The sequence below is a fragment of the Heterocephalus glaber genome, unplaced genomic scaffold (genome assembly GCF_053883595.1).
Source record: "Heterocephalus glaber isolate CG9 unplaced genomic scaffold, H.glaber_assembly_v1.0 deba00001504, whole genome shotgun sequence".
Taxonomy (NCBI): domain Eukaryota; kingdom Metazoa; phylum Chordata; class Mammalia; order Rodentia; family Bathyergidae; genus Heterocephalus; species Heterocephalus glaber.
In genome coordinates this window covers 5,964,864-6,105,319 of record NW_028258324.1, presented here as the reverse complement: position 1 = coordinate 6,105,319, position 140,456 = coordinate 5,964,864, and the positions used below count along the sequence as shown (strand labels likewise).

Below are 140,456 nucleotides of genomic sequence, written 5' to 3'. Positions count from 1 at the left end.
ATGAATCCCACTTGATCAGGGTGTATGATCTTCTTGATGATCTTCTGCATTCTGTTTGTCATTATCTTATTCTGGATTTTTGCATGTATGTTCATTAGTGAGATTGGCCTATAGTTCTCCTTTTCAGTTGGGTCTTTCTCTGCTTTGGGGATCAAGGTGATGCTTGCTTTCAGGAATGAATTTGGGAGCATTGCTTCCCTTTCAATTTCACTGAAGAGTTTAAACAGTAGTGGCAGTAGTTCCTCTCCAAATGTCTTGTAGAATTCAGCAGTGAAGCCATCAGGGCCCAGGCTTTTCTTAGGTGATAAGTTTTTAATTACGTTTTCAATTTCATTGGTTGATATTGGGTTGTTCAGAATTTTTAGGTCTTCTTCGTTCAACTTCGGTAATTCATATGTATCTAGGAATCTGTCCATTTCTTCTGTGTTTGCCATCTTATTGGTGTATAGGTTCTGGAAGTAGGTATTGATGATCCTCTGGATTTCTGCTGGGTCTGTTGTCATTTCACCCTTTTCATTGCTAATTGCATGGAATTGGGCCTTTTCTTTCCTTTTTCTGACAAGGTTGGCTAAAGGTTTGTCAATTTTGTTGATTCTTTTGAAGAACCAACTCTTGGCTTCATTGATTTTTTGTATCATTCTCTTAGTCTCCGTTGCATTGATTTCTCCTCTGATCATTATAATTTCCTCCCTTGCATGAGCTTTGGGGTTGTCCTGCTCTTCTTTTTCTAGAAGATTAAGGTTCAGCATCAGGTTGTTTAATTGGGCTCATTCTGTTTTCCTAATATGCGTATTCACTGCTATGAATTTCCCTCACAAGACTGCTTTCATTGTGTCCCATAGATTCCGATATGTTGTATTGTCATTGTCATTTAATTGAAGGAACTGTCTGATTTCTTCTTTAATTTCCTCTGTGACCCATTGGTTATTCAGAAGTGTGTTCTTCAATTTCCACGTGTTTATGAAATTTTTTGAGTTTCTTTTGCTATGGATCTCCAATTTCATCACACTATGGTCTGATAATATACAGGGGATAACTTCAATTCCTTTGCACTTACTTAAACATGTTCTATGTGTGAGTATGTGGTCTCTTTTGGAGAATGACCCATGTGCAGCTGAGAAGAATGTGTACTCTGATTTTGTGGGGTGGAAGACTCTGTAAACATCTCTTAAGTTCATTTGTTCAAGAGTTTGATTGAGTTCTAGTATTTCATTACTTATTTTTTGTCTAGTTGATCTATCTATTTGTGACAGTGGGGTGTTGAGGTCCCCCACTACAATTGTATTAGTGCGTATATGATTTTTCATGTCCATTAGTATTTGTTTTATATAGTTGGGTGCACTAGAGTTTGGTGCATAGATATTTATGACTGTCATCTCTTCCTCTTGGATTCTTCCCTTTACAAGGATGTAGTGTCCTTCTTCATCTCTCTTAATCAGTGTTGGTTTGAAATCTACTTGATCTGCCAAGAGGATAGCTACTCCTGCTTTTTTGGGGGTTCCTGTTGCAGGGAGTATTGTTTTCCACCCTTTAACGTTCAGTCTATGAGTTTCCTTTTGAATTAAGTGTGTTTCTTGTATGCAGCATATTGTTGGATTTTGCTTCTTGACCCATTCTGCCAGTCTGTTTCTTTTGATTGGTGAATTGAGACCATTAACGTTGATGGTTGTAACTGAAACGTACTGACTTGTCATTGCCATGACTTTTTCTTTTTGTTGTGTTCTCCCCCTTTACATTTAATTTCTTGTCATGCCAGATGGGTTCATTCTGCTTTGCTTCCTGGGGTTGTGATCCTCAATGTCTGTTCCTAGGATATTGTGTAAAATTCTTTGGAGTGCTGGTTTGGTATTCACAAAGTTCCTAAGGTGCTCTTTGTCATGAAAGTATCTTATTTCTCCATCCATTTTGAAAGATAGTTTTACAGGGTACATCAATCTGGGTTGGAGGCTGTTTTCTTTTAGGGCTTGGAATATGTCACTCCAAGCTCTTCTTGCCTTGATGGTTTGTGTTGAGAAGTCTGCTGTGATTCTGATGGGCTTTCCTTTGTATATGATTTGTTTCTTTTCTCTGACTGCTTGGAGAACTTTGTTCTTCTGTTGTGTTTCTGGAATCTTAACAATTATATGCCTATGTGTAGATTATTTTTTATCAAGGCTATTTGGAGTCCTATATGCCTCACTTATCTGTATGTCAAGCTCTTTTCCCCTGCTTGGGAAGTTTTCTGCCATTATTTCTGTGAAGAGATTTTTTATGTCATCTCCACTCTCTCCTGTTTCTTCATTGAGCCCAATCAGTCTTATGTTATTCTTCTTTGCATCATCTAGCAGCTGCTGGATTGATTTCTCATGTTCCCTTATAATTTTGAAGCAATTTTTCTTTTCCTGGTCACTAATTGCAATCTTATCTTCTTCTTTTTTTTTTTTTCTTTTTTTTTTTTGGTACCAGGGAATCGAACTCAGGTCCTTGTGCTTGCAAGGCAAGTGGCGGAACCACTGAGCTAAATCCCTGGCCCCACAGTCTTATCTTCTATATCTGAAATTGTGTCCTCACATTGGCTCATTCTGCTGTGTAGACTTTCAATGGAGTTTTTGATCACCTGGAAACCTATTTGCATCTGTTTTATGGATCCCATTTGTTTCTTATGTTGGGATTCCATCATGTTCCTCAGCTCCTCTCTAGATTTATTAATCATGTCTTGCACTAGGGGCACAATTTCTCCTGTTATCTGAGAAATTATTTCTGATTTCATTTTTTCCAGATCCCCTTTTGTTGCCAGTTCAGTGGGTCCAGGTGGTTGAGTATCAGAGTGTTCCATCTCATTTCTGTTTGGGGTTGCTGTAGGTGATCTGGAAGTCTGGTTTTGAGACTTATTTATGTGTTTTCTCATTTCAACTGGGGCAGGGGGCTGTTAGCGCCTGCATGGATTACCTCCTCTGAGCTGGGTGAGGTGGGCCAGGGGCCGGGAGCAGTGGTAGGGATGGTGACTGAAAAGCCCTTTCCTGTGGGCTGGGAGCAGCGGAAGGGATGGTGGCCGGGAAGCCCCTTCCTCTGGGCCAGGTGCAGCGGGACAGAAGGTGGCCCAAAAGCCCTTTCCTCTGGGCTGGGAGCAGCAGGAGGGATGGTGACCGGGAAGCCCCTTCCTCTGGACCAGGAGCAGTGGGACGATGGCTCAGAAGCCCCTACCTCTGGGCCGGGAACAGCGGGACTCAGTACCTTGGTCTGGTGGTCTGGTGTCCTCTGCATCTTTGTAGTGTGGAACCAGGTGGCTGCCTATCTGCAGCGGGATGATTCGGTGCCTTCCGCGTGACTCACGACCTCGGTAGGGCGTGCACAGACCTGCCTGTCTGCAGCAGGCTGATTCGGCGTGTTCTTCCATTGCATTTATTTCTGCTCTGATCTTTATAATTTCCTTCCTCATATGTGCTTTGAGTTTCACTTGCTCTTCTTTTTCTAGAAGCTTGAGGTTCAACATTAGGTTATTTATTTGAGCTCACTCTGTTTTTCTGATGTGTGAATTTGCCGCTAGAAAGTTCCCTCACAGGACTGTTTTCATTGCATCTTACAAGCTCTGGTATGTCACATTGGTGTATTCATTTAATTGTAGAAACTGTTTAGTTTCTTCTTTAATTTCATCTGTGAACCATTGGTTGTTCAGGAGTGTGTTATTTAATTTCCATGTGTTTATGTAGTTTTTGTGGTATCTTTTGCCATTGATTTGCAATTTCAGTGCACTGTAGTCTGATAATATGTATGGGATGATTTCAATTCCTTTTCATTTGCTTATGCATATTCTATGAGCTAGTGTGTGGTCTATTTTGAAGAAAGTCACACTTTCTACTGAGAATGGTGTATATTCTGTTGGTTTGATGGTTTGGTTTTCTAATTGATCTGTCTATTTGCTACAGTGGGTTATTACAGTCCCCCACTATAATTTTATTAGTCCTTAATGGATTTTTTCCTATCCATTAGTGTTTGTTTTATATAGTTGGGTGGACCAGAATTTGGTACATACATATTTGTGGTTCTCTTTTGCCTGGATTGTTCCCTTAACAAGTAGGTAGTGACTTTCTTTGTCTCTTCTGATCAGTCTTGGCTTGAAATCAACTTTGTCTACAAATAGAATAGCTACCCCCTACTTTTTCCTGGGCTCTTGTTGCATGGAATGTTGATTTCCGACCTTTGACTTCCCATCTATGAATTTCTTTTTGTTGTTGTTTGGTTTGGTTTTTTTTTTTTTTTCTGGTACCAGGGTTCGAACTCGGGTCCTTGCACTTGCACAGCAGGTGGCAAAACCACTGAGCTAAATCCCCGGCCCCATCTATGAATTTCTTTTGGAGTTAAATGTGTCGCTTGTATGCAGCCTATTGTTCAATCTTGTTTCTTGATCCATTTGGCCAATCTGTTTCTTTTGATTGGTAAATTGAGACTATTCATATTGATAATTATAACTGATAGGTATTGCCTTATCCTTTTCATATTATTTTCCTGTTGTTGGTTCCCTTTTTTCCCTTCTATTTAATTGCTTCCAGGATAAAGAAAGAACCCCTGCCCCATAGGCAAAATGGAGATGAGTCGCCTTCCTAACCCCACATCTTCTGAGCTCATCTCTGGGAGCTGCATGGCACCGCCCACCGCAGAGTTTTCTTGGCAGGTCTTCTCTCCATCTGAAAAATAAAGGCTGGACTTCTAGCAAATTCTAGTTTCTGGCCCAGGCTTCTAAACACAAAAGATGCTAGGTCTCTGCAAATTTCATTCAAAAGCAGGACCAGAAGAGCTGATCGCGGTAGAAAAGAGGAAAAAGCTTTCTTTCCTCCCTCAGATGAGGGCTTCAAAGAATTCAAACGCAGGGCTTGGTTTCAAACCCGAGATATGAAGCCAGCCTGCCCTCTGCTGGCCAAGTAGCGCGTCCTCCCGAGCATCTTCTGTAAAGAGAAGCCTTAGACCCAAGAAGCTGGAGGCAGGGAAGTTATTTGGAAGACAACCCCACGAAGTAGGAATGAGGAAGTGAGGAGTGTGAGATGCGGGGGAGCGGGGAGGAAAAGCCAAAGCGAGGCTGTGTCCCTGAGGTCACTGCCACTGGAAATATGGACTTGATCTAGAAAAGATTCACAGTGCCTCCCAGGGAGGGTCAGGGGGTTGAGCCCGGACCTGCTAGTTCCCTGGGGGCAGCTTCCAGGGACGTCACCTTCGGGCCAGATCCCTGGCAGGCCCACGGCTCCCTGAGCATAGGGCAGGCCCTGGGCTCCAGAGGGCAGAATAGGACAGCATTTACAGGACCCGTGTCAGGGTGTTGGTGTCCTGGGCACTACCCCAGAGCTTTCTTGCAGCCCCACTGAAGGCAGAGGTAGGCTGAGTGTGTGAGAGGCAAGGACCATTGTTGCTCTGCACAGCATGAGCTGGCTGCAGCCTCATCCTATCCCAGCTTTCCAGACTCCTCCTGGCTTCAGGCCCTTTACCTAGGCAGGGCAATTGAAGTTCAGAGAGTCTGGGTGCCTTATCAATCTTGCACCACCAAGAAGTGGGGAAACAGACTCAACCTGAGACAGGCATGGTGGCACACACCTGTAATTCCAATGCTCAGGAAAATCACCCTGAATTTGAGGCCAGCTAGGCCTTCTAAGTTAGACCCTCTCTCAAAAACAAAAATATTCAGCCTGAACCCCTAGTGCCTGGCATGGTACCATAATTCCCTCAACCCCCAGCCTTGTTCAGAACTGGAGTACACTCAGCTCTCCCCACTGTTCTTGTCCTTTTTTGTTTAAACTAGGAATTGAAACCAGGGCCTTCTCACTGAGCTGTACTCCTGAGCCCTTTTTTATTCTTTACTTTGATACAGGGTCTTGGTAAGTCACTAAGTTGCCCAGGCTGGGCTTCAACTTTCGATCCTCCTGACTCAACCTTCCAGAGTGCTGGGATTAGGGATTACAGGTGTGCACCACCACACCCAGGTTCTATTCTTGTTTTATAAGAAGAGCCCCAGGAGAGGGAGGAAGAAAAGGGGATGAAAAAATTAAGGTGTGTTATATATAGGTACCAGCTACCCATAATGAATGTAATCAGTGTGTACTGCAAACACTAATAAAATAAAATAATAAAAGAGGCTGTTATGGCTTGTGTCTGGATGTCCCTCCAAAGCCTCACACAGACTTTTCCAGAGGTGGCTGAATCTGGATTGTGTGATGATGGGATTAAGGGTATGTGATTACTAAACCAATACATGAGGGTGAGTGGTTTGGCACCGCCCAAATCCCAGTAGTCTAGATGGGATAAAAGGGGCAGAAAGTGTTAAGGTCCCGTGTTGCTTTGCTACCTCCTGGGCATAAACTGTTTCTCCTCTGCCATGCCATCCTGCCTTGGAGCAAGCTGATTATGGACTGAAACCTCTACAAACACTAAGCCAAAAAACCTTTCCCCCTTTAACTTTGGGTGTCAAATATTTTGTCTCAGCAATGAGAAAAGTAACTAGGACAGAGGTTAAGAACTTTGGTTCACAAAAAAAAAAGAAGGAGCAGAAGCACCCTGTACCTGGCATCTTGGGCAGCCTGTTGAGAGGCAGATCTTCTGGCTGTGGTTCAGTGTGTGAGCTCTGCTTCCTGGCCCCATCACTCTGCAGGTGTGTGACCTGGAGTTTGCAACGGAGGCTTTCTGTCTGAGGTTCTGCAGCTATAAGATGAGATAATCACAGGGCCTGATTGACAGCACTAATTGAGGATCATATGAGTTAATACTTGCAAAGCAATCACAAGATTGTCTTGTACTTGGAAAGCTCTCAAAAATGCATTCAGCAACCATTCAGCAAATTTATTGAGTACCTTTATGTTAGGCACTCTTCTAAGTACTGAAGATGCAGCCACGAACAAAGCCTTTTCTTATTTCCTAGACCAGTGTTTTCCCACAGTAAGTGAGCATCAGAATTTACCTCAGTCTGATGAAAACACGGATCCATGGGCCTCACCTCTGAGACTTCTGACTCCATAGTTCCCATGGATGCTCCTGGACCAAGGCCCAAATTTCCAGAATGATTATCTATGGGACAGAAAATGAGGTATTAGACACAATGGAATATTTTTCATCTGAGACAACATGGCCAACCTGAACTTCATAGTGAGACCCTGTTCAAAAAAACTAAAAACAAAGCAACCAAAAAATAAAATAAAACAAAACATTGGAGTGCCTCAGAATTGCTTGTACCTAGTCTGAGTTTCTGGTTCAGTACATGTGAGACAAGGCCCAGGAATGTGTACTTCTTACACACTGCAGAGTCTGGGGTCTATAGCATAAGAAGGACTGCTGCAGCAGGAGAAGCAGACTGCTCACTATTTGAATTTGGGCAAGATACTTAACTTCTTGATGCCTCAGTTTGTCCATCTGCAATAAATTGCTTCAAAGAACTGTTTGAAGAAGCAAAGTACTGTATTTTAAAGTTTTGTACAGTTCCTAGTACATAATAAAAGCTCAGTATATAGTAGCTATTATTCCTATCAGAAAAAAGACAAAACTTCCTGGGATTACATATATACTAAGGCAACCTCCACCAAAGCTCTGGACAGCAGGCTTACTACAGGGATGGCAGGTCCTTCACAGGGAGTGCTTGGGAGAAGGCTACACAAGTCTTTGCTCACTTACTTATGCCTTATCTGGGAAAGGCACATAGGGATAAAGTTTCCCATGTTTATTATGAAACCCTTCCCAATGCCAAACAGCTCTGATGTATCCAATTTTCAATTCAGGATAGTTTCCCAATTGGTTATTCTATGGAAATACTACTTTTTAGCATAAATTCTAATAACTGTGCCAAAACTATAATTTTTTTCTAAATTGTCTTACTTTGGTTCTCTTTCAAAAAAAAATTAAACATCAAAACAGGCAAAGGGCTGGGGATTTAGTTCAGTGGTTCTACCACCTGCCCTGCAAGCGCAATGACCCGAGTTCGATCCCTGGTACCAAAAAACTAAATAAGTAAAAGAGGATTAAAAAAAAAGGCAACAATCTCAAGAAAAAACCTCAGAGGCCGGGTGTGGTGGCACATACCTGTGATCCCAGCATTCAGGAAGCTGAGGCCCAGGCTACATAGTGAGTTCAACGCTAGCCTGAACTACATGGGAAGACCCCGTCAAAAGAAAAGAGAGGGGCTTGGGATTTAGCTCAGTGGTTTCGCTGCCTGCTGTGCAAGCGCAAGGATCCAAGTTCGATCCCCGGTACCAAAAAAAAAAAAAGGAAGGAGGGAGGGAGGGAGAGAGAGAGAGAGAGGCCTTAGGGAATAATTAATAATTGCCACACCAGCTTTAACTATTTTACTGGCAAGAATATAGAGAAAGAAATTTGCATGTATAATCTGTGTTTACTTGTAACTCTCCAGTCATATACTGCTTATATCTGTGGATTCAAGTTACTGAAGTAAATACCAATAAAAATTTTTAAAACCTAGGCCAAAAAAAGAAAAGAATATTGGGAAAGAACAGCAGAGTTTATGGAATCCTGATCTAAGGGGTGATGCTCCTCCTGTGCAGCCTATTCCAATCAGAGAAAGAGAGGTGGGGAGGGTAGAGAAGCTGGTGTCCAGCTCGCTCAGACCCTTCCTGCTCCCCGGCATGCATGGAAATACAGGCAGGACCTCCAGTTCCAAGGAACCAGCACTTGGGCAATGCAGTGGCTTCAGCAGCTGCAGTCATGGGTCTTAACTTTCCTAGGACTTCCTGGGAACCAGAAAACAAAGGCTGGACCTGACAGAGCAAAATCAAAATCAGAAAGTCTCTTCTGTTCTCTACAACCCTCACCCCACTGTTTCCCCTGCCCATCCAGACCCAGGTCTCACCCCTATTGGTACACCTCATACACAGCACCTGAGACATGACAGGTGCTCAAGAAATACTAGTGTGGCTAATCAAGTCACTTAACAAGCTAACTGTTGAAAGGTCTATCTGTTGGGACAGATGGGGCAACCATGATAGCCATGTTTGACTCAGGAAACCATTTTAATCATAAGAATATGTAGATATGCATCAGATTTCCCTAATTCTGCTTTTTTTTTCTCTTTTTTTTTTGAGACAAGGTCTAGCTATGTAGTTCAGACTGGCATTGAACTCACTATGTAGCCCATGCTGGCCTCAAACTCGTTGCGATCCTCCTGTCTCAGCATCCCAAGTGCTGAGATTACAGGGGTATACCACCATGCTGCTTTTTTTATACCTGCATCTTTCAGGGTTTGACCAGAGAAGCAAGATTACCAGGAGAAATATGTAAATAGAGGTCTTATTAAAGAGAGGGATTTGAACTTACACAATTGTGAGCTCTGGTTAAACAGTTTATGTAAGTCTGTAGTCTCTGCATCTGGTGTGGGGACAGAGTCAGCAGGGCTGGCCATGGAGGAGGAAAGATGGATGTGAGGTGGGAGAGGGCAGGACAAGCTGGAACATGTGAGGCTGAGGCAGGTCTTCCTCTTACACCTCCCATCCCTTGAAGCAAGTCACCTGCAGGTAAAGCTCGTGCCCTTTGTCGCCAGGGCAAACACATACCTGGCCCAGGAGTTGAAGAAGCCAAAGGAAGAGATTGGCAGAAAGAAAGGGGCTCTGGGCCCTTCTGCTGCTCACTCCTACCAGGTGAGCCAGTGAGGACCCTGTGCTCCCATAGCAACCAGCACCAATCTGGCCTCCCAAGTGTATAAGACACCAGCCACCGATTCACTTGTGCCTTGCAATTGTCACACAGAATGTCTCAGGAGGCCCACTCTAGACTACACGACACAGAGAAGGGAATTCTGAAGAATGCAGTTTTGACTTACATGAGTTGACCCCATACAGATCACAACCCCACGGCAGCTCAACTCAAACTGTATGGCCAAAAGGCAGGCCCTCCCAAGCTGGGCGTGGTGGTGCAGGCCTGTGATCCCAGCACTCGAGAGGCTGAGGCAGGGAGATTATCACAAGTTGGAGGCCTGGCTGGGCTACATAGTGAGTTCAGGGCCAGCCTGAACTACAGAGGGGGACCCTGCCTCAAAACAGCAACAAAAAAAAAAAGTCAGGCCTCCAGACTGTAAGCGGCTTTGCTCTGCCCAGGGGTGGGCTAAGCGTAAGAAGCAGGTGGACAAGGGCTGGGGATTTAGCTCAGTGGTGCCATCTCCTGCCTCGAAAGTGCAAAGTCCTGAGTTCTATCCCCAGTACCCAAAAAAAACAAGAAGCAGGTGGACAAGCTAGGGATCAACCCTAACTCACTGAGTCTTAGAAGAGATGCTGAGGAGAAGAGTAGAATTAAAAGGCAGGCTTATAAATGCTGGTGTGCATACAACTCAATTCAGAGAATATTAGTACCAGTTAGATAAGAGATGACTAAGGAGAGAGTCCTGATGAGCTAGACCCTCACAGCAAGAGAAGGAGTATGACCTACAGTCAAATTCAGAGTCAGAATTAAAACTGCCCAAAAATCCCCTGGTGTAAGAAGCTGGACAACTCAGTGGTAGAGCGCTTGCCTAGCACACACCAGGCTAGGAAGAAACCCAAGAATCTGCATTCCAACAAACTAGAAACACTCATGCCAAGATGGGCCTTGGTGTACATTTCAAGAACGCCTTCTCTAGAGTCTCACACAGTAGAGAGACTCCCAAGTCTATCCTATTAGCAAAAGCAGGTGACCATAGATTATTTTATTTGAGAGACATCAGAGACTAAATATAGGCAAAAGTGGGAAATAAAATATGCTATTTATTTTTAGCATGATGTTCTAGAGGTTGTTTTAGAATTCTATTTATTGGGCTGGGGATTTAGCTCTGGTTCCGCCTCCTGCCTTGCAAGCGTGAGGTCCCAAGTTCGATCCCTGGTACCCAAAAGAAAAAAAAAGAATTAGAATTCTATTTATTAAGCGTTTGTAAATGTTACTTGCTTTGTTAATAAAGAACTTGAGGGTTGCCAAATTGTATCCCCCACTCAGCCTTCCCTATCAGGTGCTGCGCTAGTGCCACCTAGAGGCCACTGTGAACACATGCCAGAGTACTTGGGGATTCCAGAAGGTGGCAGGGTAGTGACAGCAACAATTAAGAAACTGAACTTTGGTTGTTTGGGTGTTTTTGTTTGCTATTTTGGGGGCGGCGGTCTTTTGTTGTGCTGGAGATGGAACCTGGGACCCCACACGTGCCGGACAAACACTCTACCATGAGCTACATCCCCAGGCAAAAACTGAACTTCTTTGGAAGCAGCGAGTGGTTTGGGATTTTTGAAGTTATAACTAAACATGAGACATTCTGTGAGCTCTTCCCTGACTTCTTGAGAAAATAGAAAGAAGATGGAGTTTGAAATTCAGTAGATATGGTTTAAATCCCTGTCATTACCTAAAAGCCAGGTGTCTGAGATACACTCTCTGCCTGACCTCACACCCTATGGCTCACCAGCTGCACAAAGGTGTAAAGTAATGCGATGGACCTCAGCTGCACTGTGTGTCTCTCAGCTTCTGACCCGAGGCATCTCTAAGGCAGGGGACGCTTGAGGTGACTGCCAGCCATTGGAACCTGCTAGCCATTCAGGCTCAAGTACACACCCCTGTAGTAATATAGCTGCAGGGACCCAGACCGTATAACAAAATTTGTCACCTTGTATCTTAGACAATTCTGAGGAACTTTCTAACCAGCTTCTCAGAAGCCTCCAGAACAAATCAGCAAGAGATCCTAGGGCCCACAGTGATGGCCAATGCAAAAATTCTGCCAGGCATTAGTTTTCCTCTTGCACTTGTATTCCCTGAGGCCATTTGCCAAAGTAAACTACTGGAGGCTCAGGCAGGAGGATCACCATGAGTTCAAGTCCACCTTGTGCTACATAGTGAGTTCAAGGCCAGTATAAACTTCATAGCAAGACCCTGTCTCAAAAAAAGCAAAACAAAGTAAACTACTTGAACACCAGCTCTCATCTAACATTCTGCTTTTCTGGAATCTCGGGATGAGACAAAGTATGATGTTAGACATTTGTTTATCCTCTGTGAGCCTTAGCTTTCTCCACTGCAATATATTTCTCACAGAGATATCGTAAAACTGAAGTGAAATCCTGTACACAAAGCACTTTTCACACTGCCTCATCCATAACAGAGCTGTCTACCCAGCAGGACTAATTTTTTTTTTTCTTTTAAGCTGGGCCATTAGCACCAGCATCACATCCACCATCATCTCTACCACTGCCACACCATCATCTCCATCCTTATGCCATTATCGCCATCGCCATCACCACCACAAAGACCACCATCAACACCATCTTTTCCACTACATTCACCGTAATCACTGCCATCACTACCACCTAACCATCACCACCGCCACAGTACCACTGTCACCACCACTGTCCCCTCCATCTCACCTCCGAGCCACCAGTACTTCATTCCAGTAGACCATTGGCAGGGCTTCCCTGGCCCAGGTCTACTCCATTCTTTATAGGTAGCAAAGATACCAGACATGTTTCAATCTGTTGTATCTGCCTCAACAACATCTAAACATGAGCTCACTCAGATTTTCCCAGCTACCCCTAACATCAATCAGAATACTTTGGCTAATTAAAATCTTGCATCAGGGTTGTCATTTTTCTACAACATATATCTGCAAAGCCAGTTCCCCTGCACCCTTCAGGGGACCCAGAAACATTATCTCCATCCCCAGCAGTGACTGACTTTTCAGTGTGCAGGAAGAGGTTTGTGTCTCTGTTCCAGCCTAACAAAAGTGACTCTGAGACACCTCTCTCCCTCTTCTCTTCAAAACCTGGCTATGCACTGTGACCCAGCTCTGCGGACATGCTGGCCTCAGATCTCTTTCCAAGCATAGGGACTCTTGGAGGCCCTGAAGGATGGTATGGCTGCTCCCATTTCACAGGTGAGGAGACTGAGGCACTAAAGTGGAGGTTTTGTGACTGCTTTCCTGGCAGAGCTAGCTCGGCAGCTGAATCCTCTGCCCCTGCTTGGGACCTTCCCTGCTACTCCTGCTGGTTCCACAGCCCTTCCTGGCTAACTGTCAGAGTAGGCAGCTGGGCCTGGGGATGGACAGAGGGCTATGAGGAAAGCACCTGGAATGGGGGGCAGCAGGTGCAGGATAATGAGGCCACTGGGGGAGGTTCAAGAAGCAGGTGCCGCCCACAGAGGGGGTGAGGTTGTCATTGTATGCCCAGCTCTGGTGGGCCCAGAGCAGGAGGGGATCTCTGTGGGTCCCTGGGCCACCCTGGCTCATGCTCAGAGGTCATCAGAATGCCTGGGCTCAGGCATACAGCCAGGCCCCTCCCCTGGGTCCCAGCAATCCTGCCAGGTTGCCATGACAACCACCACTTTCATCCCCGTCCCTTTGTCTGGTCATGGTCCAGCTTTTGTGACCAGCCATAATTAGGGTGGGGGGATGGGGGCCTTGCCTCAGCTGGGGTGAAGTTGTGAACTGGAAGCAAAGGGGAGCTAGGGGAAGGCTAAAGAAACTAGAGATGCAAAAAGCCTGGGCTTTGCTGGCCACTGACCCCCTGGAGCCTCCTCTTAGCTGCTTGGCCACATTCTCAGAGCTGGGATTGTGGGCCTGGGAGTGAGCTGGGCCCTAGGCCCTCCTATTCCATCTCAGGGCCTCATTTTCCTATCTGTACATTGAGCTGTGGACCACCCTTCACCTCTGGTGCACAGGGGCACTGGGAGGAAAGAGTGTGGGCCAAACAAAAATGTGTTCACTCCCTTATATAACTGGAGAAACTGAGGCCAAAGAACAAAACTGGGCCCTAACCAGGATCACACCTACAGTGAGAAAGTGACAGGAGTATCAGGTCCCCAAACAGAACCTACAGCTGTCCCTGCCCCTGACACCCCTCCTAGGGAGCAACATGGCCAGTAGGACTTGGTGGGGTGCAAGGAGGCCTATGGTGGCCCAGGCTCCACCATCTGTGTGACTTAGAGCAAGTACGTTCTCCTCTCAGAGCCCCAGGGTGTTAAAAACAAAGGCAGAGCCGGGGATCTCCTCTCAGAGCCCCAGGGTGTTAAAAACAAAGGCAGAGCCGGGGATTTAGCTCAGTGGTTTCGCCGCCTGCTGCGCAAGCAAAAGGACCTGAGTTCGATCTCCACTACCAAAAAAAAAAACAAAGACAGAGGGAGCAGGGTGAGGTAGCAGTCAACCCTCCCTCCCTGAGCTACTGAGGAAAAGAGGGGCATCCCCTGCGCACACCTTCTGTTCCTCCCAGCATTACCTTGTCCCCTGATAATTGGACACCCCCTGAACTCTGCTCTGGGTCTTGGCCCCTGTGACTTCCTCCGCCTGTGGTTCTCTCTTCAGACAGGACCCAGGAGGTCCCTGGTCACTAGGAGCTGGAGAGAACAATCAGCCCTGCCCTGAGTCTGAAGGGTCCTGAGACAGAGAAACCCTGCACAGAAGATAAGTGTGCAGTTGGCTAGCTTTGCTGGTGCAGATGAGGGCTCCTGGGATGGAATAGCACTTAGGAGGGCAGCAGAAGGGCCATGAGATGTGGCAGGAGCACCATCTGTTCTTTCCTGGGCTGCTACTTCTGCTCTTTGAGGAGAGCCAGTAGGTCCTACCCCAGGGGCACTAGCCTGTGGTCTTATGGGAGGAGTTGGGACAGCCCAGACAATGATCTGCTTATGTAAGATATGCAAGCCCCTCAGGCTCAGGAAGGACCCTCTTCTCCAGGGCCACCTGACAGGCACAGCAGGGTCTGCTGACATGCCCCAGAGATCCCTCTGGGATGGCACCTCAATCACAGTGGTCTGTGTACAGCCTTCTCAGCCAGCACTGGGGCCCTTATATTGTGGCAAAGTGGAACAGCTTGATGCCAAATGTTACAGCTCTGAGGCACAGCCAAGTGTTACAGCTCAGCATTGCAGCTACCGAAATTTGAAGACTCAAGAATCTGATGGTCACTCAAAGAGGTGGAGGAAAACCTTTCTCACACCAGTGGACTCAGTGGAGTTCGTACTTGGAGGTCTGAGGGCTTGATTAGAAATGGAACCCCCCCTTATATAGGAGTCCACTGGGTAGGCAAGCATGCTCACAGAAGCAAGGGGGTGGAGTTACAGAACTTTTCTGAAAGGGGCAGAGCTAACAGAACATTCCTGAGAGGTCACTAAATTCAAACAGTTAGAAAACATTTTGATACAATGGGCAGGTGCAGCTGCCCAGCAGCACTGTTACATTTCTGGAACAAAACATTATGTGGGGAAAAAAAAGAATCCTACAGGGAGGCAAGGCAAGGGGCCGTCTTATTGTATAGTATTGCTCTATCAATATGAGAAACTTAAGGAACAGATGGGGGGAGGGGGGCAGAAGCTGCTCCTGCAGCTTGAGGGAAAGCAGGGCAAAGAGTCTCTTCAAGATCAGTAAGGCAGACTCTGCATCTCAACACAGCTCTGCCATTCCAAGAATGTCACTTCCTCTTCTCCATGAATCTCTCTCATGATTAGCTCTGCATCTATGCTGCACGGGAAGAGGGTAGTGGTACTACCTGAAGCCAGCAGATGGTGCTGGGTCCTGGGCTAAAGCTCTATTACTAAATATCGATGTCCACTTCTGTAGTTTGTTATTGGTATTATGAGTTAGGGACCCACTATGGAGAAATTAGTATGTGCCATAAGGTCTATACATATCATTTAATTCTCACACTAGCCATAGAAGGCAGAGGCTATGATTGTTTCCCCTTTTACAGATGGGGATGCTAAAACTCAGAAAAGTTAAACCTCTTAAAAGGGGATCCACAGGCCTACCAAAGGGGGTGATAAGGAGGCAGAGCTGAGGCCACTATTAGGTTGAAGACAATACAAGACAGATTTGGACTCAAGATAAAATACTTTTCATAGTGGTCCAAGCCTAGGGGCTGGGCTGCCCATGCTACCTGTAATGAGAGGCATGCCAGAGTCTAGATGGATACTTGTCATTCTCACACCAGGATAGAAATGAAGCCAAGCATTGAGACCAGACCTCATGCCCAACCCCCTCTCTAACTTCATCTGATCCTTGTCTTTCACAATATCAAGTGAAGTGTGTTTTCTTTCATTACCATGAATTTGGTGATCAGCAAGAGGGTCTCCCAGCAGCTGCCCCTTCTACCCTGTCCATTATGCACCTGAGCAAATAAACTAATCAGTCACACAAATAGCCTGAGGAAGTTAGATCTGTGTTCTTGAGAGTTGCAGAACTGAAAAGCATCTTGTAACCAGTTGATTAGGACCAGATGATCTGGCCACCAACCTCCACCTATGAGCAGACACCCATCCATCTATGATCATGTACCTCCTATATAAACCAACCCTAAATCAGCCTCCAAGAAAGATGGACTTTGGACAAGAGTCCTGTGTTTTGAATTAGGTAGCTTTTCAAATAAAGTTGTCTTCCTCGACACATTGTCTCTCAAATTAACCGTCTTGTTGTGGAGATAGTGACCAAACTTGAGTCTGGTAATGATTTTGGCAAGCCAGCCAGAAGTGCTGCTCATAGTGAGCCAACCCCACAATGGGGAGTGCTGGGGACTGTCTAGCAGCTGTGGGAACCCTTTTGTTCCTTTTGTTCTTTCTTTTCTTCTTTGGTCACAGTCAGGCTGCTCAAGCACCCTCCACTGATGCAAAGAACTAATAAAGTGGACCCTCAAGTTATGACCAGCCTGACATACAAACAACTTGGGTTAATAGGTTAATGGAAGATTCATCTGCCTCTTGTTATCTATAGTGTGTACCCAGGTAAATATCCAGATCTCAGCTGTATTGAGTTACAACCAACTTGAGTTACAACCAGCCCTCATGAAGCGATCAAGTTCATAAGTCAAGGGTCTTGTATTTGGGAGAACAGACTCCTGTGCTAGTTAAGCTGCTTCAACGTGCACATTGGGAAACTTCCTTTCTCCACTGTTTGAGCATTCTGTTTGTGAAACTTGGTACCCTTAAGCAAATGAAAAGTTTGCTGTACTTTGTTCTCAGTTTTATATGTGTCTGTGATACTTGGGATAAGTGTTTGTGTGCATCAAACAGAGATGCGAAGCTCAACATCTGTTCCAACAAACAGCTCATGTAGGTGCATTCTGGGAAAATGGTCCAATTTTAGTTACCCCTATGTCTAAGAGATAAGTTTCTATTGATTAAATGGGTCTAGGAGAGATCATTGGCAGAACTTAATTCAAACTCACCAAAGTAAACTGCCTCCAAATCTCCCAGAAATAACTTTAGCAGAAGTAACTGCAGAGGCTCCATTTTTTTAAGATGGATTTCTCCTCCACATTTTTTTTCACTACTGAGCATAGAACCCAGGGCCTCACACAAGCTAGTCAATGGCTCTGCCCCTGAGCTACATCTACAGCTCTATTTTTATTTTTATTTTTGTTTTTATTTTGAGGTAGAATCTCACTAGGTTGCCCAGGCTGCCCTTGACTCTGTGATCCTCCTGCCTCAGCCTCCTGAGTAGCTAGGATTACAGGCATGTGCCACAATGCCTGACTCTCCAGCATAATTTTTTATTATTATTGAGTTCATGATGCCATCACAAAGCCTTTTCCTAGTGAATTCACTTTGGTTCTATATGTCTAGTTTAATGTTTTTGTTTGGTCAGCATGCCTAATGTAAAAACATGAAAGGATTTCTCAGCTCTTCACCTTTTTGTCTACACTAATATGAGACTGAAAATGGGGGGGGGGGTAGCAAAACAGTCCTTTTAAAAATGAAGCTGTTATCAGGGTATGTTTGCACGTGCCTCTAATCCCAGCACTTAGAAGGCTGAGGCAGGATGATTGCTGTGAGTTTGAGGCTGGGATACATAGTGAGTTTCAGGCTAACCCAAACTACATAGAGAAAAAAAAAAATCAAGCTACTAAAGCCAAGCATGGTGGTGCATGACTGCAATACCAGCACTCAGGGAGCTGAGGCATGAAAATCCCAGGCTGGTGTCCCACCTGGACTACATAGCAAGTTCAAGTCCAGCCTGGATTACATAGCAAGATCCTGTCTCAAAAAATAAATCAAGTTGCTATGTGAATTGCTTTACCTAAAAAAATTTTCCCCACCACCTTAAATATAATTTGAATTCAACTGTTTTTATGAACTGGTCACATAAATTAAGATTGTTAAATTAAGCCAGGTGCCTTTTAGTTCACAAATGAGCTATTTTAAATTTGTTGGTAAAGTGAAAATAAACATGTATTCAGAATTGTTAGCTTTTTTTTTTTTGGTACCAGGGATCGAACCTGGGACCTTGCATTTTCGAGGCAGGGGCCGGAAGCATGGAACTAAATCCCGGACCCTGTTAGTATATATTTTTGCCTGCGTTTTTGACCATTTGGGATTATATTTACCTCTGTTCAATGTTTAAGACCCAAGAACAAATATGTAAATGAAATAAAATGCAATGTCCTTTCCTTTCTATGTTTCAAGCACAGAAACTTTTAGGGGGTGTTTTTGACAAAGAAATAACTCAAAATGATAACAATGATTATCTGCTCTCTGTTTTCATTAGTAATCTAGAAATAATTGTTTAAAATAAATAATTAGGGGCTGGGGATTTAGCTCAGTGGTTCTGCCACCTGCCTCACAAGCCCAAGGACCCCAATTCGATCCCCAGTACCAAAAAATTAATTAATTAATTAATTAATATTAGTGGGATAAAGTTTCATAAGTGCACAACAGAGATAATATATGAGTCATTTCTGAGGAAGCTAAAATATCAATTGCTAAATATAAATTATTTGAAAAATAACATATGTGGGTCTATTAAATATGTTTAAATATTAAACATGTTTCATAAATTGTTAGTATATAGAAAAGCAGTTCACATGTGTAATACTATATGCAAATTTTACAGAAAAAAATAAGCCATGTTTTAGGGAGAAAACTGTGAAGAAGCATAAAGTATTTTATAAAGGAAAAAGTAACTAAAATTCAACAATTTTGTAGAGATTGCTTCAAAATGTGTTTAAGGAAGGAAATAAGGCAGATATGAATCACTAAGTAGGAGAAAGAGAAATATGAAGAAATTTATAAGTGTGTGGCTATGTTCTGGGGGAGGAAGTTTAAAAAGAAAAGAGCACTGAAACAGTAGGTTGCATTTCACCCTCCTATACGAGAAAGGGAACCCAGTTTGGTGAGGAAGCCTCCTCCAGAGCAGGGCAACCGTGAGGACTGAATGGATCGAGGGGCTCCTTTGGACTTTGAAGTACCTAATACACATTTCTCCATGGAGTCCTGGGGCAGAAGGGAACAAACTAATTGACTTTTTAAATTGATACTTGTATCACCTATAAGTTGACTGAAGTCACCAGAATCTCTGGAAATTTCCAGGACCATTCATTTCTGCAGCCATTTGAGTGTCAGGTACAGGATCTGTTATGGTTATGTCCCCCAAAATGCTCTCCTTTGGAGGTGGGCCTGGTGGGAAGGGTCAGGTCACTGGGGGCATGACTTGGGAAGGGTATATTCTCATCTCCACCTCCTCTCTTCTCACTCTCCTTCCTAATTATCTGTTTTGAGCACCTTTTCCTCTTCCATCTCCCTCTGCCTTCCTTTCTGCAGGGCAGAAACAACCATGGACTAAACCTATCAGCCAAAATAAACCTCTCTTCCTTTAAGTTGCGGGTGTGTGGTATTATGTCTCAGCAACAGGAAAGTGACCAAAACAGATTTTGGTACTGAGAGGGGTTGTTGCTGTGACTTTACCTGACCATGTAGTTCAGAAGCCTTTGGAAGTGGTTGGAAGGAGGAGTTTGGAAAGGGTCGGCAATACTGGCTAGAGAAGCTCTAGAATTTTGTAAGCCAAAGTGGATGGTAAATTCTGGTTAGAGCTCAAAAGATCAAAAATGCTAATAGAAGCTAGATGTGGTGGTGCACACTGGTAGTCCTAGCACTTGGGAGGATGAGGCAGGATTGCCCTGAGTTCAAGGCCAGACTGGCATACATAGTGAGTTCAAGAACAGCCCTAACTACGTAGCAAGACCCTGTCTCAAAAAAAAAAACCAAAATACTAATAGAAATGCAGACTGTAAAAGCCAGGTTCAGGAGATTTCAGTTGGGAACAAGGACTCCATTGGCAATTAGACTAGATGTCATGCTCTGGCATAAAGTTTGTCTACATTTTACCTATATCTTGAAACATTGCAGGAGACCAGATGAAGGACAGCAGACCATGAATCTGGCAGAGGAAATTTCAAGGCAGCTGAATATGGCATGAGTACGTCTGACTGCTTTTAGCCAGACCTATAGTGACAATCAGGAGCAAATAGCAGAGTTAAGTAATTCTAGAAGTTTGCAGTTTTGTGCTCACTTTGCCAGCACATATACTAAAAGTTTGCAGTTTTGCTAGAAAGAAAGCACCTATAAAGTTGGGGCAAGGGAGGGCATGGTTGCTAAAAAGATTAGCATTAAAAATAAGCCAAGTACTTTACATCAGGACAATAGAAAAGATGGCTTAGAAGTATCTCAGGAATCAGCAAGATCCCACCCTTCTCAGGCTGAAGGGTACAATACTGTAAAAGTTCCATTTGAGAAGTAAGCCCCCTAGGCCACCTGCTCAAGAAGGGCTGCTTATGAGACTGGCTCCCTGGACTTCATTTCACAGTATTCAGCCATCCAGGCACCCTGATGCCACTGCAGCAATGATCCAAGGGGCCCTGGTTGCTGCTCAAGCTGGTGGCAGACCTTCATGTCATCCACGTGGTGCTGGTTTTACAGATATGCAGAATGTAAGAGTAGTGGAGTCATGGAGGACTTCCACACAAACATCTGAAGAAGGCCTTGGAGGCTAGGCAATATGCCCCTGAGAGGTCAGTGCTTAAAACCATGAGAGTAAAGCCAAAAGTATAGTGGAAGACTCTAGGAAGTTGGAGATGCCAGAAATTTGGAATGTCTTCTGAGCAAAGGTACAGGAAGTGAATGGAGCCATCCCAAGAGAGAATCCATGAGGGCTGCAACCAAGAATGCTATAGGGATGGGACTACCCAAGACTTTCGGAACTCACATTTGTCCACAACCTGCTCTAGGTATTGTACATGGAGCTTTAGGATTTATTGTATGCCCTGCTAGGTTTTGGTCTTGCTTTGGGCCCCTTCCTTTACATCCCCCTATTTCTTTTTGAATGGGAATGTTTACAGTGTGCTGCTATATATTGGAAGCATTTAACTTTTTTTTTTTTCTTTCTTTTTTTTTTTTTAGTTCTTTAATTGGTACATTTTAGGTATACAATTCGTTTACATTTACCATTGGGTGTTTGTACCTGTACATGATGTATCTTGGTTCTTATTTTTTTTCCCCATTACCTGTGCACCCTTCACCCCCTCCGCCCTTCCCTATTTACATAAATTTCATTTCCGTTTTTTTTTCTTTTCTCATAGTTTTTCCTTTCCCTCTTTTCCTTTCCCCTTCCCCTCCCTTCACTTCTTCATCTTTGGACCTTTTTTCCTATTTCAAATTATTAATTATTCATTTTAATCTTTTTAACCCTTGTTTACACTATCAGTTTCTCACACTAGTGAAACTATTCGGTATTTACACATGTGTGTCCTATTTATTTCACTTAAGAGTATGGCCTCAATATACATCCATTTAGCTGTAAATGACTCTAGTTTTTCATTCTTTATGGCTGAGTAGTACTCCAGTTTATTAAAAAACCACATTTTCTTTATCCAGTTTCCAGTTGATGGGCACTTGGGCTGCTTCCAAGCTTTAGCTATTACAAACTGTGCTGCTATGAACATGGGTCCACATATATCACTGTGGTATGATTCTTTTAATTCTTTTGGGAAGATAATCAGCACGGGAATAGCTGGGTCAAATGGGACTTCTAGTCCTAGTTCTTTGAGGTATCTCCATACTGACTTCCACAGTGGTTGCACCAGCCTGCACTCCCACCAGCAATGGAGAAGGGTTCCTTTCTCCCCACACCCCCACCAGCATGTTATTGGCTGATTTCTTGATAGCAGCCATTCTTTCTGGGGTGAGGTGGAACCTCAGTGTTGTTTTCATCTGCATCTCTCGAATGACCAGTGATGTTGAACATTTTTTCATATATTTGTTTGCTGCTTTTACTTCTTTGTCTGAGAAATGTCTGTTAATTTCAGATGCCCATTTTTGAATTGGGTCTTTGAATTTGGGGGGGTCTGATTTTTTTCAGTTCTTTATATATTCTAGATAGTAGTCCTTTGTCTGAGGTACAGCTGCTAAAAAATTTTTCCCATATTGTAGGCTGTCTGTTAGCTCTGTTGGTGGTTTCTTTTGCAGTGCAGATGGTTTTTAATAAGGTGAGATCCCAGTTGTTGATTCTTTCTGCTAGTTCACGTGCTGCTGAGGTTTTGTTCATGAAGTCTTTTCCTATGCCAATGTCTTCAAGAGTTCTACCTAACTTATCTTCCAGCAATTTTAGTGTTTCTGTCTTAATATTTATATCTTTAATCCACTTTGATCTTAGTTTAGTGCATGGTGATAGGTATGGGTCTAGTTTCAATCTTTGACAGGTTGAAATCTAGTTTTTCCAACACCATTTATTAAATAGGCTATCTTTCCTCCAATGATGGTGGTTGGTTCCTTTGTCAAAGATGAGGTGGCTGAGCATGTCTGGAGTTGTTTCTGCATCTTCTAATCTATTCCACTGATCCTCAGGTCTGTACCTTTGCCGGTACCATGCTGATTTTATCACAGCAGCGTTTAACTTTCTTTTTGGATTTTATAGAGTGTGCCTTGAGTCTCAGGTAAGACCTTGGGCTTGGACTTTTCAGCAATGCTGGAAATGTTAAGTCTTTGGTGACTCTTACAGATGGACTGAATTCATTTTGCATAATGAGATAGACCTGAGCCTTTTGGGGTCTAGGGAAAGAATGTTATGCTATAGATCTAAAATGTCTCCCAAATTCCTCATATTTGAAAGTGTGCCTGGCCTCTCTCTCTCTCTCCTTTTCTCTCTCTCTCTCCTCTCTCTCTCTCTCTCTCTCTCTCTCTCTCTCTCTCTCTCTCTCTCTCTCTCTCTCTCTCTCTCTCTCTCCTTCTCAGTCCCCACCCCAGCTGTCATAGGTTGAGCACTCTTCCCGCACCATGTCTCTCTATCATCCTTGGAGCCAGCTGACCATGGACTGAAACTGTGAACCTGAATATACTTCTCCTCCTCTAAGTTGTGGGTGTCCAGTGACAGGAAAGTGATTATGATAGGACCCAACTCTGAAATTTAGCTTCTTGTACATGCTGGGACTTTAAACTCCTGGACCTTCTCTGCAAACTAAATGCAAAAGTGACTTTTGCCCTGGGACATCTCAATATACTGGTTCCTCTAGAACAATTCCTAACTTTAAAGGTGGCCCTTTTGGAGATGCCAGAGACAAAACCAGGACCGCTACCATCTGACTTCTATAAGATGGTAAGGCTCAATATATGGACAAATGGAACCCAGGAAGAACAAAAACAAACTTGCCCATTTTATTTGGCTAGAGACTTTAGTTCCTAATTGTGGGCTAATAATTTTCCCATTATATGAGAATTTAAAGGGTTTGGACTCTGACCCTTTAAATGGACCCATGCTTGTCAGCAAGATAAGAAATGAAGAATTTTGGTTGGAGTGTTGATCCAGATAATAAGAGACATTCTCAACCAATTGCTTAATAATCCAACAGTTAAAACAAACTACAAAATAATGACTCCTATGTCTGAGAACTGTAGCCACCACTTATGACATTTTACTTGATGCTGAAAAATTCAGCCTGAGGTAACTAGCGATGGTGGTTGTCTCTCACCAGATAATGATTCTTTTACAGCAAAAAACTAGCTGTTGGCTAACAACTTGAAGAATGGGCAAATATCAGGCTATTTTGCTAGACAATCCAAATGTTAAACTTCAGGTGACTACTGCTTTAAATCACGCCACTCTGTTTCCAAGCCAAAAAAAGAAACATATTGGAGCATAATTGAATAGAAATTATAGACAGTCTATTTCAGCAGACACAACAGGGTAAATCAACCACCAGAACAACTGGATGGGGAACATTTCACCAATACAACCAGCTTGATGGAACAAGGGTGCTGATATGCAGGGTTTATCATGGTGATAGAGGGGATGTTCCTGTCACCCAGGATTTTGGCCCAGAAGGCAAAACTCATAGCACTGACAAGGCCACTACAACTGCCAGAAAGAAGGTTAATATCTACATGGATTTGAAGTATAGCTTTCTGATCATTCATGCTCCTGGGGCCATCTGGTGACAACATGATTTATTTACCACTGGTAATAAAGACATTAAACAATCAGTAGAAGCCAGATTGTAACCCTTAATCCTGATGTGTCAACTTTATTGGATTAAGAAATGCTTAGAAAACTAGGAAAGGATGTTCCTGGAAGTGTCTGGTGGGACATTGAGGTGTGACCTTGGGTACTCAATATACTGGTTCCTCTAGATATATGGCCCCTTGCCCATTCCTCTCTGGCACTGTTCTGTTCTGCTTCCCAGCTTCCATGAACTCCATCTTGAGGGTTCTGTCTTGGAGCCTGCCAATCATGTACTCAATCTCTTGAAACCATGAGCTAAATTAACTTTTCCTCCTTTAAGCTGTGAGTGTTTGTTGTTATTACTCAGTGGTAGGAATCTAACTAATACACTAGGCATGATGGTGCATGCCCGTAATTCCAACATGGGAGGCTGAGGCAGGAGGATCAAAAGTTTGAGCCCAGGCCAAGGATTTAGCTCAGTGGGGCCACCACCTGCCTCACAAACACAAGGTCCTGAGTTCAATCTCTGGTACCAAAAAAAAAAGTTTGAGCCCAGCCTGGAAAATGTAGTGCTTTAGAAAGACCCTGTCTCAAATTTTTTAAAAAATATTTAAAGGGCTGAATATGGCTTAATACAATGATCTTGGGGGCCATGGATTTCAGTGGCAACACACCTGCCTCGAAAGCACAAGGTCCTGAGTTCAATCCCTGGTACCAGGGGAAAAAAAACAGAACTGTTTTGGGTTCAATCCCCAGTATGACCCCCTCAAAAAATAGAAATTTTGACCTTGTTAGAGGTGGTCTTTTTCCCTTTACATTAACTATAATGCACTGTTCAGGACACCAAAAGGGTGATATGTGATCAAAGAGCATCAGTTGGCCAACACAGCGGCAAAGCAAGCAGCTAAGAGAATTGAGATAAAGAGACTTCTAATCATCCTTCACATAAACTTATCTGGTTTTACGACCCATTACACTTAGAGAGATGAAGAGAGGCCTCATGAATGAGGTTCACCAATATGCATAAAGATAATACATGGGAATTAAAAGTGCAGTGCACAGTGGTATTACCTGAAGCATTAATGTACACTGTTGTGAAATACTTCCCTGAAAGCACCCACCAAGGAAGGGATATTTTTGACCAAAAGTTTGCAGCCATACTTGAAAAAGCCTTGGCAAAAAACTTTCCAAAGGATCATTATAGCTACATAATATATGCAAAGAATAATCAAAAACTAGAAAAGCCTACAAAAAGGATGGGAGTATAAGATAAGAAAACTTGTCCTCTTAAGATTGTCAATTAGGCTTTACCCAAATGCCTAACATTTCTGGAAGTTACAAATATTTCTTAATACTTGTAGGCACCTTCTCAAAGGGCATAGAAGCTCACCCCACTCAAATGGGAAAGACAACAGAGGTGGTCAAAGTCTTATGAAAACAGAGAATTGAAAACTGGTGGACTAGCAATCAGCAACAAAATTCTGCCTGTCCAAGACCTGGGATCCAGACACCTGGAAAATAACAATTGGCAAAAAGGAAAAAGGAAATAGATCTCGCAGAGATCAGGAGGAACTGACAGGAAAATTAGAAACTACAGAGAAGTTGGAGGAACAGACATTGTAGAGAAAAGAAAGAAGCAGTATGCAAACTTATCCCAGCACTAGGAAGAGGAACCTGTCTTTGCAGACACAAGGTGAACCCCAGGATTGAGAGCTCCAGAAAGAAACAACAGATCAGGCCAGCAGTGCTAGCTCCAAGAAAAACCATGGCTATTATGATGGTTAACTGATTGTGTCAATTTGAGTAAAAAATGCCCAACTAAATTGGATCAGCATAGTTCTGGGTACAGCTGATGGGATTTATTGAAGACAGAAGACCCACCCTGGGTGTGAATGGCACCAACCAATAGGTTTGTACCCTGAATGGAATAAAAGGGAAATGAAGGGGCCGGGGATTTAGCTCAGTGGTTCTGGCGCCTGCCTCTCAAGAGCAAGGTCCCAAGTTCGATCCCCAGTACCAATAAATAAATAAATAAAAACTAAATAAATAAAAGGGAAATAAAGAGGGAAGGCTCACTTCAGTTCTTTCAGAGGAGTTCCAGTCTTCACCTCCACCTTGGACATCATTTTCTGGCGTCCAGCACAAACTCTTCACCCTTCCAGTGGAGACCCTTTAGCCTTCTCATACAGACTCACATAGGGCACTATGGTGAGCTCCAGGCCTTTGATCTTTGACTGGATTCTTCAGATCACCAGCACATAGACAGCCCTTTTGTATTCTTCCACAATTGATTCTGTGAGCAGCCATTGTAAGCCTACCTTGCATATCCTTATATACCTTGTGTATCTTTATATATCCTTATATATTTATATATCTTATATTAAATCTGTTTCCCTAATGAGCACTAACTGATACAGCTATTATAAACTGCAAAAATAGTGTGGGGTTTTACTCTGAATTGACTGTTTCCATATGGAAGGCAACAGTTGAAGAAGGAATACGGTGCAGCACCACCATAGTGCCAGAGAGTGTTTCATGGGCACCATCTCAGAAAGAGGTTTATTATTATCATTTAAGACTGAAATCAGAAAAACCAAAAAACAACTTCACCTCAGGGTTTCCATGTAACCTTCCCACAGTGACTGGGTGTAAGTCAGCCATGAGAGACAGTCAAAGGGAGGGTGTAGGCTAGACACAAATCTTCTGAGAAATTTACACTCAGGCTAGGAAAGACAGACCCCTGGCCTCCATGGTGAGAAGCCAGGCCTGATTTGTATGTCTGTCAGAAGCAGCTGGACCTGAAAGTGCTGGCATTAAGCACAGGAGTGTGCATGACTCCTTGATCTGCTGCCTATAGCCAGCACAGATCAGAGGTCTGATTGTTTTCCCCATCCACCAACATGAACAAGGACACACCTTGGCAAGTACAGCTCCTACAGCCTAAGTGAACAGTCAGCAAGGCCTCTGGAAAATGGGGCATCTCACAAACCTGCAGGCCATAAAGCTAGGCAGAGGAAACTGACTTGCTGGCTTCCTAAACTGTAAATCCTTGAAAGAAATCACTCACTCAAAAATACTGAGAAATTTTTTCTTTTCTTTTCAACTCATTTTCTTTTCTTCCCTCTTTCTTCTTCACTGGTTTACTTTTAGGAAGTGGGGGATTTTCTTTTTTCTTTTTCTTTTTTTCTTTTACTTTTTCTGTATTTTTTCCTTTATAATTTTTTATTCTTCCTATTTTTTCCATTTTTTTCTTTTTCTTGTTTGTTCTTTTCTATTACCTTTATCTCTTTCTATTAATTTCCTTCCACTACTTAGTAGAATCCTTTATCTAACTTTTGCTTCCTCCTTTTCACCTTCAGTTGCTTAATTTGTCAGTTGTTTTCTTCTTTCTCTCATTCACCTTTCTAACTACTTGTGTAAACATTAAGCTTTATTAATTCTTAGTTAACTCTATGTTATTTCTGTTGAATTCTTTTCTATTAGTAGAGGTATAGTTCTCACATTTAATAGATATTTACATATGTCAATATTTGTTTATCTTAGTGTTTAAACTTAATTATTATATCTCTTTTCTATGGTTAAGGTACATTATTTTTTCTTATGGTATGTCAATATCCAGTTTTTCTTTGACACCATTATAGTTAAAATTTATTTGCTATTGCAAAGGTGTCATAGTTATTTCTATTAATAGATTTTCTCTGTATGCCAATATCTGGATTACCTTTGTGACATTAACAATATTGCAGTCCATTCTCAGAGACCTAGGAGCTGAGCCAATTACACTGCACACTCCCAGGCCAAATTAATGGAGGTGGTCAGATCTTGGGAGAGAGGCAAAGACCTATAGATATCCATGCTCAGAGTGCAGCACTAAAAAGTAGACACTAACTAAAGAGATCAATATACTAGCAACAAAGTGTTTCCACTATAAGTGCTCACAAACCTCAGCTCAACACAGAATCAATAAAACATGAGAAGACAAAACAACAAAATGCCTCTAAAAATTCCCAACCTCCTCAAAGACAATCTGTGAGCCATTGAGGAGGAGGAAATCAAAGTCACACAACTAAATTATTCAAAAAGATAACAGAAGAAGGGCCAGGGATTTAGTTCAGTGATTCTGGCACCTGCCTCAAAAGCGCAAGGTCCTGAGTTCAATCCCTGGTACCAAAAAAAAAAAAACAAAGATAACAGAAGAGATTAAAAAAACATCAATAAAGTGCTCAGCAAGCTCAAAGAAAACATAATTAAACAGATACTGGACATAATAAAATGGTCAGTATGTTTACAAAGACACTAATAAAAAGCCAGCTGAGTTTAAAAAAATAATATAATGTATGAATGACTAGTTTAGCAAAGAATTGGACTCCATGAAAAGGCTCCAAGCAGAAATTCAGGAGATTAGGAATTATATTGAAAGTTTGGGCAGCAGAAGTGACCAATGTGAGGACAGAGTGTCAGATTTAGAAGACAGTGCTGCTGTCAGGGACCAATTATTCAGAAATACCTAAAAACAATAAGAGAACATGAAAAATGGCCCCAAAAGCTGATATATAATGCAAAAAAACTAATCTAAGATTAATTGGAATTAGTGAAAATCAGAAGACAGCACAAATAACATAAAAAATTGTTTAAAGAAATAATAGGAGAAACCTTTCCAAATATGGGGAAACAGCCATGATCAAAAAAAGAACCTCTCAATGGGATGGAAGTGGTGGCAGCCATGGGAGCAGTAGCAGTTCCTGGCCAGAGCAAGGTGGACTATGGCCCTGGCCCATCCCCAGGCAACATCACAGAACTGGCTGACTTCCTGGAAGGAATGGAAGCGCGACTGAGGAGCTGCTGCCATTTAGTGCCTGGAACATGCAGTGGCTGCAGAGCTGGCACAGGTGGCAGGTAGCTGGTGGCAATTTAGGAGGGAAGGAGGGGGCTGCAGGATGCCACCAAGGCCTCCTCAAGAAGGATGCTGTCCAGAAAGAAAACCAAAAATGAAGTGTCCAAGCCCACTGAGGTCCAGGGGAAATATGTGAAGAAGGAGCACCGCCTCTGCTGCAGAATCTTGTGCCTTCATTTATCTGGCAGGCTCCAACAATTCCAAGATGAGCTGATATCTGTCTTCCAGATTCAAGCTCCACTGCTTTGTCAGCTTCCAGAGATAGAGTAGTTTCAAGAAACCAGAGTTTCCTTAGAACTCCAATTCAAAGAACACCACATGAAATAAATTGAAAAGAAAGCAACAGATTATCTGCACCTTCTTATCTTGCCAGGAGACTAGCAGATGTCCTGAAGGAGTATGGCTCATCTCAGTCACTTTTGACAGAATTTAATTTTGCTGTTGAAAATGGAGACTCTGGTTCTTGATATTATTATTCAGATAAATTTTTTGATGATCAGAGAAGGTGTAACTTGGAGGTCGTGTGCATGACGACTACAGGTATGAATCCAACCATGATCTCTTCCAAATGCCACAGAATCAGGGGAGGCATGCTCCAGGTATTGAGTGAGTTGCTGTTACATCTTTGGGAAATTTAACTAACCATGGGTCTGAAGACTTGCCCCTTTCTCCCAACTGGTCTGTGGACTGGACAATGAGAGGGAGAAAATATTATATAGATCATAACACAAACACAACTCATTGGAGCCATCCTCTTGAATGAGAGGGACTTCCTCCTGGATGGGAATGCATTGAGTCTTCAGAATTTGGGACCTATTACATAGATCACACAAATAAAAAGACTCAGCATAGGCATTCTTGAGCTCCTAGTGTACCTCAGTATGACCAAACCCCTCCTGTCACTTACCAGCCACTTACCTGTCACCTGTTACTCACAGCAAACTGAAAGAAATCTTCTGGTACCTGAAAATCCTTACCATACTGCAGAAATTCCTAACTGGCAGCAAGTTTATGCTTGAGCCCCTGTGAAATATGACCACATTCTGAAATGGGGACTCTTTCAGCTGGCTGACCTGAATATATACCAGGGAATGCTAAAGTTGCTCTTCATAAAAGAACTGGAACAGATTGTTAAAATGTATGAAGCCTACAGACAGGCTCTTCTCACTGAGTTGGAAAATCACAAGCAAAGATAGTACTGGTATGCCCAGCAACATGGCAAGAATTTTTAAGTTAACTTTTCAAAAGAAATTTTAAATTTTGTAAGTGCTATAAAATATTTTCACAGGTTTAAAAAATGCAGACAAATAACTTGGTTAACAAAGGCAACTTACTTTTTGGAAATTATAAAATTCTAATTTTACATGTATTTATTTTGCCATTAGAAGTTTTCTTTTATTACAAAATAAAAATGAGTTTATCCTTTTAAGAGCCAACATGGTATCTATATCCAAATGTTATGTATTAGGAAGCTGCTTTGAATATTTTTGATGGAGAAAAATGTGGGAAGAAAATGTCATAACCACATATTAAATAGGAAATGTTCACTACATAACTTCTTACAGCAGCAGTACCTTTCTTTAAAAAAATGTATGCAGTATTTTTAAAAAGACCTTACTTCTTCAATGTGGAATGTTATATGGAATGGGATGGTTTGCATATTATCATGGCATAGTTCAAAATGCAAAATAGGATTTGGGACCTTTATTGCGATAAATTTCTGTATGTGATGTATGTGGTGATCGCTTTTCCCTTCTAAATGTAAGGAACCCTCTGAAGCATGTTGAAATAATCTTTCAGGAATAAATTTCAGCATAAGGCCATAGCCTGGGTGGGGAAGGGGTATGCAGCTCTCAGCATTGATAACATCAATTCTTTACGCTCAGCTAGGGATCTGACTGCTATTAGCACAGCTCTGAAGAAGGAGGTCAGGGTTCCCAGAAGCACTATACACCACCTTCTCACAGGTTGGGCTAAGCTCCCTAATGTGACAACCAGGGATCCCATAAGAAATCTTGGCCACTAAATCATTTTTTAAGAATTAATTTTATTAAGTATACAATATAATGACATTCATCATTAGAAATTTGCACCTTTACATAATCTCTCTTGGTTCTGATTTTTTTTCCCCATTCCCCAGCCCTCCCTTCAACCCCTCCATCCCTCCCTATTTACAAAGACTTTGTTTCCATTTTTCATTTTCTCATATTAATTCCATTCCCTTCTTTCCTTTCCCCTACTCCTCCCACTTTCCCTTCCTCTTTGCCCCTTTTCTTCCTATTTCACATTATCTATTATACCTTTTAGTCCTTATTTACACTTTCAGTTTCTCACACTGGAGAAACAATTCGGTATTTACACGTGTGTCCTATTTATTTGACTTAAGAGTATTGCCTCAATGTGCATCCATTTAGCTAAGAATGTCTCTAATTTCTCATTTTTTATGGCTGAGTAGTACTCCACTTTATAAAAAAACCACATCTGCTTAATCCAGTCTCCAATTGATGGGCAATTGGGCTCCTTCCAAGTTTTACCTATTACAAATTATGCTGCTATGAACATGGGTGCACATATATCACTGTGGTATGATTCTTTTAATTCTTTGGGGAAGATACCCAGCAGGGGAAGAGCTGGGACAAATAGGATTTCCAGTCCTACTTCTTTGAGGTGTCTCCATATTGATTTGCACAGTGGTTGCACCACTCTACAGTCCCACCAGCAGTGGAGCAGGGTTCCTCTTTCCCCACAGCCCTGTCAGCATTTGTTATTGGTTGATTTCTTGATAGCAGCCATTCTTTCTGGGATGAGGTGGAATCTCAGCATTGGTTTATTTGCATCTCTCGAATGACCATTGAAGTTGAACATTTTTTCATGTTTATTTGCTATTTCTAATTCTTTGTCTGAGAAATGTCTGTTCATTTCAGATGCCCATTTTTGGATTGGGTCTTTAAATTTGGGAGGTCTGACTTTTTTAAATTCTTCATAGATTCTAGATAGTAGACCTTTCCTGAGGAACAGAAGGTGAAAATGTTTTCCCACATTGTGTGTTGTCTCTTCACACAGTTGGTGGTTTCTCTTGCTGTTCAGAAACCTTTTAATAAGAAGAGATTCCACTTGTTGATTGTGCTAGTTCATGGGCAACTGAGGTTTTGTTCATAAAATCTTTTCCTAAACCAATATCTTCAAGAGTTCTACCTAACCTCTGTTCCAGCCAATTCAGCATTTCTGTTGCAATATTCAGATCTTTAATCCATTTCAATTTTAGTTCTGTGCACAGTAAGAGATATAGGTCTAGTTTTAATCTTCAGCAAGTTGAAACCCAATTTTCCAGCACCATTTATTAAAGAGGCTATCTTTCCACCAGTGAGGGTGTTTGGCTCCTTTATCGAAGATGAGATGGCTGAGAGTGTCTGGAGTTGTTTCTGCATCTTCTAATCTGTTCCACTAGTCCTCAGGTCTGTTTCTTTGCTAGTACCATGCTGTTTTTATCACATTATCTTTGTACTAGATTCAAGTTGGGGATTGTGATGCATCCTACTTTGTCTCTGTTGCCTAGAATTGCTTTTGCTATTCTAGGTCTCTTCTTGTTCAAAATGAATTTTTGGATTGTTTTCTCAAGGTCCGTGACATGTGCTGCTGGGATTTCAATTGAGATTGCATTGAACCAAAATAATAGCAGTTTTGGAAGTATGGCCATTTTCACTATGTTGATTCTTCCTACCCAGGAGTAAGGGAAGTCTTCCCATTTTCTGATATCATTTTCAATCTTTCTTTTCAGAATGCTATAGTTTTCAGATAAGATGACTTTGATTTCTTTTGTTAGGTTGATTCCTAGGTATTTCAGTTTTTGGATGCTATTGTGAAAGGAAATGTTTGGCCTATTTCTGTCTCAGTGAGTCTGTTGTTCATGTAGAGGAAAGCTATTGATTTTTGTGTGTTGGCCTTGTATACAGCTACTTTACTGAATTTAGTTATTAAGTCTAAAAGACTTTTGGTGGAGTTCTTGGGGTCTTCTATATAGAGTATCATGTCATCTGCAAATAATGACAATTTGACTTCTTCATTTCCTATCTTTATTCCTTCTATTTCTTTCTCTTGTCTAATTGCTGTGGTTAATGCTTCCAAAACTATATTGAACAGGAGTGTTGATAGTGGACATCCTTGTCTTGTTCCTGATTTTAGTGTGAAGGATTTCAGTTTTTGACCATTTAGTATGATATTGGCTGTTGATTTTTCATAAATGGCTTTTATCAGATTGAGGTAGAGATGATCTATTCCAATTTTTGTAGGGTTTTTATCATAAATGCATGTTGGATTTTGTCAAATGCTTTTTCTGCATCTATTGAGATGATCATACGGTTTCTGTCCTTGGCTCTATTGATATAGTGTATTGCATTTACTGATTTATGTATGTTGAACCATCCCTGCATCCCTGGGATGAATCCCACTTGATCAGGGTGTATGATCTTCTTGATGATCTTCTGCATTCTATTTGCCAATATCTTATTCAGAATTTTTGCATCTATGTTCATTAGTGAGATAGACCTATAGTTCTCTTTTTCGGTTGGGTCTTTCTCTGCTTTGGGGATCAAAATGATGCTTGCTCCCAGGAATGAATTTGGGAGTATTGCTTCCCTTTCAATTTCACTGAAGAGTTTAAACAGTAGTGGCAGCAGTTCCTCTCTAAATGTCTTGTAGAATTCAGCAGTGAACCCATCAGGACCTGGGTTTTTCTTATTTGGTAAGTTTTTAATCACATTTTCAATTTAATTGATTGATATTGGGTTGTTTAGAATTTGTAGGTCTTCATTCATCTTTGGTAATTCATACGTATCTAAGAATCTGTCCATTTCTTCTGTTTTCCATCTTATGGGCATATAGGTTCTTGAATAGGTACTGATGACCCTCTGGATTTCTGCTGGGTCCATTGTAATTTCATCCTTTTCATTCCTAATTGCGTGAATTTGGCCCTTTTCTTTTTCTCATAAGGTTGGCTAAGGGTTTTTTGTTTTATTTTGTTTATTCTTTCAAAGAACCAACTATTGGCTTCATTGATTTTTTTTTGTATTGTTCTCTTAGTCTCCATTGCATTGATTTCTGCTCCAATCTTTATAATTTCCTCCCTTGTATGAGCTTTGGGTTTGTCCTGCTCTTCTTTTTCTAGAAGCTTGAAGTTCAGCATCAGGTTGTTTAATTTGGCTTGTGCTGTTTTTCTAATAGGAGTATTCACTGCTATGAATTTCCCTCACAAGACTGCTTTCATTGTGTCCCATAGATTCCAATATGTTGTATTGTCATTGTCATTTAATTGAAGGAACTGTCTGATTTCTTCTTTAATTTCCTGTGTGACCCATTGGTTATTCAGAAGTGTGTTGTTCAATTTCCACGTGTTTATGAAATTTTTTGAGTTTCTTTTGCTATGGATCTCCAATTTCATCGCACTATGGTCTGATAATATACAGGGGATAACTTCAATTCCTTTGCACCTATTTAAACATGTTCTATGAACGAGTATGTGGTCTATTTTGGAGAATGAACTGTGTGCAGGTGAAAAGAATGTGTACTCTGATTTGGTGGGGTGGAACACTCTGTAAACAAGTTAATTTGTTCAAGAGTTTGATTGAGTTCTAATATTTTGTTGCGCTTTTTTTGTCTAGTTAATCTATCTATTTGTGACAGTGGGGTATTGAGGTCCCCCACTACTATTGTATTCGTGCTTATTTGATTTTTCATGCCCGTTAGTATTTGTTTTATATAGTTGGGCACACTAGTGCTTGGTGCCTAGATATTTATGATTGTCATATTTTCCTGTTGGATTGTTCCCTTTACGAGGATGTAGTGTCCTTCTTTGTCTTTCTTAATCAGTGTGGGTTTGAAATCCACTTGATCTGCAAAGAGGATAGCTACTCCTGGTTTTTATTCAGGTTCTAGTCACATGGAGTATTGTTTTCCTCCCTTTAACTTTCAGTCTATGAGTTTCTTTTTGAATTGTTTCTTATATGCAGCATATTGTTTGATCTTGCTTCTTGACCCATTCTGCCAGTCTTTCTCTTTTGATTGGTGAATTGAGACTATTAACATTGATGGTTATAACTGATACATATTGACTTATCATTGTCATGACTTTTTCTTTTTGTTGGAGTCTCCCCCTTTGCATTTAATTTGTCGTGCCCAATGGATTCATTCTGCTGGGCTTCCTGGGGTTGTGATCCTCATTGTCTTTTCCTAGGATATTTTCTAAAATTTTTTGGAGTGCTGGTTTGGTATTCATGAAGTTCCTAAGGTGCTCTTTGTCATGAAAGTATCTTATTTTTCCATCAGTGTTGAAAGATAGTTCTGCAGCGTACATCAATCTGGGTTGGAGGCTGTTTTCTTTTAGGGCTTGAAATATGTCACTCCAAGCTCTTCTTGCCTTGAGGGTTTGTGCTGAGAAGTCTGCTGTGAATCTGATGGGCTTTTGTTTGTATGTGATTTGTTTCTTTTCTCTCACTGCTTGTAGAATTTTGTTCTTCTGTTAGGTTTCTGGAATCTTAACAATTATATGCCTATGTGTAGATTTTTTTTGATCAAGGCTAGTTGGAGTCCTATATGCCTCACTTATCTGTATGTCAAGTTCCTTTCCCCTGCTTGGGAAGTTTTCTGCCATTACTTCTGTGAACAGTTTTTTTATGTCATCTGCACTCTCCTGTTTCTTCATTGACTCTGATCAGTCTTATGTTATTCTTTGCATCATCTAGCAGCTGCTGGATTGATTTCTCATGGTCCCTTACTATTATAAAGAAATTTTTCTTTTCCTGGTCACTAATAGCAATTTTATCTTCTATATCTGAAATTCTGTCCTCACATTGGCTCCTTCTGCTGCGTAAACTTTCAATGAAGTTTTTAATCTCCTGGAAATCTGTTTGCATCTGTTTTATGGATTCCATTTGTTTCCTATGTTGGGATTCCATCATGTTCCTCAGCTCCTCTATTTTTTTTTTATCTGTGTCCTCTCTAAATTTGTTAATCTTATCTTGCACTATCTCTGCTGTTATGTGAGAAAGTATTTCTGAGTTTATTTTTTCCAGATCCTCTTTTGTTGCCAGTTCAGGGAGTCCAGGTGGTTGAATGTCAGTGTTCCATCTCATTTCCCTTTGGGGTTGCTGTAGGTGATCTAGAAGTCTGGTTTTGAGGCTTGTTTACATGTCTTCTCATTTCAAGGGGCGGGGAGGTGTGCTGCTGGCACCCATGCAACTCATCTTGGCACTGGGGGCAGTGTTACAGCAGCCCGAAAGGTTCACCTCCTCCGTGCTCCATTAAATCAATTTTATATTGCTTTTTTTATCTTCTAAGTGTTTTGCCACAAAACTTTAAAAGCATATTATTTACTTCCTAATGTTTTCTCTTTTGGTTTATATTAAAATGTTGTTCATAATTTATATTTAGTAATTGATTACAGACAAATATATGATACTTCTAGCCTGTAAATTTCTAAAATTCTGTGAATTTCATAGTTTTTCAGTTACTTTTACCTGAGTTGCAAATATATATAAATATGTTTTTAGTTTTGTTAGTCTTCAAAAATATAAAACACTCCCAATTAGATATAAGTGGGTTGATTTATTGATAAAATGCCAAGTGTTTGATTTTATATAACAATTTTATTAAATATATTTTTGTGGAAACTAAAAGATAAAAAAAGAATCTCTCCACAACACATCACAGTCAAAATCTCTGAAATCTAACACAAAAACAGAATCTTAAAACTGTTAGAGAAAATGAATGAATCACTTATAAACATAAACCCATCAGAATTAAAACAGTCCTCTCAACACAAACCTTCAAGGCCAGGAGAGCATGGAGTGAAGTGTTTAAAACAACTTCCAACTCAGACTTATATATCTTATAAAACTATATTTAAAATTGAAGGAGAAATAAGATCTTCCCATGACAAAGAGCATCTTAAGAAATTCATAACCACCAAATCAGCATTGCAAAAAAATTCTCAAGGACAGTGAAGAGACAATGAAGCCAACAATGCCAAAAAGTCTAATACAATAAATACACCAGGCAGGGTGAACTGTTAAGCATAAAGGGGGAAAAAAGGAAATCAGCAACAGGAAAGCAATTCAATGATAGGAGTAAGTCAATACTTTTCAGTAATAACTCTCAATGTGAAAATTTTAAATTCCCCAATCAAAAGACACAGGTTAGCAAAATGGATTCAGATACAAAACCCAGTGATATGCTGTATACAAGAAATATATTCAGTTCGAAAAAACATTTACAGATTTAAAATCAAAGGATGGAAAATGACATTCCATGCAATAGGAACCTGGAAAAAACCAAGAGTAGCTATCCTATTTTCAGACAAAGTGGACTTCAAGACAGAAATAATCAGAAGAAACAAAGAAGATCACAACAAATTAGTTAAGGAAACAATTCAATAGGAATAGAAAACAATTATAAGCATATATGCACCAAATACCAGCATACCCAACTTCATAAAACAAACACTACTGGACATAAAAATTCAGATAAACACCAACGCAATTATAGTGGGGGACCTCAATATCCCACTGCCTCAAATAGATCAACTAGATAAAAAGTCAACAGAGAAACATCAGAGTTGAACCAAACCTTCAAACAAAGAGACTTAATAGATATCTACAGAGTGTTCCACCCAAAAATAGAATACACAATCTTCTCAGCAGCATATGAGACTTTCTCCAAAATAGACCACATGCTAGCCCATAAAGCATGCTTAAGTAAATGCAAAAGAGCCAAATTATCCCATGCATATTATCAGATCATAGTGTAATGAAACTAGAAATCAATGGCAAAAGAAACCACAGAAATATGCAAAAACATGGAAATTAAATAAAACCCTCTTGAGTAATCAAAGGGTCATAGAAGAATCAAGGAAGACATTAGACAGTTCCTAGAATTAATTGATAATGCCAATAAAACATACCAGAACTTATGAGACACACAAAAGCAATCCCTAAGAGGCAGGTTTATAGCTGTGAATGCCCACAAAACAAAAACAGACTGAGTCCAAATAACCTAATGATGTACCTCAAGGTCCTATAAAAACAAGAATGATCTAAAAAAAAAAAAAAAAAAACAAGAATGATCTAAATCCAAAGCTAGTACAAAGATTATAATGATCAGAGCAGAAAATAATAAAATTGAAACTATAAAGAAATACAAAGAATCAATCAGTTGAAAAACTAGTTCTTTGAAAGAATAAACAAGATAGGTAAAACCTTACAAATCTTTTTAAAAAGGAAAGAAAAGGCCCAAATCAATGCTATTAGGAATGAAAAAGGCAAAATCACAAAAGATACCACTGAAATTCATAGACACGTAAGAATTACCAAACTAAATCAAGAAGACTTTTTTTTAAAGCTGAGTTATCCAGTAACAGGCAATGAAATTGAAGCAATTAAAAGAAAAACCCAACCTCCTAAGAAAAGCCCAGGTCCTGATGGATTCACCACTGCGTGCTACAAGAACTTTAGGTAAAATCTAACGCCAGTACTCCTCAAACTCTTTAATGAAATTGAAATTTGACATTGGGTAAAAATCCTCAACAAGATGACAAACAGAATGCAACAAATCATCAAAAAGATTATACATCATAACCAAGTAGGCTTCATCCCAGGAATGCAGGAGTTGTTACAACATACACGAATGAATAAATGCAAAACATCACATAAATAGAAACAAAGACAAAACTCACTCTCAATTGACACATAAAAAGCCTTTAACAAAATCCAACCTCCATTCATGATTTTAAAAACCTAAAGAAAATAGGTATAGAAAGACCTTATCTCAATCTGATAAAAGCCATTTATGACAAACCAATGGCCAAGATTATATTAAATGGAAAAAATAGAAAACCTTCCCTCTAAAATCAGGAACAAGACAAGGATGTTCACTATCACCACTGCTGTTCAATATAGTCTTCAAAACATTAGCCAGGGCAATCATGCAAGAGAAAGAAACAAAGGGGGCCAGGCATGGTGGTGTGTATGCCTATAATCCTAGCACTTGGGAGGCTGAGGCAGGAGGACTGCTGCAAGTTCCAGGACAACTTGAGCTACATAGTGAGTTCAAGACTAGCCTGAACTACATAGCAAGACCTTGTTTCATTAATTCATTAATTAATGGGATGTTTATAGGAAAGGAAAAAATCAAATTATCATTATTTGTAGATGACATGATCCTCTACAAAGAAGACCCAAAAAATTCCCTCAAAAAACTCCTAGAACTAATAACTAAATTCAGTAGTATAGCAGGATACAAAGTCAACAGCCATAAATAGTGTTTCTGTACACCAATAGTAAACTCACCAAGAAAGAAATTAGGGAAACAATACCTTTCCCCAATAGCAATCAGAAAATGGACACCTGAAATGAATAGGCACTTCTCAGAAGAATTGCAAATGCTCAATAAATCCATGAAAAAATGTTCAACATCTCTGGCCACTACAGAAATGCAAATTAGGACAACACTGACACGCCATCTTGGCCCAGAAAGAATGGCCATTACCAAGAAATCAAATACTAACTAATACTTGTGAGGCTACGAGGGAAAAGGAACCCTTTTATGTTGGTAGGAATATAAACTAGTACAACCACTATGAAAATCAGTATAAATATTCCTCAAAAAAATAATATTCCTCCTTAAAAATAGAAATTCCATTCAACCCAGCTATTTCCCTTCTGGGTATCTTCTCAAAAGAGTTAAAGATATCATATTACATTGATGCAGCACAATTTATAATAGGTAAATCTTGAAAGCATCCTATCTGTCCATCAACAGATGAATGGATAAGAAAAATGTGCTATTTATATGCAATTGACTACTACTGTACCATAAAGAAGGATGAACTTGAGTCATTTGTAGGAAAATGGATACAACTTGAGACCATAATGTTAAGTGAAATATATCAGACACACAAGCTTGAATATTGCATGGTATCTCTCATATGAGAAACCCAAAATACTAATAAAAAAGCAAAAAAAGACAGATTAATAGGGAGTAGGGAGACAGATCCTTTGCAAATGAGAAGGGGACAAAGAGATGGAGGTAGGGGCAAAAGGAGGAGAAAGGGATGAAAAAATAATTAAGATGTGTTATATACACGTACCAGCTCCCCACAAGGAGTGTGATTATTATGTACTATAAGCATGTACTAATGGAAAATTTAAAATTGGGAAAAATTTTTTAAAGAAAAGAGAGAATTTCCTGATGCTGGCTTCCAAATCAATCCAGCGTGAGGTGGAGACTTCATTCATCTTGCAGACCCCGGTCCACTGGGAAGATGGAAAAAAAATCACACTTTAAAAAAGAAAAAAAAACTTTAGTTAAGATTTCTCTGGAACCCAGACCTACCTAGGAAAAGGATCTGTCTCTTGCCCCACTCTGTGTTAGGATGGCTCTAAAATGGGATGAATTGAACCCCACTTGAAATTCTATTCAGGAGGCCCTGCAGTCAGTACCAAGAACCTTGTCTCTTCACTTTGAATATGAAAACAATTTTTATTAAATATGTTCAGAACTTAAGTCTGGATTAATTGTACACAGCAACTTGCCTCTTCTAGGTCCAGATTTCCATCAGGCAAACTTCGACACCCATTTGCCTCCAGGGACAGAGTGCTGTTCCAAGTGCTGGAGAGAGCTAAGACCTGAGCACCAGAGAAGTGCACTGGTCCTTATGGCTCATTTTTCATGAGCAATTGAGCCCTTGAATCGCACCAAACTATGCTTTCAGTATTTGCTTTCACTGGCTATTCTGATACCTAGTCTGGATTTAAAATTCACTATGGCTAGGGATGTACCTCAGTGGTAGAATAGTTGCTTAGCATGTGTGAGGCCCTGGGTTCAATCCCCAGAAACACATACACACACACACACACACACACACACACACACACACACGCACGCACGCACGCACCAAAAAAAGAAAATTCACCATCAAATAGCTACCAGTATTCAAATCTCTTCAGGTCAGGTTGTTCCATTCTATGTTTACATTGCAACGAACATATGATAATAGGAAATCAAAGCCAAGTATTAAAGCCTATAGTGATGGCATATGTCTTTAATCCTAGCATTCTGGGATGCTGAGCCAGGAGAAGATTGCAAGTTGAAGCCCAGCCTGGGAAACTTATCAAGATCCTGTTTCAAAATAAAAAGTAAAAAGGGGTGAGGATTTAGCGCAATGTGAAGGCCCTGGGTAAATAATTAATTAATTAACTGCATAAATTAATAAACAAACAAATACACAAAGCCAAGCATTGAAATCAGACCTCATGAAACCCAGGATTTAGCTTGTCTTTCACACTTTTAGGTGAAGTATGTTTTCTTTCCTTACCATGAGTTTGGTGATCAGCAAGAAGGTCTCAGCTGCCCCTTCTACCCTGTCCACTATGGACCTGGGCAAACTAATCAGTCACACAAATAGCCTGAGGAGATTAGATCTGTGTTCTTGAGAGTTACAGAACTGAAAAGCATCTTGTGACCAGGTGATTAGGACCAGATGTGCATCACCTGTCCACCAACCTCTACCTGTGAACAGACTCCCACCTGTCTGTGATCATCTCCCTCCTATATAAACCAGCCCTAAATCAGACTCCCAGGAAGAGAGACTTTGAGAAAGAGTCCTCCATGTTCTTGATTAGCCAGATTTTTGAATGTTCTTTCTTGGCTCAGAACCTTGTTCCTCCATTGAATTGGCCTATCATGAAGCAAGCAGCCAAACTTGAGTCTCTTAATGTCACCTAAAGAGGATATGTGGACCTTGTGATAACCAACCTGACTCCATCTTAAGTTGGGAATGTGATAGCCAACCCGACTCCATCTTGTGCCTCACTACCATTGTGTGCTTGGGCTTGGACAAAGCACCCAAAACCCACATCCTGTTTGACAGAACACTTGCTGCAGTTGCAAGTTGTTTTTTTGTAGCTCACCTAGTGTGTGTGAAACTTTCTTTTGCCCCCACTAACCTGGCATGGTTCTGCTTCTGTAAAATTCTACTTGCTCTCCCCTTGAGCCCTCCCCAACTGAAACCATTATTTAAAAGGAGAAATCAAACCCCTTCTCAGTGATGAGCGATCTTTCTGGGCACTAGCCCCCTCTCGGTTGCTGGCTGTAAATGAACGGATTCAAATCTGGCTCAGAGTGGCACATCTCTATAGCTCCAACTCGCACACCTATAACAACCTCAACTTGCCCTGGGCAGATTCTTGACCTATCATTGCAGAAAAGCATTTCAGGATGGGTCAGTGAGAAGTATAAGCAGGTTACACAGAATCAAAGAAGTACACACTCAATGCAGGCACACCAGGAGGAGGTACACTATAGTCTGGGTTGGGTTATTTATATAGTCTTGAGGTCCTTCATATGGATGATCTAGGATTTTCATTCTTTGAGTTATTTATCATTTACCTAGAGTCTGTCAGGTTACCCATTACTGGGACAAAGCACAAACTGACTTTATCAACTAGGCTAAAATCCAAACTTTGCATGTGTTTGAAGTTTAGAGCTATGGCCCCCAATCAATAGTGCTGTTTCTTTCAGAGTGAAAGCCTTTGGAATTTGTGGATTACTATATCAGAAGAAAAACAGAAAGACTTGTAATATCATTAAGATTCTTGGAAATTTCAGGGTGAAGATCCTGGAAGTAAAACAGATTTAGGGTTGAAAAGATGTTATATCCTTGGGTGACTGATGTCTGGAAGCTGCAGTTTTCTCAAAATTATAATTTTCTTGTTCTTTTTTACCTATCTACACTGCTTCTATCCTACCTCAGTAACACAGTGCTTGTTCAGGGCTTGGGACCCTAAGGTGTCAATCCGGCCCCATCCCAGCCCTAGAGTTACAGAAAAGACAGCACTTCCCAGGTAAGGGCTGCCCAAAATGGTCCCCCTTAGACCCATCTCCAGGAGTGGCTTCTGCTTTCCAAGATGTGCCTCTTTTTTAAAACAAGGACTCTATGTGGAGCCCAACTGGCCTCTAACCCATTTTCCTGTCTCCGCCTCTGAAATGCTGGGAATACAGGCCTGCACCACCACACCTAGCAGGTGCCTAAAAAGGAAGAGTTGCTGGTGAGCTCTGATAGGGTATAAGTAAGAACAAAAGGCTGGGAGTGAACATCCCAAATTTTGCAACCCAGGCATTTCACTTGCTCCACCCTTAGTTGTAGGGAACAGGGGAAGGGGACGTTACCAGAACCTCTGTAGTGAGTCCTAGTCTCCTTCGAGCCACGGCAGCACACGGCGAATTACAGGAAAGGTAGACTAATGAGACTGAGAAGAAGCTGAGCTTTGGGTCTGATCAGTGCTGCTCTAGACGGCAAAGACAAAAACCCCTAGCTTGCAGCACCTTTTATTTAGTACATCCAAAGAAACAAATGTAACAAATGAATAATGTAGATTTCAGTATCATATTGGAATGAACAAGGTGTAACAAAAGACTGGGTGGGGGGCGGCGGAAATCTAAGAACAATGAGGAACTATGCAGATGAAGATTTAGTTCCTCCCAGGAGCTACACAGATGAAGATTTGGTTCCTCCCAGGGCGTCTCCCACAGGTGTGGTCTTGTCCTGGAGCATTACAGCATCATGGGATCGTTGAGATCTTCCTTGTGACCTGAGGCCAAAATGGAAGTATGTCTTGGAGTGTTATTGCTGGCCTGTAGGCAGGAGAACTAGGCCTACTCAAATGATTTTTCCCTAGAATTATGTAGCATTGCTCCCAACACTTAGTGATGTCTCTGAGCCTGACCACTCCTGAGGCCCTCCCTGAGGGGCTGATAGCGCCCTCCTTCCCGGCTCCCTGCATCCAGCCAGTGCACCAAGTCTCATCCACTTCTGGGCTCTGGTAGCCTTCTCTCTAGCCTTCCAAGCTCCAGCCACCAATGCTTTCTCTACCCAGCAGCCCTGCTTAGACCCCTCCAAGCTCCCTCATTCTCCCACCTTCGTACCTTGTGCCTCTGGCCAGAGGGAGGCCCTTTCAGTTCCTGGCACACATCTTCCCCCGATCTTCCTCACCTATGTCATATTCACTACAGCTTGGTCATCTTTTCTCCAAGATCTGGGTTAAGGACCCCAGGGTGCCCACTACCATGACAAAATTGTGTGGCCAGAGCCATTAATGTGTCTGCCTCCTTGAAGAAACCAAAGTCGTCAAGGGTCAGGGTATAGCCAGTCTTCCCCACCTTATGTCCCCAGCCCTGCTGCTTGGCACATATATTCTCTTTGAGTAAAGTCACTTTAGAAAATCTTCTGGGGAGGCCCAGGATGTAGCTCAATGGCCCTGTGCCTGCCTAGCAAACACAAGGCCCCGAGTTTGATCCCTGGTACTATAAAAAAAGAAAAAGAAAATCTTCTGGGGACCACAATGGGATGGGAAGGAATCAGCATGAGTCCAAATGACCAGCCACTCCCACCACTACTTGTGCAGAGAGCGGGCAAATGTACAAGCAGGGCTCCCTGAGCTTGGGACACCTCGAACCTTCAGCAGCCTCTCCCTGGGGGTGGTCTCTGGCCTGCTCCACTGCTTCTTCCTGCCCCTTCCAGCTCAGTGGCAATCTCCTGAACAGCCTGGCAGGCTTCCAGGCCTCCAAGGAAGCTACTGCCTCTGCCGTACCATTACTATCACCACCACTGCTGCTGCGAAATGCAATTACAGCAAACAACAGCCGCTGCCTCACTTGAGCCGTGCCATCCACACCTGGAGCTAATTAACTTAATTAGGCCTTAATGAGATACACTGGTCGGAAGGCCTATTTTTACTTAATTATCCCCTAATGTGCTTGGCTTGGGGAAGCATGGAACCTGGGAGGATGGTTTGGCAGTAGTGGCGACAGCCACCTCTCCTCCCTACTGAAGGGACAGCCAGGAGTGATACTTGTCTGCCAGGAGTAGAGCTCCAGGGACCTGAGGTCCCAAAAGTGGGAGATGAAGCAGGGACCACAGGCCACACCTGCAGAAACAGCAGCCCCACCCCCCACCCCAGGCCTATCTTCTGGCTGCCCTGCCTGAGCTACGCTGAGGCCATATTGGGTTCTGCCAAGGATGTGACAGGCATGATCTGGCTAGCTTTTGTGTTCACAGTTCTCTGGCAGGGACAGACGGGCTCAGAGATTCACTCCTCCCTGTCTTCTAGTGGGAAAAGCCAAGGCCCAGAGAGGTGAGGGCCTTGCTTTGGCCACACAGCTGAGTGGTGGCAATGGAGGGGAGGGATTCCCAGACCCTGTGAAGGCACATGGGGGGGGGGGGGGTACTGGGGATCAAACTGAGCTAAATCCCCAGCCCAATTTTTTTTTTTTTTTTTTTTGGTACCAGGGATTGAACTCTGGTCTTTGCGCTTTTCAAGGCAGGAGGCAAACCACTGAGCTAAATCACCAGCCCTGAAGGTGCATTTTAAACAATAATGAGGTCCTTTCCAGTTGGGATCTAGATTCTCCCACACAAGGCCAGGTTAGGGTAGGTGGAGGATCACCTGGCTCCTGGGGTATACTTCTCTAGCTTTAGAGTAGGACAAGGCAGCCTTGCTTCACTGGGAAGATATGGCTGGCTGTATCACTGGCTCACTTGAATCTCCAGATTCCTTGGAGTAGATGGGGGACCTTGGTTATTACAGGGACAGCACATCTCTGTGCTAAAAATGAATGAGATTCCCTCCCAGCAAAGCTGTCTTCTCTCTGGAACCCCACTTCCTCTGCCAATAGCTTCCTGAGCATCTCCAGCCCTATCCAGCCCCAGGTGTCCAGTCCTAATGTGAACAACTCAGGAAGCTCAATTTCCCAGTCACTAGCCTGCTCTTCCCAGCATCTCCCTCTTCTGAAAATGACCACACCATTTGCTCATGCACTGAAGTCAAAACTGAAGAGCAACCTTTGACAACCCTCCCTCACATACCACAGCCAACCCATCAGGCACATTCTTGGTCCTGCCTCTAAATAACATCCCAAATGCCAGCCCCTATACCTCCCAGTGAACACCCAGTCCTCAAAATTCTCCATGACTTCCCATCACATCCAGAATAAAGATCACAAGCCTTAGCCGACCCCCAGCCTGCCCCTCTAGTCGTGTGCACCAACTTTCCCTTCTCCTTAGTCACATATGCTGCCTCAAAGGCCTCAGAGCCTTTGCACTGGCTGCTGCTTCTCCCCATGACCCTTGGGTCCTTCAATCTTGGCTTAAATGTCACTGCAGGCTCCTCTGGCCCCACAAGTACCACTACCAGGCCCTAGCATATCACCATTAGAAACTCTGCATAACACCAGTTTGCATCTGACAATGTTCTTGTTTTCCTGTCTCCTCCTGAATACAGAATAGGTTCCATGAAAGTAGGGACTGTCTCTGGCTTGGTCCCTACTGAATCCCAAGCCTAGAAAGCTATATGCCTGACACAGTAAGGACCTTTTTTCAGTACTGGGAATAGACTGAGCTACATCCCCAGCCCTTATTTTTATCTTGAGCCAAGGTCTCACTAATTTGCTCAGCTTGAGCTCCCTTACTTTCCATCCTCCTGCCTCCTCGAGTGCTGGGATTACAGGATTACACCACCACAGATGGTTCGAAGGAACTTTTTGATGAATGGATGGAAGGACGTACCTTCCCACAGATGGCCAGAGTCCCCAAACCCTTCCTCAAGCTCCCCAGAGCCCACCCAAATACCTCACACCTGAGCCTGGCATCCCTAGACCCCCACACTCTGGCCTCCTGGCCTCTGCTTCCACCAGTCCCACCACCTCAAGTGCCCTTTTCCCATCCTCTGTGAGCTGAAACCCTTGCTTCCCTCTGGTTCTAAGGGTCCTGTTCCCCTGATCAGTAAGGGGGCGGCGGGGGGGGGGGCGGTCTGAGCCTCTGCCTGTTGGAATCTGTGAGCTTGGCGCGGCCCTTAGTTCTCAGGAGACACTAGTCTCTGTCTACTTTTTGGGACTCAGTCTGTCTAGATCCTGAGGCCCTAAGCCTCTGAAAGCAGTGACCCTTATCTCTGCCTGCCTCTGACTCACCATCCCTGCCCCAGTAGCCAAGGCCAAGACAGCTAGCCTATAGTCAGGAATTAGCAAATATTTGCAGAAGAAGAAAATAAAGTAGGTAGTTTATGGTGTCCCCCAGCTGTCTCAGAGCTAAGGATATGGACAGGAGTTGACAGAGGATAACTAGTCCAAGTGAAGGCACAGGCTGCCTCCAGCTCTATCCAGCCCCATGTCTTAATCCTAACACCATCAGCCCAGGGCCTCTCAGCAACCAGCATTCTCCACAGGGAGCATGATCACGCCATCGCTTCCTGGCCTTAGCCTCCTCTCCTGTGCAGGTCCTCACTTCCTTGGCATGAAAAGGTTCAGGGCATGGTTACACACATCTGTAATCCCAGCAACTGGAGAGGCTGAGGCAGTAGCATCACCATGAGTTTGAGGCCAGCCTGGGCTACATAGTGAGACCCTGTCTCAAAAAAAAAAAGAAAAAGAAAAAGAAAAAGAATAGACCTCTTTCTTAAGGTAGAAAAGCCCAAGAGAACCCAGGCCAGCCTGGCTGGGTGCTCAGGGCCAACTGGCCCTCTGACTGGAGGTGCGTGCAGACCCTCTATTCTCATGGTAGCCTGGCCTCTTGGAGGGCCTTTCATCTTCCTGCTTCACAGATGATGTCCCTGCCTTAACAAAAATCTGACAATGGGAATGGTGTCTTGATGTCATTGTGATACTACCAGCAACCGTAGCTGTCTGCCACCCCTTCCTACCCAGCATAACTGTGCCCTGCCTGAGGGTCATGGTCCCTGGAGGGGGATGGTTCTTAGTGACAACTCCCACTGCCTCAGGCTGGGTCTCCAAGTCTTCTATCTAGGAGGCCTGGGCTCGGGGACCATCCCAGACCTCCAACTCAGAGGCAGCACCTGAGCTGTCAGCCCAGCCTCTCCCTCAGGCTTGAACTGGGTGACCAGGGCAGTCTTGCAGGTGCAAGGGAGGAGGAGGCTGCTGACCTGCAAGAACCAAGGCAAGGGGTTTGGTACTTGGCACTGCCCTTCACTGGATCTTACTTGCTGCCTCAATTTCCCCCACCTGATAAAGTAAAAATATTGGTGCTTTTTAGCAGGATGATACAGGAGCCCATAAGCTCAAAGCATAAAGTGCCCTGTAAGCCTAGCATTGATGACTTCAGCTCAGTTCCTCCTGAGGCAGAAGCAGGGAGCTGTGGAATTTAAAATACTAAATTAGCTAGCACGGTAGTGTGTATACCTTCTAGCATTCTGGAAGGCTGAGGCAGGAGGATTGCAAATTTGAGCCCAACCTGGGCAACTTAGCAACTTAGCAAAACAAAGTCTCAAATGAAAAAAATAAAAAGGGCTGGCAATGTAGTTCATTACAAAGGCCCTGGATTCATGCCCCAGTACCACAATTAACCACTCAATCAATCAATTTTTAAAAGAGCTGGAGATGTAGCTCAGCATGCAGGCGCTGAGTTCAATCCCCAGTACTGAAAAAAAAAAACCACCCACATGCCAAACTAGCCTCTGAAAAGGCCTCCAGTTCCAGCACTGGTGGGGGGGTCCTCCAGGGGAGAGCTGCAGAGTCTCAAGCAGTCAGTGCACTGTCTCCTTGTCTCACAGAAGGCCAAGGGACTCCAAGGATACCAGGAGCTAAGGACCCCTCCGTGCCTGCAAACACAGCCCTGCTCCCTGGAGGCTGCCCGAGGCTGAGGGTCACTCGCCATCCAGGCTTGGGGCATTCTTAGTCATGCCAGGCTGCCTCTTAGGGTCAGCACTGCCATAACTTCCTCAACCACCTTGTGTGCCCTGGGCCTCAGTTTCCAAACTAATCCAATGAGAACAAGAGTAATCATCCCAGTCCTGCCAATTTATGGCTGTCAAGGCCACCATGAAGGACCAATAGATTAGTGGGTATGAGACAGTGGCTTTTTAAGCAACAAAGCTCTAAAGAGAGACAAGACAGACTGCTAGTGGTGGTGGCATTTCTGGTAGCCACCCCAGCCAAGCCACAGCCACTGCCCTGGGATGAGTTTGGGAGGAGGGGTCACACCCAATGAGATGATGACCCCCATTGGCCCTGAAAGCTGCCTTTTGGCCCAGGTTCCTCTTCTGTCCTAGGCTAGTGACTGCCTGCAGTCACCTCACACACACAGCAGCCCACCACCCACCTCCCTCTGAACAGAGGCAGCTGCTGAGGCCTCCATGCTGCAACCACAATTGAATGAGCATTTTCACAATGTCGCTTCCCGCTGACAGCTCCTAATTGCATGTGGAAGCCATGTGATGGAGCCCAAGTTACACTAATTATGTCATTACCCTAATTAAGTAAATACTGTACGTGCTAATTGGCTGAGATGGGGGGATGGGCACTGGGAGAGGAGGCCAGTGTCCCCTGGGCTTTTATATGTTGGGCTGCAGGTGACATATGCAGATGGGTGCCTCCCTCGCTGGGGGGACCCAGCGGAGTTCAGGGAGAACCTTGGGCCTCTGCCCTAGACAGGAGAGAAAGCAGAAGCACTGACCAAGCAGTCAGAGACCCCGACTGAAGGCTCATCTGAGCCCCAAAAGGCTGCTGATCTTAACAAAGCCCTTTCCTTGATCAATGGCACCTACTTTCTGTCCACCACCTCAGCCAGCCCAGGACCTGTGGGATTTCAGACATCCTGGGCTCAGGGGCCTCAAAGGACCACTACCAGTTACCTGCCTGGCTGTGAGTCAGCAGGAAAGAGAGAGGTTGATGAGGGAGCAAAGTCCCAGTTCCTATGGGTAATACTACTGTGAGCCAGCAAAAGAACTAAGAGGGCTGACATTCCCAGGAAGGTACATGAAGTGGGACACTCTGAAGAAGGCTTCCTGGAAGAGAGAGACTTCCCCTATGAGACAGGGAGGAAATCTGAGCATTAGAGCACAGGTCATCTTCAAGATATCATTTCTAATTACAGTACTAAACTTCTAAACCATGATCTTTGGGTGGGAGTTAGAAGGGACAAGAGAGAGCCACGTAGGCTGGGCATAGTGGTACAGGCCTGTAATCCCAGCTACTCAGAAGGCTGAGGTAGGAAGATTGAAAGTTTAAGGCCAGCCTAGGCAGTTAAGTGAGAACCTGTGGCAAAATAAAAAATAAAAAGGACTGGGGTTGTCGGTGGTAGAGCACTTGCCTAGCATGTGTAAGGCTTGGGTTCAATCCCCAGCACCACCACTACCAAAAAAAAAAAAAGACTGCAAGCTGGACATAGTGGCACATTGGCACATGCCTGTAATCCTAGCACTCTAAGAGGCTGAGGCAGGAGGATTGCAAGTCTGAGGCAACTTAGGGAGACCCTGTCCCAAAATAAAAAATAAAAAAGGCTGGAGGTGTAGCTCAATGTGAAGGCCCTAGGTTCAATCCCCAGTACCCCCAAGATGGAGGGGGAAGGAAAGGGAGGACGAAGAGGAAGAGGAGGAGGAGGAGGAGGAAGAGAGAGGGAGGTTCCATCTAAAGAAAGGCCTCCAGACAGGACTGCAACCCACTGGGAGCCACTGGGAAGAATGCCAGCTCTGTATCCTGGGCGAGGTGTCAGCCCAAGGGAGTAGAGCCCCATCCTTCCTCTCTACACAGATCAACATGGACTAGCTGTCAGGGGGGCCCCAGGGCTGCCTTATCCTTCATGGGTCTGTGCAGAGGAGCCCAAAGAAGGGCTGGGGCTGGACCTCCTGCCACTGGGTCTCCTCACAGTCCTCGTGACCAGACAGTGCCCATTTCCCTAGGGTGCCCAGAGCCTCGGCACAGCCATCCCCCTGTCTCAGCACCATCCCATCTGCCACCATCTCCACAGACGTGTTCTGCAGCTCCACACCCAGCAAACACCACATGCTGGCTCTGGTGGGCAGCACACCCTCCCTCCTCTGCTCACTTACTTGCTTCCAGGGGCCCTGGCCCTAGCACAGCTCCCCCTACCACAGCCCTGCCCTGCCCAGCTCCCCGGGCAGCCTAACCCAATCTCCAGGTGTCAGGCTCCCAGCGCATGACATCCACTCGTTCATTCACTGCCTGTTTCGGACCTTCATTCATTCCATACAACGTGGTCTGGGCTGGCCTCAGAGACAGGTAGGAAGCCATCCTTCTGAACATCTACAACTTACTCAGATAGCTTAGGGAAAACTGTGTGTGTAGCAAATAGAAAATGGAGCAAAATACTAATAGCTGAATATTAACAATAATTTTCCATATGCCCTAAAGGATCTATGGATATCTTTCATACTTATTCTGACAACTATTCTGTAGGTTTAAAACTTTTGTTTTTGAGACAGGGTCATGCTATGAGGTTCAGGCTGGTCTTGAACTTACTTTGTAGCCCAAGCTGACCTCAAACTCGGTGATTCTCCTGCCTCACCCTCCCAAGTGCTGGGATTACAGGCATGTACCATCACTCCTAGCTAAATTATTTCTAAATATAAAGTAAAATAAAAGGAAGAATGAGAGTGGATTAAAATCCCTTTCCTTTCTTAGGGCTCCAGGCTCCTAGGGAGACACCAGAGCAGTGGCAGCCCCTTGATGTGGCCCTGTTAGATGAGGACAGGAGGGCTTCCAGGAAGAGGTGATAGGCATTGGGCTGGACAGAACCCAAGCAGCAGCTAGCTTTCACCCTTCCATGCAGGTGGGCCTGGAAGGCTGACTCTCCCAGTCTCCTTCCACAGCTTTAGGCCAGTGCATGGCTCCTCCCCTCTTGCTGCTGTCCAGAGAAAGCTCATGTAGAGTCTCAGGTAGGACAAGCAGAACTTCTTTGGAAGGGCGGCTGGAATGCCTGTGCCTCAGAACCCAAAAGGAGGCTGAACAAGGCCAGGGTGCTGTCCAGGCAACCTGCCCCTCTCCTGCCAGCACTGAGCCCAGGCTGACTTCCCCAGGGAGTGTCCTTGCCTGTCACAGTGGACCTTGCAGCAGGCAAGTAGCAGCAGGGAAGTGGATCATTATTCCATCTTTCATTAGGTCCCCATGTGGCAACCCTAAAACTGTAGGGTGTGAATGGGTGGCATCTCTGGACCCACTCCTGCAGCTTCTTTCCCACCCTGTGCTTTCCAAGCCCCTGCTTCCCCCATTGTCATCCCTGCCCCTCCCCTTTGCCCCACTCGCCCACCACCCTCCCCTCCTCCTTTGGGTCCCATGGGCTCTTCCTAAGAGGGGGCTTCCCCTATCCAGTTCTCAGTCGTGGCTGCAGACCCCAGCCATGGGATTGGCCCCCATCCCCAACAACCATCCCCTCCTCCACAAAACAGTGACAGCAGCAACCTGACAGTGTGTGGCTGGGGAGTTCAGAGCACCTAAGAAATGATGGGAAGCCCTGCTTACCCTCGCAGTCCATCCCCTCTCCCTTCAACCTCTGGCTGCCACTTCAGCCTTTATTGCCCAGGGTGGACCTGCCCTGCACTCAGCACACTGTCCTTATGCTGGGGCTCAGGCACCTGGGGTCAGCGGAGCTATTCCACCCTTCAGACACCTTTGTTCTCATGCCTTTGCCTTTGTCGCTGCCCTGACTTCCCAAGCCAGCCCAGCACCTTGCCCCTTGCCTGGCCATCCCCCTCCAGCAAGAGCTTCCCCTGAGACCAGAGCCCAGCATGGGTCAGGGGTGGGACCTCTCTGCCCAGCCCAGCCCAGCCCAGCCAGACAGCCCTGCCTCCCCCAGTGCTCGCCTTCCTGCCCACACCCCCACGCTTGCCCCAACCTCCACACTCCGTCCCTGCTCCCCGCCCCTCTGTCTCTTCTCACAATCTGGTCCCTCACCTCCTCCACCCCCTCCCCATTTCCTCTTCCCTCTGCTCTTGGCCCTTCAGTCCGGAGAATCAGGCTTTATCCCTCGGCAGCAGGAGCACGTTTTCCTCCCTCCCTTCTCTTGTGTCTCATCCTCTGTCTTCTCTCTTCCCCCTCCAGCCTCCACTCCTTCGCCAGCTCACTCACCCTCTCCCTCTCCTGCTGCCCCCCTCTTTCTCCCCCACCTCTTTGTTTCAGCTGAGAACCGGCTCCCCGGGACAGTTCCCACACTGCAGTGCCTCTGGTGAAGAGACAGCGCCACTGAGGTGAGCTCCGGGGATTCAGGGACACCGGCACAGGGTAGCCAGAGCCCCGGGGGCGGGCAGGTGGGGAGAGTGGACAGTCCGAGCTGGTCCCCTTCTCTGCCCACGGAATGCAATGGGACACAGTTGGAGTGGCAGCTGCAGGTGCCCCGGTGGTCAGCAAGATCCTAGGGTGGAAGGACAAGACTGGGTGGGAGTTGGCAGGCTGTCCCTGCCCTGGTGCCTGGCTTCTGCGGGTGGCCCAGGGCTGAAGGAGACCCTCAGGGGAACCCAGGGGGTGGGTGGGAGGTGGGCTGCCTGGAAAAGCCCACCCTTGAAGGTCTATTTGCCCAGTCCTGGAACCCAGGGCTGACTCTTGCCCTGGCTGGGCTGCAGTTATGAGCTACCTCATGGCAGCAGAGGTACTGACCCAAGGGGGTGTGACCCCCACAAGTGCCTGTCCCTGGCAGGGGTTTGGCTGCAGACTGAAATGTGCAGGAGTTGGGGTGTGCAGGAGAAATCTTTTTCCTGCCACAGGCTTCCAGATTTCCCTCCAAGCCCCAAGCCCCAATCTCCAACACAGCCCCCCCTAGGGGTCTTTGAGTAGCTCCCCCCAGACGAGGTTTGAAGGACAGCGCTATCCATAGTCGTGAACGGGGGGTTTCAGGCCAGAGCCCAAGTGTTCCTGCAGGCAGCTTCCTGGATTTGGACTGGAATGGGGGCTCTGTGGGCAGAGGTGGGGTGGGGGTGGGGTGGGGTAATAGGTGGAGATAGAGCTGACTTGAGTGAGGCTGCAAGTGCACTTACTGGGACAACTCAGAACCACCAGAAGATCCCAAGAACCTAAAGCAGGGCAGGGAATAGGAGTGCACAAGGGGCAGAAGCAGTGGTAGCCCTGCCCGCTTCTCAGCTGGAGGTAGGGGTGGAGGCAAGGGAGGCTGAGACCAGGACTAAGAAGCTCACACCTTCTCAAGGGCCAGAAAAGGCTGGGAGTGTGGGAACACCAGGGAAGACCTTCCCTATGGATACATGCCAATTCCAGGCTACCTGGGCAGGGCAGCCCAAGGAGCCAGTGGTGAGTCTGATTCTGGTGGGGGGAGTGACCCCACAAAGCAGAGTTACTAAGGGCAGTGGTTGCTCTAAGGACTGGGCCATTTAGGCACGTTTCCCAGGACTGACCCTCTCGCACTTGGCCAGAAACCCCTAATTTAAGCACAGCAGCAGCTACCCCCTACTCCAACCCCCAGCCCCCTAGTGCAGCATCATGTAGAGCTGGTGCAGGGCCAAATGTCCACCCCCTCCAGCCACTATGGGTGGCCTGAGCCGAGAAGTGAATGAGTAAAGCCTCAGGACGCTAGTGGTAACCTGAGAAGGGGTTTGACCAGCAGACAGCCCAGACTGAAGAAAGGCCATCCCTCTCGGGCTGGGCACAGCTCACTACAGCTCCACAGCCCCGTGTCACAGGGCAGCCTGCCTAGGTCATTGGCTTCCCACCACCCAGTGGGTGTCGGGCCCCCCCAGCCCATGCACACACCAAATCCTGTCCATAAGGATTCCTATTCCGGGCCCAGACCAGTTCTCCGTCTCTCCAGGCTGGCCTCAGGTGGCCCTCACACAGGATTCAGACCCAGAGGGAGGCAGGCTGCCCAGACTATTTTCTTCAGGAATGAAGTGGTGCTCTTTCAGGCTGGCTCAGCTTATTCTAACTCAGCTGACAGCCCCCCTCCACTCCCATCTACTGCTCCAGGAGAGTGCACCCTCCATTTTAGCCATTAAAGGCTAAAATACTAACCCCTGGGTGCCATTGTAAAGTTCTTGCCTAGCATGTACAAGGTTCTGGGTTCAATCTCCAACACTGAAAAAAAAAAAAAACTAAAAACACCACTCCCTGGATGTGTCAGCCCAATGCCAGAGAACAGTAAGTTGCTCACTTAGCCTCAGTAAACACCAACACCCAGCTGGCTCTGACCCTGGCCCTGGCAACAAGATGGCCTCCCTGGGCCAAGATCTCCCTGCAATTGTCCTCGGAAGACACCAATACCTCTCCTTTCTTTCCCCCTTTCCCTGAACTTCCCACTTGAACAGAGCTTTCTCAGAGACCTACCTGTTACAGACACCTCAAAACACTGGGCAAGGAAAGGATGTTGTTCCCATTAGCCAGAAGAGAAAACTGAGGCTGGGAGAAAGGAAAGTGGCAGGGCCAGAACACAGACCTAAGACCTTACTCCCACTCCAGTACTCCTTCTAAGCCCCTTAATGCCAGCTTGGCAAGATCCTACATGGGGATAGTCTCTATGTCCTCTGAAATATCCACCAGCTGCTCTGTCTCTCCTCAAGCTCCCAGTGGCATTCTCAGACACAGAAAGGCTACTGTCCCTTGAGATATCTGAGCTAGAGAACCAGCCTTGGTTCCAAAGTGGGCATCTAAAAGGTCACCCAGACTGGCTAAAGGCTGCAGGGCTGAGGGTTCAGAGGGCAAGTAGAGGGTGTTCTTGGGGCACTGTAATCTACATCTCTCCACCTGTGACCCACCCTCACATGACTTCATCCTCCACTGTTGTCAAGTAGTTCCTTTAGAAATGGTTGACCAATTAAACGTATTCCAGGTCCTTTTTTGCCTTGAACAAAGAATTGGATGAGAACCTAAAAACAGTGCTGAAAGTTTATTTGAAAAGTGAGGGGTGAAGGGATAAGGGAAAAACTGACTGTAGAGCAAACAGGCTGAATAAAGAGAGGAAAGGATAAAAGCAAAAAATAAAAGTGCAGTCTGCAGCTGACGCAGAGTGGGTTACAATGAGGAGTCATGGAGTGGACTCATGGTGTCTGTGTCCTTATATGTCATCCACATCTCGTGGGAAGCCACAAGAAGTTCCACACATGGGGTCCTGGAAGTTATCTGGCACTGTCTTGAGATCTTGTAATTGACAGGTTCCACTTATTTCCCCAGCCAGCTATGCCACACCCTACCTTCTGTATCACCACCCCCTGCAAAGGAAAGTTACCCCCAGCATCAAAGTCCTGAAACAACCTAATGCCATCAATTCCCTGATGAAATCTTCATGAGGCTTTCCACTGCTACCAGTGTGAAGTTAACCAACTCCCTCTTCCAGGAACACAAGCTCCTTTGCCAATCAGCCTCTGCCAGTCTATAGGGCACCCTTGCCTGAAGCCTGCTCAGTGACTGGTCATGAGCAGCACCAGACACACACACACACACACACACGCACACGCACACGCACACACACACACACACACACACACACACTGAATGCAGCCCTCCTGCCTGCCCTTGCCTGCAACTTGGCACCCTGTACTAATCCACTCCCAAGGGTGAGGGCAGAGGCTGGGAGGGCACATCTAGGGCTGTTAGAACACTACAGCACAAGCACTGATGTGTGAGGACAACATCCTGAGATGCTGGTCAAGGTCAACAGGACAGAAAGTGACACAAGCTCTCTCCTTCCCTAAACCTTCCTGGTCCCAAGCCCAGCTTGCCTTTCTCTCCTCCCTCCTGACCCCCAGAGCCTGCTTTGCATGAGCCAAGTCTCAATGTCATGAACCCCTGCTAAATAGACTGTGCAGAACCCAAGTGGGGAAAAGGAGGATCTTCCCAAGGAGGCACACAGCTCTGGCCTAGAGCCCTCTCCACCCTCAGGGTGGAGGCCAGGACCACAGGAGCAGCCCCAGGCCTCGCTGTTCTCTATGGCTTTTTATTCCTATGTGATTCTACTGCTCACTCATATAGGGATTGGAGCCGTGGCGCACGGCGAGGATAGCCAGCGGAGGGCTCGGACATTGAGCAAGAGGACCTGAAGGTGAGATTGGACAATGGCACCTTCTCCCAACCCAGGCTTCCAGCCAACCCAAGGGAGCATTCTGCTGCTATTCTCCTCCTTACTGATTTTCTCACCAGCTGTAACAAAAGGGGCTGTTGGACCCCTTCACTGCTCTGACCTCATTTCGATGCTTGGAGACCCCACTGAAGGCCTGGCACCATATCTGAACTGTGTCCCAGAGTTGGTTGAAGGACCTGCGGATGTTCAGCCTAGGAAAATGGAGTTGGCAACAAGAAAAAAAGGTCCAGTGTCTTGTGGGCTGGAGAAGCCCCTGGATAAACAGATGGCTAGGAAGTGGGACAGAGTACAACTCAACCAAAGCTAAGGGCTGCCCAAATACAGAAGGGATGTCCTTGGTGGCAAGTGGTAAACATTCACCCAACAAAGCATACAGGAAGTTGGAGAGACTGCCAAGGATGCCACTGGGAGTCATGGTTGGATGGTGGCAATCTTTACACCTGCCTCTGCTCACTCACATTGAGGCTATTGGGAACCAGGTCCTAAAGAGGCAAACACAGCCTCCCATTTATATGAAATAAGCCCTGTGTGCCCACCAGAGGAGCAGAGGAAATTCCTGCCAGGTTTCGGCACCATGGCTATAGCCATACCACACTCCCCTCCCCAACAGTTCCCTGCAAGTCTCAAGGGAGATACACATAAGGAAAGATAAACATAAAACACACAGTGTGGTCCTTTTTATTTCCAGTCTTTCTAGCTTCACTCCACAGAAGAAACAGGCTTAAGAGATGCTCCGAGACTGACCAGGGGAGAACTAGGACAGTTAACTGGCCAAAAGGCCAGTCTTCAGGACTGCCTGCTGCCATGACAGAAAGCAGGGGTGGAGGGGAGCTCCCATCTACAAACCTCAGAGAGGTGGGAGAGCCAACCAAGCAGCTAGGGCTGAGGAGGGGAGGAGCCCTAAAGCACAACAAGGCCCTAGAGACCCATTCTGGTCTTCCCTAAGACTCTGCTCTTGTAGACTCTGCTCTTTTCTGAACCTATGCCATCACTGAGGCCGCAGCAACAGAAGGTGGGCATCCATGACGTTGGTACCTGTCAGCCCTGTGTATAACAGGTGTTTTCCACCCTGAAGGCGGCAGAAGAAGGTATGTGTGTCATTGTGGGCTAGGAAAGTGGTCACATCCAGCCCCTCAGCAGCTGCCTGGCTCTTAAGCTCAGGCATGACCCAGGCCCCAGCAGCCTCAGTGGGCCCATCCTGCCCATCAGTGCCACCACTCAAAAACAGTACATCAACAGGCCCCAGAGACCATCTTGCAAGCTCTGCTCCAACACGCAGGGCCAGTTCCTGGTTCCGGCCACCCTTGCCGGAGCCCTGCAGCTGTACTGTGGGCTCCCCACCAGCCAGCAGGCAGACAGGGCCCTTAGCCTCCACTACAACCTCCAGCACCTCCTCCAGCTGCAGGTCTGAGAGCTGGAGCTTAGCTGCAAGCTCACGGAGTTTTACAGTCTCGTCCACTGAGGCCATAGCTGTGGATGGGATGAGATGCGCTCCAGCCACATGGGCTAGCAGCCCATAGAACTGAGCCACACTTTTCACATCACCCTGTATGGCTGCACTCAGCACCACAGCCCGGTAGCCCAGCAGCTGGGCCTGCCTCTGAGCCTCAGCCAGTGCCAACACATTAGAGCCAATGATCACATTGAGGACATGACCACAGGTGTGTGGCCCATGGGGGTCAGAGTCGGCCTGAGCAAGCACGGTCTTCACAGAACGTGGCAGGGCACCGCGAAGTCCATAGCGATTGAGGATGTACAGACAATCTTGCACGTTGTGAGTGCTAGCCACAGTGGGGCCACTGGCAATCACCTCCACAGGGTCTCCCACCACATCTGACAGGATCAGGCTCACCACCTGAGAAGGGCCACAGCACAAGACTCAATCCCACCTTCTCCTCGAACCAGAGTCTACAACGACAAACTGCCCCCTGGGTATCTTCCATCCAGTGCATTTCCTCCTGTCTCATTTCTCCTTCCCCTTCCCCTTCCCTTTCCCTTCCCCCTCCCCCTCCCCCTCCTCCTCCTCCTCCTTCTTCTTCAGTACTAGGAATTGAACCCTAGCATTCACACTGAGCTATATCCCCAGCCCTTTTTCATATTTTATTTTGAGACAGGTTCTCACTAAGTTGCCCAGGCTGGGCTCAAATGTGAGATCCTCCTGCCTCAGCCACCCATGTGCCACCATGGCCAGCCTCCCTGCCCACTTTTAACAACTCTCAAGTAGGACTGCAGAACACTTCACCATGGGGACACCCTCCCACTCCCTGGGGCCCCTTCTAGGGCTTCTCCCAGCCTGGTCATGTGAACTCTCACACCAGGCCCCTGCCAATTTGTATGCTGACTAGGCTTTCATCTCTGTCATATGTGGGGGGCCCAGTGCTGCCTGAGGAAGAAGCAACTCACATACCTGGGCAGGGTAGGCAGCCTGAGCCAGCCCTCCACCCTTGAGCTGGGACAGGGCCTTTCGGATGGTGTTCAGCTCCTGGATGGTGGCTCCACGGGCCGCCAGCAGCTTGGTGAGCATCTGTTTCTCCTCCAAGGTGACAGGTGGGATGGGGGCAGGCAGCAGGGCCGAGCCCCCACCTGCATGGTCAGTAAGAGTGTCAGACGGAGGGGATCTCAATCCAAAGAACCAGACAGTGACAGGCCTGTGACAGAAGTGAGCTGGGAGAGTGGGATTAGGACGCCCCCATGTGGACATGTAGTATGCGTGTGCATAGTCACTATGCCTGGGCCACCAGAGTGGCCATGTCCCCTGCCATGGGGTAACCCAGAGGTCTCTGCCAGCACTGGAAGAACTAACCATCCCTGAAGAGCCTGGAACATGGAACAGAGCAGGGGGAAAAGCAGAAGACTAAGGAGGGGACTCTATGAGGACTGGAGACTAAGTTCTAATCCTGGATGACAGTGGTACAGACAGCAGCAGTTAAGAGCGACATTTTCCAAGGGCTCTGAGGTGCCAGGCCCTCCATTAGGTGCCTGTGTGAGGTGCCCCTCCCTTTTGTGCCCTTTTAGCATCACCCAACAAGGTCAGTTGGGGGTGGGGAGGACCCTGCAGCTGAGGGGAAGACAGATGGCTGGACCAAAGCCAGATAGGAGGCACCATCCAGGCTCCTCATTGCCTCACTTGCCCCCAACTTCACCTTATGACTCTGGGGGCCCAGATCAGTTTCTCAAAGATCTGGCATTTGGAACACACCCCTGCCAGCTGTCCTGAGCCAATCTTGCACCCGCACCTGAGATAAGCACAAGCAGTAGGTCATCAGCTGTGAGTCTCTCTGCCAGATCCCGGATGGCCAGTGCAGCCCGAAGTGCATCACGATCTGGTAAGTTGTCCTCCGCACCCTCAAATACCTGGATACGGCTGTGTGGCTTCAGCAATATCTCCCTGAGGAGGGAGAAAACACAGAGGAAGAAATAGGGTGGGCTCCTCTCCTCCCACTGATTTCTCAGCTGTATATGTGAAAGGGACATAAACAAGGATGCCCCCTGACATCCTTCCTGGGGCCAGGCCAGACTCAGGAGGAAAGAGAAGCTGGTGAGGAAAAGACAATCCAGGAAAGTGGAGAGCAGTCCCCCATGGCTCCTTACTGCTTGCCAGCATGTTCCATGGCAGCACGGATCCCTTTGGGAACACTGATCACACCCTGCACAAGATGCTGGCCCAGTAGCTCCTCCACTGCAGCTGCCATGCCGAGTACAGCCTTGCCAAAGCCAACGAGGTACAGGTTTTGCTGCAGCTGGAAGCTCCGGTCCCGCACCTTCAGCTGTCTGCCATCTGGATCCAAGGACAGTGCCCTTTGCAGCATGGGCCCCGGCTGCACAGCACCCACAGCACTCTCAAACAGCTGTCGCGCCTGCTCTGACAAGGCCATGCCGCTGACCAGCCGGGCCACTGGGGGGCCCCAGAAGAGGAGACGTGAAGGGGCTCGGACCAGACAGGGCAGAACCTGCAGGGCTGCAGCCATGCCCCTCTGCTCTCAGCATCACCTTGTACCCATGACTGCCTAGGGGGAAGAAAGCACAAGTGAGGCCAGAGACAGAATGCCTACTATGGGCAACCCTCCAAGGGCTTAGGGCTGGTAGACCCCCATAGCTGCCGCTGCAAGAATGAACTATCTAATAGGTCAAGGAGACTTCTTGAAGCACATAGCTACCTGATCTCACTACAGTCCTTGCAGCCCAGTCCTGCCACCTACCAAGTCCTCCTCTTCTGCAGATCACACACTGGCCTTCTGGATACTCATGCCCCAGGTCCAAAGTTCCTGGCCCCTCCTCCTAAGTCACCCCTTTGGTTGACAGTTAATCATTCACAAAAGGAGCAATTCCCACCAGTGGGCTCCAGCTCCACCCCTTTTCCACCTCTTGTACTTCTGAGCTGTCGCCCAGGCCAATGCCCTTTTTGGCACTTGTGCTTTGCCTCTTTACCACTTCTGCTGCCAGGGGGCTGACTGTCCCACCAACTGACCTTAAGCCCACTCACTTCCACCCTGCTCTTTCATTAGGTCCTGGGACTAGGCTAGGAAGCCTGGAAATGCTGGTTCTGTGTGGCAAAGGTACAGGCTCAGCAGCAGGGGACACAACCTGAGGAATCCCAGCACTCAGTTCAGCAAGAGAGCAAGGTACAAATCAGGAGTAGCAGCTGGGTAAGGTAGCTCACATCTAAAATCCCAGCACTGGGCCAGGGATTTAGCTCAGTGGTCCCCTGGCTGCTGCACAAGGTCCTGAGTTCAATCCCCAATTCCAAAAAATAAATAATTTTTTAAAAATAAAAAATAAATTTTTTTAATTCCAGCACTTTAGGAGGCTGAGGCAAGAGGATAGAAAGTTTGAGCCCATTCTGGGAAATTTAAGGATTTAGTGAGACCCTGTCTCAAAATAAAAACTTTAAAAAGAGAGGGTCTGGGGATGTAGCTCAGTGTGACGGCCCTGGGTTCCATCCGCAGTCCCATAAAATAAAATAAAAATCAGGAGTAGCAGCACAGACTGACCCATGGAGGAACCTTGGGGAAATCCCCAAGCATTTCATGTGGCTATGTGCTACAGGGCCCAATCTACTGGACAGGAAAAGGTGCCCTTCTACCCACATAGCTAGCCAGACCCAATCCTGCCAATAACATCCCTTCTGGCTCTCAAACAGCAAAACAAGTCCTGAGTTATACCACTCAAAGTGGTGTGAGTCCAACAGCTAACACAGGCAAAGGCCAGGCTCCCAACTTAGTCCAAATAGTCACTTTCCCCACTGGGCAGAACGAAAGCTAGAAAAGACTTGGGGTGAAGGTCAGGAAGCTGTAAGAGGGATTTAAGGACAATAAAGCCCCAAGGGGCTCTTCTGTAAAAAGACATCTACTTTTGTTTTGTTTTGACTTGTTTTGAGGATTGAACTCAGAGCCTTCCATATGCTACCACTGAGCTACACACCAGCCCCTAAAAAGGCATTTACTTTAATAAATGCCTCCCATGAACGCTTCAAACTATCCACAAGTGTGGATGGAGCAGAGGAAGGAGACTTGGAATTGAGGTTCCAGCTGTACCACAGGTTTTCTGCGTGGCTCTTTTTCTCTCACTGAGCCTCATCTGCAAAAAAAAAAAAAAAAAAAAAAAAAAAAACCCCAAAAAACAGGAGATGAGGTGAAATTAAGACTAATGGCGGGGGGGGGGGGGGGCGAGCGTGTGACTTAGTGATAAGAGCACTTACTTAGCATGCTTAAACCCTGGGTTTGACTCTGCAGTGTTCACAAAAAAAGCCAGGTTTGGTGGATGCCTGTAATCCCAGCACTCTGGGAGGCTTAGGCAGGAGGATCACCAGTTTGAGCCTAGCCTGAGCTCAGCGAGATGGGCTCAAAATAAAATATAAAAAAGGTCTAGGAATGTGGCTCAATGCAAAGGTCCCAGAGTTCAATCCCAATTACTACCAAAAAGAAAAATAGACTAAAGCTCTGACCTTTGACACTCTCAGGCTTTCTGATGCTGTCCGCTGTAACAAGAGAACCCCGAACACTACTTTATCCCTCACTCATATAACACCACAACTTCCAAAACCTGGCCATTTAGCTGGCCTGGTTCTCAGATTTCCTATAAAATAATAGCCCAGCCTGACTCCTGTTGTGACTGGGAACACAGAGGGCACTGCCATGAAGACTGAAAACGTGCCCAGCTTTCGCCAGGGGGATCCATGGAGCTCACCCATTAAGTTCAGAACTAAAAGGATTCTCGTACCTAGAACATCTGATTTTTACAGCCTGGGTGAACTCTATACCTACTTCTCTGACAAAGGTCTAGAGGAGTCCAGCTCTACTACTAGATCCCAGAGCCCAGGGCAGAAGGATGCTCAACCCTGACTGCCGAACAAAATACATAAAGTTCAGTTCACTTAGAATTGCAGATAAGTAATTTTAATGTATATATGTCCCATACAGTATTTGGGATACACTTAAGAATTATTTACTGCTTATCTGAAATTCAAATTGAACTGGTCAGCCTACATCCTTCACTTGCTAAATACGCCAACGTTACCAAAAGCTCCAGAGCAAAATGCCGAAACACCTAGAGGAACGGGCCTGACTCCTCCCCACACCAAGTGCGCTGACGCCACCTCCGGCTTTCACCTGCCCTTATATGACCCGGAAGTGACGTCATCTGCCCTCGCGAGGGAAATGGCTGCCTTGTAATGTTACGTGATGCGAGAAGTAAAGGCCCACTGCCTCTCGAGCCCACCGCCACTAGAGACAGGTATTACTTCAGAACACCGTACGGGCCTTCGTGGAGCACACTTACCGCTCCGCGGCTTTAGGCTGCGGCCTCCGATGAGTGTATCGGAAATACACGCTAGTGGGCGTGGTGGAATCCGGAAGTGGACTTGGGTAGGGTGGGGCGCCAGGGCGGAGAGTGCTGGAATTACCGCACTGTTACTACTGACCATCCCGAGACTTGATAGGAGTCTCCTTCAGGCCTCGGTTACTCCATCTCTGCTGTGGAGTTTCACTGGTTTGCAACAGTCGTTCCCCTTCTCACTGGCTTGCAGTGATGCGTCTTTTCTTTATCCTGTAAAATCAGTCGTTAAATACATCCCGAGCGCCCACTAGGTGCTACGGGTAGACACTGGGCTGAACACATGGATTGAGAGCCACTATCTCCCCTTAACCCAAGAGACATTAAGTCTTAGGGCCGGGGATTTAGCTCAGTGGTTTCGCCGGCTGCTGCGCAAGCTCAAGGACCCGAGTTCGATCCCCGGTACCAAATAAATAAATAAATAAAACGAAAATAAATAAATAATTATTCTCACTCTTCCTGTGGCTATAATCTCACAACTCATTGGTATTTCCCTCTCCTCCATGGCTCACCGGATACAACCCTCAGCAAGAGATTTCTGATCCATGATCCTTATAATCATGTGATTACAAGCTGCTTGTAAACACAAATGACCTTGGTCTTCCTAAATGCTCCTGCTCGCAGCACCACTAACTGTCCCCGCCTTGAGCCGAATTTGATTCATAAATCCTGACCAGATTCCAAAACCACAAGAATACACTTTTTACTAATGGAGATGAGGAGAGGACAGAGTCTCTAAAAATCTCATTGAAGGGCCAGGGATTTAGCTCGGTTCCGCCGCCTGCCTCACAAGCACAAGGTCCCAAGTTTGATCCCCAGCACCAAAAAAAAAAAATCTCATTGAAACATGTCTCTCCACCTGTTGGCTTTGGCAGTTGCCACATCTCTCCATAGGTCTTCAAACCAGTCTCTCTTGTCATGAACTATCCATAAACACACACTTCCAGCTCTCTCCCAGGGTTTTTCTTTCTTGTTATAATAAAGAAATTTTATTCCCTCTCCCAAATGATCTCCCCCCTATCATCAAAACAGGCACCTTTAGGAGGATTTCTCCTTTTTAATGTTGGGTACGATGTAAATATTTAAAATTTCATAGTTTTTCCTTGTTTAAGCTAACTTTATCCATCCATGCATTCATTCATTCTTCCATCGTTCAACAAACATTTCCATAGTGCCTTATATGGGCCAACTGCTTCTGTCAGGCTGTAAGCAGGAGACTAATTGTATTCATTTTTAAATCCCCCATTGCTGTCAGAAGCTACTCACAAGAAGCATTTGACAACAGTAAGGCTTAGGTGGCCCCTGGACTGTGAACTTATGCATGTAGAAAGTTGGTCTAATTCGTACCTGTATTTCTACTGCCCTGCATATGACCAGGCATAAATATAAGCTGGATTTTCTTCTTTCATTTTTTTTTATTAACAGAACAGAGAAGGGGTCAGCTGGAAAGTGAAAAGGATTTCACAAAAGGATAAGGGATGGTGGAAGTAGAAGGCATCAGGAAGCAATGGAATTTAGTTTTGAGAAAACAATTAGGCTTCTCAGGATGCTTATACATACCTTGATAGTGGCAATAAATATTTCCCTTCAATGTTTTCAGAGTGCACTTTGGCAATGAGTATCAATAATGACAGGCATGGTGATTCACGTCTATAAACCCAGCTACTGGGGAGGCTATGTCAGAGCACTTCAAGCTCAAGGCCAACTTCAGCAATTTACTGAGACCCTGTATCAATTTTTTTTAATACTCTTTTTTCTTTTTTGGTTTTTTGAGGTAAGGTCTTACTATGTAGTTCAGGCTGGCCTGGAACTCACAGCGATCCTCTTGCCTTAGCCTCCCGAATCCTGGGAGTATAGGCGTGTGCCACCATATTCCGCTCATAATAAAATTTTTTAAAGAGCTGGGGATGTAGCTTGGTTGTAGAGTGCCTGCCTAGCATGAACAAAGCCCTGGGTTCAACCCCCAGCAGAAAAAGGAAAGAAGAAGGGAAAACCAGTAACAATATTAAAAATATGATCTGAGCATGGTAGTCCATGCCTGTAATCCCAGCATGTGGGAGGCTGAAGCAGGAAGGTCACAAGTTGGAGGCCAGCCTGGACTACATAGAAAATTCAAGGCCAGGGGCCAGGGATTTAGCTCAGTGGTGCCACCACCTGCCTCGAAAGCGAAAGGTCCTGAGTTCGATCCTCGGTACCTCCCCCCAAAAAAGAAAGTTCAAGGCCAGCCTGAACTACATATAGAGACCTTGTCTGAAAAACAAAACAAACCAAAAACCTGATAGGTCAGGCACAATGGCATATGCCCTTGCCTCGGCTACTCAGGAAGCTGAGAGCATGGGTTCAATCCCCAGTACCAAAATAATAATAATGTTACACACATATTACTTTCTTGAGATGCTAGGCAATGAGAAAAAAAATGGAAAAGGTCATTTGATTACATGTAGAATATAAGCTTCCTATTATTCAAGCAAGCAAAAGGAAGAAGGCAATGGAGGTAAGGAAGGGTTTGTAAAATTGATTCATTCCAGTTAAACCTTAATTTAAATGTTCCCTTTTATAGCAAAGGAGTAGGGTGTCCCTGGGTGATGTTTGGCTGTCAGTGACCAAGGAAAGGTAGCAATAGCAGCACTCATCTCCGTTAATAGTGATGAATCACGGGAATCCCTGTAACTCTAAATCTCCCCTCACCAAGCCCAAGGGGTCAACAAGGAGAGTGAATGATGTAAATTTGGAAGAATAGGCTTTCTGATCTGGAGCTCCACAATAAATAAATCCTATTTGTTGTGAAAACTGATCACAGTTAATGTGCAGCCATTTTCGGTTTCAGATCCCTGAAGAGGTTGAGGTGTTTATCACCATGGCAGAAGTCATTTCTGAAAAGTACCCACTCTTTCCGCCGCCTGTCTCCCAAGCTCAAGGACCCGAGTTTGATCCCCGGTACCAAAAAAAAACAGTTTAAAAAAAAAAAAAGTACCCACTCTTGGGCCAGGGATTTACCTCAGTGGTTTCGCCGCCTGCTGCACAAGTGCAAGGACCAGAGTTCAATCCCCGGTACCAAAAAAAATTTTAAAAAGTACCCACTCTTCTATTGACATTTGACCTGTTGTCCTCCATCCTCACCTGGTGGAAACTAGAAGTGGTTGTTGACAGGTGTTTACTGAGTCCAGTTCTTTTCAGGCACGTGGAAGGATTACACTTGTAATTGAGTGGAGTCATGTGACTAGTTCTGTCTAATGAGTTGTAAGTGGAAGTAAGAGGGTCATTTCTAAGAACAGAACTTAATTTTTCATGTGAGAAGTTCCTATCCATTTTTTCTGTTTGCATCCAGCATCTTCTCTGCCAATATGAGACCCTGAGTGACTGATGGGAAGAGCCATTCTGCCAAACTTCAGTGGACATGGACTGAATGTGGAAAATAAACATTTGATGTTTTAAGTCACTAAGATGTGGGAGTTAGTGTTACCGCACCACAATTTAACCTATTCTGGTTGATACTTGCTCTTTATCCTTGAATTTTAATTAAAATTCCAGAAATCCAGACCTGTATCTTAGATCAACACTTTTATTGATATTGGATCATCCAGGAAGTGTTTATTCATCCTCATTGGCATTCCTGTTGCTAGATGTGCCAGCATGCTTCAGGTCACACACTGTAGAACCCTGAAACTCTTTCATGAAGTATGTAACAACAGTGAGGAGATAAAGAACACTGTACTATATATTGACAAACTCCAGGAAGCCTGGTGCACTGATTAATACTATGAAGCAGACGTACAAAGGAGAGCCAGCACCCAGAAGGCTGAGGGAGGAGTTCAAGACCAGCCTGGGCTCTATAGTGAGACCATGTCTCAAAAACAAAAAAAGTAGAAAACAGCTTCCACAAGGAGAATCCCTCCACATTAGTCTTGGATTTCTATGGCAGGACAGGTTTTTATTCCATCAGTTCATGTGATTTCTGCGTGTCCCCCTCCAGTTGTTTGTTTTGGTTTGCCACAAGTGATCCAATTCAGGGCTTTACACATGCTAAGCACACATTTTACCACTAAGCTATACCTCCAACTTTTCAATCATATTTTAATTATGACCAAACAAAGACAAATGACAGAATTCAGGACAAGCAAGAAATGTAAGATTAATTTAGAATCAAAAATAAAAATACTGGGGCCAAGGATTTAGCTCAGTGGTGCTGCCGCCTGCCTCACAAGCGGAAGGTCCTGAGTTCAATCCTCCTCGGTACCTAAATAAATAAATGGGGTAAATATAAATGTATTCAGTTTTTCTCCAAGGTAAATACAATTTGGTTATTCTGACCTGAAAAATATTGTGAATTATTATAGTCCATCTGTCTTAGTTCCCTTGTGCTGCTATAACAGAATACCACAGACTGGGTAATTTATAAGCAATAGAAATGTATTTCTCATAGTTCTAGAAGCCAGAAAATCTAGGATCAAGCCATTGGCATGTTCAGTCATAGGTGGGGCTTTCCCCGAGATTACTGTGTCTAGAGTATGTGATGTTGGAATCAAGGGTATGTGATTACTAAATTAGTCCACTGATTGTTTTGGCATTGTTCTGGGTATGGCTAATAGGAAGGCCCACCCTGGGTGTGAGTGCTACCTGTAAGGGCAGGTAGCCTGGATAGACTATAAGGGACAGAAAGAGGGCTGCTGTAGTCACTTGCTGTTACTGCTATTTCTGCTTGTCTTCTGCTTCCTCCTGCCTGCTCTGCCATGCCACCCTCCTTTGGCGCCAATCAATTATGCACTGAAACCTCTACAAACTGAACCAAAATAAACCTTTCCTCCTTTAACTTTGGGCATCAAAGGGTTGACAAACCCTTAGCCAACCTTATCAAAAAAAAAAAAAAAAAAAGTAAAGAAAAGACTCAAATCTGTGCAATTGGGAATGAAAAAGGTGAAATCACAACAGGTCCTGCAGAGGGCCGGGGATTTAGCTCAGTGGTTTCGCCACCTGCTGCACAAGCGCAAGGACCAGAGTTCGATCCCCGGTACCAAAAAAAAAAAAAAAAAAGAAACAGTCACAACAACAGACCCTGCAGAAATCCTGAAGATCATCAGTACTTACTTCGAGAACCTGTATTCTAATACGATGCAAAATACAGGCGAAATGGACAGATTCCTAGATACACATGAATTGCCAAAACTGAATCAAGAAGATATAAAAACTCTAAATAAACTTTGGGCATCAGGTATTTTGTCTCAACAAGGAGACAAGTAAGGCATTCTCCCTCCTTTTATGGCCCTTGGAGGAACTATCATGACATGTGTCTTAGTTGCTTTCTAGTCACTGGGACACAACCACACCTAGAATTTAAAAGAGGAGCAATTTATTTTGTTAATGTGTGGTCAGCTGGCTACAAAGCAGAAACAGCATGCTGGAAGGGCCTGCTGCAGAGGAAAGCTGCTCATATAGTGGCTGCCACGAAGTGGAGATTGAGGGAGGTGCCAGGAAGGGAAATACATACTTCCAGGTCACACCCCCAGTGACAGGCCTCTAACCAGGCCCCACCTCCTAACAGCACATTCAGCTATTGAACTCATTAATGGACTAATCCACTCATGAGTATAGTGCCCCCATGATCCAGTCACTTTCCAAACACAAGGTTTTGGGGGGATACCCCAGATCTAAACTACAAAAGTGTCCAAAGTCCATGTGGAGAGGAAAAGTTGTCAAAACTGCATAATCAGTAACATGCAAATCAGGGCTGGGCTTGGTCAAGGGTTACTGACCCACTGGGCACATGCTGGAAGACTTATTGTGTATAAACTAGATTACCTGGTTACTTTTTCCCATTGTATTTAGAACTAGATATCCTGTTCCTGGGCTAATGTTTAACTCTGAAGGTGAGTCTAGCCCAGAAAGTCTCAGAAGGTCCTCCCTTCTTTCTCCAACCATTGCTTTAGCTACCTCCTGCCTCACCCTCATTGGCCAGAAGGTGGGAGGACAAAAAGGCATAACACTTTTATAAATGCCTCTTTTATGAAGGCCCTTAATTCCATTCACAAGGAATGAGCTCCATGATCTAATCATCTGCTCTAGGTCCCTCACCCTTTTTTTTTTAAAGATGTGTCCTAAATTGCTCAGACTGACCTTGAACTTGTGATCCTCCTGCCTCAGCCTCCGGAGTAGCTGGGATTACAAGTGTGTACTGCCAATGCACCCACTAAGGCTCACCTCTTAATACTATTTCTTTGTAGATTAAATTTCAATGTGAATTTTGTTGTTGTTGTTTTCTGGTACAAGGGATTGAACTCTGGACCTTGTGCTTGTAGACAAGCACAGTGCCACTGATCTACATCCCCAGCCCCTGTTGTTGTTTTCAGACAGGGTCTCACTATGCAGTTCAGGCTGGCCTTGAACTCACTGTGTAGCCCAGGATGGCTTTGAATCCATGGTGATCCTCCTGCCTCAGCGTCCCAAGTACTGGGATTACAGGCGTGCCCCACCAGGGCTGGCTCAACATAAATTTTGGAGGGCTACATATACTCAAACAATAGCAGTGCTCATAAAAGAACCTGGGGAATATTCATTGTAAAATCCACAGTGAAAATAAAAGATTGATTTTTTTAAGTTAATGCAGTATCTAAGATAACTCAGAGAGTATCAGCTACTAACACCAACCTAGAGGCAACTGCACCTTAGAGAGGTACTTCTAGGCTCTGCAGCCCCTTTCTCATGTACTTGATTTCCTCAACCTTGGGGCCTAAAGTCCTGTTTGCTCAACCTCTTCTTTTTTTTTTTAACCTCTTCTTTCTTACCATTCAGCCCCTAATACCTCATAGAATGCGTAACAATTTGGCACCTGCCACAAGAATTACAAATGGTTCAGGTGTGGAAGAGCCCCTTTGAAGGGTTTCCAAGGTCAGGTCTGCTGTAACCTTGGAACTGTGAGAGGCCCAGTCTTGCTGCCACCCGAGACAGCCAGTAACTCGAGAGTAAGAATGATAGGAGAAAAAGAGTATTATGAGCAACAAGCCAGTATATTGCAAGATGTGGGACCAATACCCATGATCATCTTGCCTGGCACCACTGAGAGAAGGTTTAATAGTATCTTTTGTGGGAATGTTATCTCAGTTTCAGGCAGGTGGCTGCTGCCAGGATAGTTCATTAATCTTGAAAAATGGCCAGTTCTGGAATATAGATTATCAGTTCTTTATCTCAATCCAGAGATCACACTATCAGAGTGTGTCAGATCTGTGAATCTAAGAAAATATGATCAGAAGCTTGTTTGAAGGTCTGTGCATCTGGTTTCTGTTTCTGCTTCGTAGTTTCCAAAAAAAAATTATCTTTTAATTGTGACTTTTCCTGTAACCTAGGAATGGAGCATGCATAAAGAAAGTGCCAGTGCATTTTAACTGATTTTACACCTAGTCCTTAAGATATGGATCAAGGTGTATAAAGTTTCCTGGTAAATTGAAAACAAGGGAGGAGAAAAAGATCTTTTAACTCATGGTGGGACTTCAAGCTTTCAGCAAACTGGCCCCATCCATTCCTTACCTATCTGTGTTTGTCACACAACCCTTTGTTCTGAAATGCTGGAAACTTCATGAGTGTGAAGCCAGAAGATAGAAGAAGTTAGGCAGATAGGGATCAAGTTCAGAATAATTAACCTTGAATAAAGTAAAAGCACTTAAATGAGTTAATATACCAAAAGGCCCCAATAATTAACAAGTAAACTATCAGGGCTTACTGGCATGCAAGAGACAAAGAACAGGTCCCTAAACAAATGGGAGAAGCCCTGGAGGAAATGAAGTGCAAAGAAGCTTGCTTTTCAGACATCAAAGGCTTACCTGCAACCAGAAGCATCCCTGCATTCTCTCACATTCACTCACACCAAAAGCTGTATAAAAAGCCAATAGATTTAAACATCTAAGGTGTCCACCTTACAGAACCCCTCCCCAGATAGTAGGGAGATTTTCCTTTTATTCTTTCTAATAAAAACACATTTGGCTATTCCCTGCTGCTTATTGCTTTGCTGTTTTGTCAGTATTATAGACTGTAAACATGAATCCACTCATTTAAACAGGCCCTTTTGTGAGGAAAAGCAAAGTTTATTCCAGTGAACAGAGACTAAAATCAAGGAGAGATTCTAACAGCTAGCAGGGAAAGAAAACTATGCTTATATAGATTTTGGGGAAGGGGCTATAATCATAAGGAATGTTTATGACTTGGATGCCCAAGGATGGTCTGTTCAGGTGTGTAGATAATCACTGGACTTCTCAGCCAGAGAGACTGTATACTTTGTTTTGTGTCCATTTGTACTATTTACAGAGAGGTTGTTGTTGTTTGCTAAAAGCAGCCTGTTTGTTTAGACCAGGCATGACATTCAGCTTCAATCTTTGTTGCCCCAAAATAAGGGCCCAGATCACAGCAAGGAGGGAACTGGTTACATGGGCAGCTCTAGTGAGAAAATTGGCATGGTGCTGAATAAGAGGAGGAAGCAAATCAATAATACTGGAGACCAGTAGAGTGAAAAGTCCAAACATCTTACCAGGAAGCAGCTCAGGGGCCACCAGAGCCTGTTTCAGTCCTCCCTTGGTATCTATCCTTGGTATCCAAGGATTGTTTCCAGGATCCCCACAGAAAACAATCTGTGGATACTCATCTGCATTACAGTGTTACCTTGTTATTTATCATTAAATGGTTCGAGGAGGTGCAACAAGTGCCAAAAAGACAAATATCAAATTATTTTGGGTGGAAAGGGACAAGCCACAAGGCAACTGTAGCTTATACATAGACAAGTTGTAGCTTATACATAGAATACCAAACAAATCATAAGTACCAGAACAAAATTTTGGCATCAGAATTCATTAAGTACCAAATCTGACAAGTTTCAAAGTGGACAAGTGCCAAAAATGACTATATATGTTATTCACATATAGCCCATACACATCCTGTATACTTTAAATCATCTCTAAGTTATTTATAATTCCTAATACAGGGCTAGGAATGTAGTGCAGTGTTTTCCTAGCATGTGTGAGACCCTAGGTTCAATCCCCAGGGTCAAGGAAAAAAAAAATTCTTGACCTAATACAATTTAAACACTGCAAAAATAAGAACCAAGAGAGATTATGTAAAGGTGCAAATTTCCAATGATGAATGTCATTATATTGTATACCTAAAATGTACCAATAAAATAAAATTTAAAATAAATAAATAAACACTGCAAATCGTTGTTGAACTATATTGTTTAAGAAATAATGACAAGAAAAAAGTATGAGTTAAGTAAAGATGCAGCCCTATATATTTTGAACCTGTAGAATTGTCAGAAAAGGTTTTTAAGCCTTTGGAAACAGTTCTGTAGCTTTAGAGACAGTGCTTCTGGGGCATTAGGCACCACCTCCTATTTCTGGGCAGTCAAGGTTTATGTGAGAAGGTCCCATCGATTCCTGCCATAATAAGGCATTGTTTGGCAACAATGGACTTTGTTAAATGTGAATGGTTATTTGCCCTTTGTCCTGGAAACAAGGTCCGAGCTTTCCAATGCAGAGCAGAGTGTGAATCCAGTCTCTAGCCCTTTCCAATGCAGAGCAGAGTGTGAATCCAGTCTCTAGCCCTGACTGGCTGTGTGACTTTGAGAACATTACTTAACCTCCCTATCTTCATCATTAAAATGGGGCTAAGAGGGTTTGGGATGTGCAGCTTAGAGGTAGAGCGCTTGCCTAGCAGGTGTGAGGCCCTGGCTTTGATCCCCAGCTTTGCTAGGGGGGAAAACAGAGTTAAGAGTATTGAGTAAACATTTCAGGTGCCTGTAGAAAGGCTGCAAGTTATGGCTATACTATTCCTGGGTTGGGCTAGCTTCACAGATGTGTAACCTATACAGTCACACTGGGAATCACATTCAAAAGCATCTTGCTCTTGGTTTAGTATTCTATTGTTGCCACCTTGAAATTCTTAATCATTTTTTAACCAGGGGCCCTTCCCCCCTCCCCCACTGTGTTGGGCCCTGCAAATTATATAGTTGGTTCTGCCACCAGAAGAAAATGCCTTCTTTTCACCCAGACTCCTTGGTCATAGAGTCTCGGGATGTCTCCAAGAGATTCCAGAAAGTGGACATATTCTGACCCTGAGCTACATAGTGAGGGAGCGGGAGGTGACAGAAGGTTCCCGGGCAGTAGTGAGGCTTCAATGTCCTAGATGCCAGGGCCAAGAGAGCTCTTTAAGCTCTCTTCTAAACTCTCTTCAAGAAGCTTAGAAACCCTGAGCTCAGCATTTTTAATAGCACTCCTGGAAGCCCCCTTTGAGTCTTCCACAGTTGACTCCTACAGGGAGGGAGACTGAGCACAGTGTGTAACTTAGTGAGGACTAGATATGAGGTCGGCTATTCATTCCTTGCCAAACAAGAAACAAAATTGTTCTAATCTTTTTAAATGTTTTAAAATATATATTAATTTTACCATAGAGAGAGCAAAAAACCAATAGAAAATATGTTTAAATGAATAAAAACATTGCTGGAATTCCCTTTAACTTGATTATACTTTCAGGTTGATAACACCTCACTAGGCACAGTGGCACCTACCTGTAATCCCAGCACTCTGGGAGTCTGAGACAGGAGAATCATACATTTGAGCCCAGTCTGGGCAATTTAGCAACTTAGCAAGACCCTATTTAAAACTAAAAAAGGGTTGGGTATGAGGCTCAGTGGAAAGGCCCTTCAATCCCCTTTCTCCCCAGAGATAGAGAGAGAGAGAGTGGGGGCGGGGGAGAACAGAAGATTAGGGCATGGCAAAGTGAGTGGCTGGGCAAGTGAGTGTCAGTAACAGAAATGTAGCACATGTGCCAAGCCCTGCTTGAGGGACCAAAGACTGCTATCTTCAATTCTTCTCATGAGATCTCAAGCAGATTCTTTTTTTTTTTTTTTTTTTTGGTACCAGGGATCAAACTCAGGACCTTGCACTTGTGAGGTAGGCAGCAGAACCACTGAGCTAGATCCCTGGCCTCAAGCAGATTCTTGATAGGAGGGCCTAGACCTGACATAAGCCTAAGGAGTTGGCAATACAAAAAGATGGCTGCCATTAAGCTCTTGCTCACTGTGCTTTCTCTTTCACAGTGGTCCGCTCTCACCCTACAGAGTGTACAGTAGTATTTCTTTTCCTACTTTTAATTGTTCCACATTCACTCTGCACAGCATGTTTCTTTTCCTACATTTAATAAATGTAAAACCTCACTTGTCTTGACCAATTATTTGTTCAGGTCAGAAAGAACCTAGAAAACACCTCTAAAAATAGTACAGTTAGAAACAATAGAGCTAAAAACAAGTCACTGTCTTCCATCCATTTAATTCTAAACAGCACCCTATGTCCATTCCTCCTTCCATTATTCTTTTTTTTGGTACCAGGGATCAAACTAGGGACCTTGTGCTTGCAAGGCAGGCCCCAGAACCACTGAGCTAAATCCCCGGCCCTTCCTTCCATTATTCTAAGATAGGAAATAAAATAACAAAAACCCAAGAGATCTCTGATGCTCCAGGTGAGAGCACGTGGTGTTAGATCTCCCAGCCTGACCTTTAGTCACTTTTACTTTACTCCTACCTCAGTAAAGATTTATAAATATGTACTATATGTCGTGCATGTAATAAAGATCAGAGTGAATTCTGGGACAAGCTTGCATATCGAGAGCCCCTAAAATGATTCAGCATCCCATCAGTCATTCCTGTCAGTCACAACTAGACATTCAGGGGGAGGCACCTGGTTGAGATGCATATCCTTTAAATTCTGAAAGCCTTATTTATTGAGGATTGTGGCTGTTGCTGTTTCCCTGTGCTATAACTTATGTGCAGTGCTTTTCCTTTCCTGTCACCTGCCACCATTTTTCTGTCTGTATCATATCTTTTTTTGGCACCAATGAGCCCTGAGCACAATGCCTCTTGATCTTCAATGAATGGAGCTGCTTGCCGCTTACTATCAGGTGTACACTTTGCAATTCTTTTCCCATTGTACACAAAAGCCTGGACTATAACAGACTATAACTGCCTGTTTCACAGTAATAGATAGAGTACCCAACACCCCGGAACCTGATAACACACGGAATTACCTCTGTTCATCTCCATCATAGAACATTTCTTTGCTCTTAGTGGTGAGTGAAATTAAACATTCATTTAGCAAACCAAGCAATTTGTCAGGCATTAAGTAGTTTTTTTTCAATTTTTATTTTTTTATTAGTGCATATCTGTAGTACATAATGATCATATTCCTCATGGGGAGTTCATATATGTACATAACACCTTCTTAATTCTTTTTTTATTCCCATGCACTCCCCTCCCCCTTAAACAGTATATCAACTGTTATCGGGTAGCTCTTTCTTGAAGTGGCTTGACAAATAAACGTTACCATGTTCTGGGTTACTTGCCTCTCCTAGAGCTGGATTCAAGGTTCTTCTTGTCTTGAACAAAGAATTGAACAAAAGGAGTAAAAAGCATGGCAAAGTTTACTTGAAAAAGTAGAAGTGAAGAATGAGGGAGAAACTGGCTCTACAGAATAAACTTGGGCTGAATAAAAAAGGAAAAAGCAAGATAAAAGAACACCTAGAGAAACCAGAGCAGGCTTACATGAGGAAAGCCTCGATACCAAACTCTTCTTGGCATGTGTATCCTTTTATACTTTCTGTATCTCAGGAAAACCCATGAGAATTTCTATGGGCCCTGGGAGATAGTGTTGGCTGACACCAAGTCTAGGGTATCCTATTAAAAACCTGCTGAGTACTCATGAGAAGCCCACATGCAGGGGTTTGGGAACTATTCTATGCATGTATTCCAGGATCTTGTAATTAATAGGTCACTCTTACTTCCCCAGCCAGTTTTGCTATGCCCTAATGTCCTATGTCAGAACTGTAAGTGACAACTGAAACAATCTATAAAAAAATTACCACATGTTCCAATTGTGTTCCAATATTCTGCTTTTCCTATTTCCTCTTCAGCAATTTTCTTTCTCTCTCTCTTTTAACCACTCAGGACTGGTGATCCCAGAATCTTCACAATGAGCTACATCCTCAGCCATTTTTTATTTTTTGAGATAAGGTCTTGCCAAGTTGCTAAATTGTCCAGGTTGGGTTCAAACTTGGAATCCTCTTGCCTCAGTTTCCCAAGTGCTAGGATTACAGGCATGTACCACCACACCTAGCTTGGATTCCTTTGGCTAAACTAGTATATTCAATTATTATATATTAAGCTCTGGTTGAACTTTGGCTAAAATAGGAAGCAAAATTACTTTATAGCCATATGGTAGAATTGTATGTAGCCATTCAAAATGATTATGTAAATCTATATTTATTGACCTGTAAGGTGTTCTTTGTCTTTTATGAAAAGAGCAGGTTATATGCCAGGTATGGTGGTACATGAGGATGAGGCAGAAGGATCACTATGAGTTTGAGGCCAGCCTGGGCTACATAGTGAGTTCAAGGCCAGCCTGAAGCACATAGAGAGCCCTTGTCTCAAAACCACTCCCCCAAAAAGAGTGGATTTAAAATATATTATAAGCCTAATAAAAATATATTTCAAGAAAAAACTAAGACGTTCTACATCAAAATGGCAATTTGTTATATATTATTACAATAAAAATGTAGCTGGGCATGGTGGCACATATCTATGTCATGGCATGGTAGGCAGCTAGTCAGGATCAAAAACTCAGTACCAATAATGAATTAGAGGGACAGAGTTTAAGAAAGGAAGATGATTTATTTGTAAGGAAAAAAAAAGTCAGAAAACAGAAACAAGCTGCCCTGGAAAGAGAGCAGGGGTAAAAAGATGAATACCCTTGAGCCCTTGTCCTTGGTATTAGGATTAGGGACCCTTCCTTCCAGATGGATACCTGAAATTAGTCGCAATCTGATTTGTTCCCTAGGCTGTCCTTGGATGGGTTCCAGGTCATAAGAACCTAATCTGGGCTCCTTTGCCTATGTGCACATTGCTTTTGGTGGGCTTTGTTTGACTTTTTCCCTTTTGTCCTTGTCAGGGCCTTATCTCTGGGATGTATAGGTTGGTTAGGAGGAGCCTTAGAGAAAAGGCAGTTTAGAGTAGTGATTAAGGGGATGCATGTGTATCTAATGCAGTAATATAATGATTCTAGAGTGAAAATACATATATATAAATGCATGTGTGTGTATTTTATATACTAAATAAGAGTTTCTTTTTATTTCTTTTTATTTTTTTGGTATGGGAGTTGAACTTGGGACCTTGTGCTTGTGAGGCAGGTGGCAGAATCGCTGAGCTAAATCCCCAGCCCCAAGAGTTTTTTTTTAATTAGGTAAGCCAGGGATTTAGCTCAGTGGCACTGCACCTGCCTCAAAAGCACAAGGTCCTAAGTTTGATCCCCGGTACTGAAATTAAATAAATAAATAAATAAATACATACATACATAAATAAGGTAACTGCCCCCTTGTCTCCTTTGCACTTTATTGGAGGTGTAAGAAGGTGGTTATTCTTGTTTCCATGCTCCTGGCTTTCACCATGCTTTGCCTATCAGTTTTTCCTCTGGTTAATCTCTCGATTACAGAGCATTCCTTTCTTTGTTGTAAATTCTTAGGTTATTTGTGCTATCTGGTGCCTGCTATATCTGGTTTGTTTTATTTATTTATTCATTTTTTTTTTTGGTACCAGGGATCAAACTAAGGTCCTTGCGCTTGTGCAACAGGCGGTGAAACCACTGAGCTAAATCCCCAGCCCTTGGTTTGTTTTATTTTTTCCTTCTCTCTGCCTTTGTCCTTTTAATCATTCCTGAAGGAATTCCTCTAGTAAAGTTTTAACTCCTTTACTCAGGATTAGCAGTGAGTCTAACTGCAGAGGCAAAAGCTGCTTTTAGTAAGATTTTCTACTAATTTCTGTAATAAAACCTAAATGAGGCCCTTATTCTATTCTTTCCCTGCCTCTAAACTCATCCCTACCTCTGCAAGGCTGAAACAGCAGGACTGCAAGTTTAAGCCCAGCCTGGGTAACTTAGTGAGACCCTGTCTCAAAAATAAAACAAAACAAACAGAAAAACGGGCCTGGGGATATAGCCCTGGGTTCAATCCTCAACACTGCAAAAAACAAAAACAAAAACAAAATAAAAATAAACCACAGTGGCTAGTTCTGGATTCTATGCTTTTTTATTATTCTTTATTTGTACTTTTTAGTTTTCTGCAGTGCATATGTAAAAACTTTTTTTTTTTTTTTGAGATAGAGTTTTGTTATGTAGTTCAGGCTGGCCCTTGAACTCACTATGTAGCCCAGACTGGCCTCAAACTTGCACCAATCCTTCTGCCTCAGCCTCCCAAGTGCCGGGATTACAGGTGCATGTGCCACCATGCCTGGCACTGGATACATAAAAACTATGATAAAATAAATGAGACAGTGATTAAAAAGAAAAGAACAAGCTGGGCATAGTGGCACACCCCGTAATCCCAGCACTTGGGAAGCTGAGGCAGGAGGATCACCTTGAGTTCAAGGCCAACCTGGACTAACCTCATGGTGAGACCCTGTCTCAAAAATCCAAAAAACAAAAAAAGGAAAAATAAAAAATTAAGCCTGGAGCTCCTTTTAAAACAGCATGGTTCATTCTGGATTGCAGCTTTCCCTCTGTACACTCACCACTGGAATGAGCCTTTCTGGGTCCCTTTGAAAATCCATCCATTAAGGCAGTGATACTGTTGGACTGGAAGCCAGCAGAGCCCCCACTACAGTAGGGCAGGGAACCAGGCTAGGAAGAAAAATGGTGAGAATATAAAAATGATCCTCTTGAAATATGAAAAGATTTTTTTTTCTGCATTCAAAAAATAGTTCAGGTTAAATAGGGAGGGCTGGAGGGGTTGAAGGGAGGGCTGGGCAAGGGTGAAAAACAACCAAGAGAGACTATGTAAAGGTGCAAATTTCCAATGATGAATGTCCTTATATTGTATACCTAAAATGTACCAATGATTAAAATGAATAATCGCTAATGTAAAATAGGAATAAAAGGTCCAAAGGGGTAGGGGTAGTGGGAGGCACAGGGGAAAGGAAAGAAGGGAAAGGAAAAAATGATGAGAAATGGAAAAAATGGAAATAAAGTCTTTGTAAATAGGGAAGGGTGGAGGGGGTGAAGGGAGGGCTAGGAATGGGGAAAAATAAGAACCGAGATGCATTATATAAAGGTACAATTCCCAATGAGAAATGTAATTGTGTTGTATACCTACAATGTAACAATAAAAGAATTTAATAAAAAAAAAATAGTTCAGGAAGTCAAGACTGGGGAGGACGTTTTGGTCTTAACAGTGAAACCTTGAAAAGGTACAAGCCTATAATCTTTTTCTAATTTGTGGCTTTTTAGTACATGTTTGCTGCTCATCATGATTACATTCATTGTGGGAAGTTGGTACATGTACATAACACATCTTGATTCTTTTTACTTCCCCTTTCCTCCTCTCCTCTCCCTCCCTCGTAGTACAATCTTTGTTTGGTTGGTTGATTGGTTGGTGTTTGAGACAGGTTTTGCTGTGTATACCACACTGACATTTAACTCATTATGTAGCCCAGGTTGGCCTTGAATTTGCAGCAATTCTCCTGCTTCAGCCTCCTAAGTATTGCGATTGCAGGCATATGCCACCATGCATGGCTCCTAGTGGTACTGTTGCAGAATCCAAGAGACAGGAGAGACCAATGGGAATCAGGAGGACTTTATTTCAAGTTTTAGGTGAACACCAGCTCAACAGACTAATGTCCAAATGAGGAGCGATGGGCAAAGAAAAGTTTTAGTTTTTATACATTTGGTCGAAGGGGTGTGGTCTTTTTAGTGATGTAGCAAGCAAGCTTATAGGTGCAGACAGTTTTCTAACTTAGCTTTGAAAGAAGACAGTGTCTTATGAATCACATGGGAACAGAGTGTCATAAACTTTGTTTACAGGACATAGTTGTCAATTTTATCTGTACCAGAACAAAGAGTTACAGCTATGGGGGCGGGGGGGGGGGTTGCCCAAGGCTGGGAAGAACTTGTTATTTAAGTCCTGTTTCAGTACAGTCTTGAAAGATATTCTGCAAACCTTTGTCTTCACTGACAACATTCAGTAGAAAATGTCTGTTTCTTTGGTTATTTTTGTAGTGTAGGGATAGGGGTCTGTGGCAGGGGAAAAATAGAATAAGAGCCTAATTAGGCTTTGTTTAAAAAATTAGTAGAAAATCTTACTAAAAGAGCTTTTGCCTCTGCAGTTAGATTCACTGGCTAATACCAGATGTAGAAAGGCACCAGATAGCACAAATGGCATAAGAATTTACAAGAAAGGAAGGAATCCTCTCTGATGAAGAGATTAATCAAAGGAAGACCTGACAGGCAAAGTGTAGATAAGGCTCTGACAAGGATAAAAGGAAAATGTCAAACAAAGCCTGCCAAAAGGAATGTACACATAAGCAAGGGTGCCAAGGTTAAGGTCTTGTGGCCTGGGACCCATGTGAAGATAGACCAGGGAACCAATCAGACTGTGACAAGTCTCAGATATCCACCTAGAAGGAAGGGTCCCTAACCCTAATAAAAGACACCAACAACAAAGATTCACAAAGATTGCCTCCAGGGCAGCTCCCATGTCTTCAGCTTTTTCCTCTTTACAATTAAATCGCCTTCCTTTCTTAAAACTCCATCCTTCTGATTCATTATTGGTGCTGAGTTTTCAATCCTGGCTAGCTGCTCACCCTGCCCTGACAGTAGGCTAACAGGGACCCCCCAAAATCGTGTCTCCTGGTTGTATTCACTTTCCAACTATTGACATACAGGGGCCAGGGATTTAGCTCAGTGGTTTCACCGCCTGCTGCACAAGTGCAAGGACCTGGGTTCGATCCCCGGTACCAAAAAAAAAACCCCCAAAACCAACTATTGACATACAATAGTAACTCTGCTTTAAAGAAAATAGTTTATTCTGGGCCAAATACATTCATGGCCCAGTTCCCCTGAATGACATGTTCTACCATGGAATAGGTACATTTTCATAGTCACGAAACAAAAGAAAGCCATAAATCAATACAACAAAAATGACATAGATCATCAAATGGTGGAAATATCAGATAGGCGGCAGCAGCAAAGCAGGGAAATCTTTTCTATAGATTCCAGATGTTATCTTAGAGATAGCACTCTTAGCTTTAGGGCTGCAAGAGGTTAAAGGTCTGCTAAGTTTAATGGTACATTCCTAAAAGTTTGTATATAGTTATAAGAATGTTAGATCTGATTTGAGAAACTAATCACTATGTTGATTATTGTTTTATTTACCTAAATATCACATAATTCATAAAGTGATCCTGGTAACCATTGAGTTTGCCATATTTTGTATCAGTGATGTTAATTTGCTATTGCCTCAAGAAAAAGTTCCCTAACATTGATGACGCCAGAACCTAAGGAGCAGTTATCATGACACAGTTAAAAGGCTGTCTTCCCACACCCTAAGTGTCCATTTGTCTCTAATTGTAATAGAGGACAAAACCACTTCATTATGGGGAATGTGGAGTATTATACTTCATTCTACATAAGGGAACTTACAGGTAAATAAAGTGCATTCGATGAAAGAGTGATAGTATTCTTTGAATTAGTAAAGAGTATACCTATGCCAATGATTTTAACAAGGTTTATGTGTGTTATTTATATAGTTGTTATAGTGTGGTTCTCAGAAAGCAAACAAAACACAATACAAAGTCAGATATGAGGGAAATCTCTTTGTTCCACAAAAGTATTTACAAAACAGAATTTGATGACTGTATTTTGTTTTCTTTTTTTTTTTTTTTTTGGTACCAGGGATCGATCGAACTCGGGACCTTGCGCTTGCAAGGCAGGTGCCGGAACCACTGAGCTAAATCCTCAACCCTATATTTTGTTTTCTAATATGTGTCTTTAACATTTTATATCATAAACTAAAATTTATAGTGAAACAAAACAAAAAAATCTTAGATTTGATACAAAAGTTAAGTAAATGGTTATTAAAGGCTCTAAAGTAGCCCACAATAATTTTGGGACTGGATGACCTACAACATTCCATTTCTCTACAATCACAATATTCTAACCACCCCAAACAGTTCAAAGGATCTTCAACAGAGATGTGGCTTCTTCAGAGAACTTCAGTTTACATAGCTCCAGCATAGCATCAGATCTATCCTTATTGCCATCTAAAGATTTAAAGCCACTTTGTATCACCCTTTGTACCCTCTAGAATTATGGGGAAGTGAGTGCTGTGGGATGGGGAAGGCTTTTCTTCCTTTTTTTTTTTTTTTTTTTTTGCAAATTTGGAAAGTTGTCATCCATTCAGGTTTCACTCTAACTGGCTTTTTCCAGACCCTGGAATAAACTGTAACCAGAAGCCCTGCTCTTTCTCAGAAGGCAATTGCAATCCAGATTTAGTTAGGCTTTTACCGTCTTTCCTTGGAGAACAGTTTCTCTTTGTAGAAATCCTTTTTCTCCTTTTTACCTAAGTGGATGAGATATAGCCCCTAGCTCTTTCCAGGAAGACCTCAAGATCCCTAACATCCCACTACCATTTTTTTTTTTTTGTACTAGAGATTGAACCCAAGGCCTTCACTCTGAACTATAGCCCCAACCCTTTCTGTTTTGATTTTGAGATAGGGACTAAATCACTAAATTGGCTTGCAATCCCCCTGCTTCAACCTACCAGAACACTGGGATTACAGGTGTGTATCACACCCAGCTCCATTTTGTTTTTACCATTGCCCAGGTTTTGATGGGTCTCTAGATAGCACACCATTCTCATATCAGTGATATACTCCTTTCTGGTTTTCTTTATTAAGTAAAGCAAAATGAATAGACGCTGTCTGTATTGTCATAGACCCCAAGCAATTAACCTTTAGAGGAGTTACATACAAAGTAGAGATGTATGGCCCTGCATAGGTTGCACTGGGTTTAACCCTTTCTCACATAGAACATTAAAGCCAGGAAGTATGGCTCTTAACTTCATCAGAAATTGCTTTCCTTTGTTAGGGATCACCTTTTTCTCTTTTTAAGGCAAAGAATCCCTTTTATCATAGGATCATTAAAACAGTCCTAGGGACTACAAAGAGGGTAATGCAACTATTCTATATTTTAGTGCATATTTATTAGAGTATTATTTATACAGAATAATGGGTTTCATTTTGGCCTATTTTTATATGCATGTAGCATACTTTGATCATTTCCATCCCCACTAGTCCCCTGTTCTATACACTGAATGTGGTGATTGCATGATTGTATATAGATGTCACAAGAACATCTAAAAAGGTTGATTTTTATTGTATGTAAATTATTCCTCAATTAAGAACACCAACAATCCAGTTTACTAAGATAGGAAAGTGTATAAAACACTAAGGCAGAAGGAAAGGAGTTGATTGTATAAAATTAATGTGTATGTATGAATAAGGAGGAGGAAATCAGAATTTTAAATTGTATTCTAGGGTCCGGGGATTTACCTCAGTGGTTCCAGCGCCTGCCTCTCAAGTGCAAGGTCCCGAGTTTGATCCCTGTTACCAAAAAAAAAAGAATTTTAAATTGTATTCTGTTGAATGAGGAGATACATTTTCCTTTCTTTTTTTAAAAATTCTTTTATTGGTACATTTTAGGTATACAACACAATTACATTTCTGATTGGGAATTGTACCTTTACATAACGCATCTTGGTTCTTATTTTACATTTTCCTTTCAAGGGATTCTTTGATGCTATGAATTTTGGGCTGTGAATACTTTTGTTTTTCTCATGATGCTGGGGACAGAACTCATTTAGCTCATGGCTTTCAGCCGGCTAAGCAAGCACTACCATAGAGCTACACCCCCAGCCCTATAAATATGTTTTGCAACTTACAATGTTTGTTACTATTATGCCTGACCTGAGTAAGACCCTCTCAGCAAACATGCTGCCTTCCACAAATAACAGGAAACCACTACAGGGTTTTAACTACCGTCAGTAAACAGAACAGAAGGCCATAAAGAAATTTAGGACAGGATATACAATATCCAAAGTCCGGTATCATCTGCACATCTGCACTGACCGTCCTGGGTACCTTGACCCCAAACGTTCCACTCCAGATTCCTTAGGATTACAACCCCTTTCCCAAACCCTATGAAAACCAAACTTCTCCTCTGGCTAAGGACTGACATCTTTCTCAATCTCAGCAGAATAAATCAGCTCTTACTGGTCACACAAAACCTATGTGTGAGTGGTTTCTCTTGGGCCGTTTGTAACAGTTACATTTATTAAAATGTATGGAGCTGTACACTTAAAATTAGTTTACCTCATGAACTGTTATGTTTCAAAATGTTTTTAAAGAAAAGTATAAAGTTCTGGGTAGTAGTCATAAGGGTGTACAGTATAGAGTATTAGAACTTAAAAATTCATCCACTTAAAATCTGCAGACTAGAGGCCGGGGATTTAGCTCAGTGGTTCGGCCACCTGCCTCGCAAGCGCAAGGTCCTGAGTTCGATCCCCGGTACCAAAAAAAAAAAAAAATTGCAGACTATATTGTTCCTCAAAAAAATAATAAATTGAAGCCCTCTAAGCCAGAGCTGTGGTGAGGAAGCAGTCAAGTAAGTCCACAACCAGATTCATACCCCTAGAACTGGCTTCCAGGGGTGTTCCCGACTCCCCCCGCAGTACCTAAATTCTGGGGAGCGCCTGAATTTCCTGAGGTCTCAATCAAGCAAAACTGCGCTGGGCCCTAGATCACCCCCTCAGCCTTCCCACTCACTGGGGAAGTAAGGGTCAATTACCCCCGGTCCAACGGGGCCGCAAGCCCTGCCGCCGCACCACCGCTCCCCGCCCCCTGCAGCTGCGCTGACGTCACCACCCCGCCTAACGCCGCTATTCCCGCCCCGCCCCCTATCCCGGCGTGCGCAGCGGATAAGGATCCTCGCTCTCGGCTTCTGCCTGTCGCCCCAAGATGGCGGACACAATGAGCTGGGGTCGCGCCTGTTGGCTCTGAGGAGACCGTGAGGAAGAACAGAGAGGCCCCACCGTCCAGGCGGGAGAGTAGTACTTGAGTAGGAGGAGGAGGTGGCGGCCCGACTGCCAGCCGCCCTCCAGCCCGCCACCAGCGCGGCACCCGCCCCGCCCGGCTTGGCCCTCAGCAGCCCTCCCGTTCGGCGCCCGACCCCGCCCCGGCCCTGCGCCGCCGCCGCCGCCGCCGCCTCCTGCAGCCGCTGCCGCCGCCGCCGCCGCCGCCATCGCCATGAAGCTGACCGACAGCGTGCTGCGGAGCTTCCGTGTCGCCAAGGTGTTCCGCGAGAACTCGGACAAGATTAACTGCTTTGACTTTAGTCCCAACGGCGAGACGGTCATCTCGAGCAGCGACGACGACTCCATCGTGCTCTATGACTGCCAGGAGGGCAAGTGAGTGCGGCGGTGCTCTGGGCTCGGCTCTGAGCACCTCCCTCTCCCGCTGGTGGCCCGCAGTGGCCCGCCGCCCGCCCAGAGTCCCGACTACGGTCCCAGGCCTCTTTTGCACTCGCTTCTGACAGGGCCACTTCCACCCCTCAGCCGTCCAGACATTTTTTGCTTTCTTTTAAAAGGATGGTAGCCGTAAAGATGATCGCATGATTGTTTTTTTGTTTCTTCGGCCTCCTCCTAGCGCTTTTGCACAGCTCACCAAACCCCACCTTGACCTTGACCTTTAAACGCCCTGGCTGCGCCCCGACCCCCGCAGCGAGCTCTTCGTCCCCAGACTGTTAGGGGTGGCCGTCAGCGGGGCTGGGCGCCGTGCTTGCAGGGCTGCACTCTGGCCCGCTCGCCAATGTCAGGTCCCTGCCCTCCTCGCGGTGACCTCGATTCCGCCCTGGCGCACAGCCCATGTTCTGCTCCTCAGCTTCCCGCGGCCTTTCTGCCTCGAGCCGCGTGGGTTGCCGTTCTTAGCGGTCAGGATTTACCTGTTGTGCCACTCAGAGCCCCCTGGCCTTTTCTTCCAGTATCAACTCATTTTTACTCTTTTTAAGCCCGATGCGCACGTTTATAGTGAACTTTTAAACGACATCCTGAAACTTCCTTTTTGCCAGATACAAGCAAATGCGGCCTCCCATCCAGACCTCAATGTGGGCTCCCGTTAAAACAAAGAAAGCATCCTAGAACAATTTCGTGTTTCCTCCTACACTTTTTGTTTTTAAACAGTTTATGGTTCACTTGGAATTACCAAAATTCTATATGTAGTCATAAAAGTTTTATATTGTGCCAGATCATTTGGCGAAACACCACACCTGCGTCTTTCCGCAATAACCTTTATAAGCAGAGCTGGGGTCCTCGTGTTGACCTTAGGGCCGTGGACTTGCCCCAAGTGCTTGCCACATGGTGACTTTCTTTGGAGCAGAAACTGGTTTAAATTAAATTTGATTCCTCTCAACCACCTTTCCCAAGCAGGCCTGAGGAATGTTTGGTTTTGTCAAACTTCGTTTTGTTGCCTAGTTCTAGGTCTTATTTTCTGAATCCTTGAGTGTTTCTCTACTCTCTCTAGCTGTTCCATTTGCCCATTTTTGGTTTTGTTTTGAGACAGGGTCTCCCTTTGTAGTTCAGGCTGGCATTGAACTCACTTCGAACCTCCTGCCTCAGCCTCAATGCTGGGATTACAGGTGTGAGCTACTAGGCCCACTTTGTTTTTAAACAACTGCTTTTCTTTTGGAACTTACCTCTTCATTTGTGAATTTGAGTATCTAAAATAGTGCTGTTTGGGCTGAGCTATAATCTCCCCTGTTTTTTTCTCCACTGGGGCTATGAGAAAGGGTTATGTAACTGGCTCTGCCTGTAGTTTGTGAAAGTGTCCTGCCATGGCGCTCCTGGGGGAGAGGAAATTGTTAGCTGTACACATACTTAGTGCTATTCTTTAGTGGATGGATTTCTGTCCAGGTCTGGCCACTTGAATTGATTTGGAGGAGGGAGTAGTATTTAAAGCTGGAGCAGGGGGGTCATAATTCGACTCCTGGAGGTGAAAGTAATTTGAAGTTGATTTGCTTGATTAGTGATTGTGCACAGATTATAACCATCCACCACAACCTGAGGATGGAAATACATATCCTAGTTAAAGGAAATAAAGGTTGTGATAACTGTTTTGTCACAGTTTACCCCCAAATGTAGCATAATTTCTGCCTTTGGGAAGGATGACAGTGACATAAAGCCCTGTTTTGTAAAAGTAAAATGTCAGTTCTATGAAATAATGCAGCTTAGGGCTGTGGATTTAGCTCAGTGGTTCCGCCACCTACCTCACAAGTGCAAGGTCCAGAGAGTTCGATCCCTGGTACCCCCCCCAAAAAAAAGGCAAATAACGCAGTTTATTCAGTCATGTAGCATTTCTGCATTATTACAGACTTAAGAAAAGTATAAGAATGTTTCAAAGCACTTCTCTTGGGGTTAAAAAAAAATACTTGGAAGAAATGTGAGAGTGGTGAAATGTGAAATTTTGTCCTGTTTTATCAGTCTGTAGGTAAATATGTATATGTATGCATTTTTTTGGAGCCACTAGAGACTTAAATTGAAAGTATCGAGCCCCCATATCTAATTTTTTTTTTTTTTCAGGGAAGGTCTCACTACGTTGTCCAGGCTGGCTTTGAATTTGTAGTGATCTTCCTGCCTCAGCCTCTGAAATGCTGGGATTACAGCTGTGCGCCACACACCTAGCTCCCTGAACATTTCAACATAGATTTCATAAGCACAAAGACATTCTCTTACATAACTAGAGCATGACTACCCAAATAAGGAAATTTAATTTTGCTATGATACTGTAGGGTATGCACTTCTGAGTTTTCTCATCAATTATGACTGTGCTTTGTGGTCTGTGGCATGAGAATGGCTTGGTAGTTAGGAGACTGGAGTTCTGGTTTGGGGTTGTGACCAGGTCCATGGTATTGGTCAGAATTACTTCTCTTTAGCCCCTGTGATTTTAACTGGTAATGTTAAGAAATACTTTGTAGGCCTAATCAACGTTGGAAGAAAAGTAGTTTCCTTAGAAGGTATAATATCTTATTAGATGTTACATGTTCTGTGCAAAGTGTTTTCCAGTTTATTGTCCATTTAAACTTTACAATGGAGTTCGTCCATTGAGTGATGCTTCAACTTGAAAGAATATAGGGCCGGGGATTTAGCTCAGTGGTGGCGTGCCTGCCTCGAAAGCACAAGGTCCCAAGTTCAATCCCCGGTACCAAAAAAGAAAACTTGAAAGAATATAAATGATGTTGATTGTGGCAGGTAATGCAGATTACTCAAAGAAGCTTTAATATTATTTTTTTGGTCATACCTAGTCACCAGAACCATAGTTGAGGGAAGACACTAAAATATTTGAGAAAGTATTATGCATGGACTTGGTAAAAATACTTGAAATGGATATGAGACATTAAGACCTTGGTTTCAATATTCAGGGTTTTTTTGTTTTGTTTTTTTTTGTACTGGGGATTGAACTTGGGACCTTGCGCTTTCAAGGCAGGTGCTGAAGACCTTGCTTTCAAACTAGGAAATAAAATGTAGTGAGGTGGGTGTGGCCCACGCCTGAAATCCAGCGCTTGGGAGGCTGAAGCAGGAGGATCACTTTGAGTTCCAGGCCAGCCTGGACTACAAAGGGAGACCCTGCCTCAAAAAACCAAAAAAAAAAAAAAAAAAAATGTACTAAGTTTCTTTTATTAGGGACAAAACTCAACATTTTAATAAACTTGAGGCACATAAGCCATACCTAAATGGAACCCACTTATTTTTCACCATTCTTTTGTTTTGTTTTGTATTAGACAGGATCTCTCTGTCTATTGCAGGCTGGCCTCAGACTCACAGTGAGTCTTTGCTTCAGCTCTCTTGAGTACTGGAATTGTACACCACACTGTCTGAAATTGGCTTTCCAGGGTCAAGTGGTAGGGCCTCATGCATGGCAGGCAAGCCCTCTATCACTGAGCCACATCCCCAGCCCTGTGTTTTTCTGTTGTAGGTGGGCAGAAATACTAGGATTAACTTCTACCACAGGTAGGTGTAAAGTCAGCTGACTTTAGAGAGCAACCACATATATACTTTCAGGTTCATTACCATTGGAGTAACTGTATAGCAGAAGCCTGTAAAGTGGACTGGACAAGGTAGTCTTTGTTGATGTCTTTAGGAGTGAAGTATTGTATCTGTGAGGGTAAGCATGTGGAAAATCCAGTTCAGATGTAGTGAGAACTCTTGTCGGGAAATAGATTTTATAGAGGGAAGCTGTCAGCCTCACTGACATTAACAAAAATTGAAAGTGCCAGTGATTGATGTCTTAATGCTGCCTGAGTCATTTGATTGTTTAGCATCTAGGTTCCAAGAGGGTTTTACACTGAGAGGGTGATCTTTCTTTTTCATAAATTGAAACTCTTGGTAAACATTGGTACAGGATTTTTGTTTGTTTTTTGAGACAGGGTCTTGCTATGTACCCCAGGCTGGCCTGGAACTCCAGGCAGTCCTCCTGCTTCAGTCTCCTGAGTGCTGGGATTACAGGTGTGCACCACCACACCTGGCTTGGTACAGGATTTTGAGGTCCTTCTAATACCTATGTGCAGAGCATTATGTTAAAAGCTTTGTTGCCTGACTTGATGCATATGGAGAATTGTTCTAGCATTCAAATTAATTTTATAGAAATATTTGGGGTTTTTGTTTTTTGTTTTGTTTTTGGTACCAGGGATCGAGCTCGGGACCTTGTGCTTTCAAGGTAGGTACCGTAACCACCAAGCTAAATCCCCGGCCCTTGGGTTTTTTAAAAAGATGTGTAATTTAAACAATATGTGACAAAGTACTATAGTCACAAATTTTGCTGAGATCCATGTTAGCACGGTCTTCAAGATTCTGTAGAGAGTAACGTATAACTTGAAAATGAGTGATTTTACATTAATGTAAAAGAGAAGAACCACTGTGTAGTTTTTCTAAGGAGAGTCAAGTATGCCTCTTTTTTTTTTTTTGGTACCAGGGATCGAACTCAGGACCTTGCAAGTCTGCAGAAAGTATGCCTTCTTTAAAGACTTGGCTGTGTACGTAGGGAGGCTGGACATCTCCAAGAGCAGGTTATATTAGGAAGGCAACTAGTTCTGCATGTGGTTTCAGTTTGATAAATCATTGCCTTCTTTAAGAAAGAGCTTTCTAAGGGAATGGCTAAAGTTCTTGGGTTTAAGTATTCTCATATCCTTCTTTGTTGTAATTTATAACTTGTATTGTTTCATGTGCCTTTCTCCCCAAATAGATATAATACCCTTTTCTTTTTCTCAAAGGTTACTTTTGAACATTGTGGTAAAGCTGAGTTGAGCTCCAACATTTACTTCTACTTCCTAATGCTGGTCTTAAGTATTCAGAGGTATTCTTTATCCCCCCCCCCCCCCCAACAGGGATTGAACTCTGGACCTTGCGTTTGTGAGGCAGGCACGGCACCACTGAGCTAAATCCCAGGCCCTGGTATTCTTTATACTTTAGATAGTATTGTGTTTGATTAATTTTTGGTGTGTGGATAATGTGTGTGTTGTTTGCTTGCTGGCTGGCAGTATTGGAGATTGAGTCCAGGCAGGGGCTTCACACTGACTTGCAACCCCAGCAGTTTTGTTATTGTTTATCTTGAGACAGGGTCTCACTTTTTTGACCAGGCTGGGCCTAAACTTGTGATCCTTCTGCCTCAGCTTCTCAGTGTGTTGGGGTTATAGGTGTGCTTCCCTACCCTTAGCTTTTTTTTTTTAAAGAGAAAAGGCCTTGCTATTTTGCTGGGCTGAAGCCCTTCCTCGGCCCCACCAATGACTGGAACTACGGGCATGTGCCATCATACCTCTTGATTGATTGTTTACTCCTTTTGTCTTTTTGTAGGTGGTGGTAGTATTTCTTTGGTTTTGGTTTTGTTTTGTTTTTTTGACAGGGTCTCACATATATGGTTCAGGTTGGCCTGAAATTCACTGTAATCCTGCCCCAGCTTCCCAAATGTTGGGATTACAAGTGTGCATCACCACATCCACTTGATTCCTCCTTTTGGAAGAAATTGTTTCCTTCCAGCATTAAAACTTACCAAGAAAAAAAAAAATTACCAAGAATCCTCACCCTTGCCACATCATCCACATCCCACTCTATATTTGGAGATCTCAGATTTTGGTGATGGAAGATATTGATGATATTTTCTCTGTTTGCTCATCAGACCAAAGAGAACCCTGTACAGTAAGAAATATGGTGTGGACCTCATCAGATACACTCATGCGGCAAACACAGTTGTTTACAGCTCTAACAAAATAGATGGTAAGTAAGCCTTTTTTTTTTTTTTTTTTGGTATTGGGGATTGTACTCCAGTCCTTGTGCATTCGAGGCAGGCAACGGAACCACTGAGCTAAATCCCCAGCCCAAGTAAGCCTTCTTTTGAGGAAGGTCAAAATTTCCTTCGTTAAATAGTTCATGGAATCTTTGTGTCTACTTATGCTTTGTTATAGCTACTTTAAATATTTTCCTATGATGTTAGCAATGCTAATTACATTGTTATTACTGAAGGAATGCTGGAAGGAACCCAGTAGCACTTCTGAATGACTTAGAACTCAGTAGGAAAAATCTCCAGTTTACAGTGGGGACTGGAAGAGGAAGGAGCTAATTATATTTGTGATTTGTACTTCTTGAAACTTGAAAAAATACTTTTAGAACAAATAAAAGAATACTATCCACAGCAAGTGGTAACTACTGGACCTTCCCATTTAAAGTATGTGGATTTGAGAAAAATTTTCACAAATGTTTGAACTATGATAGTTTAAGGGAAGTGAGAAAAGTTTTTGGTGTATGTGCAAACTTTTATAGTGTTTATCATAAAAGACAGTGAGTGACCTTAGTCATCTTTGATTCCAAGGACACTTTCTTTTTTTATTATTAGAGATTGAACCCAAGATCTCACATTGAGCTACATCCTCAGCCCTTTTCATTTTTTATTTTGAGATAATGATCTCAGTAAGTTGCCTGTGTTATACATGTAATCTTCCTGCCTGAGAGACTCTTGAGTAGCTAGGATCACCGTTGTGTGCCACTGTGCCCCACCCAGAGATACTTTTCTTTTTTTTTTTTTTTTAATCTGAATTTTATTCCTTTTTACTCTGTGCTCCCCCCTTTCCCAGTGCTGGGGCCTTGAGCATGCGAGGCAAGTCTAGCCTTTTCCTTTTCACTTTTAAGTAAAATTAATCTTTGAAGAATAAAGATTTTTAGAAATTAAAACTTGTCAATTTTTTTTTTTTTAAAGGGAAGGGGTTTATTTGGCTTACAGTTCATAGAGGTTTCAGTCCATAATCAGCTGACTCTGAGGCTGGGATGGCAAACAAGCATCTCAGAGGAGAAACAACATGGCGCACACAGAAACATGTGAATTTCTTTTTGTAATAAATGGTCCTGTTTTTAATCTTCCATTTCCCCTGGGAGAAGTCCTTTTTTTTTTTTTTGAGAAGTCCTTCTAAGTTGACAGATTACCCTGGTGATTGAGGTATAACATTTCACATGTTAGAGGTTTTTTTTTTTTTTTTTTGGTACCGGAGAATTTTTTTTTTTTCAATTACCTCACTGATTTATTCTTTCGCTTTTTTTTTTTTTTTTTAAGTTTTGTTTTGAGATAGGGTCTCTATGGTTCTGGCTAGCCTTGAACTTACAGTACTTTGTAGCTCAGGCTGGCTTTAAACTGGTGCTCCTCCTGCCTCAGCCTCTCAAATGCTGGGATTACAGGTGTGCAACACCACACCTGGATATTTTGCTCTTTGCAGTAAGATTTTTCTAATGTCATTCAACAAGGATTGCTTAGACTGCTGTTTGGGCTGTGTCTCAGCAAATGAGCCAAAGTCCCTTTTATTTAATGAGACTTTTCTACCTGTATTTGCACATGTACTTGATTTGATTTGATTTTTTGGTACTGGAGATCGAACTCTGGACCTTGCTGTTTCGAGGAAGGCGCGGCACCACTGAGCTCAATCCCCAGCCTGTGCTTGATTTTTAATAAGTATATAATTTTGACTTTTCATGTCTATTTCAGAAGTAGTTTTCTATGTAAGCAATGTAGTTGATGCTTTTGTACAAGAATATAAAACATTAGGATCCTGAAGAAATATGTATATGTGATCATCTAAATGACTGGTGTATTTTTCTGTTGGGTTGCTTTTCTGAGTGATTAATGAGGATTCTCCAAATGTGGTGCAAGATGAGACAAATGTGTGGCACTTGCAGCTTTGCTGCCAGGCCTCTGCTGTGGGGATGTTACCTTTCCTGTCCCAAGTGCATCCTGAAGAGTTTCTCCAGCGCTACGTTTCCTTTTGCCTGATTCCAGGCTGAGGTAGTAGTTTGTACAGTTTGAGGGTCTATGATACCACCCGGTACAGGAGATAACTGTACAGGCCACTGCCTTGCCAGGAACAGCGCGCCAGCCACCAAGTGGGGCAGAGAGGATGGTGAAGCCCTGCTCATCTCTGGGAATCCAGGTAATGGGAGGGAGTTTTTTCTTCTTAGGGCAGGTGAATACTTCTAGCACTAGAATAAGTAGGAATGCTTGTCATTTGAAAAGTTTGAAGATGTTTTCAAGGAAGTGATGTAGATTCAGGTATGAAACATAAAAAGGGTACCCTTTTTCCCCCTCCTTCTTTAAATGGACATTTATTAGAAAGCATCCTTGTGAACCACTGGGTGAACTACTTGATACTTTCAATTTATTTATTCCTGTTTTCCATTTGCCTTTACAGTGTTCTTTCTATGCTTTTTTTCCCCTCGGTCCTTTGACAGCATTTTCTATTACCTTTTTCCCAGCAGCAATAGCTTTTTCTTTTTCCTCATCTTTTTAGGAGCATAGTACTTTCCACTTTTTTTTTTTGTTTTTTGGAAGTACTGGGGATTGAACTCAGGGCCTTCATACTGAGCTACATCCCAACCTTTTTTATTTTTTAAGACACAGTCTCAAACCTCAGCCTCTCAGAATGATAAGATTGCAGGTATGTACCACCACACCTGGACTTTTCTTTCTTTCTTCTTTTTGTGGTGCTGGAGATCGAATCCAGAGCATTGCACATACTAGCTAAGCATTCTACCACTAAGCTACATCCCCAGACCTTTTTTATTTTTTATTTTGAGACAGTCTCGCTGATTTGCCCAAACTGGGCTTGAATGTGGAATTCTCCTGTCTCAACCTCCCGGAATGCTGGGAGTACAGACATGTACTACAACACCTGACTCAGTTCTGTATTTTAATTAGTATATGCTTGAGATACATCAGTTCTATTCTTTATGGCACTTCATTCCCCTACCACCACCACTTTCTTGTTTCCTTTTTCAGATAGAATCATTCCGTTTTTAACAGCATACATCTTATTTTTCCTAAGCAAAAATCTTTGTTTATTCCTTTCTTGGACATCATCAAAATCTTATTGGTATGACTTGGTATATTTTATGCATCTTGAAACATTACTTCTCTTTCTGTTTTGTTTACTTTCAATGTAAATTTTGTCTCCAGTTGAACATTGGGATGGGTCAGTACTGTTGGAGAATCCTGGATAAAAACTTACTGCCAAGGCTGGCATAGTAGTGCATGCTTGTAATCCTAGCACTCAGGAGGCTGAGGCAGGAGGATCATCGCCACAAGTTTGAGGCCAGCCTGAGCTATATAGTGAGTTCAAATCTAGCCTGAACTGCATAGCGAGACCCTGTCTCTATGATAGATAGATAGACAGACAGACAGACAGACCAGTCATGTGGCTGCTCACTTCTTTGACCCTGTTTCCTTAGTAACCAAACATTTTTAAGTTTACCATTCTGTGAGTACTGAGACACCAATGTCTAATTCTTTTTTTTTTTTTTTCCCTTTTGGTCAGGTCATATTTGCAGGGCAAGTTGCATTATTATGAAGAAGGCAAAGATTGGAAGTAAAACTGATAATTTTTTTAATTTTTAAAAAAATTTTTATATGTGGTACTGGAAATTGGACCCAGGGTCTCATGCATGCTAGGCAAGCACTGTATCACTGAGTTGTACCTCTACCCCCAAAACATGGATTTTAAACTTTGCTCTATATGCTGTCAACTTAGAATCTGCTTTTAAATTACGCGAAATCTACGTATCCACTCTTTTTTTGGTACCAGGGATCGAACTCGGGTCCTTGTGCTTGCGCAACAGGCGGCGAAACCACTGAGCTAAATCCCCGGCCCTATGTACCCACTCTTAAGCTACCAAGAAGAATTATTCACCATTATAAATTTACACTCTATTTGAATAATGGGATACAGTTGGATCTTTAACCTTGTCTTCTCAAGATGCAAATGCAAAGTAAATTCATTTTTTAAGTAGTACAATATCATCATACCTTATTTATCTTCCTACAGATACGATTCGCTACCTGTCCTTGCATGACAACAAATATATCAGATACTTTCCTGGACATAGCAAAAGGTAAGAACCAAGTATTGTAGAATGAGTTATTTTGTCCCTGAGGTAACACAGAGAATAGATGAGTGGAGAGATTTTACTAGTGGACTGAAGCTGCCACTTCACTGCTGTTTGACATTTTTCTTCTTTTTTTTTTTTTTTATTATGCTTTAAATAGTCAACTGGGCATGGTGTGGTGCATGCCTGTATCTCAGCACTTGGGAGGCTGAGGCTGACTCAAAAAAAAAGTCCACTCTTGATTTAGTGAAGTTTTGGAAGGGGAATGGGTAGAACTTTAGAGATAATTGAAATCTCATGAATAAGAGGCTGGAGGGTATAGCTCATTAATAGAGCCTATGCTTTGGATGCAGGAGGCCCTAGGTTCCCTCTCCAGAACCAAAACATATGGCATTTGGGTAGGTATCTCTCTTTTTTTTTTTTTGGATAAGGTCTTGCTATATAGTTCAGGCTGGCCTTGAACTTGCTATGTAGCCCAGGCTGGCCTTGAACTCAAAGTGATCCTCCTGTCTCAGCCTCCCAAGTACTGGGATTACAGGCATGTGCCACCATGCCCAGCCTTAGGTATCTCGTATAAAAGAACCATTTATGCTTTAAAGCCTCTAGTTTAGATGCAGTATAGATCCCCATTTCAGCAGGCCTTTACATAAAAATTTTCTCTTTGGATGCTGGGGATTTAGCTCAGTGGTTCTGCTGCCTGCCTTGCAAGCGCAAGGACCTGAGTTCAATCCCCGGTACCCCCCCAGAAAAATTTCCCTTTGGTGTTCTTTTATGTGTATATGTGCATGTGCCTGCGTGCCTGCATGTGTTGAGCTGTACAATCAAGCTGCACCCTCAACCCTCCATTTGAAGATGTTAATGAAAATGTGAAAAAAATATATTGTCCTTTGTTACTTTTAATATCAAGAAATGTATCTCCTTATTTCATATTATGATGCAGGTTGCTTCACTCTGTCCTCCTATTTCCCTCAATTTTTTTTTCCTCCAATTTTTCAAGTTTCAGTTGAACGTTAAACACACTTTCCTTGTATAATATTTCAGTCACTTGGGGTATTTCCTTCTTCTTTCTTTTATAATTGTACAACAATCCAGGACTATTTAAGAATATAGGAAAAAAAAAAAAAAAAAAAGAATATAGGAAGGAGCCCTGACAGCAGATGGTCTGAGGGCTGCCTGTTAAAATTGTGCTTCTGAGTTGGTTGCTGTGCAGTACCAGACAGAATGGCACATGACAAGTAGATGATTTGCTTATTGTATTCAAACTAATGTTTACAAATATACTTTTTGTAATTAAGAGTTGATACAGTTGTTTGAATTTTTTTGTTTTGGTTTTGGTGTTTTGTGACAAGGTCTCACTCTGTAATTCAAACTGATCTTGAACTTACTATGTAGCTCAGTCTGGCCTCAAACTCACAGCAATCCTCCTGCCTCAGCCTTCCGGAGTGCTGGGATTACAGCCATGGGCCACCAGGCCTGGCATTATTTGAAATTATTTCCAATCTTTTCAAGTACTCAACTTCTTGATCTGATTCTTAGATTACTTCATCTCTCCTTTTGTGACAAAATCAACACCATCCAGGATGAATTCTTTGTTGAACTTCTCTTCCACCTAAATTCCTTTCTTCTCAGAGCCCCTTCCTTGAAGAAGTAGCCTTTATTCTTTTACAAAACTAACTCCCTTCTTTCTGCTTGCTTCTATCCTCATAATTGACCTTTACCTTGATGTCCACAAATTTACTCAGAATTCCTTACCTTAAATTTACTTACTGACCTTATCACCCATTTCTTTTCACTATCCATTTTAAAAAAAGAATCTAAGCTGGGCAGGGTGATGCACGCCTGTAATCCCATCACTTGGGAGGCTGAAGCAGGAGGATTGCCACAAGTTCAAAGCCAGCCTGGGCTACATAGTAAGTTCAAGGACAGCCTGAACTACAGAGTAAAACCCCATCTCAAAAAACAAATGAATGGCCGGGGATTTAGCTCAGTGGTTCCAGCGCCTGCCTTGAAAGCGAAAGGTCCTGAATTCAATCCCTGGTACCAAAAAACAAAACAAAACAACAACAAAAAAAAACAAAGAAGAATCTACACATTCCCATCTCCAACTCTTCATACTTGTTTACTGTTAATCATTTCTGCACATTGAAAGTGTCCCCCATGTGAAACTAGCAAGGTAGGGCAAAGAGGATAACAGAGAGGGTAAAGTGTACTATATGCTTGTACAAATCTGACAAGATGAAGTCCATTAATCAGTATAACATTAAAAATTCACTTTTGCTGTAGTCTCTTGGAGTTTTGTTGCCTAGACACAAGCTTCCTTAGGGTCAAGTTCTTGGTTCTCCTTATAATCCTGAGACTTTTTTTTTTTTTTTTTTTGGTACCAGGGATCGAACTTGGTCCTTGTGCTTTTGAGGCAGGCAACAGAACCACTGAGCTAAAACCCCACCCCTTCCCTTATTCTTCTACTCCCCAGCATACAGTGTGTTTTGCATCAAGATAGACCTTTTCTGAACACTTGAGCTGAATGCTATGGCATAAAATTACCTGTCCATTCTACTCACTGTTTTTTATTAGTACATCAGATTTTGACTTCACAGTATCTTAAATTGAGCTAGTGCAAATATTAGTTGAGTTATATTGGATAAAGAAATATTTTCACTGGGACTGGTGGCACACACTTGTGATCCCAGCATTCACCAAGATTCAAGGCCAGCTGGACTATATAGCGATTTCAAGGCCACCCTGAAGTACACAGCAACACCCGCCCCCCCAAAAAAAAACCAAAGTAAAAAATTGTTTTTAGTGATTGACTCTTGATGATACAGGTTGAGTATCCCTTGTCTGAAATGCTTGGGACCAGAAGTATTTTGGATTTTAGAATATTTGCATATACATAATGAGATATCTTAGGGATAGAAATCTGATCTAAACATGAAACTCATTTATGTTTATATATACCTTTATAGCCTGAATTTAATTTTATAGTAACCTTGGTGCACCTGCATAATAACTGTGACCCCTCATATAAGGTCAAGTCTGCTTCTGGTGTCATGTTGGTAAAGTACTTAAAAAGTTTCGGGCCAGGGATTTAGCTCAGTGGTTCCGGCGCCTGCCTCACAAGCACAAGGTCCCGAGTTCGATCCCCGGTACCAAAATAAATAAATAAATAAAGTTTCAGATTTTGGAGTATTTTGTATTTGGGGTTTTCATATTAAGAGGCCCGTATCAGGAATATAATTGCTGTTAGCACGGGCATGTAGATCTCTTAAGTGCGGTTCCAGGCAGGCAGTCTCACCTGGAAGTTTGTAAGAAACTCAGATTATCAGACCCTGCCCAGCCATGCTGGATTGGAAATTTGGGGAGTAGATTCTAAAAGTCTAAATGTTAATTCACCCTCCAAGTAATGCTGATACCACTCTAGTTGGGAAACATTAGTGTAGTCCACTGCCATCCCGTTAAGGAATCTAGGGTGGGGTGAGTTGGGTTTGGAGACAAGGTCTCACTTTGTAGCCCAGGCTGGCCTCAAATTCATGCCAATCCTGCGTCAGCCTTCCGCAATGTTGAGATTATAGATGTATGCCACCATACCTAGCTTGTTTGTTGAGACACAGTTCATGTGCCATAAAGTCTCCTTTTTAAAATATACAAATCAGTGGTCTTTTTTGTATATTCAAGAGTTGGAGAAAAATGATCACTAAACTACTTTTTGTCTCTATAGATTTACCTACTCTCAACATTTTCTATAAATGGACTCAGATAATATATGGCCTTGTGTCTGGCATCTTTCACTTAACTCGATGTTTCCAAGGTTTATACTGTCACATGAAGCTAGGTGTGGTGGTACACGCCTGTAACCACTGGGGACGCTGAGGCAGGAGGACCACTGCAAGTTTGAGGCCAGCCTGGACTACATAATGAGGCACTGTCTCAAAAAACCAAAAATCAAAAACAAAAAACATTGTCACATGATTCAGTGCATCATTTCTTTTTATTGTCAAATAATATTCCATTGCATTGTATGTGTATACCACCTATTATTTATCTACTTATTAGGTAATAGACACTTGGGTTGTTCCAGTCTGGCTATTATGACTAATGATGCTGTGATACATGTGAACTTATTTTTTTAACTTGTGTACTTTTTTTGTGTGGACATATATTTTCAATTCCAGGCTTGAAATTTCTGGGATGTATATAATACTCTCTTTTAGAAAAACTGGTTTCCCTAGTATTTGTACCACTTTACATTTCCATCAGCAACTCCAGTTTCTCCACCATTCTCATGTTTATCAACATTTGGTATCAGCTTTTACTACACTATGCTAATGGATGTGAAATAGTATTAGATTTGTGTTAGAATCGTATTTTTATACTGGGACTTTAAGTTTTTTTCATTATACTAGTTGTCTTAGATTATGCCATATATGCTTGTTTGTGGTTCCTTGAATGGCAGTTTTGGGAGAACAGCTATATATAAGTAGCCAGATCGCTTCTCGGCCTTTTGGCTAAGATCAAGTATAAGTAGCCAGAATGGCTTATAGTTCACATATTTGCTCATTTTGCTTTAACTCCTATTTATTTTGATGCATTGCAGGGTCGTGGCCTTATCCATGTCACCTGTGGATGACACTTTCATTTCTGGCTCCCTTGATAAGACCATTCGACTTTGGGATCTCCGGTCTCCTAACTGCCAGGTAGGTAATGGCACCTCAGATTTAAGCTTTTTGAGCATTTTCCTGTGGTATTATTATCAGCTCTCCTTTTCAAGAAAGAGAAAAAATGATTCCATCCAGAATCTTCTTAAACTTCAGAGCAAATCTATTTTCCTGGTAGGTTGCTCCTTAGAAATCAGATATCCTAATCAAATGCATATTGCTTTAAACTCTGTGGCTTAGTGTTAAACGAAACAAAACACCGTTCCTAAAGCCTCAGACTATATGTCTTTTAGCCTCAGTAGATATGTGGTTATTTGAACTCTGATCAGAAATCTGTTATAACTCTTTTTTAAAAGCTTCCTTTTAGTTAGATTCTTATTTGCTTATTCTGTTCTGTAAGTAGGTTAGGTATATGTTCATATTGTTTGTTCTCATTGGGAAAACAAATTATACAGTGGTAGATTAGTGGTAGGTCCTATATCCGTTAACTTTTTTTTTAAGAGACAGAGTCTCTCTATGTAGCTAAGGTTGACCTTGAATTTGCAGTGATCTTCCTGCCTCAGCCTTTGGAGTACTGGGATTACAAGTGTGCACCTGGCATCTATTAACTTTTTGTCTTCTTTTCTCTCAGGGTCTTATGCATCTACAGGGCAAGCCAGTTTGTTCTTTTGATCCAGAAGGGTTAATTTTTGCTGCTGGTGTCAACTCTGAAATGGTCAAGCTTTATGACCTTCGTTCTTTTGACAAGGTAAATTGTTGAGCCTTTGGGCTATCTTGTTATGGAGTTTTTAAGTATGAGGTTTGGTTGTTTGTTTGTTTGTGAGTGGCAGGGTCTCACCATGTAGTCTAGGTTGGCATTGAACTTGCACTGTAGCCCAAGTTGGTCTCAAATTCTTGATCCCCCTGCCTCAACCACCCAATTATTGGGACTACATGGGCGACCACACTCAGCTAAGGTGAATGTTAAGAGCCTTGGGCTGGGGATTTAGCTCAGTGGCGCTGCACCCACCTTACAAGCTCAAAGTCCTAAGTTCAATCCCTGGTACCAAAAAATAAAAAAGAGCCTTTTCTGTGGTAGAGGAGGTATTGATAGATATTAGATGGCAGCAGCATCCTCAGCTTTCCCAGTAAAAAGTAATTTAAAGGAATAAAATGGGAGTTGACTCTTGATGGCAGGAATTATTTATGTGCCTTGGCCCTGGTGGGGGGGGTTGCTATTTTTATCTTTTGCAGGGGCCATTTGCAACCTTTAAGATGCAGTATGATCGAACTTGTGAATGGACAGGACTTAAGTTCAGCAATGATGGCAAGCTCATACTCATCTCCACCAATGGCAGCTTCATCCGTCTCATTGACGCATTCAAGGGAGTGGTGATGCACACATTTGGGGTAAGCTGACAGCCTTTGAACATGACTGTTATCATCTTCATATCTCCTGGGCCAAGAATTGTGTTAGCTCATTATCCTTGGTTCACTGATGATAGTATAGGCTTGCATTTTCTTCTTGCATGTCAACTGTTTCCTTTGAATTGAGACATTCACTTTTACTGAGTGATCCAAGTTTGATGTTTAGTATAAAATAATTCCTAACAATAAACAGATATTTTTGTGCACCCCTCCTCTCCCATATGGAGTTGGGGGTTAGGGAGTGGGTTGTACAGGTTGTCAGCCACTTTTGGAACCTTAGTTGCATTGTACATGATGGAGAGGGCTGCATGGGAAGGAGTGAGATACGTTTGCTAGTTTGGTGTTTCTAGGCAATTTTTTTTATTGGTGGCTCTGTAACAAGAGAACTACTCTGCTCTGTTTCAGGGTTATGCCAACAGCAAAGCTGTCACACTAGAGGCTTCATTTACTCCAGACTCTCAGTTTATTATGATTGGTGAGCTCCTTTCATTTCCTTCAGGGTTATTTCTTTGGTAATATGCATATATTATTTGTCTAAGCAAATTGAGATATTATTTGTTTTAATAGGTCTGGGGGTGGCATTATTTTTATTTGTTATTGTTGTTGGTATTGGGGATCAAACCCAGCACTTTTGTTACCACTATCCTGCAATAGTAAAATAAAAGCAGCTATGTTTATTGAAGGTCACGAACAGAGAAATGGTGCTGGGATGACAGAAAAAGAACACTGCATGCCATGCAGACAAATCAGGCTTTGGGGTTCAGGAGTGAGAGAAGAAAAAAAAGGGTAGCATGTGCTTTGGTCTGGGGTGATATAGCAAGCTCCTAGGGTGCTGCCTACGTACAAGTGTGTGAAGGGGAGTGAGTAAGGTAGGATGGCCCTGGGGTACTACCCAAGCTGAAGTGGGTAAAGGGGAGTGGTTTCTTCAACTTCCATTGTTCTACCTGTACTATTCCCCCTGAAAGACCTGGTCCCCCAAAATCTTTTTGAGGTACTGAGGGAGAAAGGACCATTTTCCATGGCTACGTCCTGCTGAGTAGGGGTGCTGGCCCTACCTATGCAGGGACTGAGGAAGTCTTGCCCTGTCTCATCTAAGAGTTCAAAGGAACCTGAGTTTTCCCTCTGAGGGTTTGTTTATGAGCCATGAACATGGAAATGGGCTTTGATCTTGGGCTTAGGCCATCAATCACCAGTAGTTTAATGGCTGTCAAAAAAGAGATAAATTTGACCGAGAGATTAAGTTTATAAGATCTAAATAATAAGATTACGAGAAGCATTAATAAACACTATGTCCAGGGTAGTAATCAAGTTCCCCAATTCCAGATATTTGGCCAGGACATCCATGACTCGTAGTTCTTGCACAACTTAGAAGCGCAGCCAGCCAGTTCCTGTGCTATATTTTTACTATTTTAGATTGGTAAACATAAAAACTACATTCTTCTTTAAATAGATAGATGGATAGATGATAGATAGATAGTAAAATAAAAAGGGCCAGGGATTTAGCTCAGTGATGCCACTGCCTGCCTCAAAAGCGCAAGGTCCTGAGTTCAATCCCACTACATTCTTCTTTCAGAAACAAACATAATCCCTCTGTTTTGGCAGTTAGGAGACCTAGTCCCCCATTATGTCATATGGCCACCATGCTACTGAATCTATTTGGTCTTGAAGAATAGCAATAATGTGGACAAGTTCGCCTAGTCCAATGATGGTGAACCTTTTAGAACTTTCAATTTTAGAGCTTTCGATGATACAGCCCACTGTGGCACACGTGCCATAGCTTTGTGCCACTGACCTAGTCTGTCTGTCTAGTTCTTAGATAGCTATTGATAATAGGAAAAAGATGTGATTAGTTTCAAGGTTTTGTTTTGTATAAGAAATCAGTTTTCAGGCCGGGGATTTAGCTCAGTGGTTCCGGCGCCTGCCTGGCAAGCGCAAGGTCCCGAGTTCAATCCCCGGTACCAAAAAAAAAAACAAATCAATTTTCATTATCTCTATTAAAGGCAGTTTTTGAATCATCCAGCAAGGTCCTAGGAGAAACAGAAAAAAAACAAAAGAGGGTCATGTTACAGCTTGGGGCAAGGACCTCAAGTGTACCACAAAGAGTAGGTTTACTTATCTGGTTCAATAGGTTTTTTGGTATTTTTTGAAAAGAAACTTGAGCCTTTATTCCCTTCACTTAGGAGGCTGAGGCAGGAGAATCACTGTGAGTTTCAGGCCAGCCTAAACTACACTATAGTTCAAGGCTGTGCTGAACTATATGGCGAGACCCTGTCTCAAACCCCCCCACCCCCCAGAAAGATACTTGAGGTTACCCACTGGTTGAAAAATGTACAAAGTTTGTGATCCCTCTTTTTTTGTGTGTCTCAGGCAGCTTGGCTTTTACCCGGGAAAGGTGAATCCAACTATCTGTTGCCTGTCCTTTACAGTAAAAAGAATGGTTAGAAGGGTTGTGTAAGGGTCTTTCCATTTGAAGGCAAACAAATATTGGGAATTAGGATCCACAGGAATAGAAGAGAAGGCATCTTTGAGATCAAGGGCAGAGAACATTCAGTGACTACTGGAATCTGCTGAAAGAGTGTATGGATCTGCTACTAATGGGTGAATAGGTAGCACCGCCTCATTGGTGGCTCTGAGATCTTGTACTGGGTGACATTGTCCCAATAGCTTGACAGTTGGTAAAATGGGTGTATTGCACGGGAACTGGTGTGGCACCAGTAACCCTGTGGCAAAACTTACCAATAATGGGCTTTGTCCCCCACCTAGCTTTTTTTTTTAAGGTAATACTGTCTTCTGTGAAGATATATAGAATGGGGTCCTTTAGCTGAATGACTGCTGGAGTCGCCTTGATAGTCCTCCTCAGGCCATCCTACCATGTTTGGGGATCAACTCCTTGCAGAAATATTGGGCCCCATGGAGTCAAGCTAATTGGGTCCCTAGCAACTAGGACACAGGTTACTAGAGATTTGAATGTTTGAGTGGTCCTGAGTAGAGAGAGTATATCTCTTCCAGTTACTGGCATGGGGCACTCTGGTATCACCATAAAGGCAGCTTAGAAAAAGGAAATCTTCTAAAGAGCAGGGTTAATGAAAACTGTCCCGTTAACTCCCTCAAGGCCCACAACAACTTTAGAATGGGATGAAAGCTCACCCAAATAAGAAACTAGAATAAGTTGCCCCAGTATCAGAGGAGTATAATTTGTTTTCCTGCAACTTGTAGAGTCATCTAAGGCTCCTGTAAGGTGATGGGAACTTGTTTATGTGGGACCATGCAGGCTGCCTCAGGCACCATCATTTGCTGTGTGGACATTCTTACTTGTCTACCATGGTGATGAATGACCTTATCCCTCTCTGGGAATGAGAGAAGTCCCTCTTCCAATGCCAAGGGTTTTCTCCCATGCTCTGACAGGATTGCCAAGGGTTTGGCGGCTTTAGAGGGCATTCCTTTGCCCACTACCCTGGTTGCTTGTACTTGAAGCACTCTGACTTTCTTCTATCAGTCTTTGGGTTGCCTCAGTTTCCCCTAGTGTTATGGGCTTGAGCCTTATCCATTAGGGCAAGCATGGCTTTAGCCTGCCTCTTTTCCTTATTTCAGATCTTGTTTGTCTTCTACTTCATCATGGTTATTAAAAGACCAAATAAGCCACATTGATCAGTTGACAACCTGCTTGTGGGCCTTTTGGAGTTTCTGGAACTTTCTTCCACTATCTGAAACTAACTAATAAAATACTGTCCTTGGATAATCTGACCATCTCTAGACTCCAGGTCTGAATTAATGTATTTATGTAATGCTTCTCAAGCCAGATCTGAAAAGCAGCTGGATTTTCTTGTTTGTGTGTGTGTGTTTGTGACAGGATTTCCCCATGTAGTTCAGGCCAGTCTTGAACTCACTATGTAGCCCAGGCTGGCCACATCCTGGGCCTGAAATACTTGGGAACCACCAGGAGATGCTCTGTAATATCTCCACTAATAAATTAAGTAGTAACCCCAGGATGTGGCTTGATAGGGTGAAAATTTAGTCAGCAAACATAGGTTACACATCTTTTTACACAAGGACATAAATTTGAGGCTACCGTTATGATAGAAGCAAAACTGAGTAAAATGGAAAGGACTAGCATTAGAAAAGTAACTCCTCAGTGTGAAAACTTAGAACACAAAAATTTCTGACTTTTCCCCACATGAGGAAACACTGTTTTCCAACTCTTTGTTTCCATGCATTAACAAAAAGCCAGATAATTTGAATTCTCCTATAGAATAAAGTCTGGGGGCAGGGGGATAAGAGAATCAGAATTTCCTCAAGGGAGGGGGAAAGCAAAGTAATTCATCAGGAACACTTGCTCAGCATGAGCCTATGGCTCACCAGCCCCCACAAACATCACTGGAGCTATCTCAGTAGCTTCCTAAATCCACACTGTCTAGGGCCTGCTGCTAATGGTACTACCCCAATGAAAAGCAGTAACATTAGGTAGACTAGGCCCATGCCTCCAAGTCCTAAGTGAAATATCAAGGAAGTGGCCTGGAGGGCTCTATTAAGGCCAAAGCATCTAAATCCCAGCTCCCCAGCCAGCTCCAGGGGCCAAGACCATGTGTAAACTAGCCATCTTGCTTCTGCTTGCCTCAGCCACATTTCTATAGGCGTGAGAAACCACAGCTGCTTAAAGGGGATTCCCATGCTGCAAGGACCAATAGTAAAAGGGAGCTCACACAAATACAGACCCACCCAGTGTGTAGAAGCCCTCCTGGTTCCTGCAGAAGCCAAAAATCTTTCACTCTGCTACCTGGTCATCTCCAAACAGCAATCAAATCAGCTATTCGTCTCAGGAGTTCATCCCATATACCCAGCAAGCATCCTTAGTTGCTTGTAAAAAGAAGAGAAAAAGTCTCCCCAAAAGAAGAGTTACCTTTCTTTGTGGCTGGGCTTTTTGGTTGCCAGTGTCAGATGAGGTCTACTGATGGCTCACATATCTCCTGGCTCGCTTGCCAAATGTTACCATGTGGTGGATCTGACAGATTCCAGGCTTTTGTGTATGGCAAGCAAAGAATTGCAAAGTGTACGCCCAATGGTGAAAGAAAAGCAACTACATTTATTGACGGTCACACATAACTACATTGTGCCAGGACAACAGAAAAGGTACACTGACACAAAATGCAGACAAATGAGGTTTTCAGACTCAGAAGCAAGAGAAGAAAAAAGGGTAGCATGTGCTTTGGTCTAGGGTTATATAAAATGTCCGTAGGGTGCTGCCCGAGCTCAAGTGACTAAGGAGGAGAGTGATTTCCTCAGCTCTCATTGTTCTGCCTGTACTACCTTTATATTGAGTTACAACTCCAGGCCTTTTTATTTTGAGATGGAGTCTTAAGTTAATTGCCCAGGCTGGGCCCAAATTTGTGATCTTCCTGCCTTAGCCTCCCTAGTGCTGGGATTATAGGTATGTACTATCACACCCAGCTAGGTATAGTTTCCTTTTGTGCTGTTTGGTTTTGTTTTGTATTGGGAATTAAACCCACCCTGGGCCTTCACACTGAGCTTCGTCCCTAGCCCTTTTTTTATTTTTTCCTTTGAGACAGTGTCTTGCTAAGTTGCCCAGCCTGGGCTTGAACTTGTGATCTCCTGCCTCAGCCTCCCAGAGTGCTGGGATTATAGGCACACATCACCATGCCTAGCTTGTAACAGTTTTGAACGCTCCTGCCTTCATTGGAACTTGCATCCATATTGGTCTTCCTTGGGCCAGCATGAGTGTTAAGCTCTAAAAGCACTACCTTATAGTATTGCTAACTTCCTGGTATAGCCCTCTATTCAGTTGTCTTAGTCACTAGATGTTGGTACACGAATGGTATTCAGCTCCTCTTTTGGCCTATCTTTTTTTTTTTTTGTTACTGGGGATCGAACTGGGTACCTTACCGCTTGTGCAGCAGGCGCCAGAACCACTGAGCTAAATCCCCGGACTCAGCTCCTCTTTTGGATGAGAAAAATAAAATTAGAGGGGAAATGACTTGTCCATGAACAACCAGGGACTATCACTCCTCCCTTTTAATTTCTGCAGAGGATTAGGTCCTGAATTTTGGCGTCTTTCCTGGTTTCAATTCATGTCTCTCAGTTGTTGTTGTATTGTGTTTTGAGTTACTACATTTTCTTTCATCATTCTCTTTAGGTTCAGAAGATGGCAAGATCCATGTTTGGAATGGTGAGAGTGGTATAAAAGTAGCTGTATTGGATGGTAAACACACAGGCCCCATTACCTGTTTGCAGTTCAACCCCAAGTTCATGACATTTGCCAGCGCATGTTCCAACATGGTATGTGAACGATGAGAGGTTATCTTCCACATAGGGGCTCTCCAGTGGGGGTACCTCAATGAGCACAACAAGCTGTTCGGCATAGGCAAAAGTACCCAAGTTCATGTTTTTCAACTGTGGTTTCCCATTTCACTTTCCATCATGTGATCTCTGCTTTCATTATCTTTTTTTTTTTTTTTTTTTTTTTGGTACCAGGGGATTGAGCTTGGGTCCTTGCACTTGCGAGGCAGGCGGCAGAACCACTGAGCTAAATCCCCAGCCCACATTATCCTTCTTAAGATCTAGGATCATTACTGAGCTCCCAAGAGATTGCAAGCCAGTTTTTGCTTTGGTTTTAGGCCATACTACCTAAACTGTGCTTGACAGTGATTTTGCTCCTTAAAATACTCTGAACCCATCTTTTGTGACTGCATCCTTTCAGTTTTCCATTTCTCTTGTTTTATATTGAATTCCTCAGAAATCTTACAGTTGATAATGACTCACTACTTAGAATTAACTCCATACCCTTGTCTCTTCCTAGATAATACTAGCAGAAGGAAAGATCAGTGAGTTTCAGCCTCTGGTTTCCTCTTGGGGTCTTCTAAATCTATGTGGGTATTTGGGAATGAGCATTTTATTACTGCCTTACCCAGAGCACACTGCCCTCCCTATCCCCACTCCTCTACCCCATGCTTGTGGTTGAAACCAGGGACTTTACCACTGAGCTACACCTCCAGCCCTTTTTTTAAAAAAAAAATTATATTTTCATGGATTTTTTTGTTTTCATAGTGCTAGGTATGAAACCCAGAGCCTTCATGCTTGATAGACAAGGGCTGTAGTACTGAACTATATCCTCAGACATCCCCCCCCCCCTTTTTTTTAATCAAAATGTCAGAAAAAAAGTACAGCAAATCAATCCAGTCCCTCTTGGTTTTTTTGGTTTTGTTTTCAGCTCAGGCAGGAGAGAGTATCTGAGGTTACCTGGTAGATGAACAGTGACGCCAGCTTACGTAGACCCAACAGGACTTTTTTCCTTATGACATTAGACCACTATGGCACACAAGTAGACAGTGAATGGTAAAGGGAAACAGAACCAGCATGCTCCCAGGGTTGGGGGGTGGCCTGTCAGGGTTGGTCAGAGGGAGGGCTACCTGTCCTTAACTCCTCCAAAGCTGGGGTTGGGCACCTCAGTGCTATGGGGTGGGATAATGAAGAACTCTCCATAGTGAGAAGATGCTTGGCTTTTTAAAGTCTACTTATATTTTCCTTCCAGGCCTTCTGGTTGCCCACCATTGATGACTGACTCTAATGCTGTTTGGCTAATTCTAAATAGTGAGGGTGCCCAGCAGGAAAAACTCAGAGGGGACTGAGATAACAGATTGAATCTTTTGACTGGGCTGGAGAACATCCTTTCACATGGCCTTCCCCTGGATGTGCTGTACATCTACTCAAAAGGAAATTACTTTGCTGAGCTTCTTCAGAAGGACTGTGGTGCCACAGATTCATTTGGGATTTGGCCTTTGCAACTGTCACTGCACCAAGCTCCCCCAGAGGAGTGACCAGACTTGTAATTAGGTTATTGTGAAACACTCAAGGCACCTTCAATTTTGAATGTATTTGCTGCGAGGAGCCAGTGAAGTTGTCAGTTCTGCACATCCTTTCTCCCACCCCTATAAATGCATGGGAAGCCGAAGTTTGATTTTGAGATGCTAGGGAAACTCATTGCCCCTTGCCCACTTCCTGCATGTCTTGTTACTGGGTCTCCCTGTGTACTTGTGGCATTATTCCACAGTCATCATATTTCTTAGGTGCCAAACATTTACAGAAGTAAGTCTTCATATACCTTGGGGTCAGAGAGAGAGAGACAGATACTATAAAACCTTGCTTGTCAGGAACCCATGCATTTAGCCCTATGAGGATGAGTTCTCTGGGCAGGCCTCAGGCTCTGGTGTTGGGTAGGAAAAGGCCCAAGAGCCTAAAAAGGAGGGAAGGGAGTTAATAGGTGAGTTCCTAGAGTTGAAAGGTTTACCAGCAGCCGGTGTAGCCCCCCCTCCCATCAAGACAAACCCAGAGTCATCCTGGGTGCCTACCAAGCTTGGTTTGTACAAAAGGTAGGGTTCTATTTTTGTACTTGACATGCATCACTCTCCTGTGGGCCAGTATTGTGGAGTGAGTTTACACTGATGCCTTCCTTCCCTGCCCATCACAAATTGTGTACATAGTCTCCAAATGACACTCCTCATACCCCCTCCTTTCCCCAGCTCCCACCCAAGAGCTGGTTCTAGGCCTGTGTTATATGTTATAGCCTTTTTATATATGAGCTTTGATTTGTTTGTATTCTAGCACAGTGTGTGCACCTCCATTTAAATATATTTGTGTATACATATATGCATATACTTGTATATGCATATCTATCTTGTCTGTAGTTTCTCAAAGTTCTGCAGGAGATAGAGTTCTGCACCCCAGGAGAAAGACTGCATCCTTGCTAATAGTGTTTGCCACAAGTGTTAGTCTTCCCTATTACTTTTTTCCCTTTGGAAGACTAAAAGAAACAAAGCTTCTAGTGTTTGATGTTTCCATGGCAGCTAAGTGAGGGTCTTGGGATGACTTGTGTTCTTCAAGCCACACTTTGGAGCCCTTTCTACAGTATTACTCTTTCTTGCCTGGTGATGCTCTGCGCTTACGTATGTATGTGTGACAGTCATTTTTGCATGGCTTCTGTGCCTGGCTTGCAGCATTTGTGGACAGGATGCTGGAACTTAAGTATTTTCAGTTTGTCTGGGGCTACTTTGCCACTTACAGGTCACTCCCACTTTACCTGGCATGTCTTCTTTCTTGCTTTTTCTTGCTTCCTCTTGAGAAGGGGCTCTAACTAGGCCCAGGTTGAGATGAACTACAGATAGGCCATTGCCTTTTCTTCCCCTGCGTGGCCATCTTGGAGCAAAGGAAATAGCATCTTACTAAGCTCCCAACCAAACATTTATATAGGCAACACTCCCTGCAGATTCAGAAATCAGCCCAACAAGGTTCTGACTTTCCCAGAGGTTTACAGCTGCTGGGGGTAAATCAAGCTATCACTGCTTCTGTTCAGCAGGCAAAAGGTATGAATCATTAGCACTATTTGTTTAAAGCAATTACTTTCTGGCTTGTTACTTAAACTGAAAGAGCAAGGGTATACACCCTTCCCAAAAGTAGAAAAAATCTGCAACTGCCACCATGCCACCCCTCTGTAGTTCTCCATTCCCAGAGTATAGAGATTTTAGGAACTAAATGATCTGAGCTATTACTGCCCACCCCTGCTTTTCAAGGTAGAAAATTCATGTTAGGACTAACAGCCAGAAGGCTTGAAACTGGGTCAGCAAGAAAGACTGCATAACTTACATATCTGTAACTACAGAATAACTTGCCCAGCAACAGGAATAATATGTATTTGAGGTCCTGTGTCCAAAGCTGAGGCACCTTTGAAAATATGGCACCTCACAGCCTCTACTTGTGGGCCCTGTAGCAGTAGAGCTGGCTCCAGAATTGCTGTAAAAAGGGAAAAGATGCAGCTGGAAGTGACCTGAGGCAATGGGGTGATGAAGATAAGAGAGAAGGGCTGAGAGCCTAGCTGTAGGGATGTATCAATAGCAGCCAGAGGTGCTTAAGCTCTTAGTGGGGAGGGGCTGCTTATCACCTTCTGAAAACTCAAGGCCAAAGCCACTGCTTTATATGTGACAGTGATATTACAATGCTAAAACACCAGCCAGTGGGGTATTTTAAAAATATTCCCTGTTGCAATCATAATTATTGGTTATTAAAGAAAATTTCAGAATTTTAAACTATCAGTTTGCTACCCAAATGCTAATAGCACCGTTGATCTTTGGTGTTAAATGTTCCTATAGACATTTCTGTGCATAGATTTTTTTTGGTGTGTTTACATAGTTGTTACTCTACTGTACATACGATTTTATGTCCCTTTTGTACTTAACATAAACATTTTTTCCATGTTACCAGTCTTAAACAGAATTTTCTGGCTTCAGCTTTTTCCATTGAGTTTCTGTAGCATTGTTTGTTTGGTTTCCAGACGGGAGGGATGGGCTGCACTGTTCTGGCTCACATGGGGCCCCTGTAATGCTGTGTGAATGGATTGTTGGGCCCCCTTGCTAACTAGGGCCTATGGGCCCCAGACCCATCCCTCAACCTTAGGCTCCAATAAGCATCCATAGAGCCAGAAATGAGTGACTGGTAAAAGGCAAGCTTGAATCACTCTTGATCTTCAGAGACTTACCTGGCACAAATCTCAGTCTACCTTACATCCCTACTGTTTACCTGAACCCTTGATAAGTTTGGCAGCTTCACTGGAATGAGTCATCCTGTTAGGCTGTGGTTTCTGGAGAGCAAGGACTGCGGCAGCCTCTGAGTCTTCTGCACCAGGTCTGGCAGAAGGCCTAGCCAGTTGCTTGGTAACTGCCTGGCTGGTAAGCTGGTAATTCCTGGATCCTAGAGTAATTCTAGCTCAGCACCCTCAGAGCCGCAGGACTTGCCTCCTTCCTGGTTCTCAACTGGCTCTGAACCAAAGAAGATGAAAACCTTGGGCCCAGCCACATACAGTCACACATACCTACAATCCCAATACTTGGGAGGCTGAGGCAGGACAAGTTCAAGGGCAACTTGGGCTATATTGCAAGACCCCAATCTCAAAAAAATAGATATATATACAAAATTTTAAAAGAAAAAAAATGGGCCTGCTGCATTAGTCAAGTCTGCCACTTTGGAGGTTGCAGAGGGACTTTGACAGGTGGTAGAGACATCCTAGCTTAGGTGTGGTTGGCCATGCATGGGCTTTCCTGGCTCCAACTACTGTACCAAGAAGGAAGACTCCCTCAGCAAAGGCTGCTGCAGCCTTTAGCCTTTGTTCATAGAAGATGTGAGCAAGTAGATCAATATGGCAGCCCTTGGAGCAACCACTCCTGTTTGGCCTACGGTGGGAGACCTACAGCACCTACTTCCTGTGTTTTAGCCTTGTGCGGAGAGCAAGACCAGGAACAGGCAGAAAGCTGGGTTAGAAGAAAGGCCAGCAGGCAGTGGGGCAAGCTGGATGTGGGCAAGAGGCAAGGACAGGATGTTGTCCACACTTTGCTCAGGTAGGAGGGGGAGGGTTGTGCTGAGGAAGGAGGAAGTCATACTCCTACAGGCTTGTACACTTGCACTCCAGCATTTACTGGCTGCCTGACGGCAGGCAGGAGACCTATAAGAGGCTGCCAAAGCTTCATAGACCAGCTAGTTTGTCAGGGCCCAGCTGAGGACAGACAGGTTCAGGCCTGGAAGTCCTGGGCTCTGGAATACAGCTTTGTGAGAAGGGGAAATAATCTGATGTTGGAATTAGCCTTTCCTGTCTGCCCTGGATAATTAAATCTAAAATGAATTAATGGGCAGCAAAGGGAGTCTGAGAGCCTCTCAGTCAGATACAGGTTTTACATCAGCTCTCTTAGATCTTTCTGGTTACAATCTAGGGCTATGAGTTGCCGGATAAAAGTTACCTCTGTTATAAAACTAAGAGTAAATCAAGAAAGAGGTAAAGCTAGGTCCTGAAGATGGCTTGTCTTGTAATTCAACAAATACTTCTGAGCACCTGAGCTTCGTAAGTTTTAGATGATAACAGTCTTGTGGGAAAGATGAACTAAGCTACACATCAAACAGCAACCCCTAGGGCCCTAACTAACCTGCCTCCAGCCAAGTCTAGTAGCTTTACACAAATTGGCATTCAAAAGCAAGTGAAAAGGAAGGCATTCTAGTACTTCAAGCCCAGAACTCACAGCTGGTGGTAAAAGCCTCTTTTCAGTTCCCTGGCAACAGCCCCCACCCCCACCCCAAGCTGAAAACTAGGGAAGATATTATGTGGGAAAACCTGGGGTCCTAATTATATGCAAACTTGCAAGGTGGAGCTAAAACTAATCCACTAGAAGGTAACAAATAGCAGAAGGTGTCCATGATCCATACTATACAAGCAATTCACAATTCACGAGGGCTGTTCTGCATATAAACATTTAATAATAGGGAGGTGACAGGGCAACAAAGCAAAGGCATTATTGGGGCATGAGACTAGGGCAGGGCTGAAGCAATCAACTAGGAGGCCAGGTAGTAAGGAGTCCTGCCCACCTAGCCAACTCTGGGACATCTTGCCCCTTTTTGCTGTGCCCTAGCTTTAGCTCCAGAGCCTGTGCCCTACAGTGGTAAAGGACAGTGGGGCAGAGCCTGAGCTGATCTCAGGAGCTGTCTTCAATATGGTCATTTCACAAGGAACCCTGCATTGACTAGGGGTTGTTGAATGGACACCCTGACATTCATAGATTGGAGCCCTGGATCCAGATAGGCTGCCCATCCCTCATGGCATCTTTGGCCAATACCCTTAACCCAGGAGTCCCTATCTGAAAATACTTGGGGTTACTGAGGATCCTGTCTGAGGAGCCTTGTGAGATTCTTAAGTTGTAAAGTGCCTCTGCCAGAGAGATATTATGGTAAAAGGCAGGACCTGGTGGGCTGGGCTCTTAATAGCCTTTCAGCTCTGGCTGCCTAGTACAAATGTTCCCCTTGAAATAGGTGAGTGGGAGTGGAAGGCAAGAGCACTGAGCTGTGGCTGGGGATGAGGCAGCAGGGCCTGCTCTTGGCCACAGTGGAGAGTTAGATGCCCAGACTGTACCAGCCCTGGAGTGGTTCTGCATTGTAATGTGTGAATCCTCAGGGGCCACTGCCCCCTTGGCCCTGGCTATGCAAGGGAATCACGAACACAGAGACATCATCGTAGGACACCTGCCCTTGCCCCGTGGGACTGTCTTCCTTCCCCTGCGTGCTTCGTATCAGCATTTGGGCCAACTCCGAGAACCTGTGAAGATTATCCTGTAGATGTAGCTTGGGGCTGAGCAAATGGCAAAGTCAGCCCTCTAAGAGCATTCAGTGCATAGAACTGGACAAGGGAGACCCAACTGTAAGCCCAGCAAGCACCAAGCCTGGGAGGGCCACAACTGGACCACAGGAATCCAAACCAAAAGATCTTTGGGAGGGACCTACATCACACTCTTCCCCTCTCCCATGAGACAGCTCTCATCCTGGCTACCTGCCCTGAGTTTGGGGCTCATTGTTAGTGCTGTCTTCTCTACTCTAACTACTTGGTGTTCCTTCTGGCACCAACAAAGGCCTAGGCAAGTCCCCAGCAACTACAGTACCTGTGTGGGTCATCTCGGTTCCCAGGGAGGAAGCTCTGCACCAGCCGTGCCACCTGCTCATTGGACAGGACATCCCAGAGCCCATCTGTTGCCATGACAACCACATCATCCTCCTGCAGCTCCAGCTGATCCATATCTAGCACAGTCACCTGCAAGTTAACCCCAATGATCCTTCAGCACTCCCTGACTGACTCCCACCAGGCTCACTCCCTTTCTGGGCAGATGGAAGCTGGAGTAGACTACCTTGCCCCCTCACCTGTGGGACAGAGAGCAAGAATGGCTTGAGCTGGATGTTGGTGTCCAGGACTCTGAGCTGATGGTCTCCTAGGCCCCGGGAGACAGCCAGTGTTCCCAGTAACCGAGCCTGGGGCCAAGGAAAATGTGAGGTGATGGTGAACAGCTCCAGTAAATGCCCAAGTGCTAGGCTATGGCATTATTGAGCACACAAGGAAACATAGACCATGGCCCTCAGAAGCCCTGGGCTGAGGGAGAAACATGAGGGAGCAGGCCCCAAGACATCAGCTGTAGCCACCAGTAAGAGACAAAAGAGCTCCCACCTTCAGGGAACAACTAAAGAAGGGTTCTTGGAGGTGAGCCAGACACTGACCTGCCTACCCTGTCCGTGAATCAGTGGGTATTTGAGATCTGATTTCTCCACACGTTTGTAGCTCCTATCAGGAAAAGACCAAGCATCACCCAAGGTCTATACCCCACCTCCTCTCTGCCTATGCCCAGCTATCACACCCCCACAGTCCCCACTCTGCCCAGATGGAAGGGGACTGCCCCAGGCTTCTCCCTTCCCACCATGTACCCCTACCCTGCTCACCAGCCATTCATGTGGTGATCCCTGAACAAAACCTTCTGACCCAAGTCATCCCCTTTCAGTCGCCGAGGGAATTCCAGTCGGGTGAACTCACCAGCCAGAAGCTCTGGGTAGACAAAGGCCTGGGGTGGGGAGGCTGTGCTTAGGTCAGATTCCCTTCTACGCTCCTTGTGGCCCTTGGACCCAGGAATTGGGGCTCCACAGTCTCCCCCTGCCAAGGGTACCTACCAGCTCCTGGATCCGCTGCCGCTCAGTCTCTGGGGTGAACTCAGAGCTCAGTGGCCTTATCTCATCTCTCCGTACCAAAAGAGCCCTGGTTGGGGTTGAGTGGAAGAAGGGTTGAGACTACCTCCTCTTTCCCGCCAGCCCTCCAGCCATCGGAAGCCAACTCTGGCCATACTGATTCCTTGCTCAAAGCCCTCTGAATTCTTAGGACCTGCAGGGTGAAGGCTCAGGCCTTTGGCTTGGCACTTGAGGTCCCTGCCCTCTCTGGTATCTATTCTCTATCCTCATATTCAACATATGCCAAATACAAATACTACACAAACAGCTCAGCCAATCTTCCCCACCTTTCACTGTCCCCACTGCTTCTGGCATTCTCCTGCCCACCCCCAAAGGTTCACTCACCTGCTGTCTCCAGCATTGGCCACATACAGCTTTCCCTGCAAGGATACAGCCACCAGGGCTGTGCAGCCACCCACCTGGCATGAGGCCTCCAGCTCCCGCCCAATCACCTCATCCTGGAACAAACCAAGGCAGTTTAGTCTTAGCTGCTGCCAGTCCTGCCACCATACATACCACGGTCCCTGACTTCCACCCTACAGTTCACTTCAAGCAACAGGCCTGTAATCCAGCCCAAAGTCCAGTCATAACTCCCAAACCTCTGTGTCAGGAGGCCTAGACAAGGGAAGTGCTACTCCAAACAGGAAAGGAAATCAGTTCCTGCACTAAAAATCAAGTGTGTGCAGTAAGAGATGCAGATTAAGAGCACTTAGAACATAACAGGCACTGGGTATGTGGGTGGGGTTAGCAATGATGGCAACAGCAAACAAACCCAAGCTATCTTCTCAGTCCAATAATCTGGGGTGACTATAGTTGTAGGAAACCCCCATTCCTTCAGGTCCCTGGGGCCAAATCCTTCCCTTCTTCCCACAAAGACTCACGCATTCCTGGAAGGCCCTTTCCAGGGCCCCAATCACCAAGTCTTTTGTCTTGATGCCCTTTTCCTCCACAAACTGAGGATCACTGAGGCAGACACAGTGACCACTGAGGTGCATAGGGGGCTGAGTGGCCACTATGCCTTCTACCACGGCCTCCAGCTGCCGGCGCAGGCAGGAGTGCAAGGTGTTGGCAGCCAGGATGGCCGCTGCAGGACCGCCATGCCCATCAAACAGTGCCCAGTAATGACCTGTAAGGAACTACACCAGAAGGGCTCTGTGTCAGGCTCTGCCCGGCTTCCCGAGGCCCAGCCTGAACTAGGACAAAAAACCCTCAGCCTCCATGTCATGGATTCGGCCTGTCAGAAGGTTGGGGCTGGGCTCCTCTCACCTCCTCTGTGCACAGGGTCAGCCACTCTTGGTCCTCTTCAGCCCCAAACTCATATCTCCGGATGCACAGCTTCCCACAGGCAGCTTGATCCTCATTGAATTCAGATTTTTCTGCATTGATGATCCTGAGGCCAAGAAATGGTCAGTGACCATTCAGGGACACACCTATGTCCCTGCAGGCAAAAGACCCCAGCTGGGCAACGGCTCCCAGGTGCTATCCCTGACACCTGGGGCAACTACCATGTAGGTTTCCAAAGTTCAGTGGCTTAGTGCTAACCCAGGGCTGAGGGACAGGGTGGGCTCCCTGGGGAAATCTGGGGCGCCCTTCACTTCCATGTGAATCCCTGTTCCATAGAGCATGGGCCATAGCCCAGGGTGTGTATCTCCAAAGTCCAGAGCACTGGACTTCACCTAGTCTCCTGGCCTCATCTTGGAAGCCCTAGGAGTGTAGATCCTTCTCGACCTCCAACCTCCTCAAAAGTTGGTGACTCAAAAGTTCGGGTGAGATGGGGGAGGCTGTCGAGGGTCGTGTCTTCAGGTGGACGAGAAGGGGTATCTACAGGTGGGGTGGGGGTGTCACTCAGCTTACAGCTTAGCGTATGTTCTAGGCCACCACAGAGCCCTAGCTGGCTCAGTGGGGTCCGGAGGCCGGGGACTAGGGACCAGGGACTAGGACGTCCCTGGAGGAGCACTCACTCGGCGTAGCCTGCGTTCCAGGGAAGCGTGCGGCCCCGCGCGGGGCTGCGCACGGGCCGGGCGTCCGGGCGGCGCGCGGCGTCGGCGGCTGGGCTGGAACCCGAGCCGCGTAGAAAGCGGGGCCGCCGGTAGGGCACGGGACTGGCGCGCGGCGTGGCCGGGCGCGGAGCCGGGAGCGGACCCCCGGGCAGGAAGCGGCGCCGCAACCAGCCGGCTGACATGGTGCGGCGGCAGGGCCCGGGGAGGAGGAAGCCGGCCGGGGGCGGGGCTGAGGTTGGACTGGGCTGGGCTAGGCTGGGCTGGGCGGGGGCGGGGGCGGGGGCGGGGCGGTGACACCCCATCCCCAACCTCCAGCCCCGGGTCTTTGGGCGGCCTGTGCTGTAGGGTTCCCTAACAATAGCAGGAAGAGACTGCTCTTATCAACCCACTTGAAACGCAAGAAAACTGAGGCCCAGACAGGTGAAGTCGCTGGCCAGTGTCGCAAAGCAACACTGAGCAGGATTATGTTCACCCGCGCCAGTAGGACACTAACCTCGGAGGGGCAGGAAGTCTCCGTCCCCGACGTCCCTGTATGCGGGATGGTGTGTGTGTGCTGGCAGAGCCTCCTCCTGCTGCTGGGCCGGGCCTTACCCAAGGGGAAGATGGGGACAGGGTGACCTGGGAGGTGTCCGACTGGCACGCTCAGGCTGTCAGAGCCCATGTGCCCTCTCCTCACCCACCCAACCTCCCTGGATGGGGCTTAATGGTCATCCTAACCTCCTCATCCTGAGACAGGCTGCGACCCCAGGGGCACTTATCTCCCAAACGGCTTTCCCACCAACAAAGATGTCTTCCCTGGACAGACAGCAGAATATTAACTACAGTGAGTGTGACTGATGGACAAGAAGAACCTGTGAAGACTTAAAGGAGAGTCAATAGTCCCCCAAAGACTGCAGCTGGTCAGAGTTTAAACCTGGGACTGAGGAGTCAAAGACTTCCATCTGGGCTAAGGGCAAGATGTTACATTCTCTTAACCCCTGGCTAGGTGTCACCATGGGGCCAGCAGCAGTGGCCCCCATCACATCTGCGTGTTAACAGAGCACATGGACCGGGGATTTAGCTCAGTGGTTCCACTGCCTGCCTGGCAAGCACAAGGTCCGGAGTTCAATCCCCGGTACCAAAAAAAAAAAAAAAAAAAAAGCACATGGTCACTCATCTGTCAATTAAAACCAACTGGTGGGTAAGGCTGCTGTTTCACTCTCAGACCTAGGACTCTGAGGCCCACAGAGGGGAAGTCTCCAATGCCCAGGGTATGCTGTTCTCTCTTCCCGTTATGACAGTGCAGCTGACTAAAACCTCCCCACAACCACCACCAGATTTCTCTTCCCCTTCCTTCTCCAGGAAGCCTACTGGAAGTTCCTAAGGCCCAAAAGCCTGGGACAGCCTGTGCCCCTAGGGTGGATAGAGGAAGAATCCCTCCCTTCATCTGCACTGCTAAGCCTAGGCCCATGTTCAACAGGCCCCACTTCCTCCAAGCATCCAGCCCTGCCCCACTGGAGGTTCCTCTCCCCCAAGGAGGAAGGTTCTTTGGGTAGAAGGTATGCCCAGTGGCCCTCCGTCAATGATTCAGTTCCAGACTGCCCTGGGGTCTAACTTACTGGATCTATTGTGTATGCCAGGCCCACACTGGGCACAGCACAGTGCTTGGAGAAGAGCCAGGCACCTGCCCACTGAGCCCCCTGTGGCATGGCAAAAGTCTCAGTAGATAGTCCTTGATCCACATCCAGGTGGTGGGACAGTCAGAAAGTCTCCCAAAGGACACCTGAGCTGAGATCAGTCACTGGGACAGAAAGGGACCAGGGGCCCAAAGTGAGGCAGGCCCAGTTCAGTATGTGAGGTAACCACATCACCACCAGTTCATGGCTCAGAGGCTTTTTTAAAAATCTAAAACTGGAAAAAACAAATCAAATGCTATTTTCCCAACCCACTGTCTTGGACTCACCTAGACACAGTTTAAGTCCTAAGACACTTTCACAGGAGCCGTAGGCTAAAATCCAACATCCTCTTTCCTCTTTTATCCACCCCCTCAATACTGGCAATTACTGAACCCAGGGCTTTTGCACTGAACTAGGTCCCCAGCCCTCCTGGGGTTTATTTGCTTATTTGTTCTTTTTACTTTTTAATTCACTAAATTGCCCAAACTGGACTTGAACTTGCAATCTTCCTGCCTCAGCTTCCCAGAGTGCTAGGATTACAAGTATGCGTCACCACATTCAGTTGCCTTCTCAGTCTTTAGATTGACCTGTGTTTATCATTTCTCTTTCCAGAAACTTCTAAGTGCTTCTCTCTCTGGTACTTGAAATTGCAGTTGAGATTCTCTGGGGGTGGATTTTTCTTTATTCCTATTTAGAGACAGGGTCTCACTATATAGTTCAGGCTAGACTTGAACTCACTAGGTAGCCCAAGCTGGCCTTGAACTCATGGCATTCCTCCTGCCTCAGCCTCCCAAGTGCTAGGATTACAGGCATAAGCCATCAGGCCCAGCCTTTATTCTTAAACTGTACCCTCTCAGGAGCCATACAACCCCTCACTCCCCAGTGACACCCTTCTCCCCCCAGCAATACCCTTCTCCCAAATGCTCCAGTGAACCAAGCCTGCTCCCTTCTGGCCAGAAGCTTCTCACCAGTGAACTCCACCAGTGTGGGGGTGGGGGGCCACTGCTGAAGGCCAGGGACAAGCAGGCCAAGAAAAAGAAAAAAGGTTTTATTTTATAGTTTTAAATTTACAATGAAAATGGCTTTGATACATATCTGTTCTACATATCTGTTCTCTAACAAAGGTGTTTTGTTTTTAGACAGGATCTAGCTATATAGTCCAGGCTGGCCTCAAACTCACAGCCATCCTCTACCTCAGCCTCCTGAGTGCTGAGTGCTGAATTACAGGTGTACGCCACCATGCCTGGCTTGGGTTTAACTTAATATTTTCATATGACTCAAAATTCAAAAGGTATAAAAGTATAATTTAGCAGTAAGTCTCCCCTGCCACCCATTGCCTAGCTAGCCAGTTCCTCTTACTAGGGACACCCAGTATTACCAACTTCTTAGGGCTCCTTCCAGAGATGTCAAGGGTATTCTGTGCAAATTCAAGCTAAAAAAAATCATACATACATGCTTGTGTGTAAAATCTCTTCTTGCACATTACACACATAATAATCTAGGCTATATCTTGCAGCTATATATTTCATATAAGATCCCTCTGAGTGATTTTTTTTTTTTGGTACCGGGGATCAAACTCAGGACCTTGTGCTTGTCAGGTAGGTGCAGTGCCACTGCAGCAGCCCTCTGAGTGTCTGTATGAATCCATGATAAGCTGCCTTGCTCTTTGTTAGTCTCTCTGCAAATGCATGGACTTTATATAATTAGGCCCCAGGGATGGACATTTAGATTGTTTTCAATGTTTTGGTTTCTAGTTTTTTGTGTGTGCACATATTGGTAGGATCCATTCCTAGTAAGGAATTGTTGAGTCAAAAGCATCCAGTGTTCACAACAGCACTATCACAAGAGCCAGAAGGTAGAAATTAACCATGTCCATCAATAGATGAACACACACATTGTGGTACAGACTGTGCATTCAATGGAGTACCATTCTACCATATAAAGGAATGCAGTACCAATATATGCAAACCCATGGGTGAATCTCAGAAATAGTATGCTAAGAGAAAGCAGCCTGACGCAAAAGGGCACATTTTGTATGCAATATCCTGAATAAGTAAATCCACAGAAACAAGAAGTAGAATGGTGGCTGCCAGGGCATAACTGTGCAACAACCACCTGGACAGTGTTCATCCCTGGACTCATGTGAAGAGCTGTACACAAGCAGCCTTCTCATCTTTCTGCCTGAAACCGGATCACAGGGAGGTGGAGTCTATTTTGATACCCTCTGGCCCTCAGGCTCCTTGCCCATGTCCCAGGATCTGCAGCTGACAGGGCTCAAACCCCAGTATCCAAGGAGATCTCCCTTCTCTGGTTAAAACCTCTTCCTGAGCAGTGAGAGACAGATGGAGGAGACAAGGGTCACTGCTCAACAAAACTTCCCTCCTTTGCTACAATTTCTTGAGTAAAGAAAATTGAGGTTGCTGGGCACACCAAATTGCTGCACCTCTCCAAACCCCGGAGACTTCAGGTGTACGATTGGAAACAGTAACCCTCAGGGTTTGTCGTCATAACATAAATGTAACCTTCATGTAAAAAGACTGTGACACAAGCAGGGCGGGGTGGTGCATGCCTGTAGTCCCAGCACTCAGGAGGCTGAGGCAGGAGGATCGCTTGGAGTTTGAGTCCAGCGTGAGGTACACAGTCCGTCTCTAAAAAACAAAACAAAAAACTTGTGTGACATAAAGACTAGTACCAGGTATCAGGCAGGCCACACACTCCATCATCATGTCTCAGCAACCTCAACCTCAAAAGGCAATTTCCTTTCCAATCTTCCCATCCAAAGTCCCTGGACAGGGACTGATTGGAAGGCTGGGGTCCACAGAGGCCTGAAGACACAATATGCTGACTGGCTGGTAGCAGCAAGCGAGTGCTAATGCCGGGAAGATAAGGCTGCCAGGTCGGGAGACAAACCTATTAAGAGCAGGTAAGTTCCTCAGACTCACAAAGTTCTGGCCTTCCTTCAACCTCTGGGCCTTTGCACATGCCATTCCCTCTTTGCAGAACTTTCTCAGCTCTGCTTTGCAGAACTTTCCCCTCTGCTCTGCTGGTCACCCCATTCTGTACCGCGAAAATTTCACTTCCTAACAGCCGCTCACATTCTCTGGGTAGAGAAGCACTGTTCATCCGCTGGCTGCCAGACCAAGCACTGTGAGTTCCCACCCCATGTGCCGAGAGCCCAGCCAAAGGAGCTCCGGAAACGCCCCTCAAGGCAGAGCCACCGCCCAAGCACGCGCTCACCAGCATATAAAGGCCCTTCCTGTTCCTGAGTTAAGAGCAGATCCGCCGCTGCGCGCAAGCCTAGTAGGCCGTGGGTGCAGTCCGTGGGTGCAGTCTCGCACCCGCCACACCCGCAAACCACGAGGATCAGGGTGTTTCGACGCCCACGCACTGCGCCCACGCCCCGCTAGCGCACGCAGGCCTCTTCCCAATACCCGGAGCGCGCAGGGTGAAGCGCCAACCACTCACCATCTCCCCCCCCCCCCAGGAATCCATTGCGCAGGCGCCGCCCGAGTCCCGCCCCTCCCAGCCCTGCCCTTAGGGGGCGGGGCGCCGCCCGGGAAGCTGCAAGAGGCTCGCCGGCGGCCACCACATCCTCCTCCTTCTGGTCCCGCGAGTGTAACCCGGCCAGGCCCAAGCTGCGGCTCCGACGGCGTGGGCGAGCGACGTCGAGCCATGGCGCACCAGACGGGCATCCACGGTGAGGGCGGATGTCAGACAGGCAGGGGGCCTAGGGGTCGGCTTTCAGCCCCTTCCTCCTCCTTGCATCAGCTTGAAGGAAGCTTCCTGTTCTCTGCAGCCGCCTGGGGTGGGCACATGTCGGGGAGTGCCGTGCATAGTCAGGAGTGGGCGCGCACAGCTGGGGTGGAGGTATCGGTGTACCCGTCCGGGGGTGGATATACCTGTAGGTACTCCTCTTGTGTCTTGTTCCTTTCCGGGGGTTGGCCATACCCGGATGTGCACATCTGGGAGAGTGTATACGCATGTGCACATGTCTCACTCCACAGCCCTTGTGTGCACATCTGGATGTGACTTGCTTGTAACATCTAGGGTTATTCATGCACATGCACGGGTGGCTGTTTGGACACCGTAGGTGGCATGGGACCATCTTAGACATCACCGATTCGTGGCGTTGCACACGTTTGTGGGTGTCTCTGTGTGTGCATAGTTGGAGCGCATCTCAGCGTTCATTTGTTACCATGGATCCTTGCACGGGATGTGCCTTATGGCTTGTACAGGCTTGTGTATGTGTGAGGAGAGGGTCCAGACCTTTGCTCCTCTCAGGACTGTAGCACTCCTTCAGGTCAGGCTGGGGGAAACCTGGAATAGGGCCTTCTAAGGTGCATGGGGAGAGTTGCCAACCTGACCTTGACCTCTGACCTCCCTCCTATTTTCCACTGTGATCTCCTGAGTCTGCCACAGCCAGAGTTGGAAAGTCCCAGCTCCCGTCAGGAGGCAGAAAAGAGGATCCAGATAAGGGTGTAGTTGGGGAGGTCCTAGAGAATCCAGGTCAGCTCCCACCCCCATCCCCGGGGAGCTCCTATATTCCAGTGCATCACACACACAGCCCCTCTTCCTGGGACCCCAGTTGGACAGGCTGGGAGAAAAGCAATGGCTGGGAGCCAGGTGCATTGGCCCTCCCCAGGCCTCAGTGTCCCCATCTGTCACTGGCCTGGGAGGGTTACTTAGCCTGGGAAGGGCCTGGGCCACTTGCCTACACAGCCTAGTGGTTTTGCCATCAGCCACTCTGCCACCACACCCCTGCCTAGGGCTGTCACCATCGACCTGCCTGACCGCCTGGATCTCAGCTTGTGGTTGTGGTCAGTTAGTGACTACACTGCCCAAAGAGGGTTTCCCTAGCCCCGCCCCTGCTCCTGCTCCCACCCTGCTGGACCAGAGAACACGGGCCTGGTTGAGGGCCAGCCTTCCCACAGGGAGAAACTGCTGCGGGGTCTGCTCCTTCCTTCACCTTTGTCTAGTCACAGCTGCTGGCCACCTCCAGCTGTGGAAGTTAGGCACAGCTATTCCCTGCTGACAGGCTTGGCTGGGGGAGCACTGGGGACTGGGCTGACCCCAGCCTTCCTTCTGCCTGTGCACAGCCCACCTTCCTATTTCAAGCCAGGAGAGGTGTCAGGGGAGATCACCCTGGAGCACCAGGGGCCAGCCCTGTCCTGGCCATAGGTGTAGAGCTGCTGACCTCAGAGCAGGGCCAGGGAGGTACCGTAACCTGAGGCTTACTGGACTTGGGAGGCTGGGCAAGCTGGGGGTCAAGTCATGAATCTTTGATGGCAGAGGCTCAGGTGTCCCAGGCCTGGCCTCTGGATTATTGATGGTGGCTGGGGAGGGATTGGGGTAGGGTGGGAAGTCTCTTCCCCTGCTTGGGTGTCAGTTTCCCTGGGAGCACTAGAGCACTCATCAGCCTCTCCCTCTGGGGAGCTTCCTTGTCTCCGCTCCCAAGGTCTGATTAGGTAGAAAGGGCCGCTTAGCACAGCCTGCCCTCCACCCTCACCAAGTGATTAATCAGGGGCCATTCCTGTGCACTTTATCCCTCTCCTCCTCACCACAGCCCCCTAGAGTTTAGGATATTTCCTTCCATGTACAGGAGGTTCAGGGACAGCAAGGGTCACACAGCTAAGGGAGATGTGGAGCCGTCAGAGGCTTGATGCTTCCAGGACCTGCTTGGGGGTCTACTGATTGGAAGTTCTGCCCTGGCCCAGAGCCTGTGTGAGCCTGCTGGGCTCGATGGGGTCTTTGCACGGGCCAGTGGCCTTGGAGGGTGGTGTATAGCCTGAGGGCTCTGGCTCAGGGTCACTCTGTGAGGGGCATTTGAGGACATGGCCAGAGTGTGTTTTCCCAAAGCTGCCCCTTGAGCTGCCCAATCCAGGCCCTATAAATACTCTCTGACCTCAGCCTTCCAGCTGTGTTCCTGCTGGGATTCTCCTGACCCCTGGGCAGCCTCAAGGTCAGGCTGGCCTGGCCCTGCTCACCCAGAGACCCAAACAGGCCGTTCACCTTGGTTTCCCTGTCCACCACCACTAGTGGCTCTGAGACTATCTATGGATCCCTAGCTCCAGTTGTGATCTTCACCTTCCAACTCTGGAGCCCAAGGTCCAAGGTGGAGTCTCTTTCCTAGCACCACTCCTCCAGGAAACCTTCCCTGGTATCTGAGGGCTGAAGGCACATTGCCCTCTGGCAGGGCAGGGCTGTGCCAGGGCTGGGGATAGCGCCTCAGGGCCTCCTCAGGGTATGGAACCTGGCTGGGCGCTGAGGCTGTGTCATGTGTGTCTGTTTCTGTGTACCCTTCAGATGTCCACTGGCCTAGACACATGTCCTAGCAGGCTTTTCAGTTGCCTACTTGTATGTTAGCAAGCTAGGGATGCGTGTGTGTGTGTGTGTGTGTGTGTGTGTGTGTGTGTCTAAACGTGTGTTCAGGGCCAGGGATTTAGCTCAGTGGTTCCACCGCCTGCCTCGCAAGTGTAAGGTCCTGAGTTCCATCCCCGGTACCAAAAAAAAAAAAAAAATTAGGTAATAAAGTAGGTAATGTGTGTTCACTTGTTTGGCCAGTTGAGGGTGTGTTCTTGCACAAGGTGTTTGTGTTTATGCTCTTCTCTGTCTTACACAAGTTTTAGATCCACACATGTAGGACTTAGCATGCCTTGGCACATGCAGTGTGCGCATGAGTGAGTGGACCTAATGGTCAGTGCGCAGCAGGGGCACTTATCTGTGTTCCTTTGTGGATGTGACAGTGCTGGGAGTGTCTGAGGCCAGCACACTGCTGGGCCTTCACAGGGGCAGGGGACAGGCGAAGCCCATTCACTCTCATGGCCCGGTTTGCCCAGGAGCTTGGCCTGTCTTTGGGTGGGCTGTCCTATCCCTGTCTGCCCCTCCCTGTCACCAGAGTTGTTCCAGCCAGCAGGCCACCCGCTTCCACTTCTGCTGGCTAAATTTGGGAGCTTGTGTTCAGTGGCCATCTCGAGTTCCAGTCACATGGGGGAGCATATTTAATCCTCTTCCCAGCTCAGCCACCAGACCCCACAGAACAGAGCAGGCCCTAGATTCATCCCTTCCTCTCTGCCTGCTCATTCCTCACCATGTTTCTTGTTCTTGTAGCCACAGAGGAGCTTAAGGAATTCTTTGCCAAGGCACGGGCTGGCTCTGTCCGGCTCATCAAAGTCATCATCGAGGACGGTGAGTGACCCCACAGCTGGGGCACAGGTTGAGGGGGGACCCATTTACTTCTGGGAGGTGGTAATTTTGGGCCTCCAGCCCCTTCAGGACCTCAGTTTCCCATATGGGGGTGGTGGTGAGGCCACTCACAAGAGCACCTCAGGAGGGAGAGTTGGAAGTAGACACAGTTGCCACCTCTTCACGCCCTGTCCTGGGGCCTGCCTGTCTTCCCAGCGGTGGGGAGGTAAACTGTGATGGGCCCAGTCAGAGCTCTGAGCTTGGTAGCACGGTACAGGAGATGAGTACCAGGCACTGCCACATAGGCTATTAGCGCTCACTTCCACCCACTCACCATCAGCAACCTGGCCTAGCCCGGCTGCTTCCCTTCTGGAGATCCTTCCCTTGGGAGATCGCTGTGATGGGGAGAAGGAGCTTGTGTCCAGCTCATTCTGTGAGCAGCATGGGGCTTGGGGTTGGCAGGGCCTCGGGCTGGACCCTGAGACTTAGGGTTGTACAGGGTGGTGCCAGGGTGCAGGGGCTTGAGCTGAGGCCTGAAGTGGGGAAGGTTCTGTTGGGTCTATTAGACTTGGCTAAGGGGTTGGGAGTAAAGGACTCCTCCTGCATTTCTTCTGTGCCAAGGGACTGTTCTTAACAATGAAGGCTACAGACTCAGGGACTGGGCTTGGCCAGGCCTCCCAGGGGTCCAGCCCTTCTCAGTAGCCATGCTGTGGTGGCCCTTTAGAGGCTGCCCTCCATGGGCTTGGTGCCCAGTTCACCTTAGCAGGAGCTTACCAGATCCAATTTTTTTTTTCTTTTTTTTCTAGCAAAACATTAATTGTACATTTTAGACATACATGATGATAACACTCCCAGATCCAAAATTTACCTCAGGCTTTAAGACCATGGTTGTGCTGAGCTTTGTCCAGTGTCCTCAAATTCAGATGCCTTCATAGCCTGCTAGGGGACACAGGTAGGTCATGAGTACAGCCTCCACCCCAGTCCTTGGCCCTTTCCCAGTCTCCCAGACAAGATGTAAGATCTTAAGCAGGAGGAATCTCTAGGTGGGCTCTTATCAGTTCTGCACTATAGTTGTTGGGGTACCTGGGAATGTCCAGAGTGTGACTGGAGCTCCTGAGATTTCCAGAGAAGCTGAGAATTCCACTTACGCTTTTGATTTTGGTTTGGTTTGGTTTGGTTTGGTTTGGGCTTGGTTTGGCTTTGTTTTGTTTTTGTTTTGAGACAAGGTCACTATGTAGTTCAGGCTGACCTTGAACTCACTGTGTAGCCTAGGCTGGCCTTGAATCTGCTTCAATCCTTCTACATCAGCCTCCCAAGTGCTAGGATTACAGGCCTGCACCACCACACTCAACCTGGTTTTTGGGTTTTTTTTGTACTGGGATCGAACTCAGGTCCTTGAGCTTGCGCAGCAGGCAGAGAAACCACTGAGTTAAATCCCCAGCCCCCCTGGTTTGTTTTCTTGAGATAGTCTTGCTTTGTAGCCCAGGCTGACCCTAAACTTGTGATCCCCCTGCCTCAGGCTCCTAATTGTTATGATTATAGGCATGCACCACCACACCTGGCTAGATTTCACTTCTTATGTAAAATTCCTGGTTTGAAAACATGAACAGCAAATTAAACACCACTGATAATGCTGTTGAGGCCCACTCAGCCTGTGACTACTGGTGTTTAACCCTGATCCCATGTGAATTCCAGGCTGGCGGGCAAGGAGCCAAGCCTGCAGTGACAGCGGGACCAGTAGGTTTAGCCTGCTGGGGCTCTCTGCACCTGGCCCCCTGGCCCCAGCACAAAGGCCTGCTGATGAGGCACTGGGCCTGGACTGGACTGGCTGATTTCCCCTTGGCCCAGTGCTTCCTCCAGCCTAGGTCTTTGGTACTCAGCTGAGGGCCCAGCCCACAGACACATCCTGATGTCCCTTCAGCCGCTCGACACAAGCTGGGGGTGACAGACCTGTCAGGCCCAAGCATTAAGAAGTTGGCCGACACTGGTTTGTGACTTTTGGAAAGGGAGCAGAGTACGGATGTGGTGTGGTAGCAGGATACTTCTTTCCTGGATGTGTTTATCCCTGCGGATCGCATGGCCTGGGCCTGTAATGCCACCTCCCCCCAACACATTTGCCCCGGAATGAGGAGAGGGTTCTGCTGGGCCTGAGCGGAGTGGGGAGGGGAGAGGAGATGCAGGGTGGAACTGTGCTCTGACCAGCTGTGTCTGTAGATGGGGTCAGAGTGGTACGTAGCTGTGTGAGTCTCGTGAGGTTCTGCGTGTCTTCATGTGGCTCTGGGGGTCAGGATGTATAGAGAAGCAGCCTTGCCCTTGTTCACTCACTTGTTAAGGACCTGTGGCGGAGTCCTTAGTAAGAGATGGTAGGGTGGGGGTGTTTCCAGTGACAGTGGGCTGGGGTAGCCAACAGGTCTGAGCTGGCCCTGGAGCCACAGGCACAGGTAGAAGATGGAGACAGCTACTCCGGCTCACCTGGCCTCTGCCCCCAGAGCAGCTCGTGCTGGGTGCCTCGCAGGAGCCCATGGGCCGCTGGGACCAAGACTATGACAGGGCTGTGCTGCCGCTGCTGGATGCTCAACAGCCCTGCTACATGCTCTTCCGCCTCGACTCACAGAACGCTCAGGGCTTCGAGTGGCTCTTCCTCGCCTGGTCACCTGATAATTCCCCTGTGAGTCACAGGGACCCCTGCCAGCCCCAGGCTTAGGGCCAGTGAGGCATGGGGAGGGCAGCTGGGATGAGTAGGGTAACAAGGTCCTGCGCCAGGGAGAGAATCTGGGGAGCTTGGGTTCCTTAGAGCCTTAACTTCAGAAGGCCAGGCTGTGGGCTTCCAAGGGCTCCCCCTGCTGGCGGTGCCTCCCTACTGCAGCTTTGTCTCGTGTTGCACCCCCTGCTGGCTGTGTAGGCACAGTGGTGACTGGGCCCTTGCCAGGGCTCCTGCATGCTTTTGCAAAGGCAGCCCTGCTCACAGGGCCTCACGGTTTGGCACACTTCGCTCCACCCCATCAGGTGCGGCTGAAGATGCTTTATGCCGCCACACGGGCCACAGTGAAGAAGGAGTTTGGGGGCGGCCACATCAAGGATGAGCTCTTTGGCACAGTGAAGGTAGGTGAAAGTAGCCACCCAGGCCTGTACACGGCATGCAGCCAGGATCATGGGCCCACAGAAAGTGGGGCATTGTACAGGCCACAGAGAACACCAGTGCAAGGCTCGGGGGTGAAATGGGAGGGCTGGGAGTCTAGCAGCTGCAAGCTGAGGTGCCCATTTATGCCTCTGGGTCTGCCCCAGGATGACCTCTCCTTTGCTGGGTACCAGAAGCACCTATCATCCTGTGCTGCCCCCGCCCCTCTGACTTCCGCAGAGAGAGAGCTCCAGCAGATCCGTATCAATGAGGTGGGTGTGCTGGGAGCCTATGTTCCTGCCGTGCCCTGGCTAGGTAGGTGTGGCCTTCCCTCACCATTGCCCTGCCCTTCAGGTGAAGACGGAGATCAGTGTGGAAAGCAAGCACCAGACACTGCAGGGCCTCGCCTTCCCCCTTCAGCCTGAGGCCCAGCGGGCACTTCAGCAGCTGAAGCAGAAGACCATCAACTACATTCAGCTGGTGGGTGCTCAGTCCTTCTCTGGTACACTCATTAGGTACACTGCCCCCCTGCTGCTCCTGCTCTCCATGTGCCCATGACATAGAGCCCTGCTCCCCCAGCCTAGCAGTCCAGCTGATCTGTGGACTCAGAGCATGCTGTCCTCCCCAGCCCTCTCTGTCCTGTGTTGGGTGTGTGAATGCACCTGCCCTCCTGTCCCCAGCCCAGTGCACACTGCCCTTTTCCTGACCCCTCAGCCCTGAGCCCCTTCTTGTCCCAGATTCCCTGTGCAGCCTTCCTTGGCCACTCCCTCTCCTCAGGCAGGATCCTTCTGTACCAGTGGTCCACAAGACCCCTTTCAAGCAGAATTGCTCTTCCCTTCTGAGACATTTCCCCCAGAGGCTTCACCTCAGGAGGAGCTGGCCCAGAGGCAGTGCCTCCCTGAGGTCGAGGCCTTTCCCACCACCCCATCCTCTGCCTTGTGGGCATCCCTTCTCCAGCGGAGCCTGCAAAGGAGTAGCAATAATGCAGGCCCAGGTGCCTCATGAAAGGGACCTGAGTGCCACAGCGGGATGGCACGAGGAGGAGAGTCCTGCCTGCCATCCAGTCTGACTTTGGGGTTGCTGTCGGGTAGAAGGATGCCCTCATGTCTGCCCCTGCTACTCCGCAGAAGCTGGACCTGGAGCGGGAGACCATCGAGCTGGTGCATACAGAGCCTACAGATGTGATCCAGCTGCCCTCCCGGGTACCCCGAGATGCTGCCCGCTACCACTTCTTCCTCTACAAGCACACCCATGAGGGTGACCCCCTTGAGTCTGTGGGTGAGTGCCCACTGCAGGGCCTTGGCCTCTGCTGAGCAGGAGCAGCCCCAGCCTGATGCTAGATGGATGGAAGTGTGCAGGTGCCTTGTCTGTACAGCTCACACCACCCCACCCCACCCCACCCCACAGTGTTCATCTACTCCATGCCGGGCTACAAGTGCAGCATCAAGGAGCGCATGCTCTACTCCAGCTGCAAGAGCCGCCTGCTTGACTCCGTAGAGCAAGACTTCCAGCTGGAGATCTCCAAGAAGGTGGGTGCCCATCCCCAGGGCCCATCACCCCAGCCTCTCTGTGGGCCATTGGAGTCCTGTATGATGGCAGAGCAGGACTCCTTGATTCCTTGCTGCCTTGTTGGACCCAAGGCTCCCCAGCCAACGGGTGGCACAGATAGGCCCAAGCCCCAGCTGCCATGACTCCTTTTCCTGGGTCTAGGGGCAGGAATGGAGTGACTCTGGGGTCAGCAGGGCCCAGGCTCTGTGTTCCTGAGGGTGTCATTCCAGGTGGGGTTCTGAAAGGAGCGCCCAGAGCTCAGTGAGAGAGAGAGAAAAGGGGCGCCCCAGGGGTAGAGGTTGCCAAGGGTGGTGTATGTCAGGGGCCTTCACTATTTGGGTGACTACTGCTTTACCCTGCACAGATTGAGATTGGCGATGGGGCAGAACTGACAGCTGAGTTCCTCTACGATGAGGTCCACCCCAAGCAACATGCCTTCAAGCAGGCCTTCGCCAAGCCCAAGGGCCCTGGGGGGAAGCGGGGCCACAAGCGCCTCATCCGGGGCCCAGGTGAGAACGGAGATGACAGCTAGGCAGCCAGACGGAGCCAGGCTGGCATGTGGACTGTGGGGTTGCCTGCCTCAGCTCCCTGTACCTCCCTCCTTCTCAGCCTGGGCTCCAGGGAGGTGCTGACTGCAGGGTGGGAGAGCTGGTGGCCGAACACTTGCAGCTTCCAAGGACCCCTGGCCAGCATTTTGTGACCCTTCCCCATTGCCGTCCCTGCTTCTCATATGTATGCCCAAAGTACCCAGGGCCCTCTCTGGTTGTGTCAAGGGGCCTGGATTAGGGGCTTGGCATAAACTGGCCTTCGGGGGACCTGAGGCTGGGGTCTCAGGACAGCCCAGAAGCCTCTGCCACAGTGGGTGGGGTGAGCTGAGCTGGGGCAGGGGTCACAGATGGTTGAATGCTGTATTTTCTAAAGAATAAAATATTTTTAAATCAGTCCTTGAGTCTGGCCCCAAGGGACCATCTCTGGCCCAGGAATTGGGTGGCCCTCTCCCAGCTCAGAAGCAGACTGTCGGCCTGCTGGGTGGGGCCCAGTGCTCCTAGCCACAGGGTTGTGGGAGAAGCCCTTACCGTGTGGGAGGCCAAGAGGCTGGCACACCTCCAACATCACATGGGATCTGGGTGTCTTGTTCCCCATGGCTGCTGTTACAGATCACCAAAACTTAGCAGCTTTAAAAAACAAGTTCATTCAAGACCAGCCTGGTCAATGTGATAAAACCCTGACTCAAGAAAAGCTTCATAAATTTACTACAGTGCAGTTTTGGAAGCCAAAAACAGGAAACAAGTTTTCCAGGGCTAAAGTCTAGCTGTTGGCAGGGCTGACTCCTACAGGCCTTGTGAAAATCCATTTCCTTGTTTTTCCCACTTCTAGAGGTTGCTTATATTCCTTGGCTTGTGGCCTCTTCCTCCATCTTCCAAGTCAGAGGCATCTTGTCCAAGTCTCTGCTCCCAGGGTCATGGCTCCCATGGCTTCTTCTGAAATCAGATCTCTCTGTCTGTGTGCCCCACCACTCCCCTGCCAGTGATCCAAGATAACCTCCTCATATCAAGATCCTTAGTTTAGATCTTAGCCACTTCCCTTTTGCCATGTAAGGAAGCATGTAGTCTATAATCCCAGTACTCTGGGAGGCTGAGGCAGGAGGATTTCAAGTTTAAGCCAAGCCTGGGCAATGTAGCAATTTAGGCTGGGAATGTAGCTTAGTGCTGGTTCAATCCAAAATACACAAAAGAGGGCCAGAGATTTAGCTCAGTGGTTCCACCGCCTGCCCTGTAAGCACAAGGACCTGAGTTCAATCCCCGGTACCAAAAAAATAAATAATAAATAAAAAAATACACAAAAGACAAGGAAGGAAAAACCCCCAACATTCAGAAAATTAGCATGTGGGTCAGCCCATGAGCATGTGTTTGTGCTTGTCTGGCACACACACACAGCTCTGTGGTTTGCACACTTCTGTCAGTGCCTCACCTGCTTTTCTACACCCAAGGGAGCCAGAGTGGCACTGGAGGTGCCAAGCAGAGACTGGAAATCTGTCCCAGGTTTGGGGTTTAGCAGGAGCCAGGGCTTCTGTGTAAACCTCTGAGAGGTAGGTGGAGACTTCTGTCCCAGATGGACAGGGCTGGACACATGCAGTTGATGACTGCCATCCAGCTGCTGAGTGGGGCACTGTCTTTTCTCCTAGCTCAGGCAATGTTCTATCCCTGGGGCCTCCCTTAGGCCCTACTGAAACCCCTGGGCTTGTTGAGGGGAGAGCTAGAACTCTAGCACGGACCTAGGGGAGGCTCACCCTTGCCCATCCCAGACGCCTGCTCCAGGTGGGCAGCTGCTGAGCCAGGTGGGCAGCTGCTGAGCCAGCTGGATGACTGGCACCTTGGAGCCTCCTGGCTATGACACCCACCCAGAAGTGAGCCCAGGAGGAGTGGGAAGGCAGATGTGCAGCCCTGCCTGCTCCCGGCAAAGCCCATTTGTAGGGGCCAGGATTTAGCTCAGTGGTTCCGGCGCCTGCCTGCCTCATAAGCGCAAGGTCCCAAGTTCGAGCCCTGGTACCAAAAAAAACCCCAAAAAACCATTTGTCCATTCACTCATTCGATTTCCACTTGGATACCCTCTCGGTGCCTGCCTAGAGCTGCATGCCAGTGGCCACAGCTTCAGCAAATACTCAGCACAGCTGTGTGCTGGGCACTGTGCCACATTCTGGGGACAATACAGGAGATCTGTCTCCCAAGAAGCTGGTGTTCCATCAAGGGAATAAGAGGATGCAATAACCATGAAGAGTCAACAGTACAGTGTAACCAACTGAAAAAGCGAAAAACAAAATAGGCAAAGGAGCTCAGAAGAGTCAGATTTGGGTTGGGAGTTGACTTTTAAAAAGGGTCAGGGTGGAGAGGGTGACATGCAGAGAGACCTAAAGAAGGAGGATACAGTCAGAGGGAAGAACAGGCTCACAGGCCTGAGGCAGGTGGGGCACAGGTGTGTCCTAGCAACCACCAGGAGGCCAGCATGGCTGCAGACAGGCCAGAAGTGGAAGGGCAAGTTCTCCAGAAATTTGGCCACTACAAGGACTGTGACTATGACCCCAGGGTCAATGAGGAGGATATAGGCAGAGGAGGGACCCACAGGACAGGTCCCCCCAGGGGTAGGATGGAAAGAGGCTGCACAGTGAGAAGAGCAAGGCAGCCAGGCTGCTCTGCCAGTGGAGTGGAGGTGGAGGGAGCAGACGCTAAAGGGCAGCCAACAGGACCTGAAGAGGGCTCTGGGGCACCCTGAGGCTTAGGGCCAGGAGCTCAGGAAAAGCTGGGTGGGGAGGAGCAGCCTCAGGAGCCCTGGCAGGACCACTGAGGTCTGGGTTCCCATGGGTGTCGGGAACTGGGAACGAGGGCAGGAGTCCCTGCTCCAGAAGAGCTGCATGCTGCCCACCACTGGGCTCTCGAGGCCACACAGAGCTCTGGAATAGAGCTCTAGGAAGCAGGAAAGTAAGGGTGGGAGAGTCACTGTCCTGAGAGGGGCTGAGGCTGAGGGTGAGTCAGCCCTCTTGGGACAGGGAGGAGCTGGCATGGGTGAGAACCCATGATGCTTGTGAACCTTCGGCAGGTTCTAGCCTTTGCTCTGCCCTGAACTTCCCAGAGCACAGATGTGAGGCCCACTGGGGACCTCTACTGTCTCGGGGGAGAGTGGAAAGAGGAAGGGGTGAAGGGGCTGTCAGTCACCTGACTCGCTGCTCACCACCTGCCCTACCCAGGTTTGGGTGAGGGGGAGCTGCTGGGCTGGCAGAGAAGTCTCACTTCCTCTCTTCTCAGAGAGGAGGGACACTCGATAGCTTGTACGCCGCATCCTTTCCCTACAGCTGTTACCCAGTCTACTGGCTAGACCCTCAGGAGAAGCCTCCACGTGCTGACATGGTAGGACAGTAGCCCTCAGCCCCCTTGAAAAGAGGACAGTGTGGGAAGGGGTGAGGAGGGAGGTGAGCCTAGCAGCTGCAGGCAACAGTGAAAGGAACTGTCACTCCCACAGGCCTGGGGACACTCACTGAACCCTGAAGGCACCAGAGCAGAGGCCTTCTCTGAGCAGAGATGTCAAAGCCGCTGGTAGATGAGACATCTGGGCTCTGTTGGTTTTACCCTAAGCAGGCTGGGAAAGGGAGGAGGGCAGCAGATGAAGGAGCTGGGTGATGCCCATGCTAGCCAGGGGCCTGGGGGGAAGCCAGCCTCAACCACAGCAGGAGACTCATCCTTGCTGGGGTCTTAATCAAAGGCAGGAGGATTTCAGGGTGACTGGAGGGAAGGGAGCCAGCTGCCGCTTTGTTTAGAAGGACAAAGTCTAATGGCCCCTAAGGAGAGGAAGGGAAAGCGGGCTAGGCTAGGGTCTGGTTTTGTGTGAAATCAGGACTCTATTGCAGGCTCAGTCCTGGTTCTGAGTCTACATTCAGAGTCAGAGATTGGGTAGGAGGCCAACTTGAAGTTCCCCATGGCACTGAGAGGATGAAAAGGGGCTTTGGCAGCTGGCAGAGCAGTAACAGGGAGGGTTTTGGAGGGGGGCTTGGAAGACCTATGTAGACCCCTGAAGGGGAGCAGGTGGGGGTGTGCTGGGGCACTCATACAGCCATTGGCCCCCACAGGCTTCCTGCCGAAGGATCCCGCAGCCCCTCTCTCTTCTAGTGCAGGCTGTGGCACTGGCTGAAGCCCTGGCCCTGGGAGCCCTGCCTGCCTTCCTACCCTGTGAGCTCCAGCCCCATGGTGTGGTGAACTGCAACTGGCTGTTCCTGAAGTCTGTGCCCCGCTTCTCTGCAGCAGCGCCTCGAAGCAATGTCACTAGCCTTTCTTTGCTCTCCAACCGCATCCACCACCTCCATAACTCTGACTTTGTCCACCTGCCCAACCTGCGGCATCTCAACCTTAAGTGGAATTGCCCGCCGACTGGCCTTAGCCCCATGCACTTCCCCTGCCACATGACCATCGAACCCAAGACCTTTCTAGCTGTGCCCACCCTAGAGGATCTGAACCTGAGCTACAATAGCATCACCACTGTTCCTGCCCTGCCCAGCTCCCTTGTGAACCTGACCCTGAGCCACACCAATATCCTGGTGCTGGACTCCACCAGCCTCACTGGCCTGCCTGCCCTGCGTGTCCTCTTCATGGATGGCAATTGCTACTACAAGAACCCATGCCATCAGGCACTGGAGGTGGCCCCAGGTGCCCTCCTGGGTCTGGGCAACCTCACCCACCTATCGCTCAAGTACAACAACCTCACAAAGGTGCCCCGTGACCTACCACCCAGTCTTGAGTTCCTGCTGCTGTCCTACAACCACATTTTTAAACTGGAGCCTGGGGACCTGGTCAACCTGACTGCCCTTCGAGTGCTTGATGTGGGTGGAAACTGTCGCCGCTGCGATCATGCCCGCAACCCTTGTGTGGAGTGCCTTAACAAAACCCTCCAGCTGCACCCCAACACCTTCAGCCACCTCAGCCACCTTGAAGGCCTGGTGTTGAAGGACAGTTCTCTCCACACTCTGGAACCCAGATGGTTCCGAGGTCTGGAGAACCTCACAGTGCTAGACCTGAGCGAGAACTTTCTCTATGACTCCATCACCAAAACCAGGGCCTTCCAGGGCCTGGCACGGCTGCGAAAGCTCAACCTGTCCTTCAATTACTGCAAAAGAGTGTCCTTTGCTCACCTGCAGCTAGCACCCTCCTTTGGGAACCTGACCTCCCTGCAGGAGCTAGACATGAATGGCATCTTCTTTCGGTCACTCAGTGAGAACACACTAAAGCCACTGACCCACTTGCCCCTGCTCCAGACTCTTAATCTGCAGATGAATTTCATCAACCAGGCCCAGCTCAGCATCTTTGGGGCTTTCCCTGGCCTTCGCTTTGTGGACCTGTCAGACAACCGCATCAGTGGAGCTCCAACCCAGAAGGGCCTTGGGGAGGCGGATGACAGGGAGCAGGTCTGGCTGGGGCCTGAGGACCTTGCTCCAGCCCCGCTGGGCAACCCCACGTCTGAAGACTTCATGCCTAGCTGCAAACACTTCCCATTCACCTTGGACCTGTCTGGAAACAACCTGGTGACTGTGAAGTCAGAGATGTTCACCAACCTCTCTCGCCTCCAGTGTCTGATCCTGAGCCACAACTGTATTGCACAGGCTGTCAACGGCTCACAGTTCCAGACACTGACCAGTCTACAGGTGTTGGACGTGTCCCATAACAAGCTGGACCTGTACCATGGGCACTCATTCACAGAGCTGCCACAGTTAAAGGCCCTGGATCTCAGTTACAACAGTCAGCCCTTCGGCATGCAGGGCATAGGCCACAATCTCAGCTTTGTGGCCCGGCTGCACAAACTGCAGTACCTCAGCCTGGCTCACAATGGCATCAACAGCCGTGTGAACCCTCGACTCTGCAGCAGCTCCCTGCGGGCCCTGGACTTCAGTGGCAACACCGTAAGCAGCATGTGGGCTGAGGGAGACCTCTACCTCCACTTCTTCCAAGGCCTCCAAGGCCTCCTCTGGCTGGACCTGTCCCACAACCACCTGCATACCCTCCTCCCCTGCAACCTGGACAGCCTCCCCAAGAGCCTGACACTTCTGCTTCTCCGTGACAATTACCTGGCCTTCTTCAACTGGAGCAGCCTGGTCCTCCTACCCAATCTGCAGACCCTGGACTTGGCAGGAAATCAGCTGAAGGCCCTGACCAATGGCACCCTCCCCAACGGCACACAGCTGCAGAGGCTGGACGTCAGCGGCAACAGCATCAGCTTTGTGGCTTCAGGCTTCTTTGCACTGGCTACTAAGCTGCGGGAGCTCAACCTCAGTGACAACATCCTCAGGACAATTGACTCCTCCTGGTTTGGGACCCTGGCAGGCAGCCTGAAAGTCCTGGACGTGAGTGCCAACCCCCTCCACTGTACCTGTGGGGCAGCCTTTGTGGACTTCCTGCTGGAGGTGCAGGCCGCTGTGCCTGGCCTGCCCAATCACATAAAGTGTGGCAGCCCCAGCCAGCTGCAGGGCCGCAGCATTTTCGCACAGGACCTGCGCCTCTGCCTGGATGAGGCCCTCTCCTGGTACTGCTTTGGCCTTTCACTCCTGGTGGTGGCTCTGGGCCTGGTGGTGCCAGTGCTGCAGCACCTTTGCGGCTGGGACCTCTGGTACTGCTTCCACTTGGGCCTGACCTGGCTCCCCAGGTGGGGCCCAAGTGGTGCCCAAGCCCTGCCCTATGATGCCTTTGTGATCTTCGACAAGACACAGGGTGCAGTGGCCGACTGGGTGTACCAGGAGCTGCGGGTGCAGCTGGAGGAGCGCCGTGGGTTCCGGGCGCTGCGCCTGTGCCTGGAGGAGCGCGACTGGGTGCCTGGAAAGACGCTCTTTGAGAACCTGTGGGCCTCCATCTATGGCAGCTGCAAGACAGTCTTTGTGCTGGCCCACACTGACCGGGTCAGTGGCCTCCTGCGCACCGGCTTCCTGCTGGCCCAGCAGCGCCTGCTGGAGGACCGCAAGGACATCGTGGTGCTGGTGATCCTCAGCCCTGATGCCCACCGCTCCCGCTATGTGCGGCTGCGCCAGCGCCTCTGCCACCGGAGTGTCCTCTTCTGGCCCCAGCAGCCCAGGGGTCAGGGCAGTTTCTGGGCCCAGCTGAGCACAGCCCTGACAAGGGACAACCGCCACTTCTATAACCAGAACTTCTGCAGGGGACTCGCAGCTGAGTAGCCCAGTGACCATTGGGTGTGGCTCCTCTGGCTCTTCCCTCGCTGCTTGCCCCCAGTGTGCGCCCTGCCTTGCCCCACAGCTCTACTGCTTTGCTCCCCACTCTGTGCAGCCAGCATACAGCAGATGCTCAATAAATGCTACAAGCGTGCTATTCCTGAGTTCTCTGGAGGTATGGGTGGGAGGAGAGGGGGAGAACGCTCCAGGTCTCCGTTAAGTGAAGAGTGGACAAGAGGCAGTTGGGAAAATGTCCTTAGAGAAAGACAGGGCCCACAGGACAAAAGCCTGGCTAAGGGCATGTTTATTTGCAGGCATTTGTAAGGCAGTCTGAAGATGGCCACTGAATGTGGACAGATCTCCTTTCCCTCTCAACCCTCCCTCCATCCCCTGCCTGCCCTTCCTGGTCAGCACCTCTCTCTCGAATGTTGGTCTCAGGTATCTGCCTCCCTCTCCTCAAGGGCACAGAAACTTCAGGCCTGTTTTTTCTGCCTCCTCCCCAGCAAACTCTTGAGAGTATGCCAGCCTAGGGCGACATTCATTCCCTAGGGGAAAAAAATGAGT

At 45.8% G+C, this 140,456-nt stretch overlaps 5 protein-coding genes, 1 long non-coding RNA gene and 1 pseudogene across 18 annotated transcripts; 4 read left to right on the top strand and 3 right to left on the bottom strand.

Annotated features, from left to right (window-relative positions):
* Positions 1–29,114: 29,114 nt before the first annotated feature.
* LOC101706769 (protein salvador homolog 1 pseudogene) lies at positions 29,115–30,074 on the top strand (annotated as a pseudogene).
* Positions 30,075–57,575: 27,501 nt separating this feature from the next.
* On the bottom strand, positions 57,576–63,712 carry Glyctk (glycerate kinase). 4 transcript variants are annotated; one of them, XM_021241668.2, is made up of 5 exons: positions 63,691–63,712; positions 60,505–60,920; positions 60,150–60,301; positions 59,321–59,496; positions 57,576–58,768 (listed from the first exon to the last, which is right to left on the bottom strand). In XM_021241668.2, exons 2-5 carry the CDS (start codon positions 60,879–60,881, stop codon positions 57,902–57,904), a joined length of 1,572 nt encoding a protein of 523 aa, XP_021097327.1. In that variant the 5' UTR covers positions 60,882–60,920; positions 63,691–63,712; the 3' UTR covers positions 57,576–57,901. The 4 variants fall into 4 exon arrangements, with proteins under 4 accessions (XP_021097327.1, XP_004834273.1, XP_004834272.1 ...); XM_004834216.4 differs by lacking the exon at positions 63,691–63,712 and adding an exon at positions 63,430–63,510; XM_004834215.4 differs by lacking the exon at positions 63,691–63,712 and adding an exon at positions 61,071–61,505.
* Positions 63,713–74,099: 10,387 nt separating this feature from the next.
* LOC110345257 (uncharacterized) lies at positions 74,100–85,498 on the bottom strand. Its single transcript, XR_015440804.1, has 3 exons — positions 85,324–85,498; positions 84,143–84,193; positions 74,100–79,436 (listed from the first exon to the last, which is right to left on the bottom strand). It is a non-coding gene; the product is annotated as an uncharacterized LOC110345257 (long non-coding RNA).
* Positions 85,499–85,550: 52 nt separating this feature from the next.
* Positions 85,551–112,375, top strand: Wdr82 (WD repeat domain 82). 3 transcript variants are annotated; one of them, XM_087186148.1, is made up of 10 exons: positions 85,863–86,055; positions 90,909–90,991; positions 91,811–91,908; positions 95,991–96,057; positions 100,646–100,745; positions 101,338–101,454; positions 101,940–102,095; positions 102,519–102,588; positions 108,262–108,404; positions 109,657–112,375. In XM_087186148.1, exons 2-10 carry the CDS (start codon positions 90,969–90,971, stop codon positions 109,684–109,686), a joined length of 804 nt encoding a protein of 267 aa, XP_087042274.1. In that variant the 5' UTR covers positions 85,863–86,055; positions 90,909–90,968; the 3' UTR covers positions 109,687–112,375. The 3 variants fall into 3 exon arrangements, with proteins under 3 accessions (XP_087042275.1, XP_004834268.1, XP_087042274.1); XM_004834211.4 differs by lacking the exon at positions 90,909–90,991 and having other exon boundaries at positions 85,554–86,055; XM_087186149.1 differs by lacking the exons at positions 90,909–90,991; positions 108,262–108,404; positions 109,657–112,375 and adding an exon at positions 105,705–108,243 and having other exon boundaries at positions 85,551–86,055.
* Positions 108,564–123,721, bottom strand: Ppm1m (protein phosphatase, Mg2+/Mn2+ dependent 1M). Of its 4 annotated transcripts, XM_004834210.3 has the most exons (13): positions 123,586–123,721; positions 122,918–122,996; positions 119,411–119,488; positions 119,187–119,279; positions 117,960–118,083; positions 117,575–117,829; positions 117,039–117,151; positions 116,640–116,724; positions 116,415–116,533; positions 116,196–116,259; positions 115,845–115,952; positions 115,589–115,737; positions 108,564–115,248 (listed from the first exon to the last, which is right to left on the bottom strand). In XM_004834210.3, exons 3-13 carry the CDS (start codon positions 119,416–119,418, stop codon positions 115,104–115,106), a joined length of 1,263 nt encoding a protein of 420 aa, XP_004834267.1. In that variant the 5' UTR covers positions 119,419–119,488; positions 122,918–122,996; positions 123,586–123,721; the 3' UTR covers positions 108,564–115,103. The 4 variants fall into 4 exon arrangements, with proteins under 4 accessions (XP_004834267.1, XP_004834266.1, XP_021097500.1 ...); XM_004834209.3 differs by lacking the exons at positions 119,187–119,279; positions 119,411–119,488; positions 122,918–122,996; positions 123,586–123,721 and adding an exon at positions 118,655–118,898; XM_021241841.2 differs by lacking the exons at positions 115,845–115,952; positions 119,187–119,279; positions 119,411–119,488; positions 122,918–122,996; positions 123,586–123,721 and adding an exon at positions 118,655–118,901.
* A 96-nt stretch (positions 123,722–123,817) lies between these two features.
* Positions 123,818–133,137, top strand: Twf2 (twinfilin actin binding protein 2). Of its 5 annotated transcripts, XM_087186145.1 has the most exons (10): positions 123,889–124,045; positions 127,456–127,533; positions 128,337–128,482; positions 130,020–130,198; positions 130,537–130,632; positions 130,816–130,920; positions 131,003–131,128; positions 131,776–131,926; positions 132,056–132,177; positions 132,561–133,137. In XM_087186145.1, the coding sequence occupies exons 4-10, from the start codon at positions 130,052–130,054 to the stop codon at positions 132,726–132,728; spliced, it is 915 nt and encodes a 304-aa protein (XP_087042271.1). In that variant the 5' UTR covers positions 123,889–124,045; positions 127,456–127,533; positions 128,337–128,482; positions 130,020–130,051; the 3' UTR covers positions 132,729–133,137. The 5 variants fall into 5 exon arrangements, with proteins under 5 accessions (XP_004834264.1, XP_087042271.1, XP_087042272.1 ...); XM_004834207.4 differs by lacking the exon at positions 128,337–128,482 and having other exon boundaries at positions 123,818–124,045; XM_087186146.1 differs by lacking the exon at positions 128,337–128,482 and having other exon boundaries at positions 130,025–130,198.
* A 136-nt stretch (positions 133,138–133,273) lies between these two features.
* Positions 133,274–140,041, top strand: Tlr9 (toll like receptor 9). The gene has a single exon (XM_087186141.1). The coding sequence runs from the start codon at positions 137,127–137,129 to the stop codon at positions 139,896–139,898; it is 2,772 nt and encodes a 923-aa protein (XP_087042267.1). The 5' UTR covers positions 133,274–137,126; the 3' UTR covers positions 139,899–140,041.
* Positions 140,042–140,456: the final 415 nt, after the last annotated feature.

Excerpts from the sequence above, each read along its gene's own strand:
- Glyctk (XM_021241668.2), bottom strand. The coding sequence starts at position 60,881 with ATGGCTGCAGCCCTGCAGGTTCTGCCCTGTCTGGTCCGAGCCCCTTCA. Across the intron at positions 59,497-60,149 it reads ACTGCTTGTGCTTATCTCAG|GTGGGGGCTCGGCCCTGCTG; the intron begins GTGCGGGTGCAA and ends CTGACCATGCAG. Across the intron at positions 58,769-59,320 it reads AGGCTGCCTACCCTGCCCAG|GTGGTGAGCCTGATCCTGTC; the intron begins GTATGTGAGTTG and ends GGCCCTTCTCAG.
- Wdr82 (XM_004834211.4), top strand. The coding sequence starts at position 85,895 with ATGAAGCTGACCGACAGCGTGCTGCGGAGCTTCCGTGTCGCCAAGGTG. Across the intron at positions 100,746-101,337 it reads TCCGGTCTCCTAACTGCCAG|GGTCTTATGCATCTACAGGG; the intron begins GTAGGTAATGGC and ends CTTTTCTCTCAG. Across the intron at positions 102,096-102,518 it reads TGGTGATGCACACATTTGGG|GGTTATGCCAACAGCAAAGC; the intron begins GTAAGCTGACAG and ends GCTCTGTTTCAG.
- Ppm1m (XM_004834209.3), bottom strand. The coding sequence starts at position 118,875 with ATGTCAGCCGGCTGGTTGCGGCGCCGCTTCCTGCCCGGGGGTCCGCTC. Across the intron at positions 117,830-117,959 it reads TGACCCTGTGCACAGAGGAG|TTCCTTACAGGTCATTACTG; the intron begins GTGAGAGGAGCC and ends CTTCTGGTGTAG. Across the intron at positions 116,260-116,414 it reads GATCACCACATGAATGGCTG|GAGCTACAAACGTGTGGAGA; the intron begins GTGAGCAGGGTA and ends TTTTCCTGATAG.
- Twf2 (XM_004834207.4), top strand. The coding sequence starts at position 124,021 with ATGGCGCACCAGACGGGCATCCACG. Across the intron at positions 127,534-130,019 it reads CAAAGTCATCATCGAGGACG|AGCAGCTCGTGCTGGGTGCC; the intron begins GTGAGTGACCCC and ends CTCTGCCCCCAG. Across the intron at positions 132,178-132,560 it reads AGCTGGAGATCTCCAAGAAG|ATTGAGATTGGCGATGGGGC; the intron begins GTGGGTGCCCAT and ends TACCCTGCACAG.
- Tlr9 (XM_087186141.1), top strand. The coding sequence starts at position 137,127 with ATGCACTTCCCCTGCCACATGACCATCGAACCCAAGACCTTTCTAGCT.